This window comes from Sminthopsis crassicaudata, chromosome 1, assembly GCF_048593235.1.
Source record: "Sminthopsis crassicaudata isolate SCR6 chromosome 1, ASM4859323v1, whole genome shotgun sequence".
Taxonomy (NCBI): domain Eukaryota; kingdom Metazoa; phylum Chordata; class Mammalia; order Dasyuromorphia; family Dasyuridae; genus Sminthopsis; species Sminthopsis crassicaudata.
The window spans coordinates 343222057-343366235 of NC_133617.1; positions in this window are offsets into that span (position 1 = coordinate 343222057).

Consider the following 144179-nt stretch of genomic DNA (forward strand, 5'->3'; position numbering starts at 1 on the left):
CTAACATATTTTTGTACTTTTATCAAGATATTTGAATCCTGGAATGGTAATTTTAATCCTAATTCTGATTATGGTCCTGTCACTAATTAGCTCCGTGATTGAACTAGTTACTTGGATTTTCAGCTTGTTTCCTTATCTATAAAATAAAGGGACATTGATGAGGTGATTTCTGTCTGTACATAGTAGGCACTTAACAAAAGTTTCTTGATGGACTAGAAGAATATCTCTTTCTCCAAATTTTTATTAATTTGAAGGACAAGTATGCTAAGAGCTTTTTTCTATTCCTAAACATACCCAGTATCTTAAATTTACCTATATTATAATTTGGCAACACATCTTTATTTATTAATTCATTCCATTATAAAGATAGAGGAAAATACCTCCTCATTTCACATTTCTTCCTCCTACCCCTGTCCCTATACCTGGATAATAAACAAGATGATTTTGACCACCAACTGTCTCACTTTGTCCTGTTCCTCGGGCTTTAAACGTTGTCATAACCTCCTTACAGGTCTTTCACTCCAGTGGTCTCCTCCTTGGCAGCAAATATTTGTCAAATGTCATCCTTTCCTGCTACTGCTTCACAGGAACAGGAGTTCTATCAGTTTGCTGGGGGGGGGGGGGTTGTGTACGTCATTCTTGTCCAATTGCTCTATAACATCTGACACTCCCCACCCTTCCTTAAGCCCCTCCCCTTTCTCTGTCTACCTTTTATAAAGAATTGAGTTGTGTTTTATCCCCTAATCCTTTCAAAATACTGTGTACCTTTCTAAATGATGGCAACCTTCTGACAAGGCAAGGGAGATGAGAAAACTGGAAACCACATCAGAAGGGTCTGCTAAATCTGTTGTGACAACAGGGAAGGAATGCTAGGACTTGCTTCATTTAGGTCTGAAAGCACCTTTGTTAAATTTTTGACAGAAAGGAAGAGAGGGTGGAGGCCTGGAACTGTATGGCCTGTTCCCCTGCAATCTGTCAATCACTTTTTAGCCTTGGAAAAAAAAAAAAATTGAGCTGAAAGATAAAAATAACAATCTTTCTCATAAAAAAAAGGCTCACAATATCACATAAAGTTAATCATGAAACATCATGACAATTACATATAGAAAAAAAAAAAAAAAACAAAAAAACAAAAACTGCTAATTTGTGCCTAGAAGAAGTTGCTTGAATGTCATACAAATTAAATTCCTGGCTTCCATCTTGGCCCAATTGTTATTTCTATCCTGATATGTTTTAAAGGAAACTTGGTATTTATGATGAATTTTGTTTGTTTTTTGCTTAGTAAGATTCTCATTTACATGAAGCTGTCAAAACTTCTAGCATTTAATGTTTCTAATGCCACTTTCATTATTTCACCAAATCTCTCCTGCAGTTTAGGATAGTTATAAGGAAAGACACTTGAAATCAGAAAATGGGTCACAGACCCAGGCATAGTGAATTGGTCAAAAGAATTGGTATGTATATTAGCTACTACAATCATCCTAGTAAAACAGTTTCTAATACTTCCATTAATAGCAAAGGATTGCAAATATTCTTCCAAGTGTATATGGGTGCTTCATCACAACCCAGAAAACAGGATGCCAGAAATAAGTCCCTGAGATCAGTGGTTAGCAAATTTCTCTGAAGGTTTTCCACTTATGATATCACCTAAAGAAGAAAAGGTATTGATTCAATCGATATTGATTTGGACATGTTAGTGGCTATCTCTAGGAGAATTTTTACATATGATCTTGTTTATTTAAAATTATATCCACATTTAAAATTCAGTGGCTCCCTAGAGATACTTTGACTGAAGAAAATTAAATCACTATTAAACCTTTGAAAATATTTAGTTGAATTTATTTATATGAATTTAAGTAAGACTAAACTATCAGAATCCAAATGTATATGTTTCATAAACCAAATCAGTTTCTTTTGAGGAATGAAGCCAAATTCATGATCAAAATAGCCAGTCAACAAGAATCTATTAAGAACCTATTATTTGGCAGGCATTGTACTAAGCTCTAGGAATACAAAAACAGACCAAATACAGTCAATCCCAGTTCTTGAGGAGCTCACAAAAAGGGGGCAGCTAAGTGGCTCAGTAGATAGAGTACCAGCCTTGAATTCAGGAGGACCAGAGTTCAAATATGATCTCAGACACTTAACACTTCCTAGCTGTGTGACCCTGGGCAAGTCACTTAACCCCAGCCTCAAAAAACAAACAAAAAAAAGAAGCTCACAATCTAAAACATGTTCTATTTCTATATATGCACTAAAATAATTACTTCACATTGAAAATATATGTAATTGAATTTTAAAATAAAAACCCTCTTAAACTGGATCGAATACAATAAATTGTATTTTCTATTTGATGCTAGAATTTTTAGTAAAACTAAAAGCAAGAAAAGCTTTGTTGAAACAAAAATTTCTCAGCTATTATTTGTATGTGAATAGCTCCTCAGATTTACATAGTCCCCAAGTCAAGTTCAATAGTTTAAAGGTATTTCTTCTTGAAACTAAGAAGAAAAGAATGTAGGTGAAATAAGATTTTTTCTTTAATATATGTTTTAAATATGTTGACAAGTTTGGCTCTTTCTAAGGAGCCAAAATATCTTTGACAAAATGGATTAAGGATTTTGAGAAAATTTGAGAAAAAAATTTTGAAAAAATTGAGGATTAGAAGTACTTTTCATATATTTTAGGCAATCTAGGGCCTAATGATATATTATATTAGTAGTTTGTGATTATTGGGATAAAATTTAGGTAAATAAAATGTAAGCTGATCTAATAAGTAATATGAATATTTATCAGACATATCTATCCCAAGTATGAGATAAAATTAGAAAGTAGGCTTTTGTTTACATCGAGGGCTCAAAATAATCAACTAGTCTCTGGTGAATATCTTATGGTTTCCTTCATTTTCTCTAATTTTTCCTACTCACTTTTCTGCCACAGAGTTGTAATTTATCTTTGAATAATTTTATATATATATATATATATATATATATATATATATATATATATATATATATATATATATATATATATATATATATATATATATATATACATACATAAAATATGATATACAAGATCATAGGATTTGGAATTCCAATAACTTGTGAGTGAGGCCTAATACTATTCTTTACACAAATGGCAAAATCCAGTTGTGCCTGAAGCAAGTTAGGCACAAGGACTAGAGGTGGAGTCTGGGCTCATTAAAAGACAGTCTACCAAATCTATATCATTTTTTTTTTTTTAAGCGCTATTCTTATGTTGGTCCATTTTGATAAACTGAAGAAGGAGTTTATCTTTGTGGGGTCAAATATAACTTTCCATTTCAGTATTCTTTTTTTTTTTTTTTTTTTTTATTCATTTTTCCAAATTATCCCCTTCCTCCCTCCACTCCCTCCCCCCTATGGAAGGTAATCCCATACAATATATGTGTGTAAATACCATTTTCTTGTTGCACATTAATTATTAGCTTCCGAAGGTATAAGTAACCTTAGTAGATAGACAGTAGTGCTAACAATTTACATTCGCTTCCCAGTGTTCCTTCTCTGGGTATAGTTATTTCTGTCCATCCAATGATCAACTGGAAGTGAGTTGGATCTTCTTTATGTTGAAGATTTCCACTTCCATCAGAATACATCCTCATACAGTATTGTTGTTGAAGTGTATAGTGATCTTCTGGTTCTGCTCATTTCACTCAGCAACAGTTGATTTAAGTCTCTCCAAGCCTCTCTGTATTCCTCCTGCTGGTCATTTCTTACACAGCAATAATATTCCATAACCTTCATATACCACAATTTACCCAACCATTCTCCAATTGATGGACATCCATTCAACTTCCAGTTTCTAGCTACAACAAAAAGAGCTGCCACAAACATTTTAGCACATACAGGTCCCTTTCCACTCTTTAGTATTTCTTTGGGATATAATCCCAATAACAGCAATGCTGGGTCAAAGGGTATGCACAGTTTGATAACTTTTTGGGCATAGTTCTAAATTGCTCTCCAGAATGGCTGGATTCTTTCACAACTCCACCAACAATGTATCAGTGTCCCAGTTTTCCCACATCCCCTCCAACATTCATCATTATTTGTTCCTGTCATCTTAGCCAATCTGACAGGTGTATAGTGGTATCTCAGAGTTGTCTTAATTTGCATTTCTCTGATCAGTAGTGATTTGGAACACTCTTTCATATGAGTGGAAATAGTTTCAATTTCATCATCTGAGAATTGTCTGTTCATATCCCTTGACCATTTATCAATTGGAGAATGGTTCGGTTTCCTATAAATCAGGGTCAGTTCTCTATATATTTTGGAAATGAGACCTTTGTCAGAACCTTTACTTTTAAAAATATTTTCCCAATTTGTTACTTCCATTCTAATCTTGTTTGCATTAGTATTGTTTGTACAGAAACGTTTTAGTTTGATGTAATCAAACTCTTCTATTTTGTGATCAATAATGATCTCTAGTTCTCCTCTGGTCATAAATTCCTTCCTCCTCCACAGGTCTGAGAGGTAGATTATTTTCTGTTTCTCTATTTATTATCTCATTTTTTTATGCCTAAATCATGGACCCATTTTGATCTTATCTTGGTATATGGTGTTAAGTATGAATCCATATTCAATTTCTGCCATACTAATTTCCAATTTTCCCAACAGTTTTTTCCAAATAATGAATTTTTGTCCCTAATGTTGGTATCTTTGGGTTTGTCAAATATTAGATTGCTATAGATGTACCCTTTTTTGTCCTTTGTATCTAATCTGTTCCACTGATCTACCGGTCTATTTCTTAGCCAATAACAAATGGTTTTGGTGACTGCTGCTATATAATATAGCTTTAGATCAGGTACACTTAGACCACCTTCCTCTGACTTTTTTTTCATTAGTTCCCTTGCAATTCTCGACCTTTTATTCTTCCATATGAATTTTGTTGTTATTTTTTCTAGGTCATTAAAATAGTTTTTTGGGAGTCTGATTGGTATAGCACTAAATAAATAGATTAGTTTGGGGAGTATTGTCATCTTTATTATATTAGCTCAGGCTATCCAAGAGCACTGAATGTCTTTCCAATTATTTAAATCTGACTTTATTTTTGTGGCAAGTGTTTTGTAATTTTGCTCATATAATTCCTGAATTTCCTTTGGTAGATAGATTCCCAAATATTTTATACTATCAACAGTTATTTTGAATGGACTTTCTCTTTATATCTCTTGCTGTTGGTTTTTGTTGGTAATGTATAACAATGCTGAGGATTTATGCGGATTTATTTTGTATCCTGCAACTTTGCTAAAGTTCTGAATTATTTCTAATAGCTTTTTAGCAGAATCTTTGGGGTTCTCTGAATATACTATCATATCATCTGCAAAGAGTGATGTTTGGCTTCCTCATTACCTACTCTAATTCCTTTAATCTCCATCTTTAATCTTATAGCGAAGTCTAGCATTTCAAATACAATATTGAATAGTAATGGTGATAATGGGAAACCTTGTTTCACTCCTGATCTTACTGGGAAAGATTCCAGTTTATCACCATTACATATGATGTTTACTGATGGTTTTAAATATATGCTCCTGATTATTTTAAAGAATAGTCTATTTATTCCTATACTCTCAAGAGTTTTTAGTAGGAATGGATGTTGGATTTTGTCAAATGCTTTTTCTGCATCTATTGAGATGATCATATGGTTTTTATTAATTTGATTATTAATATGGTCAATTATACTAATAGTTTTCCTAATATTAAACCAGCCCTGTATTCCTGGTATGAATCCTACTTGATCATAGTGTATTATCCTGGGGATGATTTTCTGAAGTCTTTTTGCTAATATCTTATTTAAGATTTTAGCATCAATATTCATTAAGGAAATTGGTCTATAATTTTCTTTCTCAGTTTTCAATCGACCTGGTTTAGGTATCAGTACCATGTCTGTGTCATAAAAGGAGTTTGGTAGGACTCCTTCATCCCCTATTTTTTTCAAATAGTTTATATAGCATTGGGGCTAATTGTTCTTTAAATGTTTGGTAGAATTCACATGTAAATCCATCTGGTCCTGGGGATTTTTTCCTGGGGAGTTGATTAATACCTTGTTCTATTTATTTTTCTGAAATGGGACTATTTAAGCAATTTATCTCCTCCTCTGTTAATCTAGGAAGCCTATATTTTTGGAGGAAGTCATCCATTTCACTTAAGTTATCATATTTATTGGCATAAAGTTGGGCAAAGTAACTCCTTATTATTTCTCTAATTTCCTCTTCATTGGTGGAAAGATCCCCCTTTTCATTTGTAAGACTAACAATTTGATTTTCCTCTTTCTTTTTTCTGATCAGATTTACCAAAGGTTTATCTATTTTATTGGCTTTTTCATAAAACCAACTCTTGGTTTTATTTATTAATTTAATAGTTTTTTTACTTTCAATATTATTGATTTCTCCTTTTAATTTTTGTATTTCAAGTTTAATTTTTGGTTGGGGGTTTTTAATTTGGTCTTTTTCTAGCTTTTTAAGTTGCAAGCCCAATTCGTTAATCTTCTCTTTCTCTTTTTTCTTCAAATAAGCCTCTAAAGATATAAAATTTCCCCTTATTACTGCTTTAGCTGCATCCCACAGATTTTGGTATGATGTCTCATCATTGTCATTATCTTGGGTGAAATTATTAATTGTTTCTATAATTTGCTGTTTCACCCAATCATTCTTTAAGATGAGATTATTCAGTTTCCAATTACTTTTTGGTCTATTTACCCCTAACTTTTTACTGAATGTAGCTTTTATTGCATTGTGATCTGAGAAGAAGGCATTTATTATTTCTGCCTTCCTACATTTAATTTTGAGATCTTTATGTCCTAATATATGGTCAATTTTTCTATAGGGTCCATGAACTACTGAGAAGAAAGTATATTTCTTTCTATTGACATTCAGTTTTCTCCAAAGGTCTATCATACCTAGTTTTTCTAATGTTCTATTTACTTTTTTAATTTCTTTCTTGTTTGTTTTGTGGTTTGATTTGTCTAAATCTGAGAGTGCAAGGTTGAGATCTCCCACTATTATAGTTTTACTGTCTATTTCTTCTTGCAATTCTCTTAACTTTTCCTTTAGGCAAAGAGTTTATATTGTCTCGAGACTAAATTAAAAAGACAATGTTTTTTATCTGTAAAAATAGGTGATATTTTTCAGACAATGATGACATTTTCAGTTGCCAATTTATGATCAAGTAAACTATGGTTTGTATGACAATAAATTAATTTAAAGCAATTATACATTTATAATATTTTTTTTTTAAATCAAAAAGTAATTTATTTTAAAACAATTCTTTGGTATACATATATTTTTACCATTTTTTTTTATTATATATATATATATATATATATATATTTTATAATATTATCCCTTGTGTTCATTTTTCCAATTTACCCCCCCTCCCTCTATTCCCTCCCCCCGACGACAGGCAATACCATACATTTTACATGTGTTACAATATAGTCTAGGTACAATACATGTGTGCGAATATCACTTTCTTGTTGCACAATAAACATTAGAATCCGAAGGTACATGCAACCTGGGCAGACAGATATTAGTGCTAACAATTTTCATTCCCCTCCCAGTGTTTCTTCTCTGGGTGCAGCTACCTCTGTCCATCATTGATCAACTGGAAGTGAGTTGGATCTTCTTTATGTTGAAGATTTCCACTTCCATCAGAATACATCCTCATACAGCATTGTTGTTGAAGTGTACAGTGATCTTCTGGTTCTGCTCATTTCACTCAGCATCAGTTGATTTAAGTCTCTCCAGGCCTCTCTATATTCCTCCTGCTGGTCATTTCTTACCGAGCAATAATATTCCATAACCTTCATATACCACAATTTACCCAACCATTCTCCAACTGATGGACATCCATTCATCCTCCAGTTTCTAGCTACAACAAAAAGAGCTGCCACAAACATTTTGGCACATATATGTCTCTTTCAGCTCTTTAGTATTTCTTTGGGATATAATCCCAGTAGTAGCGCTGCTGGGTCAAAGGGTATGCACAGTTTGATAACTTTTTGGGCATGATTCCAGATTGCTCTCCAGAATGGCTGGATTCTTCCACAACTCCACCAGCAATGTATTAGTGTCCCAGTTTCCCCACATCCCCTCCAACATTTGTCATTATTTGTTCCTGTCATCTTAGCCAATCTGACAGGTGTGTAGTGGTATCTCAGAGTGGTCTTAATTTGCATTTCTCTGATCAGTAGTGATTTGGAACACTCTTTCATGTGAGTGGATATAGTTTCAATTTCTTCCTCTGAGAATTGTCTGTTCATATCCTTTGACCATTTATCAATTGGAGAATGGTTCGGTTTCTTATAAATTTGGGTCAGTTCTCTATATATTTTGGAAATGAGACCTTTGTCAGAACCTTTGTTTTTAAAAATATTTTCCCAATTTGTTACTTCCCTTCTAATCTTGTTTGCATTAGTATTATTTGTACAGAAACTTTTTAGTTTGATGTAATCAAAATCTTCTATTTTGTGATCAATAATGATCTCTAGTTCTCCTCTGGTCATAAATTCCTTCCTCCTCCACAAGTCTGAGAGGTAGATTATCCTCTGTTCCTCTAATCTATTTATTATCTCCCTCTTTATGCCTAAATCATGTACCCATTTTGATCTTATCTTGGTATATGGTGTTAAGTGTGGATCCATATCTAATTTCTGCCATACTAATTTCCAGTTTTCCCAACAGTTTTTTCCGAATAATGAATTTTTATCCCTAATGTTGGAATCTTTGGGTTTGTCAAAGATTAGATTGCTATAGATGTACCCTTTTTTGTCCTTTGTATCTAATCTGTTCCACTGATCTACGGGTCTATTTCTTAGCCAATACCAAATGGTTTTGGTGACTGCTGCTATATAATATAGCTTTAGATCAGGTACACTTAGGCCACCTTCCTCTGAGTTTTTTTTCATTAGTTCCCTTGCAATTCTTGACCTTTTATTCTTCCATATGAATTTTGTTGTTATTTTTTCTAGGTCATTAAAATAGTTTCTTGGGAGTCTGATTGGTATAGCACTAAATAAATAGATTAGTTTGGGGAGTATTGTCATCTTTATTATATTCGCTCGGCCTATCCAAGAGCACTGAATGTCTTTCCAATTATTTAAATCTGATTTTATTTTTGTGGCAAGTGTTTTGTAATTTTTCTCATATAATTCCTGACTTTTCTTTGGTAGATGGATTCCCAAATATTTTATACTCTCAACATTTGTTTGGAATGGAATTTCTCTTTGTATCTCTTGCTGTTGCATTTTGTTAGTGATATATAAAAATGCCGAGGATTTATGTGGATTTATTTTGTATCCTGCCACTTTGCTGAAATTTTGAATTATTTCTAGTAGTTTTTTAGCAGAGTCTTTGGGGTTCTCTAAGTATACCATCATGTCATCTGCAAAAAGTGATAGTTTGATTTCCTCATTTCCTACTCTAATTCCTTGAATCTCTTTCTCGGCTCTTATTGCCGAGGCTAGCGTTTCTAGTACTATATTGAATAGTAATGGTGATAGTGGGCAACCTTGTTTCACTCCTGATCTTACTGGGAAAGGTTGCAGTTTATTTCTATTGCATATTATGCTTACTGACGGTCTTAAATATATACTCCTGATTATTCTAAGGAATAATCCATTTATTCCTATACTCTCAAGAGTTTTTAGTAGGAATGGATGTTGGATTTTGTCAAATGCTTTTTCTGCATCTATTGAGATGATCATATGGTTCTTATTAATTTGATTATTAATATGGTCAATTATACTAATAGTTTTCCTAATATTAAACCAGCCCTGCATTCCTGGAATAAATCCTACTTGATCATAGTGTATTATCTTGGAGATGATTTTCTGAAGTCTTTTTGCTAATATCTTATTTAAGATTTTAGCATCAATATTCATTAAGGAGATTGGTCTATAATTTTCTTTCTCAGTTTTCGATCTACCAGGTTTAGGTATCAGTACCATGTCTGTGTCATAAAAGGAGTTTGGTAGGACTCCTTCATCCCCTATTTTTTCAAATAATTTATATAACATTGGGGCTAATTGTTCTTTAAATGTTTGGTAGAATTCACATGTGAATCCATCTGGCCCTGGGGATTTTTTCCTGGGGAGTTGATTAATAGCTTGTTCTATTTCTTTTTCTGAAATGGGACTATTTAAGCAATTTATCTCCTCCTCTGTTAATCTAGGGAGCCTATATTTTTGGAGAAAGTCATCCATTTCACTTAAGTTATCAAATTTATTGGCATAAAGTTGGGCAAAGTAACTCCTTATTATTTCTCTAATTTCCTCTTCATTGGTGGAAAGATCCCCCTTTTCATTTGTAAGACTATCAATTTGATTTTCCTCTTTCTTTTTTTTGATCAAATTTACCAAAGGTTTATCTATTTTATTGGCTTTTTCATAAAACCAACTCTTGGTTTTATTTATTAATTCAATAGTTTTTTTACTTTCAATTTTATTGATTTCTCCTTTTAATTTTTGTATTTCGAGTTTAATTTTTGGTTGGGGGTTTATAATTTGGTCTTTTTCTAGCCTTTTAAGTTGTAAGCCCAATTCGTTAATCTTCTCTTTCTCAATTTTCTTCAAATAAGCCTCTAAAGATATAAAATTTCCCCTTATTACTGCTTTAGCTGCATCCCAAAGATTTTGATATGATGTCTCATCATTATCATTATCTTGGGTGAAATTGTTAATTGTTTCTATAATTTGCTCTTTCACCCAGTCATTCTTTAAGATGAGATTATTCAGTTTCCAATTACTTTTTGGTCTATTTACCCCTAACTTTTTACTGAATGTAGCTTTTATTGCATTGTGATCTGAGAAGAAGGCATTTATTATTTCTGCCTTCCTACATTTAATTTTGAGATCTTTATGTCCTAATATATGGTCAATTTTTCTATAGGGTCCATGAACTACTGAGAAGAAAGTATATTTCTTTCTATTGACATTCAGTTTTCTCCAAAGGTCTATCATACCTAGTTTTTCTAATGTTCTATTTACTTTTTTAATTTCTTTCTTGTTTGTTTTGTGGTTTGATTTGTCTAAATCTGAGAGTGCAAGGTTGAGATCTCCCACTATTATAGTTTTACTGTCTATTTCTTCTTGCAATTCTCTTAACTTTTCCTTTAGGCAAAGAGTTTATATTGTCTCGAGACTAAATTAAAAAGACAATGTTTTTTATCTGTAAAAATAGGTGATATTTTTCAGACAATGATGACATTTTCAGTTGCCAATTTATGATCAAGTAAACTATGGTTTGTATGACAATAAATTAATTTAAAGCAATTATACATTTATAATATTTTAAAAATCGAACCTTCACTGATAATAACTTTAATACTTCAAGAGTCATGAAAAATGTGATGAATTTTATTTTTATCTACATAAATAGATTTGATTATTTTATTATTCTGTTCTGATTGTTAGTGAATATTTTGTAGTCCTATAAAAATCCTAAAATCTATATGCAAATACCCCCCAAACAAATATAACTTGACAGAGTTTTATATACCACTTCTCTAAACATTCATTAAGAAACAGAATATGATTTTTACAAATCATTTTTAATGAAAAGACAAAATTACATTAAAGCAATTATGAAAAGGTTTGGGACATCAGTAATCCAGTTCAAGGAATCTTTTTTTTTTTTTTTTTTTTTTTTTGAGAAGAGTCATTTTTTGTTTCTTTGTTTTATATATTTCAATTTTTGTGATGTTGTGATTTTTTTGACATGAATACTAGAATGGTAGGCCTCTTCTTTCTGCAGCTTATGAGGAAATGTAGACAAACATGGTTATGTGACCTACCCAGGATCATACAGCTACTGAGTTTATGAGGCTAGATTTGAACTCAAAAAGAGGAGTCTTCCCAAGTTCAGGGACAGCATTGTGTCCACTGTGTCAACTGGCTGCTCTTTTTGAGGGAATATACTTACAATTTAAAATAATTTTAAGGGAAATCTACTTATAATATAATATGCTATTCAGGAAAATAGAGGAAAGGTTCATTCCAATGAGACATTAGGTGGAGCCAGTTCCACTGGAGCTTCTAATGGAATTGGATGCCACAGAAGCAATGACTTATCCACCCAAACCAGTAAATTCTGTTGGGCTTTTATCAAATTTCTATCTGGACTAGATAAGTACAAGGGCAGACATTGAAGAGGAGAGAACTTTGTGACTGAATCTGAAAAAGGGTAACACCATGAATTTCTAAAGCAGATATTGTTTCATAATCTCTCACTAGGCCTATAAATGTAGTGATACTTAAGTACTATCATTTTAAATCAAAGACTTAAACAGAGATAATCTAAATGAATTTCTTCCTTTCCTTTTTACCCTTTCTTCTCAGGAAAGCAAAAAAAAAAAAAAAAAAGTGACAATTGAGTGGTAAATTTCAAATACCAATTTAATATGTTCTTGTCAGCAACATGTTCAACACATTTGTGACTATAAGGAAGTAAGGTTTTATCCAATGTCATTTATGGAAGACTCCATATGAAATGTAGGCTGGGGAGTATCTCTCACTAAGCATAAGGAATAGAACATTAATAATTTATCATTGTTCCTAGGCATGTTAAGGATGTGATAAGGTACTGTAAGCTAATTGTCAAATAGGAGAAAACATTGAAAAATGTCAAAAATAATTATTGCTTTCCTAATGGGAATTTCTCTTTTGAGATACTTTGTTGTTGGCATCTGAGTTAACACCTCCCTGCAGTAAGCAAAGCACATAATTATGGACATTAAGAGCAAACCCTTTTGGAGAAATTCTCAAGTAAGTCTGCTCCTTAGAGAAAAATAGAAAAGGCACTTGTAATTAGATAAGCTGTCCCTTTAGACAAGAACCAACAGAGTTTCTAGATAATTAGTAGATAATTTTGAAGGTATTTCTGGCACTGAGTACTAAAAGCAAAGCTAAGGCAGGTAAGCCACTCTAAGAATTGCCCTGTGGCCAACAGGCTCTGTTAATTGAAATGAGGGAGTTAAAAATCTTAATGCCTGTTTCAGAATTAAGAGTAAACCATAATTGCCCAGAGTGATGCTAATTTGGTTATTAAAAGACCATTCATAATATTTTATGAAAAAGTATGTCTTATATAAATCATAAAGTTGAGTTGATCAAAATTGGCAGTTGGAATTTTAATTATGCATTTGATCATGCATTATGTATAATGATCAGTTTATGCATAATTTGCTGAACTATTAGTTTAGTTCACATGTTTAAGCCCATGTGGGAAATCATTCATGGTCATTTGATGTAGACTATCATTGGTTCTTGAAAAAAATTGGCTAGAATGTTACAAGACTTATCACAGCTGTCAGCAACCCAACCATTATTTGTAAGAAAATGAGAGAAAAGAAGTGTTATATTTTACCTTATTGAGTGGTGAAATTCATGTAAATTTATCAAATCATTAAAAAATGGCCCTTTAGTTTAAAACTTATGTTCATGGGTATTTTTTTTTTTTTTTTTACTAAGATATTGTTTATTTGACAGGAAAGGAGACCCTAACTTAAAAGTCTTTTAAGGACAAACTTTGCATCTAAAATTACATTGACAAGAAAAGTGTAAAATGGGTACTGTAAGTTAGTATTACATTGCAAATTTTCTCAATTTCTCCATTTCTGGCAGCATAATACTGCTGAATTCCTATTCTCATCATCTTAGAATAGTTTCCAACTCTTTCTCTTTTGTCTGTCACATGTAACCAATTGCTGATTTCTGCTAATTCTTCTGCAATTTGTGTCACATTTGTTCCTTCCAGGTTCTTTTATAGTTACTATTCTATTAATTACTTAATCCTCTTCCACTTGACTTCCTTTAATATATTGCTTGCTTTAATTTTCTATTCTCTATTTCATTCTATTTAGAATAGCTAAAATATATATCCCTAAGAAATATTTTTATTATTTCAATGCATTGCTCAAAACCTGTAGCTATTATCTATTATTTATTTTACTTTACAATTTCATTATTATTAATTCTAGTTGTTCTCCATTCTAGCCAAAATATTCAGATTTCAACAGCACTCACATCTTCTTTTTATTTTCTTTCAATCAATATACCATGGCATGTGACATATGCAAAACCCTTTAAAGTCTCAAAAATACATACCTCATTATTCTCTGTATTTTATATACAAATTATCACAAATACATACATGTGTGTATACATATATATGTATTTATATATTTATTGTTGCTGTTCATTTATTTCAATATTGTCTACTCCTTGTGTCCCCATTTGTAGTTTTCTTGGCAAAGATAAAGGAATGTTTTGCCATTTTACTCTCCAGCCATTTACAGATGAGGGAAACTGAAGCAAAGGGGTTAAGTGACGTGTCCAGGGTCACCAGCTTATAAAGTATGAGATCAGATTTGAATACAGGAGAGGAGTCTTCATAACTTCAGGTTCAACACTCTATGCACTATGGCACCACCTAGCTGATACATACACACACACATACATATATACATATAGCCTCAGTTGAGGAAATATAAATGTGGACATATTTTACACACATATGATGCTATTATGTATTCCCTCTTTGAGCTTCACTATAGTGACTCTATAGTAAGTGAAAGGAACATACATTTATCTCATACCTAATAGGTGCCAGACACTGCTAAGTATTTTTTTAACAAAGATTTTTCCATTTGATCATCATAACAATCCTGGAAGGTAGGTGCTATTATTCTCATTTTATACTTTAAGAAATTTACTCACATTAAGGGTAATTTACTTGCACAGGGTCATATAAGGTGTTTGATATAAGATTTGAAATCAGATCTTCCAGACATGAGCCACTAGTTATTACTTTCTCCATTTTACAGGTGAGTCAATGGATATTTAGAGAACTACATTGCTATAAGTGTCAGATATGCTCTGAAAACTTTTTATCCTAATTGCAAGTCTAGTGTTCTTTTCATCAAGCCCTATTATTTCAATATAGTAAAAGTTAAACACTGAGCTAATAGTCAGAAGACCAGCATTCATTTCTTAATTTTGTCTTTTATAAGTTAATACATAAGTCTGGCTCAGCTGTATCATCATAGATTAGCAATCTCTTTGGGTTCTCCAAGGTAATTTCCATGGTGAGCATACTTTGGCAGGTCTCAGCAAGCTGTGAAGCTTTGAGAGTAGAATGGATATGAGTTGGAATGAAATTATTTTTGAGAATATAACAGGAACTGTTTGAAGTTTGATTAAGTTAATACCCCAAAAGTTCATATTTTACCAAATCATCAAGCATTTGAGGCCTTCATTGATGAAAAAAGTCCCTCCACTAATATAATGAGAAACCTTGAATAAAGTACCACTGATTCTAGATAAGTTACTAAATGGTTTTGAGTCTTAATTTATTCATCCAAAAATTGCCCTATTACTTGCCCTTCCTACTTAACTTGGTTTTTGTGAAGCAAGCACTTTGCAAACTTTAAAACATGATAGAAATTTGATCCATTCTTCTATTTGCTTTCATATTGAGAAGAACATACTTGCCCTCTCTTTTTTGGCAATCCATATTTTAATATTCTTCAAAATCCTACATCAAAACTTGACTCTATAACAATGATGCTAAGATTTAATCAGATTTCTTCCTTTTTTAGCCAATATTACTACTACCTCCATCATCACTAATTCTAGATCTGTAGAGTTCAATAGTTGAATCAGAAATGATCATACCAATGTTGCTATATCCTTGGAAGTTACAGATTCTTTACACGTTATTTGACTTTATGAATTTCTATGACTAAAAAATAATAATCACTTCATGGTTATTTCTTCTGATTAACAATCTCTTAAAATAAGGCTAATATGGTCCTTGATATGAGTAAATCAAAAAAATTAATTAAGTAAATCTAATGTGCCAGACTGTGCTAAGTGCTGGAGATATTAAAAAAAAAACAAAAAACAAAAGGGGCAACCCTGAAGTCAAAAGGACCTGAGTTCAAATCTGATCTCAGACACTTTAACACTTCATAGCTCTATAACCCCAATTTTGCCTCAGCAAAAAAAATAAATAAAAAATAAATAAAATAAAAATAGGTCTGAGCTCATAATGGAGGAGATAACACGACAACTACTATGTTCAAACTATATACTGGATAAATTGAAAGTAATCAGAAATTTGTTTGTTGTTTAGTCATTTAGTTATGATTTTGTGATCCCACCTGTCCATGAGGTTTTCTTGGCAAAGACAATGAAGTGATTTGCCAGTACCTTTTCCAGTGGATCCAATAGATTCTTTTTTAGGTTAAGGGACTTGCCTAAGGTCATACATCTAGGAAATGTCCAAGGCTGGATTTGAACTCAGATTTTCCTGACTCCAGACCCAGTGTTTTCTCCGCTGACCCACCACTTAATTCAAATTGTTGCTGTTTAGTTCTGTCTGATTCTTTGACTCCAGTTTGGGGTTTTCTTAACAAAGATATTGTTGTGGTTTGTCATTTCCTTCTCCAGTCATCTTATAGATGAGAAAACTGAGGCAAACAGTGTGACTTGACCAGAGTCACAGAGTAATTATGTATCTGAGACCAAATTTTAACTCAGATATTCCTGACTCTAAGATTGACACCTTACTTATCCTTCTCACTGGCCCTAGCTGATATGAAGAAAAGCCACTCTGCTAAATGCTGTTTAGTCTCAAGAACTTCAGCTCATAAATAGGCGCTCTGAGTTCATTAATACAAGATATTCTGAAACCTGCCTAAGATTTTTTATTATTTCTATGACCTTGGATAAATCATTTCAACTTCTTCAGTATGTGTTTCTTCATCTATAAAAGGAATCTGGAGTGGATGTCTATCAATTAGAGAATGGCTGAATAAGTTATGGTATATGAATGTTATGGAATATTATTGTTCTATGAGAAATGATCAGTAGGATGATTTCAGGAAGGCCTGGAGAGACTTACATGGATTGATGCTAAGTAAAATGAGTGGAACCAAGAGAACATTGTACACAGCAATAGCAAGATTAAGTGATAATCAATTTTGATGGAAGTGGCTCTTTTCAACAGTGAGGTGATTCAGGCTATTTGCTCTGATCTTGTGATGGAGAGAGCCATCTACACCCAGAGAGAGGACTGTGGGGACTGAGTGTGGATTACAATATAACAGTTTCACTCTTTTTGTTGTTGTTTGCTTGAATTTTGTTTTCTTTCTCAATTTTTTCCTTTTTGATCTAATTTTTCCTATGCAGCATTATTGTGGAAATATGTATAGAAGAATTGCCCATATTTAACATATATTGGATTATTTGCTATCTAGGAGAGGGGATGGGGGAAGGGAAGGAAAAAAATTGGAACTCAAATTTTAGCAAGAGTGAATATTGAAAATTATTTATGCATATGTTTTGAAAATAAAAAGCTTCAATTAAAAAAAAAACAAAACATTATTTACAAAAAGTAGGAATTTGGGCCAAATTGTCTCTTGTCTACTTTAGTCCAGTGATTCTATTATTCTATCATTTTTCCTCATCATTCATATACCATTTGTGCAGCAAAATCAGTTTCACTTTAACATAATTTATGTATGAATCTCTGGTCAACTTCTTTTTCATATATATATATATATATATATATATATATATATATTTTTTATGTTTTCTTCTTTGATTTCCATTCTTCTAACATGAGATAGGATCAGGAGCTTCTCAAAGCTAAAGTAACTCTAACCCAGAGGCAATTCACAAAGTCAATATATTCTTTAATTGACGGGTTAAGCATGTGACTTACTACTTAGGCTTACAAAGCCTGGTGTTATACAAACAGTGGAAGGCTATCATTTCAGTAAAGGAGGGCCTTAAGACATTCCTAGGGGAAGGAGGAAGAATCTGTTTGCTTCCATACTTTTTTTCATGTTTAACTATGCAGAGTTTGCCTAGTAAGCCTGAGATCAAGGCATGTGACATTAAGTGAATACTGAAGGAAGTGAATATGTTTCAACAGAATTAAAAATGTCTGCATATGTCTCAGCTTGACATTGATGCCTGTTGATATGGGTTGAAGTGGGGACATATTTTCAGTAATGACATTTGGGAATGGGTGCTGCATTGGGCCTCATTAAAGTAAAAGGTGGTGTCATTCACAGACCAGAGTACTGGCAGAAACAGTCTAATAATGTGAGTAACTTCCCATTCTTTTATTTAAAGTGAAAATCGTACTTTGTGTTACAAAGGGACTTTCTGAATTCTCGCCCCAGTTAAGTTATGAGCTTAAAATGAATTTTAAAACTGTTTTTTATCCTAAAAATCAAAATGAAACAAAATACTTTTGTCAGGGTTTATAGAAGAAATTAAACCCTCTGGACCTTATCAGAACTCTTCAGAATCTTTTGAGGTTCTCCATCCCTAGGAAAGAGGATAAAAATATCTTTTCTAAGGATGAAGCTAAGCTCATGTGTTGCTTATCAAAGCTTTCCAAAGCCCCCAGTCTGTGCGGTTAGCCTGAGTGTTACAAAGCTTATCCAGTTACTCTTTAGGATAAAGCAGAAATATTATTTGGACACAAAGCCTACTTATTATTATTTAGTACCTTTTTGGAAGCTCAAGTTCAAGGGGACTCTTAAGGTGAAGAGTTAATGGAGATATCTTATTATTGAAAAAGGACATTTGCTGAAGAAAAGCCAATATTTGTGTTTAATCTTACTGATACTATTTACCTCCCCTCCACTCCCTCTGTTAGCTGCAATAGAGAAACAGGGTAGGGTCACAATCCACCTTTTCCCAGAGCCTTGCGTATCTTTTTGCCCCATGTTTAATAGCTTAGGTTCTCCTGCAGCATATTGCAAAGGGTCATCAAGGTCGAATATGATTTGTGAGCTCTCACTTGAGAGACAAGTTAGTGTCAGCTGCAAATCCACTCAAATACCATATTACCCGCTGATGGCCTTCTGAAGTGATTCTGCCCCCAGATCCTGAAGAAGATTGATTGTTGGTGATCCCTGCATAAGATGCCACTGTTGTAGCTTGTCTTCAGCTGCAGCTCACATATCTCACCTCTGGGCAACAGGGCAGTGTAATTGATGTTTACTGTGCCTCAAGGGGTTAAAAGATTAATGCAACCATGGAGAGATCATATGAGCTGTGGTATTCAGGAGCTATCTAGATTAGGATCTTTTGTATTACATTTCACTAAAAGGTTAAAAAGTAAATCAAAAAAAGAAATACAACACTTTTCACCAATGAGGACTAGGGCATGGTGGCTGAGTTGAATAAATACTCTAAAAAGTTTTTTTTCTTTCTTTCTTTTTTTTTTTTTTTTTTCTTATAAGAAAATAAAAAAATACTTGTTACTGTAAGGTCTGTTACTCTTCTTTCTCCTGTCCTCCTGTTCATTTTTCCAAGCTATTTTGTCTCTTGTCTTAAGTGAGGTAGAAGTTTCTCTCTGAAAGGGGGAATATTTAAGGAGCCATCTAAAGGAAATGTTTTTACACAGCTGGCTTCTATTCCCTCCTATAGTTGGGATGTTTCTCCATCTGTAGCTCTACTACTTAGACCTTAGAGGGTATCCCTAGAAATCAGTTCTAGAACCAGTTCAAATACCATCTTCTTTACCTAACCTTTCTTGATCTATCTTATGGCTATTACTTTGAAATTACTGTATATTTGTTTAGCTTGTAAGTTATTTCTACCTAGTTACACTTAGAATAAAAGTTCTAAGGACAAGAACTATGTATTTTTTCTCTTAGTATCCTTGGAGCCTAGCATAGTACTCAGCTTATAATAAATGTTTACTGAGTTTTTGTTGACTTGAAAAGCATTTGAAAAGAAGAGAAACCCTCTTTTCCATTGCTCATGAGTATAAAGACTGTTTGGTTTGTGGGTGTTGAAATTGTAACCAAAGGAGCTTTAATCCACTACTGATTTTTGTCTCTTCATCTTACAGGTTGATTATAGATCTGTTCTTATTCATTTTTCTTTACTTAAATATACAATATGCACAAGGATGTAATGACTTAAGAAGTATAGAAACAAACAATCAATGGAGGGAGAGAAGGTTTGAAAATTAATACAATTCCATGTGGCTATACAGAGAACGCTGATGAATTAAGATGTCAAAAAGACAAGTATAAAGAACACAATGGGTGTTACTTATCTGTCATATTTTCAAGGGAAAGCAAAAAAGACTGTCACAGAGCTGTAAACATTTTAGTAAACATCACCACAAGACAAGACATTCAAAGAAAATTAAAATATCAGTTTTAATAAAGGCTAAACAATCAAAACAAGACAATAAATATATAAATGAATATATAAAAAAAACAGATTCATTGAGAAGTGATACTCACAAAATGGAGGGTAGTTAGTGAGAATGTTAGAAAAAGATTCTTTGGATCCCCAGATGGAATGACTTCCCTAAATGGTTGGTTTACATTGGATTCTTATCTCAGTTGAACAGAACTAGAACCTGGGGTAGCTATCAAAGAACTTGAGCCTAAGTACAAGTGCTCTTTCATTCTAGTGGGAAGAATAAAGCTTCTTGGGTAATTGAAAGCTAGTTAATGTCTAAACTCCCTTGCTAGAAAAATGGTCTTTGGGTCTTTACTACTAGTTTACCTTGACTGAGTGACTTACCTTTACTATTAAGCGTTTTTGAACTTCTCAAGGACTTCATAATATAGAAGGTCAGTGCAATGATTATATTACTTACAAAGCTCCAAAAGTTATATTTACAATAAAGGGAGTCAGTTAAAAATTCTTTGAAGGTCCTTCCAGATCAAATTAAATCATCTTTTTATCCTGTGGGGAAAAGAGAGGTTAAGGTAAAGGATAGGCCTATTGTTTGTTCAGACAGTAGATGAGAATAGATGAGAGCAGATCTACTCAATTCATGTATATATAGTTGCTGTGTTGTTGTTTCTTCTATTATGGAAAAAATATATTTTAAAATAGGAAAGCCTAAAGTGAACCTATTCATCTCATCAATTTAGAAGTTCCATCAATGATGCAGATCCCAAGTCTTCCATGCTTGCCCTTTTGTCCACAAGTGTATGCCAGGGTTCTTCCAACATGCCAGAGAATATTTAATTTACCTCTGGTAGGACTGATTAACTTAGACATTCACCAATCATCTATTATTATCATCACATGAATAGATCAACTTAATTCATATCAAATAAATCATTCAATTTATTCCTTAATGTTTTAAAGTTATTCATTGATTATAAGTTGTAACCTGATCAGTCTCACCATGCACTTTTACATTGTTCTTTGAATAAAATATATTTTCTTCACAGTGAAGTATAATTGAAAAAAAGAGGTAGTTAAGCAGAAATGGAAGCCCATGATTAGAGTCAATATCATGTTAGTAACATCTATTTTAAATCCAAGCTCCTTAAAAATTGCATATCTACCTAAAGGAAAAATCTTGCAGTATAAAATTAGCATCCTTTAGAAGAACTAGAGATCCACTTGGAAAGTATAATCTGAGCCCTGGTTTTGATGCTTACTAAACTATGTAATCACAGAAAATCATTTAATTTCTGTTAGCGTCAGGTTTTTTTTTTTTTTTTTTTTTTTTTAATTAACGGAAGATAATCAATATAGCTTGTAAAGTATAAAGTCAAGTATTTTAACTAATAACTGATATACACACACACATACTTTTCAGAGGTCCCAATTGGCAAATTTCAATGGAAGGCCTTTTTAATTTTTTTTCCCCAATCATTATTCTTAAGTTTTCTGAAGCATTTGGCATTTTTTGCAATCTCCTATTGGATACACAATCTTCTCTTATTTGTTGCTATGCCTTCTCTGACCCTTTAACTATCTTTTTATACTTGTGTTGATGCGATAATATTATTCCTCAAGGTCTACAACTTGGATTGTTGGGGTTTTTTTCCTCTACCACTCACATTTTTCCATTCACATTAGCTATCAGGAACATCATTTCAGTTCTTTCTCCTAAGGAGATTATCTTCAAATAAAGACCTCTGACCTTGATAAACACTTTCTGAGCTTCAGGTCTCTATATCCAATTGCCTACAGGATAGTTCCACCTGTATATCTTATTAGCACTTAGTGATTGACTGGGTGTTATAATTCTCTAGGTTTTAAATGTTAAAACCTCAGGATTCTATTTGCATTTTTTATCTCACATTTTTTATAGTTTTATAGTTGACCAGTTGTTAGCCCTGAATAGTCTACCTGTGAAACATCCCTTATAGCTTTGTTGTACACAACATTGTCATGGCCACCAATCTAGTTTAGCCATTTGTTTGTACCTGAATGGACTAATAGAGTTCTAACATCTCTTCTCACTTTAATCTCTCTATCTTTCAGAGTACTTTCAGAATAATATTACTCTTTCAAAAACTAAATAATGTTACTTCTCTGTCTAATAATCTTCCTTTCAATTTATTTCAACCTTTACTAAGCATCTCCTGTGTGCAATTTAAAACACTAAGCTCAATGTACAAAGATAAATCACAGACTGGCATAAAAGGACTACCATTTTATTGAGGGAGTATATAATATGCAAACAAATTTAACAAAAGTAAAAATTAGAATAAAAGAACATTAACAACTAGGAAGGTTTCAAATAGAAGATGTTATTGAACTTAGATATGAATGAAGACAAAGATTCTGAGAGGCAGACATAAAGAAGATATATATTGCTAGAACAGTGAATTGCCAATATAAGCATGTAAAATGGACAGATGGATAGTCAATTTTGGAAAATAATAAGTTTACTCTAAAATATCGAGTTTATTAAGAGAAGGCTCAAAAGATAGATGATTTCTACCTTTTTTGAAGTGCTTACTAAAGTTCATGTTACATAAAAAAGTGCTTATAAGTGCTAGTTCCCTTCTCTTTAACTTAAATACCAAACTACAGAGTTTGCATTTATCATATAACTCATGGGAGGTGTCTAAAGGCTTTCTAGAAGGAGAGTGATAAATGAAGACTTATCTGTCCTCAAAACGTCCCTGAATAACTTTAAATAATGTCTCATTAAATAAATTCTGGCAAAAGCTAGAAAAGCAGAGTAAAATTTTTTTTAGCCTAAGGCAACCTAGAAGATTGCAGGAAAAGTCTATTGCACTTGAGTGAGAGTGAAACAAAGTCTAGCACACAAGTCCAACAAACCAGCAATAGTTTTGGTGGCAACTGAATCAGTAGCAATTGCTGGACCTCTCAACCCATAGATGATAAAATTATATAAGTAGTAGCTAGCATAAGGGGCACAATTATGTTGTATTGCCATTGGATCTGGGTCACAATGCTGGGTCTCAGTCTTAGAGTAAGAAATAACACTAACATACCATAGCTTGTAGCTAAGGAAAATGAGGAGCCTGCTCATGGTCATTGTGGAAAAGTAGCTGTAGTAACAGACCAAAGCATATAAACAAAGAGTGGTAAACTGAACTGTTCCTAAATCATACCAACTTGGAAGAACCAGAAACTTACAGGTTCCCAAAATTATCTCTGAAAACAACTGCACAAGAAATTGGGACAGTTTGCCCATTCACTCTTGAAGCAGAGTAAAACTTTAGCTTAGAGTTAAAAGACAAGAAATAAACTGAGGAAATGAGCAAACAGCAGGAAAAAAAAAAATGGATTACAGAAAGTGATTGCAGTGACAGGAAAGATCAAAAAAGTCTCAGAGAAATATGTGGATTGATCTCAAGGCCATAGAAGAACTCAAAAAGGATTTTTAAAAATCAAGAAAGAGAGATGAAAAATTGGAAAGATAAATGAGAACGATGCAATGAAATCATGAAAAGTAAGTCAATAACTTGGTAAAGAAAACACAAAAATACTGACAAAAATAACAGCTTAAAAAAAAAAAAAAAAGTAGACCCAATGATAAAAGAGGCATAAAATTGCAAAGAATAAAAGAAAGCCTGGAAAGTCATAATTGGCCAAATGGAAAAGAAAAAATAATAACAATAATTCCCTGAAGAAAAGAATTCCTTAAAAAGTAGAATTGGTCAAAAGGAAATGAAAGTACAAAAAAACTCACTAATGAAAATAATTCCTTAAAAATTAAAATTTGGACAAGTGAAAGCTAATGATTGCATAATACATAAATCATCACACAATAACAAAAGACTGAAATAAATAGAAAATGTGAATTATTTTGTTAGAAAAATAAATTATACAGAAAATAGATTCAGAAGAGATAACTTAAGAATTATTGGACTCCCTAAGAACCATAATCAAAAAAGAGTCAACACTTTATCTTTCAAGATATTGTGAAGGAAAAACATTCTGATATTTTAGAGGGTGGAAGTGGGGTGGTAAAATAGAAATTGAATTAATCCACTGATTGGCTACTGAGAGATATTAACAAATGAAATTTCCCAGGCATGTTATAGTCAGATTTCTGAATTACCAAATCACATAGAATATATTGCATGTAGTCAAAAAGAAACAACTTAAATTTTGTGGAACTACAGTCAGAATAACACAAGATTTACAAATGTCTCCATTAAATAATTTGAGAATTTAGAATAGCATATTCCAGAGGCTAAAAGAGCTAGAATACCCGCCAAAACTATTATCCTTTAGGAAAAAATAGTCTTTCAGTGAAATAGAGGACTTTCAAGCATTTTGAACAGGTTTGATTTTTAAATACAACTCTCAAGAGAAGCATAAAAACATAAACAGGAAAGAGAAATCATAAGTAATGTAATAAGGTTGAACTGTTTACATTCCTACATAGGAAAATAATATTTGTAATTCTTAAAAACTTTCTATTATGACAGTTAAAGAGAGTATTATATATAGACAGAAGACATTCACATCAGTTAAGTTTGATAGGGTGATTATCTAAAAAGTAAAATTAAGAGGTAAGAAAAGAATTAATTGCTAAAAGATAAAGGGAGAGAGAAAGAGGCAAATGGTCTCACATATTAGAAGGCAAGAAAAAAGATTTTTACAGTGGAGGGGATAATGAAAGAGTTTGGGGAGTTTGTAAACTTTTTTCTCATCAAAAATGGCTTGAAAAAGGAATAACACACACTCAGAGGAGTATAGAAACTATTTTATCATGCAGGAAAGGACCATAGATAAAAGAGAGTGGGTTAGAGGAGATATGAAAACAAAAAAGAGTAGGATAAACAAGGGGGAAATATAGAAGGAAATACAGAGTAATCATAACTAAGAAAAAATATTAGTGATCATAGTGCTGTGCTAAGTTTTCTTTTAATGTCCTGACCCAGTTTCCACAATTGTCCTATTCAGTTACTCTGCCTCAGGCTATAACCATTCCCTCTTAATGTTAGGATAAAGGTCTTATATCTTAGACCTTAGGCTATAGTCATTCCTTCTTAATGTTTGATGGACTAAAAGTCTTTATCCATTTTAGACATCATTAGAATATCAGGAACCTCTCCAGTACCTCCCTCCATTATGTCATCCTAGGTGCCTGCCTCCATAATGTTGTCCTCATCCTAGGTTCCTCTCCCCCCACCCCCTTCTTAGGTCATCCCCATCCAGGTACCTCCCCCATTATGTTATGGATCTTTTAATCTTATAAAAAAATCTTGTATTCAACATTCATGGCTGTATTCTTGGAGATGATAGTCTCATTCAGCCCTGGGACCAACTTGTTCTCTAATCTCCATCTTGCTCAGTTTCTCTGGCATTACAACTGTGAGGAAAAAACATTTAGCAAGTTTCTCTGATAAAAGTCTTTTGTCTCAAATTTACAAAGAACTAAGTCAAATTTATAGAAATAAAAAAGTCATTTCTCAAAAGATAAATGGTCAAATGATATGAATAGGTAGCTTTCAGATAAAATAGCCAAAGTTATCTATTGTCATATGAAAAATTATTGATTAAACAACTGAGATACATCTCATATCTATTAGATCTGCTAACATGATAGAAAATGAAAACAGCAAATGTTGGAAAGGATGTGAGAAAATTGAGACACCAATGTACTATTGGTGAAGTTGCAAACTAATTCAGTCATTCTATAGAACAATTTGTAACTATTCCCACAGACCTATAAAACCAAACCTCTCCTTTTACCAAGGAATGCCATTAAAAAACAAAATTATAATACATAGTATTACATATGAAGTGCATCAGTAAGGTAAAATTTTAAATACTCTGTGAAGAGGAGAGATGGGGGAGGTTTTTTTGTTTGTTTTTGTTTCGTTTTGTTCTTTTTAAGTTGATGTCATTAAAGAAAACTGAATTTGGATTCAGAGATCTCAGATTATTTAGATCTTGGCTCTGGTACCTAGTAATTAAGTGACTATCTAATAATTTATCTTTTCTGGGTCTGTTTCAATATTTGTGAAATGAAGTGCTTGGACTACATAATCTTAAGGTCCCATTCGATTCTAATTTCTATTAAATTTAAGAATTCAACAATATTAGCCATTAGATAGAGTTCTCAATGTTGGCTAGAGATTATGATATATGGATGCCATTTTATCCAGGATAGAATCTAATTTTAGGAGCTTTTTAAAAAAGTAATTTCCCCCCCTCCCTGAGGATAGGGTTAAGTGACTTACCCAAGGTCACACAGCTGGTAAGTGTTAAGTATCTGAGACCAGATTTGAACTCTGGTCCTCCTGAATTCGAGGCTGGTGCTCTATCCACTGTGCCACCTAGCTGCCCCTTTTAAAAAATTAAAAATTAAAATTAAATTTTAAAAATTAAAAAAAAATTTAATATGGTATTGTCTTACTTTATGTACTTAGTGAAGTATCTTGAAAGTAGAAAGAAAAAGGAATTAGAAGTGAGATTATTTTAGTATAGGCTATATCTAGGTGAAAATTTCTCTCCACAATGGTAGGACAGTACCTTCTTTCCTATAGTCTTGGAGAGTTGCTAAGTGCACTGAGAAGTTGAGGACCTCAAATTAGGTCACAAAACCTGAACTCAGGAGCAGGACCTGAATTTGTATCTTCTGGGTTAGCTCTATATAAATTATACTTTACTGCTTCTTTAGCCCAGAGAAGATGCTGAATAAAAATTTTTCCCAAGAATGAGTTACATTTGTAATAATAAAATTTATTCTTTAAAATAAGAATAGGGCAAATAACAAAATATTATTTCAATATTTTAAATGAAGAAAAACAGATGTCAATAACAATAGATTTTACACTTGAACATGGTTGGGAAAAAAAACAACTAGGATGTAATATTCGATTGTGACTACTTAAAAAGGAAATTGTGATTATTAGAAGCCAGTATTGGTCTTTTTTTCTTACAACAGATTAAACCAAAGTAATACCATTCTGTTTTGATGAGATTATTAACCTAATGGCTACTAGGATTGTAATGTCAGAGAAACTGAGCAAGATAAGATAAGATTAGAGAACAATTTAATAATTTACTCAAATGGGAGAGATTTACTGGGACCAAACCATGGATGCATGGTTTGGTCCCAGAGCTGAATGAGACTATCTTCTCCAAGAATCCAGCCATGAATGTCAGATACAAGATTCTTTTATAGAGTAACAAGACTGATGACATAATGGGGGAGGGACCTGGATGGGGATGACCTAATGAGGGTAGGAACCTAGGATGATGATTACATAATGGAGGTGGGCACCTAGGATGAGTGAATGGAGGTAGTAGAGAGGCTCCTGATATTCTAATGATGTCTAAAATGGATAAAGACCTTTATCCCATCAAACATTTAGAGGGAATAGTTGTAACCTGAGGCAGAGTAACTGAATAGGACAATTAGGGAAACTAGGTCAGGATATTAAAAGGGAACTGTGGCACAACAAGGTGCTATATGGTTAATGCATTTGTATTTCAGCAAGACATTTAACAATTTCTCATGAAGCCTTTATAGAAAATGTAGAGAAATGATGACTGATTTAATTGAGTTGGGAGTTAAATTTTTATTAATCTCACCTTTGATTTTTAGGTTTTTAATTTTAACAATTAATTGGGAATTTTTCATTAGTTCTTTTTTCCAGTTTTTGGTTCATTTATTTATTTATTTATTTGTGCATTTTATTTATTTATATACATACATACTTATTCATTCATTCATTCATTCATTCATTCATTCATTTATTTATTTATTTATTTACTTATTTATTTATTTATTTATTTATTTATTTATTTTAGTTGAATGCCCAATTCATTCATCTGTTATTTCTCATTTTTACTGATGCATGCATTTAGGGATATAAAATTTCTCCTAAATTCTGTTTTGGCTACATTCCACAAATTTTTATATATTGTTTCATTATTGTCATTATCTTTGTTGAAAGTATTTGGGATTTTTCCCCTTTTGATTTGTTCTTTGAACCTCCAATTTTTTAGGATTAAGATTATTTAGATTGATAAAATTATTTAGATTAATTAGCAATTAATTTTTTATTATATGTTGCTATAACCCATCATTAAGTGTAATTTTTAGCATTATGGTTTAAAACATGTTAAATATTTCTGCTTTTATGCACTGATTTGTGAACACTTTATGCTCTAATGATGCCCAGCCTTGGAAGTGCCACAAACAATGCAGTGGAATAAAGACCTGTTAGTAATAACAAAGTTCCTAAGCCCTAGAATTCAATACTCCTTAACTCCACCTAAGACCGCTCACTCCTCAATTTTACCTGTAAGCCATAAAATTCAATAATGGTTGCTTTACTTATAAGTTTACTTTACTTATAAGCCATAAAATTAGCATATCAGTGTCTTGAAGAACCTTATCTTTCTTTTTCCTAAAAATGTATCTTCTTGATCCTGATTCTTTGATAAATTCTGTGGAAACAACCTGCGGTCAACTGAGTATTAAATCAGACTGTTAAAATTTGGAGACAAACCGAATTTGCAAATTCTTTTGCCATCTCCGGACACTGACCTGGGGACCCTAATATTGTTGGTTTATCAGTTTTTGTAAAGTGCATTTTTTGTTGAGGACAAAAAAAGATATACTCCTTTTTCATGCCCATTCAGTTATTTCCAGAGTTTTATCATATTTAACTTTTCTAAAGTTTTATTCATCTTCTTAACTTCTTTCATATTTATTATAAAGTTAGAATTCTCTAATTTTATTTGTTCCTGCAACTCATTTAACTTTTCCTTGAAAAATTTGGATGCTATCCCATTTATTGTATCTATATTTAATATTGATAGTATTTCCTTGTCTGTGGTGCCTTTTAGAAAAAATCTAGTTACTCTACTTATCTTTAAGTTAATATTTGCTGTGGCTTTGATGAGGGAGCCCCCCAAACTCGCTAAAACTCCTTTAAGGAGAAGGTCTCCTTGAATCCTGCCTCAGTGAGACCCACCCCAAGGAACCAAGATAAAGTGGTTTATCTTGGTGGGACTAGTTGAAGTAATCTCATTTAGCTGGACATCTAAATTTCTATTTACGCCTATTGTTGACTCAAAACTACTTCCAGTAAGTGGTCTCATCTAGACCTGGGGGCAGTGACAGCATTAAGGGAATCTCATACCATTGAAACTTCTATCTCAGATTTCCTTATAAAAACATCAATTTGGGACTCAGTCCTTGCAGTCCTATACCATGCTATGCCAAGGAACCTCTGTCCACTGAAATTATATTCTCTTTCAGTGTTACCCTCTCTTTATCGTTACCTATTTTCCTACTGAGACTTTATACCTCTATGTTGGGATTTCTCTGCTAGAAATTCTCTCTCTTTCTCTGCCAGGATCCCTCCACTACTTTATTTCCCTTTTGGGACCTTGTCACTAAGGAATTCAGCCTTTCTATTCATGCTTAGCAAAGGCTGATTTCTCAATGCCAATAATAAATTTCTTTTTATCTAGCTTTTTAGTTTGTAAATTCCTTTATGAAGGACCTCTGCACTGCCAGAAGGGAGTTCCCACAACTCCCTACCTTGTGCCAGTCCTAAAGGGGATTTAGGGAATCCAAACCTCTACATTTGGTTCCCTGAATCCAAACCTGCCACTAACCTCACCATTTAACTCCCTGACCAAAAGGTGTAATGTCAGAGAAACTGAGGCAGGATAGAGATTAGAGAACAATTTGATTATTAATTTATTGGAGAGTAAATCAATTGTCTGGATCTCATCTCAAAGTATTCAGCCCCCAGGTCAGATGCACAAGATTTGTTTATAGGGTAACAAGAACAATGCCATAATGGGGGAGGTACCTGGATGACACTGACCTAATGGGGGGAAGCATCTAGGATGACATAATGGGAGGTACTAGAGAAGCTCCTAATATTCTAATGATGTCTATAATGGATAAAGACTTTTATTCCATTAAATATTAAAAGGGAATAAGTATAGCCTAAGGTCTAAGATATAAGACCTTTATCCTATCAAACATTAAGAGGGAATGGTTATAACCTGAGGCAGAGTAACTAAATAGGACAATTAGGGAAACTGGGTCAGGACTTTAAAAGAGAACTGTGGCACAAGACAGGAACCCTAAAATCATTTTGGTTCCCTGAATCTAATCTCATCAGCCTTATGATTGTCACCCTTGCTTTTTTCCTCTTTTCTTTTTAACTTCAGTTGAAACATAATAGATTCTGCTCCAGCCCTTATTTTAACTCTGTATATATCTTTCTATTTCAGGTTTGTTTCTTATAAGCAGCACATTGTTAGATTTGGGTTTGTAGCTATTTTGATATCATTGTTTTTGTCTTGACTTTATATCTTGATCTACTTATCAGGAAAACAACTTTTTATGATTAGATTGTTTTTTAAATTGTTATTACTTATCATTTTTTCCAACCTAATTCATGACTTTAAACTCTATGTTAAAGTTGGGCTCTATTTCTAAGTGGGGATGAGGGTATACCATCATAACCAAATTAAAAAAAAAAAAAGGAGATATGGAAAAATTAAAAAAAATAAAAAAAAAAAGCTTGTGTTCTTCTGAGAGTCTTATAATCATTGTTTTGTTTTGTTTTGTTTTGTATCCTGTCTTTGTAATCAGTACACTTTAGGTAGGAAAAAAAAAAAAGTTTTCTCTTAATGTTAATTTTCTTCCTTTAGAAAGGCATGTACTTGTATGTATTTGCATTTCTAATAAATTATTATTCTCTTTTTCTCAGAGGCTTGTCATTGCAGGTAATTTAAAAAAAATATTTTACCAATTATTTATAATTTAGAGCTTATATATTATGATGTCAAATTTTTTTTTAATCAGTTCAATGTATTATAGTCCCATTTTCTTTTCAAATTCAATAGGTTGCTCCATCTCTTAAAATATTAAGTCATTTTCCTTTGTTTTACAGCATTTTTTAAAAAGATGTCTAAACTCATTCCAAAGATCTGAAGTCCATATTTCCTTTTGCTATTAATACTTTCCCTGGAGATTCATTTGTTTTTGGTTGGTGTGTTTTAACTTTATTCCTTCTGAGATATTTGGTAATTTCAATCTTTTTTTTTCATTCTACCCACACACACACAATTATTTTACCCTCTTGCCCACTTTTTGAATCTCTCCTCTTTTGTTGTGGCTTCCCTAGGGAATGAATCTCAGAGAAACTTAGTCCTCTACCTGGCTGGACAATTCATGATTTGCCAACTTATATCTCTGTCCCAACTAGGGGGAGAGAACTGTCACAGATGGATTCTGACTTCTTTCCCATAGTCTTAGAGTGTAATGCCAGAGAAATTGAGCAAGAGATTAAAAAATATTCAATGCAGAATTTATTAAATGGAGAGATTTACTGGGAACAATGAATCCATGGTTGGTTCCAGGGCTGAAGGAGACTATCATCTCAAAGAATCCAGCACTCAATATCAGATACAATATTTTTTATAGGTTAACAAGAACAATGACATAATTAGGTAGATAACTGGATGGGGATGACCTAATGTGGGGGGAGGCACCTAGGATAACAAGATGGAGGGAGGTACTGAGGAGGCTCCTGATATTCTAATGATGTATAAAATGGATAAAGACTTTTATCCTATCAAACATTAAGAGAGAATGGTTATAACCTGAAGCAGAGTAACTGAATAGGACAATTAGGGAAACTGGGTCAGGACATTAAAAGAGAACTGTGGTACAACAAGAGGAGTACTGATAGCCCTGAAGCTCTTGCCCAGCATCCTGAATTATTGCTTCTGTTCTTCAGTTCCCTACCCTGATATTTTTGAGAGCCACCTTTTTTGTTCCTCTTTTATCCAGGTCTTAATTTTTGTCATTTTGTCAAAATCTGATCCCTGAGCTTCTGAAAAGAGAGAATGGCTTGGTGTGTGAGATTAAGCATTATTTCACAACCAAAAATGAGTTTTTCCTTCTACCTTTGTTTCTCTGCTTTCATATATATATATGTATATATATATGTACAATTTTAAATCAGCTCAATGTATTGTAGTCCCATTTTCTTCTCAAATTCAATTTATATCTATATATATTTTGCAACACAAAGCAGCCTGGAGATCAGATCTCTCTGGCATTGGAAAGAGAGGAGGTAGAAGAACAGGACTTGTGGTTGAGTTTTATTGCAGGCTAATGGGTTGGGTCAGTTAATACAGTCTTGCTACCAATTGTGTGGTCAATGGTGGAGGAAAGAATGTTGAGAAAGCTTGTATTAAATGCTTTGAAAAAGTTTGAGAGTTCATGAGGATTGCAGAAAATATTGTTATCACTTCCATATCGTGGGGGTTCAGTGTAAGGCACTCCTAAAATCTGGAAAACCTATATTAAATCTTTTTGGCCCACTCTTCATAATGAACAAGAAATCTGAAATTTTATCATGTTAAAAGATAAAATATGTCATTTACTGAACATATATTTTATGCATTTCTGATTTTCTAAACTTTTCCTATTTCATCCTCTGACTTTCACATTTTGTCTGTGGTTTTCACAAAATGTCCCCAAAGTTTTCATTTAATTTCTCTTGTTACCTGGCAACATATCGAAACCACAGTGGGAAAAATTGCAGTGTGGAAGGAATAGTGGTATGTAATCTTTCATCTTGCATTTTCACTAGTTACTTAGTATTTTACACTGATTAGATTGTCAGTAAAATCAATGCTATTATGATAACCCAATTTGCCAGCATTTAATGATTCTTATCAGACCTTATAACTACATTAAAGATCTCAGCTCAAATGAAATTCTACTAAAAATTATGTTGACTAGAATCCCCTCTTAATAATTCCCTTCTCGTGGAAAGGGACCTGTATGTGCAAAAATGTTTGTGGCAGCCCTTTATGGAGTGACTAGAAACTGGAAATTGAATGGATGCCCATCAACTGGAGAATGGCTGAATAAATTGTGATATATGAATGTTATGGAATATTAGTATTCTATAAGAAATGACAAGCAGGATGAATACAGAGAGGCTTGGAGAAACATACATGAACTGAAATGAGCAGAACTAGGAGATCATTATACACTTCAACAATAATACTATATAATGATCAATTCTGATGGAGATGGCTCTCTTCAACAATGAAAGGATCAAATTAGTTCCAATTGATCTGTAATGAACAGAACTAGCTATACCAAAAGAAAGAACACTGGGAAATGAGTATGGACTACACCATAACATGTCCACTCTTTCTGATATTTGCTTGCATTTTTGTTTTTTTCTTCTCAGGTTATATTTACCTTCTTTCTAAATCTGACCTTTCTTGTGCAACAAAATAACTGTATAAATATGTACACATATATTGTATTTAACATATAATTTAACATATTTAATATTTATGGGACTACTGCATTCTAGGGGAGAGGGTGGAGAGAAGGAGGGGAGAAGTTGAAATAGAAGTTTTTGCAAAAGTCAATGTCGAAAAATTACCCACGTATATGTTTTTTATATAAAAAGCTATAATAAAAATAATAATAATAATTCCCTTTTCATAATGGGTTAACTTATGCCATTTATAGATGTAGTTTTTAGATGTTATTAACAGATGGTTAGTTGACCTTTAATTAAGTTAGCATCATCATCACCATCACCACTATTATAAATATGATGACATGGGGCACAAAGATAAATAAGATAGAAGGAGCTAAAATCTAATATGTAAGATAGCATGTACAAATAAATATATTACAATGTAAGGTATGATAAATTCATTAGCAATTGCAAAGAACAATATTTAGGGAAGGAGCAGACCTTTTCTTATTGTATAGATCAGGAAAACCTTCATGGAAAAAACTGTGTTTAAACTAATTATTGAAAGATTGGGTAGGATTTCAAGTAGTAAAAGTGGAATTCAGGGAAGGAAGAAACTTTCCATGTATTTGAGATGGACAAAGATATGGAGGTGGCATTTTTATTCAGGAAATAGTAAGTAGGCAATTGTAATTAGAGTAGAGCATATTTGAAGGGGAGGAATGTAGGGAGCATGACATGATTCGTGCTGGCAGCAATGCTAACTTCAGAGTAAAGTAGAACTAGTTTCAAGTCCTCTCTGAGATCTTACAAAGTAATTTAATCTCTTAGTGCTCATATATTTTTATATAACTTTCCAAACTTTTATATATCAGCATTGATAGATAGTGTTTCATCTCCTAGAGATATCTAGACTAATGAAGTTTTAGTTTCTGTTTAATATCCAGAAAATAAAAAGTCTAATAATTTTTTTTCCAAAAAAGTATGCAAGACCCAAATTTAAGTTTAATATTCATAATTAACACTTTCTGCATAACTTGCTTCTTTTTATCTTATTTATTTTATTTTTTGAAAGGCAATTGAGGTTAAGTCAATTGTTCACAGTCACATAGCTAATGCTAAATATCTGAGGCTTAATTTGAACCCAGGTCCTCCTGATTTTAGGGCCAGTACTCTATCCATTATGTCATGCAGCTGTCCCATAACTTTCTTATATCTAGAAAACTGACAAAACAATTCATCCAACCCTAATTTTGCATTTGCCAAATTCTGAGTTGTAAATGCTCACTTTGGAAATGCGACAATCAGTTCTGAACCAGTTTGAATTGGCTATAGTACCACCTAGATGCACCTTTTTAAAAAAAAGTATCTTTCTTAAGTTAGATTGAAGGATCATTGTAAACAACCTTTATTTTTGTTTTACTATTCAATGACTATTGCATTAAATTGGATTAAATTGAATTGATTTATTAGAAGGTCTTGAATGTCAAAATATGATATTTGAACATTGGTCCATAAACAATGGGAAATAATTTACATTTTTGACTAGGAAGTATTATTGATTAGAGCAACCAATAAAAAATCTGTAGCATATAATTAAAGTCACCCAGACAAGAAATGAAGTTCTACTCTGGTGTAAGAACAAAAGAAAAATAGCTAGCATTAAGACTTGTAAAAAGCTTTAGCTATATTATTTCATTTAATCTTAAGCTAATTTATTATTATTTACCATTTTGTAAATTTGTGCAGTGCCATATGACCAGTATTAAGCAGCTAGGTGACAGTGGATAGAGTGCTGGGCCTGGAGTTCAAAACACCTGATTTCAAATTCCACCTTAGATAATCATGAGCTGTGTGATCTTCATTTCCTGTTTGCCTTAATCTCCTGGAAAAGGCAAAGGTAAATCATACTTTGCTGAGAAAATCCAAAATGAGGTCACAAAAAGGTGGACACAACTGGACAACAACAATATAACCAGTAAGTGTTTCAGGAAGGATTTTAATTCATGTCTTCCTAACTTCCCTTTTTCCATTCTATCCAGTATGTCAACTTACCCACCCAAGAATGGAAGAAATATGTGTGAAAGGCATTGCTGAAAAAGACTCCATGGGAGATATAAGGCAGAGGACAAGAAAAGGAATGAACATTTTCATATATACATCTGTGTATTTGAGCACATGCTTACTTATATTTATATCTGCCCAATCTGGTGAAATGTTTAAATAGGGATCCAAAGCCCCCTTAAAACAAACAAACAAACAAACAAAAATAAATAAAAACCCTCTAGTATTTGTGCCTTGGATATTATGTAAAGGTCACCAGTAATAATCAGATCTAAAATGTTGTTATAGTGCATTGTAGAAAGAATAATGTAACATTAAACATTCAATGTGACTGGAATTTTGTCCTAGAAACAAGCTATGATAGCATATCTGATATAGACCTGACAAATGCAATACAAAGGGTGAAAATGTCCTTAACACATATTCTTTCACTAAAATTACACTTTCATTTGAAATTACAAAGCCAGAAGTAGTCATTGAGAATGAAATTAAGTGTACAAGGAAAATTTGGCAATGAGCCTAAGTAGTACAAAAAAGGTAGCAAGTACAAACCTGTTTGGAGTTTTAAGATTACAAAGACAATTAGAGCCCCAGCTAATTGAAGCACTGATCATTTCAGCCATCTCATCTGACACTGACTGGGGGCCAATGACATCATGCAAGTGATGTCTTAACTAGCATGTGAATTGGATATCAGTGAGGAAGAGCTGGGCAAATTCATCATCCTCACTATCTTCTCGAATCAGTGAAGTTTAGTGGCAAGACAAAAGTCAATATAGCTGGTGATGACCCAGGAGAACATCTCAGTAAGAAAATATCAATTGGTTTAAATAGGAATGAGATACTACCCCACCCCACCCCACCCCGTGTATTCTTTGCTCCAACTAAATAGAATACATACCACTTGATGCTTCTCAGACAATAAATTTTGACCACAGTGTGGCAGAACAACATCAGCAAAGTAGATATCATTTGCCTTTTCATAGCAAATGACATGCACTATTTCATACAATATGAAATATCTCAGGTTATTTTTTTTTAAATTTTGATCAATTTCTCCACAAGAATTTAATATTTAGGGAAGTGAATGGTATTATTTCCTCCCTTTTGTTTAGCCCTATCCATAAAAACATACATCTTTCTCTTTTATTTATCTATCTGCTAGCCTTTCTGTTTTTTTTTTTTTTTTTCTTTGTTGATGGAAGGGGAGGGGAAAATGAAAAAGACAAGTAATTTAGAAACAAATTTATAGAATATTCCATACCAGAGACAGAGATATGGGCAGCAGTTTAACTATCTATTTTGATATCTATGACAACATCCTGGCCACTGAGGTTTTGGTGGATTGAAGTGGGTTTGACTTGGAGAAAAGATACCATGTGTGTAGATTCTAGGGAACTGGAGAATAGATTTTTCCTTTTAAAAATAGTTATACTCTCTCATTAAATGTTAAGATCTAACTAAAGAAATGAAAGTGCTACCAGCACCTTTTAACATTCTGGTTCTCTGGTAAAAAGTTTTGGTTGACCAATCCTACCTTATATCCTTTAGAAATGGAAGACATGTTGGTGCATGAAGACAGCAATGTTAGTTGATTCCTCAAAATCAAAGAGGTGAAGAAAATGCATTATAGTTCTACATGTATCAGAGGATCACAATGAATTTCACAGACTTTATTACATCATTAATCCTCATACTTCTTGATTTAATTTTTAGAAAGTATCTCATCAATCACTTTCGCAAAACCCTTATGAAGCTTATGCCTTGATATTATTGCCATCTTAAAATTAAAAATAGAAAATTGAGATTAAAAAGTAGTAAAATGACTTATTTAAGCTCATTCAATGAATTTGACATTAGGTTAAAAATAGTACATAGAATTCCTGACAAAACCAGGCTAATGATGATAACAAGAATCTTGTTTTATATGTGCTACATTAGGGAAAAAAGTGAAAACTTTTTTAGAGGTTAAACTAGTTTTTTTGTTTGCTTCCAACATTATGGTTCCCAAGTAGCATTTATCATTTTCCCCCTGGAACACTTTACCCAGTGGTTAAAATAATACGCTTTCCTCCATATGCAAAAAACCCCAGCATTGATTTTTTTTTTTTTTTTTTCCCCTAACAGTAAAAATTAGAGGTATTCATTCTTAGGTAAATTTTCAGTCTCCTTTTGAGTTGGGGGGTGGGGATGGGGAGAGAATAGGTAGGAATTAAAAAAAATAACAATAACAAAAATTTAGCTTGTCAAAATTAAATAAGTTGCCTATGACTGCAGAATACAAATGACAATCTAAATATCAATCAGATATTTTTACTTTGAGACCAAGATCTTCCATTAAAGCCAAATTCATTATTTCTTGAAAATGACCTTGAGTTAATGAAGATTATGACAGAATAACAAAAATAAGAAAAACAAAAACAAAACAAATAAAAACAAACAAACAAAAAAACCCCAAAAAACCAAGCTTTTGTAGAGGGGGGAAAAAAAAGCTTCTTAGAGTAGAAATGTCAGAAGTTTCCTTCTCTCTTCCTTTTTGCAATATTCCTTCCTCTTTCTTTCTTTCCCTCTTTATTATCTTTATACTTTTTATTTCTACTTTTCTTTCTCTATCCTTTTTCTCTTTCTTTATTTCTATTTTTTTTTCCTGCTTTTTCTATCTTTCTCTATGGCCTCTCTTTTTTCCTTCTTACTTTCCCCCTTCATTTGCCTTTTCCTTTTCAGTTCTTGGACTGGTATAAGGAACTCCAGAGTCTAGCTGGGCCTGAAACAGACCTCATGGGACACAAAGAAATTAAGGGATTTTATCCATGATCATATAGGTTTTAAAAGACAGAGATAACTTCTGAATCTATATTCTTGAACTCAATTTTCATTGCCCTTTCCACCTTAATGTACTACATCAAAGGCTCCAAGGAGGGTTTACAATCTTCAGTAATTTGGATGCGCACATAGAATGAATCCTTATAAGATAAGTAAGAAAGCAAAATGCCAGTAGAGTCATCAATAGTTGCACAAGTATGTATACCTATAGAAATAATCTGCATTCTTAGAATAGGGTCACATGAGGCAGTGCTTCTGTATTATCTATTTGTAATCCATTTTAATCAACATTTATTAAGTATCTACTATCCAAAATGTACTTTGCTAAATGTTACAAAGTCCAAATATGATTATAGCTTGGTTTCATATATTCTTAATAAGTATTTTTTTTTAATAATTCTGTATCAAGTTTTTAAATTATATTGAAGTCCAATGATTGGTGTGGGGAAAGTAAAGGAAAGTTAGTTTTCCCTGAATCTTTTTAAAAGTTGAACTTAGTACTTTTTCTAGTAGCACAAGCATATATCATATATTAAAAAATTTTCTTTTGGAAAACTTGTCATCTCTATAACTATTCAAAAGATTTAATTAGTATTTTCTTACAAAAGAAAAACAAAATTATTGTTAAATTTCACTTATTTGATAATGTCTTAACTATATTTTTCCGTGGAAAAATATTCAGCAGTAAGATTAAAAAAAAAAAAAAAAACAACCCTTTTTTTTCTGACCTTCAAAATACATAGTTATGTATACCCAGAAGGAAAACAAACATGCTTGTCTCTCATTGGGATTCTGTGACTTCTTAATAATTAAAAGGACTCAACTACTAACTATTCTAAACCATATCGTTTATCCCTTTGTTCCTGGAAAGGCTTGGTTACATTTAATCCTCCTAATCTCCCAAGTGTATAGGAGCATTTCTTCTTTTCTATTGAACCCAACCAACAAGCTGCTCTCTTGTTTTCCATGTAATCATGGGCTCAAGAGGATGATACAGACTCTCCCTTCTCACTTCTTTCCACTTTTCCTGGGGGCAGTAAACCTGGGCATTTATTCTTAAGACTCTAAGAAACATCCAGATTAAGATGCTGCAAAACTCTACTGAATAAAGTTCTTTCTGGTTGGTCCAAGATTTCTATGGAGTCCAAAGATAAGCAGTTCTCAGCCAATGTCCCAGATTAGAGTTCTTTTATACTGTATTTACATAAAGTGGATTTTTATTTTGGACGGTTCACCACTGATTTTACATAGTTCTTACCATGCTTTGTGCAAGACAATAAACATTGCAGTATACACCAGCTATCATGGAAAAAAATAACATTGCAGTTGAGATCATTAGTATTATAGAAATTTACTTAATCCATCTACTTAGATAGGCTTCTGTGGTATGATACAAAGAACACTGGCTATAGAATCAGAAAGCCTGGCATCAGGTCTTAACCCTGAAACTTTTGGATGTGTCACTTATAACTTCTCCTTGTTGGTTTCTCATCTACAAAATGGGATAAGATTCCATGAAGTCTTGTGATGATTAAATAAGATGACATATAAAGTGCTTTGAAACAAAAAACAGTATGAATTTTAGTTTTCAGTATAGTTATAATATTAATAGTAATATACATATATATATGTGTGTGTGTATATGCCAAAAATAATTATCAAAGTGAATCGAATATTCTTTTAAATTGTCGTTTATAAATTTATAACTACTAAATACTTTTAATTGACATAGATGAAAAATAAGACTACAAAAGGGGAAGTAGCAGGGGTAGAAACTCAAAAATTATCAATTTATGAGGAATAAAAAGAAAATTATTAATGAAGCAGGTTTAATAAGGAATAATTTTGTGCAAAGGAAGCTATTATTCCAGGTTTATCATGCATTGCTTGAGCTCTCTGTCCTCCAACTGTGTGACCTTATAAAATATACTTATAAGATATACTTTGCCCCTCCCTCTCACTTCTTTGCCCCTCCCTCCTTCTTTCATGAATTTGCCCATCTATGTGCAACATCCCCTATGCTTACAATGTTCCTACTCTTCTTCAACTTTGTTATTATTTTTTTCCCCCCTGAGGCCGGGGTTAAGTGACTTGCCCAGGGTCACACAGCTAGGAAGTGTCTGAGACCAGATTTGAACTAGGGTCCTCCTGACTTAAGGGCTGGTGCTCTATCCACTCACTGCGCCACCTAGCTGCCCCCAACTTTGTTATTTTTAAAAATAAATTTCAAGTGTCATCTCTTTTAAAAAAGCTTTTCCTGATTGTACCAATGATTAATGTAATTCTCAGCCCACTACATATATATATATATATATATATATATATGTGTGTGTGTGTGTGTGTGTGTGTGTGTGTGTGTGTATATCTATATCTATATCTATATCTATATCTATATATACATATGTATATATATATATATGTCTTTGTATTTATGTCATATATATTCTACATCTATTTATGTGGGATGCTATATCATAGCTTAAGTACTAGAAGGGGACCTCAGAAGTCTCATTTTAAAATATAGAATCTACCCCTCCCAATAGATTATAAGTACCTTGAAAAGAGGGGCTATATCTTATATTTATAAAATATTGAGTACTTAACAATACCAGCAATATAGTAGAAGTTTAATAAATGCTTATTGATTGAATAATTCTGTCTTATTGAGAAATGCTGGATTCTCCTCTGCTAAAATTGGAAGACAATCCATTGAGTTTTATTGTTGTTCAGTGAAGTCTGACCTTTCATCACCCCATTTTGGAGCATTTGTCACTTTTTTTGGGGGGAGCAGCTCAAAGATATTGAAGTGGTTTGTCATTTCCTTCTTCAGTTCATTTTACAGATGAGGAACTGAGATAAACAGGATGAAGTGACTTGTCTATGGTCACATGGGCAGTAAGAGTCTGAGGCCAGATTTGAACTGATGAAGTCTTCCTGATTTTAGGTACAGGACTCTATCCTCTGTGCCACCTAGCTGCCCTCCACCCTACCCCAGGTTTTTAATATATTCTAACAAACCTTTTCCCACCATTGCCCTTATACTGAAAACTAACAAAATAATCATCATATTTAATTGACTGTAGCACAGTGCCTTTCTTTAAATTAATAATCAAAACATCCTATCAACCATTTAAAAAATAATGATTTACCTGCCATTAGTAAACTCTATACTCGTCTACTGAAAATATAATTCAATATTTAAAGAAGAGAAGGGGGAACAGGATGGGACAACCTTAAATGCCTGACATCAGATTAAAAAACAAACTGGCAGTTTTCAACAGTATCTTAAAAAAAATATTTTATATTTTCAATGGTATCTTTAAACTAAATCAACAAAAGCAGACTGTGAACTTTTAATTTTTTATTTTTTTCCTGGGGGGTGAAGGGAGGGTTGATCTTCATCTCAATCCTCCTCCCCCCATAAATTTTCAACCACATGCCAATAAGGATCATACAGATTAATTCTGACAATGGCTGACTGATGATTTGTTTTGCAAACCTGTCATATTAATCCAACAGGTTTGCTAATTTAAGGCATTGGGTTCTTTATTTGAAGACATCAAATGTGTTTTATTGTGCACATCTGTGCTGGGAAGAATTCTGCCAACAATGCTCATCTTTTCCTCATTTTAATAAATCTGCTACCCAAGTATCAAGAGGAAAGTCTGCCTATGACTTTGGGAAACTCCTGAGTTGCTAACATGTAGAGACATGGGGTAATGTTGCAGGCTCTGCTGAGCATTCCTCAGAGGTGTTAACGACTTTAAGCCTGTCAAGAATGTCTCCAGTTAATACAGCAAAGACCATTCACCAGTCTAATAAAAAGGTGTAACATTTCCTACAGGTGAGCTCCTGCGATCAAGGGATAAAAAAGAACTTTTGTTGCCACATTGGAAGGATGCATTATAGAGTTTAACCTATGCTTTTGATGTAATGTCAACTTTGAATGCTTACAACAGCTTTCTAATGAGCTTTCTGTTTGAAGTTTTGGTGGATCGGTACAGAGAACCTAATTCCAAAAACCAAAGAAAGAAGAGAGTAATGTTCTACAAAGTGTCACAATAGTTTGACTTAAGATACCAGAAAGGAGAATACGTGAAGGTCAAAATTAGGGCAGTGAAGGTAGTATAACTCTTGTCTCTTTGCCTCTGACTCTGTCTCATGTGATTCAGTCTCTGTTTCTCTTTGCTACTCTGTTTCTATCTGTCTTTCATCTCTCTGCCTTTCTCTGTCTCTATCTGTCTCTTTCTCTCTTCAATCTGGACACCTAGAAAATATCTTTGAACTTCTGGACAATTCAGAATACACACTCCAAAAGTGGGTTTCAACGAATTCTTTGGGACTCTAATTACAAGATAAAAAAGACTGAAAAATCTACAAACACTTCACAATGTTCATCCAGGCCTGGAATTAATGAGAACAGGAACCTAGAAAGAATGGGAACATGCAGTGAAAGAAAGAGGAATTATAAGACAATATTATTGACTATTCTTTGTACTTTTAGGAGAGTGGAGATTCACTCATTCAAAAGCCAACATTATTTAGTAATCTCCTATCATGCTGAAAGCATTGTCCTTGGCTCAGGAAATGACTCATTTCATATAGCTCCTGTGGGTTTGCCAGATTAGCTGTTTTCTAACCTCATGTACCAGATCATGTGAAAGCTGTCCATATGGTTAGAAAAAACTGGGAGGTTCTTTTAGAAGTATATAGTATAGTACAGAAGTATATAGAAGCAATGGCAACTCAAATGACATTTCCTTTTTTAAAATTATCAATCTCAAAACCAATTTAATTTCTGGGCAAATTACATTTAAGTATTTTAAGTTTGTTTGCACTCAGCTCAATGTTAATTGAAAAAAACAGTCAAACAGTAGTCAACCAAAAAAAAAAAAAAAAAAAAAAGTAAGTTCAAGAGAAATAGAAACATGAAGAATTAAACTATCCACTTAGCTCATAGGGGAAAAGAATAAGTGGAGGAGAGGGCAGAGCTATAATAGTCAATATGACTGTGAATCCTACCTTAATTACTACTGAGATGAAGTGAGAGATAGTAGAGAAAGTGTGCAGCTTTGAATCAGTTGAGATGCATGTTCAAATTTCATTTCTGATGCTTACTAATTATAATTGCTTAACCTCTTTATGTCTCAAATTTCTATGCCGAAATAATGGAATAAACAATACTTGTGCAATGAGAAACAACAGTACATATGAGATAAATCTGTGGCCTCAGAATCAGAAAGACCCCAGCTCAGGGCTTGCCTTTGATCCATTCTTACTTCTTGAGCTTGAGCAAGTAAACTCACTTTTTTGTGCCAAAGGAAATATTGAAATTCTGTTACAGATGTGCTTTGGCTTAAAAAAATAAAAAATCATTTTCAGAGATTTCTATATAAAGGAAATGACAAGTTTGGTTTCCTTTAAGTTTCAACTAAAATCCCATCTGAAGTAGGAAGCCTTTCCCAATCCCTCTTAATTCCAGTGCTTTTACTCCATTAATTATTTCATATTTTCCCTCTCTACAGCTTTTGAAGAAAGCAAAAAAGCAAAACAAAACAAAACAAAACAAAACAAAAAACAAATCAAACCAAACCACAAATAATTTGGGGAATTGGGTAAGAAGAATATTCTAGGAATGGGGACATACAAGTACCACATTGTGGGGTTGGGCTGCCATATATAGGAAAGAAGAGATAAGCAACAAAATGAATACATAAGTTATTTATATATATATATATATATATATATATGTGACAATAAATCTGGACATGTTGGCAGGAGGCAAATTATAAAAGATTTACAAAAGAAATTTATTTTTATATGAAAGGCAATAGATAGCCATTGTATTTCCTTGAGTTGTAACAATGGCATGATCATATTATTATATTTTACCAGCTATGTAGTAGAGGATAAAGAGGAGAAGTGTTGGAAGCAGAGCACTCAATTATGAAATAATTATCAAAGTTAAGATCATGTTTCATCCAGGTAAGAAGAGATAAAATCTTCAAATGAGATAGAAGCCAAGAGTGGACAGATGTGGATATAGAATCAACAGACTAAGTGGATATAGTGGAAGGAAAATGAAGATTAGATTGACTAAAGACGTATGATTGTGATAGACTACTACTGTTACTATAAGAAATGATGAGCTCAATAATTTTAGAAAAACCATGAAAAGACTTGTATGAAATAATAAAAACAGAATGAACAGGACTAAGAGAACATTGTATACAATATAATAACAATGTTGTCTTAATAAAAACTTTGAGCAACAAATACCCAACAAAATAACCACAAAGGACATATGATGGAAGATACTATGTACATATAAGGAAAGAATTAATAAACACACTCATTCATTTTGTTCAATATAGGCCATTAGTGGAAGGAAGGAAAGGTATATGATAACTTTATTATATATTTAAATGGAATACCAATTTGCATAATAGACCTGCAGTTTTATGAGCAAACATCTTTTTTTTTCTATTCTACTGTTATAGAAATGTTTATTTTATTCATTTCAGAAAAAAACTTTTATTTCTATTATTTTGTGGCTTTTTACTATCATGTGAATGAAGATCATTAATATAATGAAGAATCAGTAGAGACTGCAAACCTTGTCCTCAACTAAGAATTTACTCATTTAGCCAGCTCACAATTAAAAGTAATAGGGCCTGCCCAGTGTTTTCTATGGGGGAATGGGTCTTTCTAGCTATATGTTTGTTTTCTTCATAAATCAATAAGTACAAATATTAATTGATGAATACATAAATATGTATATATTTTCCTACCTTCTGATAATTAAGTTCATTTCACTATTGGCCACATAGTACATCAGAATTTGCACATGCATTCATCTTAAAAGTTTATTATGAGAAAACATTTTTTGGAAAGAAAACTTTCACCTTGGAATCAAGGCATATATGTGCAAAACTTTTCTACCAGACAGTATCTGTGTGTGATCCAGGGCAAGTCACTTGACCTTTCTCAGACTTGATTTTTATTCCTATATAAAAATTCTTCTCAAGAAAAATACAATATACCATTGGGACATTGTACTATTTTTTCATGTATAATTATTGTTGAAAGGCCATGTCCTATAATGGAGAAAGGGCTAACCTCAGTGTTAATGTCCTGCCTCTCTCACAAACTAGTCTCTCTCCTAACCCAGAAGGGAAGAACATTTGGCCTGTGAGCCATATAAAGCCCAAGAAATGATTTGCTAAGGCAGCAGAAGGTGATGAAGAACTGAAAGTTAAATACAACAACCAGAGAAATTGTGAATCTACCTTGATGTTGGGAGTTTTCCTCACACTGATGAACTCTAGATCTAGACCCCTTCCATATTACCAATATGAAATATTGCAATGTGTGTGTTTCTAGCTACTTAATATGTGTTCTATTATACAATATATAATACTTATACATAGTATGCTTAATATAAACATATTTTTTCACACATGTGTGAATTGTTGTTCAATTCTTTCAGACATGTCTGGTTCTTAATGAGTCCATTTGAAGTTTTCTTGGCAAAATATGAGTGGTTTGACATTTTCTTCTCCAGATCAATTTCTACATCTGAAACTGAGGAAACTGAGGCAACAGGGTTAAATGACTGCAGCTAGTAAATGTTGGAGGACAGATTTGAACTCCAGACTTCCTGACTCCAAGCCCAGAACTTTATTCACTGTGCCACTTAGCATCTTTGTGTGTGTGTATATGATTATATACATATACATACAAAAACATATGCATACATACACATATATATTAATATGATATACTTTTCTAAATTCTACTTAATGCACATGTGTGTACATGCATAAATACATATTTATGTTTATTTTTTATTTACCCTAACTTCATTTGCCTAAGGTACACAAATAAGGACTAATGGTCATTTCTAAAATTTGGTAATTTTAAGAGAAATTATGTAGGCACCAAAGGACTATATTATTTTCTGAATCACTGATAAAGAAAAGGATAACTTAAAATTTTAAAGTGTAGTAGTTGCAGTGATTCTTTATTTTCTCAAATCTATGTCACCTATGAATGGGGCAGACAATACACTCAGGCCATTAGTTCCACTGGATAAGGAATTCACATAAACTAACTACTGGAAACTGACACATTACATGTTATAATATTTCTAGGTGTTTCCATTTTTAAGAATGAGATAATACTAAGATGACATATTGGTTATCCTTTAAAGACACTAAATCATCAGATATATGTAAATGTTGTCTTTTCCAGTTTATTTTTCCAGGTGAAAACTATTCCTCTTTGTGAAAGAATCCTTTTGTTTCTTCATCCTCTGCTTAAGCAAATTGGAAGGCTTTTATAAGTTAGCTTTACAGGCTTAATTGTCTTTAACTTTAAATGTAAAATCATCAATTCATGAGTATTAGAAGAAGATTATACTGTGAAAATGCTTACCTTTAAAGGATGATCAAATTGGAAAAGTTATATAAAGAACAAATGTGTGATGATTTCTTTCAAATAATATCTCTTAGCATATACCAAGGGGGAGAACTAGTTGCCTGTTGTTAAATAAAGCACATAAATTTCTAATCTGTGTAAAATTATATTTGTAGAAATGATTTCCCATATCTTCAACATAAAGAAGATCCAACTCACTTCCAGTTGATCAATGATGGACAGAAATAACTACACCCAGAGAAGGAACACTGGGAAGTGAATGTAAATTGGTAGCACTTTCTTCTATCTACCCAGGTTACTTATACCTTCGGAATCTAATACTTAATGTGCAACAAGAAAATGATATTTACACACATATATTGTATCTAGGTTATATTGTAACATATGTAAAATGTATGGGATTGCCTGTCATCAAGGGGAGGGAGTAGAGGGAGGGGGGGATAATTTGGAAAAATGAATACAAGGGATAATATTATATAAAAAAATTACTCATGCATATATACTGTGGAAAAAAATTCTAAATTAAAAAAAAAAAGAAATGATTTCCCACATATAATTCATAATCATTTCATAGAGTCCCTTTGCAAAGTGTGCTATTAGCCAAATGCCTTGTCAGGGAAGTACAAATGCTGATAAATAATGTCTGATATTTCATCTTCACAATGGCTATAATAATACAAAGAGCAGAATATTCACTAGGAAATAACCAGAAGTAATACTGTGATCAGATATCCACTTTCATTAAAATTGTGAATATATTTGCTTATAAAATTCTTGAAAGTTGAATGTCTTAAAGAAAATTAACTAATCAAATAGTGCTTTTACAGTAGTTATATTGGACTTTCATTGTTGGTTTAGTGGATCACAAGATGAGATCACCCTTTTTCACTTATTTTAGAAGCTACAACTTCCTTTTTCTCTCCTCTATCTTCTTCTTGACCTTTTACCTACTAGAAATAGACACATCTTTTAATTTGTTCGGGTAAAGACTGCATCATAATTATTGCTTTGGAATAGGATTTTCCTATGCTAGCAAACCCTTTTACCTTTGTAGATCAATATTCCCTTTCGACTATCGTTTAGGGAAATGTACCACTTAGACCCAAATCCTGGGACAGATTTAGCAAATAGCTATTTTTCCCACAAGACTTATCTCTAGGATTTTACTCCAACTGACTTCTAGGGACAAAGCATATGGAAAAGCATGGTTTTCCAGATATATATTTGACTTGCTGTCCTTCGTTCTCAAAAGACCAAAATTATATTGTTATGCTAGAGTCCAGTTACAGTATGTCCACCTGTTAATGATCAGACAAATATGAGCTTAGAATATTTAGAATAACCACAGGTAGAGCACAAATAATTCATGTGAACAGTTATCTCTAAATGTGTACATCTTGTGTTTCTTTTGAGCTATTTCACTTCAACTTTGCTCACAGAACATTTCCTTCTTTGATGCAGGTACACCATGCTGAGTGGTCTTTGCCAGCATTTCCTATATCATAAAATCAATTCCAAAGTTATTTAGAAAGACCTTGAAGGTGGGGGTAGCTAGAACCAGCTGGTGAATTCCTCCAATGTGAAATCAGCAAATATCACAAATCAACTTCAATTTAATGTTTTCTTTATTGCTTAGAATTTAGAAAGTGACAGAAGAAATATTAATATAATACATATTAAATTAAAAATGTGTCATGTATCTTTTTGGAAAGCCAGTTGTTAAACATTTAGAATATCACAGGAGATATAGGCTACTGTGTCCTGAGTTTAACATCCTCATAAAAAGGCAAATATGAAATAAATTAGGTTCAAAGGACAAAATAGTCAATAACTTTAATAATCTAGTGTTTGAAAACCCAAAAACCCCAGATTTTGGGATAAGAACTCACTGTTTGAAACAACTGCTGGGAAAATCAGAAATTAGTATGGCAGAAACTAGGCATTGACCCACACTTAACACTGTACACCAAAATAAGGTCCAAATGGGTTCATGACCTAGGCATAAAGAATGAGATTATAAATAAATAAACAAACAAATAAATAAATGAATAAATAAATAAACATAGGAGAGTTTACCTCTCAGACCTGTAGAAGAGGAAGGAATTTATAACCAGAGAACTAGAGAACATTACTGATCACAAAATAGAAAATTTTGACAATATCAAATTGAAAAGTTTTTGTACAAACAAAATTAAAGCAGGCAAGATTAGAAGTGAAGCAATAAACTGGGAAAACATTTTTACAGTCAAAAGTTCTGATAAAGGTCTTATTTCCAAAACATATAGAGAATTGACTCTAATTTATAAGAAATCAGGCCATTCTCCAATTGATAAATGGTCAAAGGATATGAACAAATAATTCTCAGATGAAGAAATTGAAACTATTTCTAGCCATATGAAAAGGTGCCCAAGTTATTATTTATCAAAGAAATGCAAATTAAGACAATTCTGAGATATCATTACACACCTATCAGATTGGCTAGAATGACAGGGAAAAAATAATGTGGAATGCTGGAGGGAAAACTGGGACACTGATACATTGTTGGTGGAATTGTGAGTACATCTAGCCATTGTGGAAAACAATTTGGAACTCTGCTCAAAAAATTATCAAACTGTGCATACCCTTTGGTGCAACAGTGTTACTACTAGGCTTATATCCCAAAGAGATCTTAAAGGAGCAAAAGGGACCCACATGTGCAAAAATGTTTGTGGCAGCCCTCTTTGTAGTGGTCAGAAACTGGAAACTGAGTGGATGCTCATCAATTGGAGAATGGCTAAATAAATTGTGGTATATGAATATTATGGAATATTATTGTTCTGTAAGAAATGACCGCCAGGATGATTTCAGAAAGGCCTGGAGAGACTTACATGAACTGATGCTGAGTGAAATGAGCAGAACCAGAAGATCATTATATACTTCAACAACAAAATTATATGATGATAATTCTGATGGATGTGGTCCTCTTCAACAATGAGATGAACCAAATCAGTTTCAATAGAGCAGTAGTGAATTGAATCAGCTACACCCAGGGAAAGATCTCTACCACTACATAGAATTCCCAATCCCTCTATTTTTGTCCACCTGCATTTTTGATTCCCTTCACAGGTTAATTGTACACTATTTCAAAGTCTGATGCTTTTTGTACAGCAAAATAACTGTATGGACATGTATACATATATTGATTTTAACTTATACTTTAACATATTTAATATGTATTGATCAACCTGCGATATGGGGGAGGATGTAGGGGGAGGGAGGGGAAAAATTAAAACAAAAGGTTTTGCTATTGTCAATGCTGAAAAATTATCCATGCATATATCTTGTAAATAAAAAAGCTATAATAAAAAAGAAAAGAAAAAGGCAACTATGAGAGAACCCAATGAAATTAGAATGGTGTCATTGGATTAAGTAATCCCTTTGAATTTATCTAATAACACTTTGTAAAAGAAAGCAGATTAGAACCAACTATGATTGATTTAATAGATAAGTCATAGGAAGTTACCTGAGGCACAGGGATTTCAAGAGGTATGTCCTGATTTTTGTGCATAACTAACACCTACCATAGGTGTACTGTGATTCTAGTTTTTGAAACTTCCAAGTTGAGTACTAAGCATATTATATATCCTGTTCTTTAAACTTATGTTAATCAGAGTTTTGAAATATATTGAAGATTTTTCTTCCATAATATTGTCATTGTAACAAAATAAGTTGAAATTATTATTATTGGATTCTAATAATTAATTGTTCTCTTTCTTTTTCTCATTTCCTTCTAGATAAGCTCTCAGAGATTCTTCTAGTTTTCCCCCAAATTGCCTATTATTATTTTTCATGGCAGAGTAAATTTAAATGGCACAAATATATCATAATTAGTTTAACAATCATAATTAGTTTAACAATCACCTAATAAGAAGACAATGTCTTAGTTTCAATAGTATGGTAATTATGAAGAGAGGTGTTAAAAATTCATTTATTTTTCTAGATATTTTTCTTTCTTTAATTTCTTTGGAGACAGGAGTGTGGTATGAAATTTTTGAAAAGTGACTTTTAAAAAACAATGTAGATAGGGCATATTTTTAAATGTAATTTGTATTATTAGCATTTAATTAAACAAAACTAAAATAAATTTAATTAAATAACATTAACAATAAATCAAGCCCTGATTAATAATGTTGAAACTGCTCACACTGAAAATTTACCAATCAAAAGCATTCTAAGCAAGTTCTAACACATAATTGGATGTAGGCTTACTAAGAGCATAACTGAGTCAAACTTCTGTGCTTAGTTACTAAAAGCTTGAGCAAATGGTTGCACCAATTCACAGCTGCATCAAGAGTATATGAATGTGCTTTTTTTCTTAAAAAAAAAAAACATAGAAATTCAGCATTTTTCTTTTTCACATTTTTGTCAGAATGATAGGTGTGAGGTGTAAAAATAATTCAATGTATTTAATTTGCATTTTTATACTTTCTAATGTTTTGCAATATTTATATATGATTTTTATAGTTTGGATTTTTATTTATTTATTTATCTATTTATTTATTTATTTAATCATTTATTTATTTATTTATTTATTCATTTATTTATTTATTTATTTATTTATTTATTTATTTATTTATTTATTTATTTGTTTATTTATTTATTTTTCCAAATTATCCCTTCCCTCCCTCTACTCCCTCCCCCTGATGACAGGCAATCCCATACATTTTACATGTGTTACAATATAACCTAGATACAATATATGTGTGTAAATACCATTTTCTTCTTGCACATTAATTATTAACTTCTGAAGGTATAAGTAACCTGGGTAGATAGACAGTAGTGCTAACAATTTACATTCACTTCCCAGTGTTCCTTCTCTGGGTGTAGTTATTTCTGTCCATCATTGATCAACTGGAAGTGAGTTGGATCTTCTTTATGTTGAAGATTTCCACCTCCATCAGAATACATCCTCATACAGTATTGTTGTTGAAGTGTATAGTGATCTTCTGGTTCTGATCATTTCACTCAGCAACAGTTGATGTAAGTATCTCCAAGCCTCTCTGTATTCCTCCTGCTGGTCATTTCTTACACAGCAATAATATTCCATAGCCTTCATATACCACAATTTACCCAACCATTCTCCAATTGATGGACATCCATTCAACTTCCAATTTCTAGCTACAACAAAAAGAGCTGCCACAAACATTTTGGCACATACAGGTCCCTTTCCACTCTTTAGTATTTCTTTGGGATATAATCCTAATAACAGCAATGCTGGGTCAAAGGGTATGCACAGTTTGATAACTTTTTGGGCATAGTTCCAAATTGCTCTCCAGAATGGCTGGATTCTTTCACAACTCCACCAACAATGCATCAGTGTCCCAGTTTTCCCACATCCCCTCCCACATTCATCATTATTTGTTCCTGTCATCTTAGCCAATCTGACAGGTGTGTAGTGGTGTCTCAGAGTTGTCTTAATTTGCATTTCTCTAATCAGTAGTGATTTGGAACACTCTTTCATATGAGTGGAAATAGTTTCAATTTCATCATCTGAGAATTGTCTGTTCATATCCCTTGACCATTTATCAATTGGAGAATGGTTTAGTTTCCTATAAATCAGGGTCAGTTCTCTATATATTTTGGAAATGAGACCTTTGTCAGAACCTTTACTTTTAAAAATATTTTCCCAATTTGTTACTTCCCTTCTAATCTTGTTTGCATTAGTATTGTTTGTACAGAAACTTTTTAGTTTGATGTAATCAAACTCTTCTATTTTGTGATCAATAATGATCTCTAGTTCTCCTCTGGTCATAAATTCCTTCCTCCTCCACAGATCTGAGAGGTAGACTATTCTCTGTTCCTCTAATCTATTTATTATCTCATTCTTTATGCCTAAATCATGGACCCACTTTGATCTTATCTTGGTATATGGTGTTAAGTGTGGATCCATATCTAATTTCTGCCATACTAATTTCCAGTTTTCCCAACAGTTTTTTCCGAATAATGAATTTTTGTCCCTAATGTTGATATCTTTGGGTTTGTCAAAGATTAGATTGCTATAGATGTACCCTTTTGTGTCCTTTGTATCTAATCTGTTCCACTGATCTACCGTTCTATTTCTTAGCCAGTACCAAATGGTTTTGGTTATAGTTTGGATTTTTAACTTTGAAAATTGATTATTCATTTTCTTAGATTATTTATTCCTTGAATAATGATTCAGTTTTATTAATTTGAATTAGTTTCCTGTATCTTGCGTGTGAGTCCTTTATCAAAGAAACTTGTTGCAAAGATTTTTTCAGCCAATATTTTTCTTCTAATATTTGCTTTGTTATTTGTGATCCTCTATCACTTATTTAGTCACAAATTCTTCCCCAAACTGCAAATGTGAAAGGTACTTCCTTTTCCCCCTAACTTGTTTATGATGCAACCTTTATACCAAGGTTAGATTTTTATTTGGTGAATGGTGAATTCTCTTAGTGAATGATATGAATTGTTCTAAAAGTAATTTCTGTCAGTGCTCTTTTTGCATTGGTCAGATAGTGAGTCCTGTCCCCAGGAAATACTCTTTGGAATTATCAAACAATTCCCCTATTTTATTTGTTTGCTTCTGTAGGTTATATACCTAATCTGTTAGATATATTGACCCCTCTGACCTTCTCTTTGCATATCTCTGTCTCTGTGTCTTCATATAGCTTCCACAGTACTGAATAGGATTACTGTTTTTTCACCTCATAGATGTGAAAATTGCATGTATTTTCAAACTTTTATTTTTTTGGGAAAAAAAAAGGTATATAGGATGGCTTTAGGTGAGGCAGAGAGATATTGATAGAAATTTTTGTCATTTGAAGAAAAAACATATCCATGGAACGTTTGCTTTGAAAATGTTAATCTTTGATTTTCCATTCTCTCCCTAATTGCTTCTACCTCATTTCTTGCTGGTTGATGTGTCTAATTTTTTGCAGAATCTTAATGGAACTTCAAAAACTATCTTGTCCAACTTTTACTTGAAAAACAAACCCTTCTACAATATAATTGGTAAGTGATCATCTCACCTTTGCTTGAAGGAAACTGACTCAGTAAAATTCAGGATATTTCCTTTATAGAGATTCTACTGATAAATTGACATTTTGATTAATTAGGGTACAGCTTCTTGTCTGAACAGAGGGAAAGAAGGTATAGTTCAAGGGTAAAAATCCAAAATGTATATGACAAGAACAAAACATATATGTAGAGAACAAGAGAACTTAGTCTGCTGCTCTAAAGATTTAGAGATTAATTTATATGGTTTTACAATAAAGGGAGGAAGGAGAGTAGGAGGCATATAGATTATCCAGAACCAGGATGTTTGTGTTTGGCAAGCTTTGTCCATTTGGAGCCAGAATAAACCAGATTGAACTGGCCCTCTGGTTGCTAGCACAGCAAAGAATATATTCCAAGTTCATCCAGTGGACAATGCAAAGGGTCACTGGTATGTCAAACTCCAGCAATAATTATTCTGCTTCCTGATTGGCTGATTTATATTCCCCAGGTTATTTTAGCCTCTCCTAGATTATAAAGGAACTCAAATAAATCCAGGTGATTAGTAAATTCACTATTCATTCCATTTCTACACTACTTATGTTCAAAACCTTTTTTCTTTCCTGAAATCTATAGTAAATATGTAAGTTTTTACCTTTCAATCACTGTCTTTCGTTTTATCCTTTGGGACAAACCAGAGTAAGTGGAAACCTCTTCCACATGATGGGACCTTCAAGTACTTGAATGTGTAGGTGTTATATCTCCACTATATCCTGACTTCACCCTATTAAACATTTTCTATATCCTGTCCACCCTCCTTAATTTATTCAATCCCTTTATTACCTAATCCCTGCTACCTTTACATTTTTCTTACATACACCTTAGTAACATGTACTCTTTGTTCCAATGACACTGGCCACTTAGGTATTCCACAAATACAACATTCCATCTCTTCCTTTAGGGTATTTTCCATAGCTGTCTCTAATGCCTGGAATGTGCTTTTTCCTTTATTCTGACCAGTGACCTCCCTGGCTTTAGTGGGCTTCAGCATCCTACATCAGTAACGGTTGCAACTCCTCTACAATATTAAATGTAATTTCTTGCCTGGGACATTGAGACATTAAGAAAGTGTTCTGTATTTCTGGTCTTGAAGATGGACTGAATATACTAACATATCCTGGGAAACCATTCTAATAATCCATTTTCCTTTTTTCAAGACATATGTGACCCATACTCTGTGTTTTTCCCTGGTTCATATAGCTAGCTCGTATTAAAGGTAGGATTTAACTTGACTCAGATTTTCCTGACATTGAGCCTGCAGTTCTATTAACTATGTTATCCTATTTTCCAAAACAAAATTTAAGAGGACTCAAAATAGCTTTTATAATGCATTGAATATTAGGAAATAGATTAAGGAACCATATTTTTTCCTTAGGGTCCAGGAAGCCTGATTCATATGATTTATAATTATTATCATGTCTCTCCTGGTCAAAAGAGTTAATGGAATTATATAAAGGTTTCTTCTGTAACATTAGTTCTCTCATACTTGCTTATTTAAACTTTTCTTCCCCCAAAAAAGGACATGTTGCCTTCCTTCTTCACTTTCCTTCCTCCCATCTTCCCTTCATCTTTTCCTTCCTTTCTTTCTTCTTTCTTTTCTTCCTGCCTTCTTTCCCTATTTCTTTCCTGCCTTCCTTCTTCCTTTCTTTCCTTCCTTCCTTCTCTTGCTACCTTTCTTCCTTTTTTTATTTAACCTTTTACCTCCTGTGACTATATTGTTTGTGCCTCTTTTCTCTCCTCTTCCTGCTTAAATTTATTGAAAAAAATTGTGTCCTTAATTTGCTCATCATCTACATTTTCCTCAATACATTGTGTTTTCATTTCTGTCCCTAGTAGTCCAGTGAAATCCCTTTCTGAATGATCAATTCTAGAAGCACTTATCCAATAACTATTATGTGATATTTCCTGCAAAATAAGCTGAGAATGACACCATGTCTAGGAAAGAAAGAGACTCTTACTTAATTGTAATAATACTCTAACAGCTTATTACTTCTTTAGACTCAAATATATTTAATTTTCCTTGACTTTCTTGTGACATTTGATGTTATGAGCTCCAGGTATAGAATGGTTTCTTTCAGCTGCTTTGGCTTCAGAGACAGCCAGCTCTACTTTTCCTAATACTTTTTTAAATTTAATTTCATTTAAATTCATTCATATTAGGTCTTCAACAACAAAATTCTATAGTAGAGCCCTTTTACTTCTGTCTCTATTCTTTCTCTCTTTTTTAATCCTTCTCATTTTCATGGCTAATTAATTATAATATTTAAAACAAATATTGAAGTTGGCAAAATGTGTTTCATAAAAGATGCTCCAAGTCATTATTAATCAGAGAAATGTAAATTAAGACAACTCTGAAATACTACTACACACCTGTCAGATTGGCTAGAATGACAGGGAAAGATAATGTGCAATGTTGGAGGGGATGTGGGAAAACAGAGACACTGATACATTGTTGGTGGAATTGTGAATAAATCCAGCCATTCTGGGGAATAATCTGGAACTCTGCTCAAAAAGTTATCAAACTGTGCATACCCTTTGATCCAGCAGTGTTACTACTGGGCTTATATCCCAAAGAGATCTTAAAGGAGCAAAAGGGACCCACATGTGCAAAAATGTTTGTGGCAGCCCTCTTTGTAGTGGCCAGAAACTGGAAACTGAGTGGATGTTCATCAGTTGGAGAATGGTTAAATAAATCGTGATATATGAATATTATGGAATATTACTGTTCTGTAAGAAATGACCAACAGCATGATTTCAGAAAGGCTGGAGAGACTTACATGAACTGATGCTGAGTGAAATGAGCAGGACCAGGAGATTGTTGTATATTTCAACAGCAATCATAGGGGTTCTCAAACTACGGCCCACGGGCCAGATGCGGCTAGCTGAGGATGTTTATGTGGCCCTCCAGGTTATGGGAAAATGGGCTGAGGGGTGGAGACAGAGTAGATACATCTATATCTATCTAAATAGATACATCTCATTTTACATTACAATTATTTATATAAGTGTTTTTATACTTAATTTCATTTTTAATGAACAACAACAAAGCCATAAGTATCATGTCTTCCTCTTACCCTTTCCAGAAAACAAAATAAAATCACCACTTTTGAAATAAACATGTATAGTAAAGTAAATCAAATTATCATACTGACCACATTTTTTAAAGTATCTTTTACTCTTTATATTTACTCTATCTTCTTTCTGTAAGGAAATGGGATAAAATTCTTCATCAAAATTTTAAAATCTTTCAAGATTGTTCATTGTTACTAGTATTTCCCTGTTTCTGTTCATCTAATGCAGCAGCAGCAAAACCAGCCCCTTCATCACTTTATTTTCTATTGAATAAAAGTTTTCAATTACATTCATGTACCTTAATTTATTCAGCCATAGTCCATTTAATGGGAATACCACTACTTTCCAGTTCTTTGCAATCATAATAAAAATGATGATAGAACTATATCTGTCTTTACTGGGGTTTTTTCCTATTCTTTTAAAATCTCTTTGGTGCATAGGACCAATAGTGGTGTCATTTAGTGAAATGGTATACATTCTAGAATTTTTTGTTTATAGTTCCAAACTCTTTGCAGCATGACAGTAGCAAGTAAGAGCTTCACCAAGGGTATATCAAATATTTCTAATTACTAGAACCCCTCTAGGATGTTTAATTTTTTTAAGTCAATCTCATCAGTCTGTGATAGGATTAACATTTTAATGTTTTAAATCAATTGTATTTTTTTTTTAAATTCGACTATTAAAAGCTTAGATTTTAAAAAATATTGTTTTACTTTTTCTGGTTATACATGTACATTAATTTTTAAAATATATGTTTCTTTATGAATCTTATTGGGAGAGAAAAATCAGAATAAAATGGAAAAACCATGCAAAAAAAAAAAAAAAAAAAAACAAGAAAAAGAAAAAAAAAAAAGGTGACCATTGTTTGTATTGCTTTACATTTAGTCTCTATAGTTCTCTCTGGATATAGATGGTGTTTTCTATTCAAAGTTTATTGGTATTTCCTTGGACCACTAAACCACTGAGAAGAATCAAATCTTTTGTAATTGATCACACAATCTTGCTGTTACTATGTACAATATATTACTGGCTCTGCTTATTGCAAAAAGCTTAGATTTCTTTAATTCAGAAGTACTTTTCCATATCTTTTGATCATTTATCAGTTGGGTGATGTCTATAAGTCATAATTTGAATTCATCCCTTATGTATTTTGGAAATAAGATATTTTTCAAAAAAAAATGTTATGAAGATTTATAGTTACATTTCATTTGTTTGTTTAAAATCTTTCATGCTATGAAATTCAAATTTTAATTTTATTTTCCGTATTCCCCAATTTTTTATATCTCAAATCCAAAAGGTAATCTAGTCCTTATTTTTCTAACTAATTTATGATGCCAACTTTTATTTCCATATCATGTAACCATTGGGAGATTACCCTAGTATAAGGTAAATCTAAATTCTACCTGATTTCTACTGAACTACTGTCCAATTTTCTCAGCATTTTTATCAAATAAAGTATTTTCCTCAAAAAGGTTGATTATATTGAACATGACACTAATAAGTCCTTAATTTTTTTTTCTTTAAACAACAAAAAAAATTTGTTGTTAATGCTTCACAATATAGTTTTCAACATATTACCAATAGGTGTTCTTCCAACTTACTTCTTCCATTATTTTCCTGGGGATTTGTCCCTTAGAGAAGACAGAGGGGGTGGAGCCAAGATGATGGAGAGGACACAGGCAGAGACTCAGGCAGATAAGCAGTGAGAGCCTTGCTTGCTGAAAATCTTCGAGGAGAACCCTACCACAGTGTTGGCTACTTTGCTATGGCAGCAAGCCAGTAGATCAACAAAGAAACTATAAACACAGGAGGTAAAGACTATAACCCCAAAACACTAAAATCTCTCAGGACCTGGCAACATCCAACCAGCACTGGGAGGGACTCAGCACCATCTCAGTGCAACTGCTAATCCCAGCTGATCCCAGGGCAGCCATTGCTGTCCCACTGCTGCTTCAGTACTACTTCCTGTTGTCTGTTGAGGAAGCTTGGTAACCCCACATTGCCCCAAAAGCAGATTGCATCTTTCTTTCTTTCTTTCTTTCTTTCTTTCTTTCTTTCTTTCTTTCTTTCTTTCTTTCTTTCTTTCTTTCTTTCTTTCTTTCTTTCTTTCTTTCTTTCTTTCTTTCTTTCTTTCTTTCTTTCTTTCTTTCTTAAAATGAGTAAAAAGGCAAAGCAGTCTGTAACTATAAATAGCTTCTATACTGAAAGATAGAAGTTTTCAAATCCTGAGGAGACTAAAAACAGTTTGTCTGTGGATCCAGAGGTGGATATGATCTGGTCCCCACCACACAAGGCTCTCATAGAAGAAATTTAAAAGGCTCTTAAAAGAGAGCTAGAAGAAAAATGGGGAAAGGGAAGGGAAACTTTGCAAGAGGGGTTGGATAAGGCATGTAACTCATTAAAAGGTAGAGTGGGAGAGTAGAAAAAGAAAACAGCTCCCTGAAAAACAGCATTAGTGAATTGGAAAAAAAATAATTTCTTAAAAAATAAAATTGCTAAAATGGAAAAAAACCATAGAACAAAACAACTCCTTTAAAAACTCAATTGGACAATTACATTTTTTTAAAGTAATTGAAGAAAATAATTCATTAAAAATCAGAATTGAACAAATGGAAATGAATGACTCCAGGACACAACAAGAATCAGTCAAGCAAAACGAAAAAAAAAAAAAAAGAAAGAAAAAATTAGAAAAAAAATGTTTAATATCTACTTGGGAAAACAACAGGCCTGGAAAATAGATCTACGGGAGATAATCAAAGGATTATTGGACTCCTTGAAAATCATGATGAAAAAAGAGCCTAAACACTATTTTTCAGGAAATCATATAAAGAGAACTGCCCAGATGTTATCAGTGGACACAATAATCAAGACCTATATCAATCTAATATCTGATAAACCCCAATCTCCACCGTCAAGAAAAAGAACTCACTATTTGACAAAAATTTCTAAGAAAACTGGAAAATAATATATCAGTAAGTTAGCATAGATTTATACCCCATACCAAAATAAAATAAAAAATGGATACAAGATTTGGGCATAAGGGATGATACCATAAACAGATGAGGAGAACATGGAATAATTTACCTATCAGATCTTTAGAGAATGGAGAAATTTATAATCAAAGAAGAAACAGAGAACATTATGAAAAGCAAAATGGACAACTTTGATTATATTAAATTGAAAAGTTTTTGCACAAACAAAACCAACAGAGACAAGATTAAAGGGGAAGTAAGAAGCCAAAATTTCTGATAAAGTTTTCATTTATAAAATATATAAAGAACTGTGTCAAATTTATAAGAATACAAGTCATTCTCCAATTAATAAATGGTCAAAAGATATGAAAACAGTTTTCAGAAGTTGAAATTAAAGCCATCTATAGTCACATGAAAAATTGCTCTAAATTATTATTGATTACATAAATGCAAATTAAAACAATATACCTCTCAGAATGACTAAGATGACAGGAAAAGATAATGATAAATGTTCGAGGGGATGTGGGAAAACTGGGATACTAATGATCCAATAGAATGATCCAATCATTCTGGAGAGCATTTTGGAACTATGCCCAAAGGGCTATCAATCTGTGTATACCCTTTGACCCAGCAGTTTCGCTACTGGGTCTGTATCTCAATAAATAATATTTTTTGTCATAAAGGAAAAGAAATCATTAAGGAGGGAAAAGGACCCACATATGCAAAAATGTTTATATTAGCTCTTTTTGTGATAACAAAGAATTGGAAAAGAAATGGATTTCTATTAATTGGGGAATGACTGAACAAGTTGTGTCACATGAAGATAATGGAATATTAGTATTCTATAAAAAATGATTAACAAGCACATTATAGAAAGGTCTGTAAAGATTTATATGGATTGATGCTGAGGGAATCAAGCAGAAGCAGGAATACAATGTACACAATAACCGTAAAAATGTTCAGTGATCAACTATTAAAAACTTGAATCTTCTCAGTGGTTCAGTGATCCAAAGCAATCCCCACAAACTTTGGACAGAAAATATCAACTGCATGCAGAAAAAGAACTAAGAAGACAATGTAAATCAACACATGCTAATGTTCACTTCTTTTTTCTGTTTTTTATTTATTTTTTAATCTCTCCCATATTTTTTTCCTTTTTGCTCTGATTTTTCACTCTCAACATGATTCATAAAATAATGTGTATTAAAAATAAAGATAAGGTTCAACAATCAGAGCCCAGGATCCTATGGGTAAGAGCTCAAGTACTAGCAAAAAGAAGAGAGTTAAGTCAAAATCACTGACAACCAACTCCCAGTTCATGACACAACAGAAGGACTTCAGCTATTTTAAGACATTAGGAGATAAAGTACTTCAACAAGTTCCTGGAAATTCATAGAAATTCATTTCAATTAATGGTAAGATCACATACATATAAAGTTATACATCAACTTTAGAAAGGCAGTGGAAGGATGTTGTAAAATAAAGCAATTGATGAGAAAGTGACATAACTTCAAAAGATCTTGGAGATTATTGGCTTAAAACATTTATGAAGTTTACTCATTGTTTCTGATAACATCAAAAATAACCTGAAATGACTGAGCCATTAAAAATGGATAATAAAGTAGGATTAGTTTGGTAGTGTTGAGGGAAAAAATGTTATAATCTCCTGTAGAACAAATGAAATTAGATGAGTAAGAAGATCTAGGCTTAATGACTGGCTGTTATTTTTACAAATCACTACTTTGAGTCTCAAATTCATTCTTTGTAAAATGAGAATAATAATATCACATTAGTTTCATTATAAGGATGTTTCAAGGATCATATAAGATAATGTTTTAAAATCATTTTATAAAGTTTGAAGTACTAAATATTCAGTCAACAAGCATTGTTAAAAATTCATTATGTACCAAATTCTGAGTTGGGTGCTATAGAAACTACAAAAATGAATGAGTACCTCTCTCCTTGGGAATAATATTTTATGAAAAATGTATACACACATATACACACATACACTCACTTTTACAAAATGAATTACTAAAGAATAGTATTAATAACATATTTCATATAGTGTTTTACAGTATAGAAAGTTATTTATTAATATTATCTCATTATTCATTAAAGCGTCCTTGGATAATAGACTTTATTAAAATCTCAATTTTGTGCATGATAAAATTGTTGTCATGTTAATTGATTTTTCCAAGTCCACACTTCTAGTAAATATCAGAGAATGATTTAAACTCATATCTTCCTGACTAAATCCTTTGTTCTGTCTATTGCAACACCTAGCTTTCTCATAAACATGCACAATACACACCTAGGGCATACCCACACACCTATGTGCCTCAATTTATATAATGGATATTAGAGGTGGCCACTGCTATTGTTATTGATATATATGTGTATATATGTATATATATGTATATATATAAATTAATTTCTTTAAAGAAATACTGTGTGATGAATTATAAAATCAAGTTACTACAAAAGTTAGAAAACATAAGCAAATTCATATTTTCCCAGATCAGGAAAAGAAAGAACAATATAACGTCACAAATTCCATTTGGCATTTTTATCACATTTACTCATGTTCACAAATTTCATTATGTGATGTCCTAGGAACATTAAATATGGTTATTATTTAAACTGTTTCATTTATTATACATTTTTAATAGAAAGTTCAGATTGTCACAAAATAACACTTGTCAAGTTAATTTAACCTCAGTAAAAATATTTATGTGAACTGAAAAAAAGCTACTGATGTCAATGTTCTTTGTGGTAACAGTTTTATTTGGAGAGTATCACTAAAAAATGAAGAGATGAAAATATGGAGTCTAATGTTCTCCATTAAATATAATTCTGGCACTTAACTATATGGGTTAGATTAATTGGCTTGAACTAGATGTTTTTAAAGTTTAATCAGTTTACATATGTGATCTTATGAGTATAATATTATGGATAATTATGAAATGAGGCCTGTCCAAAAAAAAAAAAAAAAAAAAAAGACAAAATCCTTAGGTATGTATCTTTACTTCCTATTAAAAATTCTATCCTAGATCTTTTCTAATTCAAAATTAAAATTATTATTATTTTTTAAATTAGCTTTGTTTGATTCATTTAGAATGGTAGTTTAAAAGAAACAAATTTAGACTTTATGTAAGACAAATACTTCCTAACATTTAAACTACTCAAAAGTGGAATCAGATAACTAAGGAGATACTCCTTATTAGTGGTTTCCAGATTTCTCAGGTATGCTTAAGTAAATACTTTTAGGATACAGATTAGACTAATTGGCTATTCAGCTCTCTGATAACTTTAAAATTATATGCAAATATGCTTCCATCCTATGAGGGGAATGATTTTATTATGAGATCATTAAGTCCCCATCAAACACACTAAAATGTGTGTGTGAATCTTTATCTACCAATTCTCTATCTGTATGTGTGTATACATACACACACACACACACACACACACACATATATATATATATATATAATGTGTTTGTGAATTCATACACACACACATACACACACACAGAGAGAGCTAAGTAATACACAATGCAGAGACAATACTGAAGAGAAAACTCATATTTGTGACTTCAAATCTGGCATCAGACACTTACTAGATGTATGGTCCTAGGTAAGTCACTTAAACCTATTTGCCTCAGTTTTTCATATGTAAAATGAGCTGGAAAAGGAAATAGCATATATAATCATATATTTGTAAATATATGTACATTCACATATACATTCAAATCACATATGCGTGCACATGTATACATATACACACATATATGTACACACATATATACATACATATACACACGTGTGTATCACTCAGGATGGCAATTAGAAATATGACTTTTATTTTACTAATTATCTATGATGTCTTTATTTGTTTTCGGTATTTCTTTTTCAAAACTTGAGAAGATTTGTGAATTTATCTGAGTCAGCATTCATAGACCAATATTTCACATCTGAATAGATATGAAACTCAATCTTATGTCTATGAGAAAAGAAAATAGGACCTAAAAGTTCTTTACTTAGAATGGTTCATGCTAATGCTCCCATTTAGAGAGGACATCTCTCTAACAAGGGACTGGGGATTGAGTAGCTAGCTCAGAGTTGGGAAAAGATGGTCCTTGACTCCTGGTTTATAGCTTCCATGCTACAAGCAAAAGAATACCATCGACATAAAAAGAGGGTCAATCACACATACTTATTAGAAATATTATTAAATCCACAAATGTATTGTTTAAGAAAAAAAGAAAAACTTAAGGGAAAAAAGAGATGGAAATAAAGCTGGGGCCTTCTCTGATTCCCCCCCCCCCTTGGGCCAGGGCCATAGTTGAAGAATATTCTGTCATAGTCACAGACCTCCCATTTATCCATTTACAAAAGTCATCTCTCATAATCTTAAAGAATGGAATTGTAAATGTGGCAGATACAAGCTGCTTCTCCATTCATGCTATTGTCTTTTCTTCTGTCCTCAATAACCCCAAATTTCCTCATAAGAAAAATCAAATCAACAAGAAAAAATGAGAAAGAAAACAAAATGCAAACAAACAAACAAAAAAGTGAAAATACTATGTTGTGATCCACACTTGGTCTCCACAGTCTTCTCTGTGGGTGTAGATGGCTCTCTCCATCATAAGACTATTGGAACTGGCCTGAATTACCTCATTGTTGAAAAGAACCACATCCATCAGAATTGATCATTGCATAATCTTCTTGGTGTCATGTACAATGATCTCCTGGTTCTGCTCATTTCACTTAGCATCAGTTCATGTAAATTTCTCAGGCCTTTCTGAAATCATCCTGCTGATCATTTCTTATAGTACAATAATATTCCATAACATTCATATACCATAACTTATTTAGTCATTCTCCACTCAGTTTCCAGTTTTTTTCCCACTACAAAAAGGGCTGCCACAAACTTTTTTGCACATGTCATTCCCTTTCCCTCCTTTAAGATCTGCGTATCCAATAGAAATACTGTTGAATCACAGGGCATGCACATTTTGATAGCCCTTTGTGGACATAGCTCAATATTGCTCTCCACAATGGTTGGATCAGTTCACAACTCCACCAACAATGTATTAGTGTCTCAGTTTCCCCCCCCCCCCCCCCAACATTCCTCATTATCTTTTCTTGTCATCTTAGCCAGTCTGAGAGGTGTGTAGTGGTACCTCAGAGTTCTCTTAATTTGCATTTCTCTGATCAATAGTGATTTAGAGTACCTTTTCAATATGACTAGATATGGTTTTAGTTTCTTCATAAGAAAATTGTCTGTTTATATCCTTTACCATTTATCAATTGGAGGATGGCTTGTATTCTTATAAACTGGAGTAAATTCTTTATATATTTTTGAAATTAAGTCTTTATCAGAATCCTTGGATATAATTCTTTCCCCAGTTTACTGCTTCCCTTCTAATCATGTCTGCATTGGTTTTGTTTGTACAAAAATTTAATATAATAATATAGATATATTAATTTAATATATAAATATATTATTAAAATATAAACTTAATATAATCAAAATTATTCATTCTGTATTCCATAATGTACTCTAATTCTCCTTTGGCCACAAATTCCTTTCTTCTCCATAGATATGAGAGGTAGACTATCCTTTGTTCTTCTGATTTCCTTATAGCATCACTCTTTAGGTCTAAGTCATGAACCCGTTTTGACCTTTTCTTGGTATAATATGCTGTTAGATGTGGGTCAATGCCTAGTTTTTGTCATATTAATTTCCAATTTTCCTAGCAATGTTTGTCAAACAATGGATTTTTATTCCAGAAGCTGGGGGTTTGGGGTTTATCATTGACTATTGTATCTTGTGAACTTAATCCATTCCACTGATCAATGATTTTTTTTTTTTTTTTTTTTTTTTTTTTGCCCACTGCTTTATAATATACATGGTATAATATGATGCAGCTCATTTTTAAAGTTTTCATCTAGGTTCCCTGGAATCTTACTGAAATAGTGGGAGGATACTGAATCAGTAAAATTACCTCATCACAGTAGAAGTAAATGACAAGGTCCTATTCCCTGTAATATTTATCAGATAATAATATCTATTGATTGTCCACTAATTTTAACCAAGACCTAACCATCTCACAGAATTTCAACTAGTGCTGAGAGAAAATTTGTTCTGATTGAGGAGTCCTGTGAAACTTATATAAAACAAGTAAATTATTCTTAAATGAAAGAGTTGGGTGTCTAGAAGTTTAGTCATCAATATCTGCAGTTAAACCATCTGAGAAAAAATCCCTTGGGGATCAGAAGGAAACTTTTTAAATGAAAATTATTTACTTCCTTTTTATATTTTAAATTTTAGCATTTGTCAATATTTTGTCACTTTATGTCAATCCTTTTCTCTTCCATTTCACATTCTCTCCTTGACTAAAGGATAATCTCATAAATTCTAATGAACTAAAGTGTTCAGACTTCCCATTGTCTTATTAGCAATCGGAAAAAAAAAAATAATAAAAATCTTTAAGACTTTTCAAGGAATTAAGTGGAAAAGTTGTACCATACCGAGGGAAACTTCTTGACTAACTAGCAAAGACTTAAAAAAGAAGTCCAAAAATTAAGATCTATTAATTACTCCTGTCTCATATTCTCTAAGCATAATATACTTTGCCCAAGAGTTTTCAATGTGCTTATAGGAATGTCAAACATTTGGGAATGATATTTTGCACTAAATATATTGCCATATAAATACCTTTTTTAAGGATAAATATCTTTCTACTTAATATAATAATAATTTTAAGAAGATAAAACACATTTATAGGGGCTTATCAGCTACAGCATTCAAAAAATATCCTCCTACCTCCATCTTCCACAGTCCTCAAAGATTAGCTGCTAGCCAGTTCTGAGTGACAGAATATCTCCTGAGGACATGTTACACTAGCTTTAGTTGTCTTCAGCTCTCACTTTTCCCATTTTATCTTGTATAATTTGATTTAGCTATTGCTCCTAAAGAACTTGTGACTACTCAAATTCATATGTTGGTATGTTACTACACTCACCTTGCCCTTGAGATTTGACATACTGTCCCATAATCCAAAGATTTTTTTTTTTTTTTTTTACCTCGAACCTTCCCATCCTCACAAACAATCTCTGAAAGTAAAATGACCTTCCATTTTGGGTAGAATTCTAATCCCTTGAATTCTAGAGAATATTTTGATGAAGATAATCTTCCCTTTTTTGCTGTTTCCTGAGGGAACTGTAAAACAAGGTAGCTTCTGACTTTCTGATATTTTACAGCAGGATTTTGATAATTCTTTCCTGTGTAAGACACTGTAGATAGCTACATTCAGAATATGTCTCTGTTATCTGATCATACTTTCAGATATATGAGGGAAACATGCTTCCATATCATTTCTAGTCTATTCAGATTTAATGAAATAATAGTAACAAGAGACAACATGCTATAATAAATAACCAGCCTTCAAGTAAAAAAAAGAAACTCTGTTCAAACGATGCCTTCATACACAATGCCTGGGTGTTCTTGAGCAAGTCATGTGACTTTTCAAAGATATAGATACAACTTTAAAATTTAAAATGTAAAGGAAGTAAATAATTTTCATTTAAAGAGAGTTCCTTTTCTGATCATTCCTAAAAACAATGAAATGACACATCTGATACAAAACTGCCTCTACATTGTACCTGGTGGCTACATGAAACAATAGGTAAAAGTCAGATCTGGAGTCAGGAACACCTAGTTTCAAATCTGAACTAAGACAATTACTATCTTGTAACTTTTGGAGAGTTACTTTACCTCTGTTTGCCTTTCCTTATTTGTAAAATAGAGCTAATGATAGAATCACACAGTATGCATTAATAAATGTTTATAATAAATGTTTCCTTCCTCTAATGAAATATGGATAAGAAGAAATAATAACACATATATACACACACTATATACATAAATATATGTACAAAATTTATATATACGTACATTAGTATACACATATATATGAATGTATGTATACATAATTAGAATATACTCATATACATGAACATGTACATATACACATATATGTGTGTATCTTACAAAAATGTAACACACCCCCCCTCAAAAACTTAAGAAGGAAAAAAAGAAACAATATAAATCTGTTCCTTACATTGTCAGTTTCTTTAGAAAAATATTTTTCAATAGATGAACCTCACAGAATTCCTTACCCTGCCTTACCATTTCTGCTTACTTGCTGGGGATGAAGTGCCAATAAAGAAGAAGCAAGGTTTTGGACACTCTGAAGTCTGAGAGCTAATTCTTTTGACTTGCTTACCGTTAGTGGACTATGGCCATATTTCCAAATGGGTGAGTAGATGAGAAGTGAATAGTTACTTGAGAGTTCACACTTCCAATTGTAGATGGGAATTAAGAAGTTTAAAAAAAAAAATCACTTGAGCTCCATTAGCACATTCCCAGCTTACAAGAATTTGAGAAAAGGGCAAAACAGATTTTGGTAACTGGTCTTTTAGATATTGAAGAAAACTCAACTCCAATCACATGATGCATATTTGATTAATGTTGCCAAGTTCTAAACCAAAAGTGAAAACAACAAATCCCATTAGCACTTTCAGTGAATGCAAAATAATAATTGATCAATTGTTATTAATAATTTAAATTTGAAACAGGTTTCTTGGAAATCCTGCAAATATTCAATCATGGTAAATTTTTTGCATTTCCTCAGTGAATACTAACATCTCAGAAGTGAGTTTCTTTTACAATCCCCAAAACTTAAACTTCAATAATATCTCATCATTCCACCAGTTAAGAACTTTCCTCAGCAATATTGCTATTCAAAGATTAAAAGAAAATGCTTTTCATGTTTTAGCCTCTTAATTGAGTGATGCATTACTCATCAATGGACATCTGCCATTTATTAAATCAAGCAAATCTTTAAATCTTTATGAAAATTTCCAGTGGCTTTAGTGGAATGGGATGGCTCCCTTGCCTTTGAAAATGATGAGTATTCTTCAAAGAAGAAATGAATTCCATTTTAATGGTAAATAGAATACATTCTTGTGCCTTATAAAGATTTTCTTTCTCAATGTTTAAGCAGCCAGAAATTATCCCAGACACAGCATTTGGGGGATTCACAGAATGAGCTTGTAAATGGCAAAGTGATATATCATCACTTTTTTTGGTGAATGTTATCAAATGGTAATTTATCTGTAGTGGGGAAAATGTATTTTTGAGGATTGAAGGGTGTTTTTTTTTTTTTTTTTTTTCTTTATCTAGCTCATCCTAGAACATATTCTTTTGTATAATCTTGGTAATAGCTAAACAAAGAAGTAATGATTAAATAATGTGAAATTTAATTGAACAAAATTCAATAGGCCTATGTAATCTTGAAAGTTAGCTGTTTGATTGTATGCATACATAATAGTTATAGGAAGAGCCAGATCAATATATTTATCATCTTCTTTGGCCATATGATATCATTAGAACATTAAATTTTTCTTAGGAATAATTGTTAAAAGGTTTTAAAATACCTTTATTTTTTCTGAGGAGAAAACAGAACGCAAAGTTCATGTCTTACTTATTAGAGAAAAACATGAAGGCAGATGGATAAGGTAAATTATTTAATTATTCATTCTGACGTACTCTTATATACATAATTTCATTTTATATATGATGAGGAAAACAACATTAAGTAAGACTAAGAGATGTTAAAAAGATTGCCCCAAATCTTCTAACTAGTGCAATATGAATTAAAGTTGAATATGAACTCAGGTTTTTTTTTAAATAACTTGAGATCCAATTCTCTAACTATTGTGCCAACTGATAAAGACACACACACACATACACACACACACACACACACACACACACACACACAACCTTGAATCATGCAGCATAATATTTGTGGCTAATATTTTTAACCAAAAAAAAAAACAGAATATAGAGAAATTAACATTTTATTTTGGTTCTTATTTAATTCTTCCATGATATTTTGTTAATATAGATGATCCTAAAAGTTGATTCATCCAACCATGCTTATTTTCTTTATTTCTAAAACAGGAATGATGGTCCCTTGCAACTTTTCTCCCCATCTCAAAGGAATAAATTTTTGAGGGGATTAGTTATATTGTAACTAACAAAATTATGTAATTTTGTTATCCTTAATTATTCAGCCATTAACTTGATAAAAGGTAAGATATTAAGTTTTGCCATCCAAATTTAGGAATATATTTGGACCCCAAATGAGTTCCTAAACTCTTCACAGACCTTCTCTTCCATCCTTATTAAAAATACATCCTGGAAATTTTAAAGTGATATTTATCCATACTTTTCCAATTCAAGTTAGATTTCTTTCTTCAACTATATAATTTTTTCCTGTCACTCTATTAGCCTTTTGTTCCTAACACCTATCACCCCTCCCCCATTAATTTCCTTTCTCCTTGGATTTGTAATGTAAAACATTTTCATGTAAAGACAACAAACTGATATTGAAGAGAAACAAGCCTCCACCGTAGACATGGCATGGGAATGACGGCTGTTGAACAATTGGAGATACCAATTTGGCACACAGGAAGGTGCCAGTTGTAAAGTACAGCCATGCTAAAAGAAGTCATCATTCACTCCTAGGCTTTTTGTATGCAGGGTGGGAAGATTCCAATATCCATTAGACTTTTTGTTCACTATCACTATCACTCATAAGCAGCTGTCACATATCATGTTTTCCATTCTTTCAAGTATCAGATGTGGTACTCTTGAATAGTATAGCACATTGATTCTAGACTCATGGTTAGGCTAGGTTGCTGAGTGACTATTAACTGTGGCAGGTCGACAGGATTCCTTCCAATAGTACTCCTAAGGGGGTCTTCAGAAAAGAAGGTGAATGACTTTTTTTTTGAAGTTTCTCTTCTATCTGCTAACTCCCAGGCGTTTCCAAATATAGCCCCTATTGCTCTTTCCTATTACAGTATAAGTTGAAGCTATGAGCTTGTAGAGCTTTCACTATGCTCAGTGTGAGTTCAGGCATTTTCAAAGATTTCTCTATTCTCTTCTAATTGGAAAAGAAAAGGTAGTTGGGCCAGACAGGAAAGACTCAACCTTGGCGAATGGAATACATCAGGATTTGTCCTTCATTTCTCTCTCAGAGATCTTGTTTCTCATTGCTACCAGACCAATACAAATACTTTTCATCTTTAAGCAGCCAATTGAGAAAAGGGATTATACTGTCAAGGTTTTGTTTCTAAAGATGGCTAACTTGACCACATAACAATTCTAACATGAGGGGATAGAAGGATGTATGTATGTGTGTGTGTGTGTATGTGTGTGTAGAAACAAAGAGACTGTGGGAGGGAGGGAGGGAGAAAGAGAAAGAGAGAGAGGGGGAGAGGGAAAACAGAGGGAGAGAGGGAAAGAGAGAGAGGGGAGAGGTAGGGAGAGAGAGAGAGAGAGAAAGAACAGAGAAACAGAGATAGAGACAGAGAGATTGAGAGAGAGAGAGAGAGAGAGAGAGAGAGAGAGAGAGAGAGAGAGAGAGAGAGAGAGAGAGAGAAAGAGAGACATGAGGATATTAGATAAGGCTTCAAATTGTGTCGTTTACTCTTGTCAAAAGCCCTTTGAAACTATGGAGAGAGGTACCCTATAATTACATGGATGAGTACATAGATCTTTTATTCTTTTTTTCTAATATACCATCAGAGCAAAGATTTAGGAAACAGATTCCCTAACAACACAATTGTGTACTAATGGAGATGATTAGCTTAGTGATTAAATAGTTTTGACTTCAATTAAACAAATTTAGGGAATGTAAAACAACAACAGCAGCAGCAGCAGCAGCAGCAACAGCAACAACAACAACAGAATAAATTTTTAAAAACTACTTTAAAAATACCAAATCATGCAGCATATGTTTCTCCCCATCTCCATCCTCTTTCTTTTGGAAATGGCCAATTTACTTTCACAAAAGAAATCAAATGCATCTCTGTATATCTAAATTTACTTTCAAACTGACTCTGCAGAAGTAAAGTCTCTACAACTCTTATAAAAGCAATATTCTAACCTTTTTTTGGGATTCCTTAAAAGTGCTTATCAAGATGAATGAGAATGGTGGTGTGTAATTTCAAAAATGTAATTGCTTTTCTCTATAGCTTTCTCTAAGCATTTTCAAGGTCACTCATAAAAAGGGACAGATAAACCTATAATCCAAGTCTTCAGGTGTTCTGTGTCACTACATATTATTCTTGCATGAAAGAACTGTTACTTTGAGAATGGTTGTTTTATTTTTTCCTCCTCAAAGGTGTGAAATTCTTACTCATTCACACATTGTTTAGTAAAATTAAAGTGTTGAGAAGATTAAAAAAATATATTGTCATGTAGTTCAGAAAACTGTTATGATTGGCCCAAAAATTCTGATACCATAGTTACTAAATAACTCTACCATCGAGTCACCATGTTGCACATAATTCCACATTGCAGAGTCAATGTTCTTTAAATAGCTAATAATAATAATAGTAGCAACAATAATTATAAAAAAATAAAATATGTTCAAATTTCTTGATATATTTAATAGTGGTAAAAGTATTTACATCATTATTCCACCAGAACAAAAAATGTAAGATATTTGGAACTATAATATATAATCAGTCAAAATTAGGTAAGAGAACAGCAATGGAAAATAGTTATTCTTTCACAATTGGTCAAAGAACAACCAGAATTTCCCTGACAACCACTCTTTTTTTTTTTTTTTTTTTTTTTAATAATCATTGAACTAAACACTCTATGCAAATTAACAAGCACACTAAGGTAGAACTGGAAAACAAAAAAAAATTGTTGGAATGAAAAGATATAATGTCAAAGGAAATTAAGAATTTTTTTTAAAAAAGGAAATATAAATAACAATAATACAAATAGTTCAGCAATTTGGGATTCTATATTATTATCATTTTTCTTTTTCTACATGAATATTCTAAAATATTTTAGAACTTAAAAAAAAGATACTAAAAAATTCAATTTCACTGTAGACTTGGTGTATCTATACCTATATCTGTATCTATAGATATATATAGATACATATTTACACTTTATATATATATATATATATATATATATATATATATATATATATATATATATAAACTGCATATATGTTGTGTATGTTTGTGTGTATGCATATATACATACAGACATTAAGATTTTCTCAATTACATGTAAAAATAATTTTTAACATTTAAAAATTTTTGAGTTTCAAATTCTATCCCTATCCCTTCTTTCTCTGAAACAGAAGTATGATATAGGTTATACATTTGCAATAATGTAAAACATTTCCATATTAAACATTTTGTAAAATAAAATACAAGGAAGGAAGGAAGGAAGGAAGGAAGGAAGGAAGGAAGGAAGGAAGGAAGGAAGGAAGGAAGGAAGGAAGGAAGGAAGGAAAGAAGGAAGAGTAAGGGAGGGAGGAGAGTAAGGGAGGAGGGAAGAAAGGGAGTAAGGGAGGGAAGGAGGGAAGGAAGGAGAGAAACTGGGGGGGATCATGTTTCAGCTATATTTTATGCCATCATATCTCCTAGAGGTAGCATTTTTCATCATAAGTCCTTTGGTATTGCCATCTTGGATCATTGATAAGAACTAAATCATTCATGGTTATTAATCATGGAATATTGCTATTACTTTGCACAACCTTATCCTGGTTCTGCTCACTTTACTATGTATTATCTAAGTCTTTTCAGGTTTTTTTCTGAAATTGTCCTGTTTATTATTTCTTTGAGCACAATTTGTTCAGCCATTTCTTAATTGATAAGTATATCCCCTCAATTTCCAATTTTTAGCCACCACAGAAAGAATAGTAATAAATACATTTATACAAATATGTCTTTTAACCTTTAAAAATATTTTGGGGATTACAAAATTTAAGTTATTATTGTACTAAAGGATGCCCTTGGAATGAAGAATGGTTTGATCACTTCAAAATTCCACCAAAGAACATTAGTGTATCGGTTTTCTCACATCTCCTCCAACTTTTATGATGTTTCTTTTCTCATATTACCTAATCTAATAGGACTGAGATGGTACTTTAGGATTCTTTTAAATTTGCATTTCTCTAATTACTTGTGATTTAGATGGTTTTTTTTTTATGTGATTATATATAGTTTTGATGTCTTCACCTGAAACTGCCTTTTCATATCCTTTGATCATTTATTAATTGGGGAATGATATATTCTCATGAATTTAACTCACTCCTTTCTATTTTTGGGAAACAAGATTTATGATATCTAATGAAAAGGAAATAAATAGCATGCCTCCAAATAATCAATTCTAATTGAGGAGAATATAAGAAATACCATAATGAGCATGTGCTGTTTGCTGCTATATTTTCATTTGGTGTTTGTAAAACAAATATTTAAAAGTGACTGGGTCATAGTATGATTCAATAGAATGAATACCTGAAATGACTTGTGTTAAGTGTCAAACACTTGGCCAGCAAGAGTATTTCTGATTAAAATTTACTTGGAAATACTTAAGAAAATAAGATTATTATAGAATATAGATGATATGTAGTTTTTCTAAGTTAATATGTAGCTTACAGGTATCATTGTGTGTGGTTCAGTGGCCCCTTGTTTCTATTTAAGTGTCAACCATTGGCCTAGAGCATTGACTGACTAAGTGAGACTCAGAACTTGAAGCTAGGTTTTCCCAACTTCAAAACCAACATTACAGATAGATATAGGGATGATAAGTAGCGAAACAAAAAGAAAGAGAGAAACACAGAGAGAAGAAGGGAGAGAGGGAGGAAGGAGGGAAGAAAAAAGATGGATACACAGATAACCAATACACCCATTATGATCTTGAGAAAATGAACTGGAAAAGGAAAGAGCAGGTCGCTCCAGCATCTTTGCCAAGAAAATCCTAAAAAGGTCATAGTCAGACATGACTTAACCACAACAACACTATCACCACTATAAAAAGTTGCATCACATTGGACAAGTTAACTCAACCTTTTCTTTATACAAAATATAAATTATATAAATTATATATATATAATATATATGTATATATATATATATATATATATATATATATATATACAATAAACATTTAGAAAGTTTTATGTACAAAATTATTTAAGCATTATTATATATTAATGAAAATGCTTGGCCTTAAACTTGCATATACAATATACACATGCCACATATATATATGCATACAGACATGCACTTATAATTTCTTAAAGTCCAACATTATGGTTATATTGTGATGTGAACATGATTGTGATATTTTAAATAATAAAGTGAAGAAATAGTTCTGAGAAAATCTACATACCTGGAAAGGTTCTGATTATGGAAGCAATGGCACACTAAATAGCTTTTATAGGGTATCTGACCAACTTTAATTTAGAGATGATCATGACTAGGTTAAATGCAAAGTAGTGATTATTGTGAACATGGCAATTCTCAAAAGAGCATGCTATATAAGGGGCTAGAGTCTATATCTGTGGAATGATTGCCTATATTTTTGAAAGCCCTGATCATGAAATATACTCAGTAATCATGTCTTTTTAGTAGTATATAAGAATAATGTGAATACAAGTTAATTAATTATATGATCCCCCAAATCTTCTAAATTAAAATATATTGTTTAAATCAGGGTTTCTTAAACTTTTCCCACTTGTGACCCTTTATGCTCAAAACAATTTTATGCAATCTCAGGTATATAGGTATACAAATCAAACATTTACTGATAATAAATCATAATTTTGCAACTCCATTTCATTTATGCAAACAAAAACAAAATGCAGCCCACAGTTTAAGAAGCTTTAATCTAAGTGACTGGGCTATGACTTCATATATAAATATATGAATACAAATATTAAATTAATTATATCATGTTATATATATCATATTTTTTCATATATTTTAATCATGTATGACAAAAAGAAAAAGCATATCAGTATGAATTGCCATCAGATTTTTTTTTTATTTCAATTACCAATTGCTCTGAGATTTTTCTGTTTATAAACTTTGAACATTAATCATAAAGACTAGTTATGGCAAACTGAACTGACCAGTCTTTCTATACCATAATTCATTTTTCTGACTTTATAAACAGATCATGATAAAGTACTAAGAAAATCCTGATCCTGACTTTGTCTCTTCTTTATTTCTGATTCTGGTTTTATTTATTACTAATATAATCATAATATTTTGCTACTACCTAGGGGCATTTTAAATACAACTTCTGCCAATTTAATAACTGAACAATAATCTCTGTGTACCTCTGCATATGCATTCATGAATGAGTATGAACATTTGTGTGTTTATAAATAGGCAAGTGTTGATATATAAATAAGCAAGTCTCTCATTAAGAAGAATCTTCATCATTTTTGTCCTCAGGGTTATGTTATCTATATTTAGATTATAACTTACAGAAAAAAAACTTGATGTATAAAGCATATGGGCCAAGGTGTAGAAGGAATTATAGAGAACTTTAAATTTGACATTATGCATATAGCTTCCATTTTGCTATTTAACATCTATGTGATTTTGAACAAATAGCTTCACGACTTTGGGCTTCAATTATATTATCTATAATATGATGTTATTGGAAAAGGTCCACTCCAGTTCTAAATCTATAATTATTAAAGAAATTTCTGGATGATCAAAATCTCCAAAGCAAAAATATTTTTAAATTAATTTTCAACAATGAATATTTTGTTTATAAGTATATAACCTATTTTATAAAGATTTTATTCATTTATTTAAGTTTACAGGAGGGAAAAAAAGCAAACAAAAGACAAATAATAAATTATAAAGTAATTCATAAATGAACTTAATGATTCAAAAAAATTTTCATATTCCAGAATAAAAATTAATTTCATTTACATTTATATAATTCTATGATTTTTAATTATGGTTAAAGCCATGTGTATGTGTTTAAGTGGTTTAAGAAAACAGTATAACTAATATTTCTAAATATCAAGGTTACATATGAATTTTGTGAACAGATATTCATAAGTATTTTTCAATTGATTTTTAAAAAATGCTAAAACAGTCAATGCTTTTATTTTTATACATTACAATATAAATCTAAACTGCATTTCTGCACTTTCCCTTTTTAAATTTTCTTCTTTGACAAGAAGTAGGAAGTCTTCTTAAACATTTAAAAGTCACCCTTAAGGCATTTTCCAAAAAGAAAAAAAACTAAGGTATCAACAATTGTGACAGACTTCTTCAAGCAAAAAGAGAAATGCAAATTAAAACAATTACGACGCTTTATTTTGCACTCATAAGATTGAGAAAGATTGCAAAAGGTAAAAATGGTAATGGTAAAATAGTAAAATGGTAAAATGATATATATATATATATATATATATATATATATATATATATATATATATATATATATATATATATTTTATCTGTGGGAAAATAGGCACATTAGTACATTTTTGTTAAATGTTGTGAATTTCTCCAAGAACTCTGGAAAATAAGATGCAAAGTTATATTAAAAAGTCATTAATAACCCATACATTTTGACTCAATGATACCATTATTACCATGTAGCTCAAGAAGAGAAAAGTGAGAGAAAGCATATATATGAAGAGGGGTGGAGGGAAGGCTAAAGGGAGGGGGAGAGAGAGACAGTAAGGGAAGGGTAAGGAGAAGGAGAGAAAAAGAAGGGGGAAGGGAAGGAAGATATATTTAAAAGATATCATTTTTCAATCAGAGGAGTAGACAATTTCTTTTTCTTTGCCTGTAAGATTTTTGCTAATTTGGAAGAAACTGTCCTGTCTTCCCTCCTTCCCTCTCTCCTTTTTTTTCTTTCTGTGTCTCTCTCTGTCTTTCATTCTGTCCCTTTGTCTTTTTGTCTCTCTCTGTCTCCTCTCGGTCTGTCAGTCCGATTTCTCTGAATGTACTACACAGTACTTAGTTATGTTAATTTTAAATTTCAAAAAGGAAAGCAAAGATATACAGTGATAAATCTTGACTGGTACAAGGATTTGGAATGAAATTTCCAGAGACTATGGCTATCTATACAACCAAAATATTTGGACCATAGAATTCTTTGATCATTTAAGTGACTCTTTTGGATTACATAAAATCACAGATCAACAGTTTGTGAAAGGTGGAAGAAGCTTTGGTCATTGTTTTAAAAGCTAGAGACTAAATCTCAGAGGTTTGAAGTGACTTGCCAAAGTTAATACACTTAAAGACAAAGTTAGGAATTCATTTTAATTCCTTAAAATCTAAAATGAATATTTGTTTGTTTTTCTAAAACCTTAGTCTTTTACATACATCCTATTTCCTGGTACCACACTACTACTTTTCATTAGATTGCCACAATATCAGCTGTCATTGTACTAAAAACTTTATCTCTATCAAACTATTGCAAATTCAGACTTTCCATATCAAGAAATGTGATTCACTAATGAAATAGTGAATTCAAACTTCCAAAACTAAATTCACAAAAGTGTCTCACTACTTAAAATTGAAATATTTTATTTAGGCCTGTGAAGAAATATTTTTGGGAAAAAAAATGTGTTGTTGCCCTTTAAAAATGGTACTTAATAACATCTCCATGGATGGTCTTTGTAATGCAGTGGCAGTCACATGGGAACCACTTGGCATTAATATTAGTGGTATACACACTTACAGAAAGTCTTTTACAATAATATTCATTCATTTTCTACTGCTCTTCATCTTTACATGTTTAATGGAGCATAAACAAATCAGTTCCTGGAGACTTTCCTTTATTTCATCTGCAATTGTTTAATTTAGATGAAAAGGGAAATTAGCATCTCATTGTATATCATGTTTTTTCAATTGCAACACTATCTTTCTAACAAATAATTCTGCAAGGAAGGAATAATTAACATTAAACAGACATAACACATTGTAAAAGAAACTAATAGAAATAATAAACTTCTGGATAATCAAAATTATGGTTGTATATTTAGACACATCAATAATATAATTTCTTCCTCCCATATATAGATAATGATACTGCAGAAATTTTTTTGATCTCCAGAAAAGTATTTGACATAATTATGTGCTTTTTATACATTAATAAAAATATTAAAATATATGGAAAATATAAATATTTAATTATCTTAAGTTAATGTTAACATTAGTATGGTTAGCTTTCAGAAACAAAGATACGTATCCTTGTTATATGCTCATTCCATATATAAATTAATTTATAATTTTACAGGAGCATTTTTCATTCTAATTATTTTTAATTATTGGAATAATTCTTACTCAAGAACAAAACTATTAATTTCCTTGGAGCAATTGCAAGGGGAAAATGTAGAAAGAAAAAAAATGAAGACAACTTAGTATGGACCTAGTTCATATAGTTAATTTGACTTTTTTTCTCTTTACATATTGAATATGTGTGTATAACTTTTTTTTTTCCTTTTTTATTTAAATTAATCTTATTTAAAAAACAGAATTAAACAAAGAAAAAAACAGAAAAGGAATACAAGACAAAATGAAACAAAACAAAACAAAAAAATTGTCATGTGCCTAGCAGAACAAAAGGGAGAATTCAAAAACATATACCAATAAATTATCAGATCAAGAAAGTATATATATATATATATATAGATATAGATATAGATAGATAGATAGATAGATAGATAGATAGAGATAGAGATAGAGATAGAGATAGAGATATATAGATAGATAGATAAATAAATAGATAGATAGATACACACACATACATATTAGTAGAAGAAATTATATTTATGATGATTCATCTTTTTGTTCTCTGCTATTCATCTATTTTACTTAATTCTTTTTCTGCTCTTTCATCCCCCTCTCCCTGCCACTACTCCAAAGCAGGCTATAATTAAGAAAGTATAAATTTATGCATGCATATGTAGATATACAAACACACACATCCACATCCATACACACATCCATACACATACACACACACACACACACACACACACACACCTTTCCCATGCTTGATTAGTCTTTGCTTTAATTCTGCTCCTAACTTGCCTTACTGTTACTTGACCCATGGATCCCTCCCTTGCCATCTTCTATCTTTTGCTAAGCAGTTTGACCATTCCCACTTTATTTCTTTCTAGATTTTGGAGGGTGCTATACCCTCCATAGTGTTGCCTATTTAATCCATTTCCTATGTCAGTTGGTTTTGAGAACTATGAGTCCTTCTCCCCCCTCTAATGACTCTGTGTCTAGTCTTCCTCTGTACCACCTTTGTATAACATAATTACTATTTTTAATTTAAGTGCCCCAATCTTTCTTTTGAGCTGCCGTATTGTAGATGTCAATCTTAAATATATGGTATTCATCTCCCATATGGAAAAAAACAACAACACATAAAAAACTTGTTCATGTTGAGTTCCTTGAAACTGATCTTTGATATTGGTTCTTATATGTTTAATTTTCTATTAAATTCGGGTTCTACTAAGTTCATAGAAAGTCTTGAAAATCTGCAAGTTTCTTGAATGTTCACTTTTTCTCATTCATTATTATAGATAATTTTGATGAATATGATATTTTTGGCCACAGACCTAGTTTTTTTGATTTTCACTTCATACGATTTCAGGACTTGCGGCCTTTTATTGTGGCTTCTAATAAGTCTTGTACAATTTTAATTGCAACTCCAGTTTTTTGAATTGCTTTTTTCTTGTTTCTTGCAAAATTTTCTTTTTGATCTGGGAGTCTCAAAATTTGGCAAAAAATGTTCCTATGTGTTTTTAAAAGAAGATCTCATTTAGGTGGCAAATGTTAGATTTTTTCCATTTCTATTTTCCCCTCATGATCTTTCATTCCAAGAAAACTTTTTGAATTATTTCTTGCATTATTGTGTCAATTCTTTATTAGTTGAAACTTTCAGGCAATCCAATTATTCTTATATTTTCTTGTCTTGATCTGTTCTCCAGATCTGTCATTTTTCTTATGTTTTGCATTGTTCAATTTTTTTATTGTTTGTTTTTTATAATCTGTTTTGTTATTTCTTGGTCTCTTTTTTATTTCAGTGTCTTCCTCTAAAGATGAACCCTGGTCTTCCCTATTCCCATAGTATGTTTGTGTGATAAGGTTCTTTCTTCTTTGCCAAGTCATTTAAAGAAAAAAAAAAAAAAAAGAAAAGAAATATTAGTGTAAAGACCTCTAAGTCTGGTATAGAGGGGATAGTGCTTCTGCCTTCACTTCAGCTCTGCCCTCAGACCAGGAAACCCAAACCCAAAGCTCTACTTTCCAGCAAGTGCCCAGCTTCCCTGTTCCCCTGCCTCTGCACTCATGGGTATGCTGGTTCCTTCTTGCCTCAGGCCTTCTGTTTAACTTCTTTAATGTTTACATTTTACAAATCAGCAATGACAAATGAGAGCTGATAGAGAAAATACACACCCACATCTTAAAATTGATGAAATCATTTATAAAAATACCTAGGAAGCACTTTTTGTTTTTGTTTTTTTTTCTTTAAAAAAGAAATAAGAAAGAAATCTAGATAATCAGGTTGTTAGCATGGGTGTGGAAACAAATGAAAAGTAGTATCTTGTCAATTCAGTCTCCTTCATTGCTCTGAATATCAACACAGCATCTGATTTTCTTATCTAAACAAGGAAGGAAAAAAAGAAGAAAGGGAAAGGGGAAGGAAGGGAGGAAAGGAGGGAGAGTAGAAAGGATAGAAGAAGGATAGAAAAGAGAAAGGGAGGAAAGAAGAGAAGGAAGGAGGAATCTAAAAAGAAAAAGAGGTCTACATTGCTGTCTAGATATGAATGAAATCATAAAAACCCTTTTGCCTTTTGCTATTCTTATCTTTTCAAAAATCTCTGAAAATTTATGATCTCAGTGAATATTCAAATCATTCTGAACAATAATCATATTTACTGTATTGGAATTATCACAGAGATAAAGATTAATTCCACAAAACTTTTGACATAAAAGCTTTGTCTAAAGTGTGCCAAACATGGGGGTCTAAAAATGGAAAATTCAGACAATTATCCAGATACATTAATCAACAATGACTTGGTAAAACAAAAATTAGTTGTTTGAATTATGCCTTTTTATCTGCCATAAGCTTTCTGGAAAGAGATTTTAATTCTTTTTTTTTTTTTTTTTGTTTTCCTTTCTGAACTATTTTTTCCTTAATAAAATCAAATTCTTTCTTTTAGAAACATAGAATTCATTTCCAGTAATTTCTTTTTTCTTGAGATGTACTCTAAATTTCTAGATAACATTTAGTATACCTCAACAACAAATAAATCTTTTCTCAGGGGAAAAGGGGACAGGACAGGACAGAACTCACTAGAAATCATTTTCTAATGTCTTAAATTTTCTTTAAATACAGAATTTTAATGTTTATACCTTTTTTGTACAAATAAATTTTGCATTTTATGTAATTACCATATGGTGACTTTATATAGGTACATTGTTTTTAAAATATGTAAAATTTATTAAAGTAAATAGATTTCGACTGAGTTCCCAGGAAAGATTATTCTCTGATGACCAAAATCAGGTCTGTGGGCTCTTTTTTCCTGGAGGTTCACATAATCATAAAATGTAATTTGAGACAGTGGTGATAGACAGCCATCTTAATATTAATAGATAAATTACTGGTTGTTATGTAACAAGGATAAAGACAGGACTAGATTTAAATATCAATATGAAGAGGTAATTTATATAAGGAATCCTATACTGCGAGGGGGATGAAAGAAAAAAAAATGAGGGCAAATTTTGATAATCACTAGTTTAAAAAGTCTAAGCATCATCACAGGAAAATGTAGGGAAAAGAGCAAGCCAGAGGGGAAAAATATCTTACTTTTCCTTCTGCTTTCTTAGCATTGTTAAAGGTGACTATTATGATTCATTAGTAGGGAGATTAAAATCTTTCAAATGCCTGCCTATCTCTCAGGCATTTCTCAAGGACATAAACACAAGAAAATAGTATCTTGTCATACAATGTCAAAGACTGTTATTAACTAGATAAAGCTGGTTCCAGCCCTTATTAGTCCAATCTTGTCTTTTGGCAAGCCTCATACCTCAGCATGAGAAAATTTGAACTCTCTTCTCACCTCACTTTGATTTCAAAGTCAAGCAGTATTTAAGGATAAGCCCTCTGGCATCAAACTGAAGTATAGGGGCCTCTATCTGTAGTGAGAGTTAAAATAAGACAGGTCTTTAAATTGATTGGACTGCTAGAATGGAGTGTGTGTGTGTGTGTGTGTGTGTGTGTGTGTGTGTGTGTACTCATAAAGCTAGACACAGCATTCTTATTAAGTATGACTCTGGCATATATCACCTGGAGTAGACCTTTATTGAGTTTGGGGGACCTCATTATCACAATCATGTAGCCAAACTAGAGAAAGTTCAAAGAAGGGGAGTAAAAGATGATAAAGGATCTGAAAGGATTGATTTATGGGGGAGAATAAAAAGAATAGTAGATAATAGAGAAGCACATTCAGTTTTTTTTTTTTTTTTTTTTTTTTTTTTTTAATGTAGCCCTATGGGGGGAATTATAAACAGAAGGGTAGCAAAATAAGTCACAGAAGGAAAACATATTCAAAAGAAAGGAAATTTTTAACAGTCCTCTAGTGTGAAAATTGGTGGAGTTGTGTGAAGAAAGAAAGAAAACCACCTATTAAATGTGGAAGGTCAAAACAAAAATGCAAACAAACAAAAAAAAAAAAGCAAAACCTGCTTCCAGCAAAATATTTCACTGGCTGGCAAGTTTCCAAAAGTTATAATTTGTTTAGTCTTGAAAATGATTTTAATTTTAAGTGGAAAAAACACTATGTGATTAAACAAAAGATTTTACATATCTGTTTTCATATGTCTATATGTTTAATAAGTCAGGTAAGGGGCACATAAGATAGTGCCGGGCCTAGACTCACAAAGATTCATCTTCAAATCTGGTGTCAGACACTTACTAGCTTTGTGACCCTGAGCATATTACTTAACCCTGTTTGGCTCAGTTTCTTCACCTATAAAATGAGTAGGAGAAGGAAATGGCAAATCATTCCAGTATTTCTCCCAAGGGTTATAAAGAATCAGACATGACTGAAAAAAGCCTGAACAACTGTGTTATAAATAAGTAAACTCAGCATGTGAGTATAAGACTAAATCGTAATCTTAAAAATACAAGGGAGAAGCTCTTAGTAACTATTTATATTAATTGCCTGCTATTAATGTACTAAATACTAAGGACACAAAGAAAAGAGGAAAACTGTCCCTGTTAAGTAAAACTCAGAATACAAATAAGTACTCATAGAGTTCAAAGGCAAGTCATTATTATACTACCTTAAAGACACACACATAAGCTACACTCAATTATACAGGCAATTGTTAAGCATTAAACCCCTCTGGGAGAAAGCACAGATATTTTAAATAAAAAAGCCAGTACAAAAACAAGCAAGCAAACAAATAAACCCCTCCCCCCAATTAACAACAACAAATACTTAAAACATTAAGACTTGTTTAGTTTTTTTATACTTGAAAATATATTCAATGATTTCTAATAACTTGCAGGAAATGAAGAGAATAATTATTATTAAAATCTCTTACCAGACCTTCCAAGATCGATTAAGGAAACATAATACATTTTTTAGGGAAACAAAGGCATCCAGGTCTCAAAGGCTGACTATTTTCTATAAGCTAATTTAGTATTAATATGCTGACTTCTAACACTGAAAGTGACTAAAATAATAATTATAATAATTTTAAAAGAAAAGCCTTATAAATGATCATAGTTTTATGATAGTTTAAATTTCATGTAATCAGAAAGTAGAGAGGTTCAATGTGTAATAATTACACATCTGTGAAAAATAAATTTATTTAAATAAAATTTTGGCACTAAAGGAAGTGATTATAAAATTCAGGCACTGTAGATTTGCTCTATTACCTGGAACATCTGTTAAGGTTTTTAAAGATACTAATCTCTGCATAATACAAAAGTATAAAAAGCATAAGAAAAGACAATTACACTTTATTCTGATGTCTAAGACAATTAGATGTCTAATATAATTATGGACTATGGTCATAAATTTTTCTCGTGTCCATATTTTCAGCTTCATTTTGTGCTTCTGTGTATAGGAGTATTAGGAGAAAAGAAATGTCAGATAATTCAGATCATTATCAAAAAAAATTAAATACTAAAAGAAATTAGTTGATGCAACCACCTCATGCAGTATTCTTTCTGGAAAGAAAAATGAAATTGTATCCATCTAAATTTTTTTTTTTTCAAAAGTGGCCCCAATTGCAGTGCTCTTTGGGGAAACTCATCATTAACATAATTTTTGGTGTAGGTAGAATAGAAAAGGACTATAGAGGAACTCAACTAGAAACTGCTTTATTTATGGAATGATTTTATTTTAAACATAAAGTTTCTTCTAATTAAATATAACAGTTGGTTCACAGTGCTTGGCATTCTTTACCTTATTCTATTAAATGATGGAATGAATTTTCTGGAGGCAGGAACTAAGGATGTAGGTTTAGACTTCTTCCCTTGACAAATTAATATTACCATCCCTGATTAACCATTAGTCTTTCATTCTCCATCCCTTTTTAGTATCACTAATTTTATATTATGGCAACATTTTGTAAATTACACCTCAAGCAATGGCTTGGTCATTTCTGAAATAAGTAAAATAAAAGTTATATATTATATTATTCTTCCCATCTCTACAATAGGAAAATCCTGAGTTTCTTTACTTGTTTGTTTGTTTTTGATGAATTGGTGGAATGGTAGGAATCTTACAATAAATTCCTGAAATAACTCTTTGAAGATTCCTTTTCTAATCCTGGGCCTACCAAGCACAAAGATAAAGAGGCATATAATTATCCAGAAAATGCCCTTGAATTGACAGCCAATCTGAATATTTTGTAATGAACCCCCCCCAAAAAAAAAAACACCATATATTGTTCTATATTGGTATATAGCTAGAAAAATTGTTCTAATGTGTCTCTTCATAAGAAAATGAAAATGTACAAATATCTTTACTGATTTTTATCCACAAGGCAAACATTCATGAGACCAATCTTATTTTATTTTCATTATTTTGGAGACATACCACACATATTGTAACTTGGAAGACATAGTTCTTACTTATTCCCTCATATTTTATTCTTTTTGAAAAAGTAAATAATTGCTAGCCACTTTCAAATATTTTAATCACTATAATTTTATTGTCCAGTGATTGAGCAAAAATATACTTAGGGCAAAATAAGAAGTAAATCCACATAAATCACAAAAGACATTGTTAGACCCATAGATATTTCCCTTTGAAATCAGACATGTATAATGAAGCTATATGCCAATATAAGATAAAATTGTTTTAAAAGGTTGTCTTTTATTCACATTAAGTTATTCTTCTTCTTAATATTAACTCTCTACTTAATACTGAAATGAATTATTAAACAAATTGTTGAATAGCTAAAAGCACACAGAAGAACAAATACATGTAGCTTTCATACCACTATAGATGCCCTGTTTTAGAGGAAAAGTGAGAAATTGTCTTAAAATTATTCTCAGAGGAGCACAGGATATCAGCAGGTGGCAGCATTGTCAAAGGCCCAACACCTCGGCAGTATGATAGAAAAAACATCATTCTCACTAGAAGTTTTGCATATGGAGGATAGTTCGACCTTTCATAAATTTGTCACCCTCGTTGAGTGACATTAGGTGTGAGTAGCCTGTTCCTACTACATTGTTTGTCTGTGACTGAATCTAGTAATTAGAGACTTCTAACTCTTGGAGTTGACTTGTCTGAATTATTTGTTCTACTCACTGTTTTTGCTACATGACACAATCTGAATTCTTCAACTTGAATTTACTAGAGTAAGGTCTCAGTGGCAAAGAGAAAAGCACAAGGTTGTGTGTATGAGAGAGAGAGAGAGAGAGAGAGAGAGAGAGAGAGAGAGAGAGAGAGAGAGAGAGAGAGAGAGAGAGAGAGAGAGAGAACAGACAGAGACAGAAAGACAGAGGCAGAGAGACAGAGGAGAGACAGAGAGAGGGTACATGTGGATTTTCCCCTCACCCAATTATTTAACAGATAAAGAATGTCAGGATAGATCAAATTGAAGTGAGAGGGGAAATGATAAGCAAGGAATAAACTCATAATAAAGAAAATATATCTTTTTAGGGTAACATTAGTTTTGAAATCTGCACACAATTACAGGTTTGCTGTATTAGTTTTTGTTTGTTTTGTTTTTTGCTTTTAAAGCAAATTTAAAAAGCAACTTTTTTATGAAAACAATTAAAAAAAACATTTTATGACTCAATATAATTTTCAAGCCAGTGGAGCAAGCATTTGGGAAAGTTACTTTAGTTTCTGTTCATATACTAAGAAAAGCAGAAGCTTGATCTAAGATGTGAAAAAAGCACATAACACTGATTCCAAGAAGCAAATTAGAAGAAAGCCAATTCATTCTGCCCCTGATGTCCTTCCACTTCTGTTCTCTGAATCTTGAAATAGAGAAATAAGGAAACCATTTTTCAGATGATATCTGAACTTAAGAGTAAACCCAGACTAAACTCAAACTCACAAACACTGAATGACAAAGAACTGTGCTAATGGGTATATGATGCAGTTAGTTTATCTTCAACTACAGCCCAATTAGCCTTTGATTTTTCATTTCACCTCTGACATAAAGTGGTAGCATTTTTTCTTTCATTGTTTTTGCTCTCCTTGCTAATGTACACCCACGATGATTCCAGTCCTGATTAAACATTTTCAAGCTGTCTCTACAAACCAGTCATGCAGGCACACACATTCTTGCATTCTCCCTCTGAGTAAATTAGTAAGAATTGCTTATATATAGGTAATAGTTCATAAGGGAAACTTGTTCCATTACAAGCACATTGTTCTGCAATAATGGAGGCCTAACATTGACACTACATGGTTGTGTATGTAAGTTTTGTTTAAAATGATGCCAGAGTGAAGCACCAGAATTCATTAAATTGGGCAGAGTTTCTCATTAAATTTGTAGATTGACAGTCAGAAGTAACTGTCATTTGGGGCTTCCTTTTGGTTGTTCCCCACACCCAGATGATTTTTTCCCATACATATATAATAATGCATGTAGAACAAAATTTTACAGTCCTTTGGCTGGAAGATGGTTGCTTTGTAGAAATAAACACAAACATTTTTCTTCCTTAGTTGTCTCACCAGAAAAGAGATGAAAAGATAAGTGGAATCTAGAAATCAGTCAGTAATATTTCTAGTTTGAGTCAAAATTGTGCTAATTTACTAGATCTGATATATATATATATATATATATATGTGTATATGTGTGTATATATATATACATATATATGTATATATAGACAGATATTGATATGCTGTATTTATTGAGTTGTGATGCTATTTCCTGTATATGTAATTTTAATCTAACAAAGACTCACATGACAGATTTCAATTAATGTGACAATGCTTAAATGGGGAAAGGAGATTGTAGAGGATCAACATTTTACTGTTCTTTGCCTTACATGTCAAAAGCAACTATGAATAGATTATTATAAATAGTGTTTCTTAGCAAATAAGCAAATTAATTTGTTGATACCTTTGCATATTAACATACAAATATATAATATTCTATCATTTGGTATTGGCATATACCACATAAGCTCTCCCCTTTAGGGAGATGTGAAAACAAAAGTTATTTATGCCTATAAATACTCAAAAAAATTACCTTTGTTAGATTTGAGATGCTAGTCATTTAAAAAATTGCTTAATAATGAAATAATGAAAACTTTCTTTTTCTGTCAGTCTCTGTCTCTCTGTCTCTCTTCTTATTCTCTTCTCTCTCTACCTCTTTTTGTGTCTTTTTCTGTCTCTGTGTCTCTGCCTCTTTCCCCCCTTTTGTTTTCTCCCATTCTCTTGTATTCATGTATGAGATGAACTCTTAAAGAAATAACATCTACTTAAAATGAAAATATTTAGAAAAGTATTTTCTTTTTCATTTATGTCTTTGGGTTCCACAGATAATCGAGTATCATAAATCTGAATATTCCTTATTCTTACCTCTAGTGAAAATTTTACTTCTTTTTAACATTTAGAAATAAAACTATATACTTAAAATCATATACTTGGTCCATCTCCAACATTTTTACACTCTTACTCTTAAGCAAGAAACATTTTGAATTCCAATAAAACAGTAATGGCTCACAATCTCTTCTGCCTTCTTGAGAGAATGCAGCTTGCCCTTTTAAGATAAATTCATAAAATCACCTATGGAAACTATCATTTTGAAAACTAGTTCTTTGTTAATCCATTTTCATAATTATTGGATTAGAATGTAGATTTCTGCCTTCATTTTTTAAAGTATCTATCTTTGACTCCCTTTCTGCTCCTTGATGCTGTTCATACTTGTTAATAATATTTTCACTGATTTCTTCTATTTACTTTAAATTTGTATTTAAAATTAATTATCTAACAAATTAATACAGGGTTTTAATCTATATGTACATAATTTTATAACTAAATATATATGTATTCCTTATTAAATTCTTATTTGTATGAAAGAAACTCTTGAATTCATAAAGCCTATATCACCATGGCATCTTTTACCAGTGTACAAAGTTTAAATAAAGACCTGGCAATAAACTGTATATTTGTAGTTCAAAGATTAGCTTAGTTCAATAAGGAGAGGGACAACACATTGCTCCAAATTTGGCTAAAGGAAAATCTATCATTTTTGGTTGTATTAACTTATGAATCTATCTACAGAAGCTAAACTTGCAGTGGTCCTCAAACTTTTTAAATAGGGGGCCAGTTCACTGTCCCTCAGACTGTTGGAGGGCCGGACTATAGTAAAAGCAAAACCTTACACTCTGTCTCCGCCCCTCAGGCCACTTGCCATAACCTGGCCACATAAACTTCCTCAGCGGGCCCATCTGGCCCAAGGCCTTAGTTTGAGAACCCTTGCGCTAAAGCATCTTCTAATCTGTAATACTGAAAGAAAAATTTACATTTGATGAAATCAGGGATTTTTGGAAACATTGTATTGGAAGGGACTTCTGAGTTAATCTAATGTCATTTTCTTCCTTGACAATTGCTACCTATGTAGAAATGTATAATTTTTAGACCAATTGGCAGACACATTGACAAAATTGAAACATTGAAAAATAAAAAAAGAGTTAAGTATTCAAGTTTGGACTTCAATATTATCTTCTCCTTCAAAAATGTATATAATAAAATCATATAAGATATCTTGAAAAATATAAAAGCATTAAGGTATAATTATTATTAAATTTCTAAGTAGGCATTATCAGTAGATTTAAAGGAAGTTCATCAGCACTCTGGGTGGCACTTTTCTAGAGACTTTATTTGAAGAAATGTAGGAAAAAAGAGATACACAGAAGGAGAAGTTATATAGCTGGAAGTGATACCTGTGTTTACTAGATTGTAGCTTTATCAAGGCATAGATATTCACATGCATATTCATATCCCATACATTAACACGTTTGTGAAATATGCATTGTACAATACTGTATTGTATCATTCTCTGACTTTACATTTTTGTGTGCCCAATTCTTATTTTTCTTCTTGAACTTTCCTTAGGATTTTTTATTCTTAAAAATGTCTGACAATTGAATCTACTGTCAAGTATGTTAAATATGCCAAAACATTTTTTAAGGGATATATACCTTTGCTCTCAGGTCTTGGTATACATTTTTTGCATGTCCATTGCTAGCATAATAACACGTGCAATTTTCCATCATCTGTATCTTTACAATCTTGACAGTCACTATTCATCTTGAGCTGGGCCAAGAGCAAAGACAATACTTTGCTTTTCTTATATGCAAAATGTTTTGGATTGGTTATATTTCTACAAATCCAGGGACCTGAAAAGTTCATTAGGCAAGTCAAGTTAGAGAAAGAACAGTCATCTAAATTGATGTGATTACTGACTGCCCTAAGACATTAGGCAGTTAGAATTCACATGAACTTTGACAAACTATTTAGTCTGTTGCAAGTCTCATGGTTTTATGCCCACAAAGAATTTTGCTTTAATTTTAACTTACATCACATTGAAAGTAGTTATTTAAATTTAGCTTCGTTACGTTCTGTGAGGTTCCTTTCCTATTTTATGATTGACAAATGCTTCAGAAACTATAGAAAATAATGGGGGAAAAATATTACCCAACATATAAAATATTAAACTTTTTTTTTTAGTTGAAGTTGAAATGAAAATTTATTAACTTATAATAATTTTAAGAAGCCATTGCTTAATATAATACTAATTTTATAATATATAAAAAAGACTTTATTAAATTACTGGATAAAACATTTATATTTCATTTTATTTAGTATATAGCTATTTACACATAGTATACATCTTATCCCCATATTATATTTCAACTTGAGAGCAGCCAACACTAGTTTTTGATCATTATGTCCCTCACATTTAGCATACTTCTCCAACACACACACACACACACACACACACACACACACACAGAGTTTGGGAAGGATCATACCTAAAATTTTGCTTTTGTTACATATAATGACCATATTCTTATTACATAGAATGCTTATTGAGATAATTCTCTTTATGAAAGTAGAAAGGAAATTGTTCTTCACTTTGGGGACTTACGTAGTATACTGAGAAGTTAAATGAATTTTTTAGGGCCACATGCACAATGAGGTGCGACCAATTCAGACTTTTTAATTCATGTTTTCCACCCCACACAATTCTATGAGACATGGATAACCCTCTATGGTACTGGGATTAAAATCTTCATATGTGCTTGTATGTACATATATATATTATATATATATGTATATATATCTGTATGTATGTATATATATGTATATCTGTATGTATGTATATATGTATGTATTCTGGATTCCTTGGACAATTTGGAAGTCTATGATGCACTCCTCCTAAGAATTAAAGAAAGTGACAATTTCAATTCAGAAGTTAGTCAAAATAAATATGATTTTTCCCAGTTCAAATTCATGGACCCCCTTGACATATATTCACAGAATCTAAATTCTATAAACTGAGAAAGAGAAAGAAGAAAGAAAGATGTGTGGTTTTGTTCACAAAATATAGAGGCAAAGGATGGTAGTTTGCTATCCCAAATCTTAGAAATGTACCTCTGAGTCTTATGAAGATTTAAAATGGACAGAACTTTGCTCTGTCTAGTAATTTTAGATTTAGTCCTGCCTATCTGTGACAAATAAAGGCACTTTACAAAGTTTGTATTCAGTTCTCAGGTGTGGAGCTTATGTACATGGAGAAAAAAAAAATCTGTTTGATTTGATTTTATTCTGTTGTCACTCCCTAGCAAAATTATCTTTGATTCCTAAACTTTTTTTTCTGATTTTGTAAATCAGAATTTACAAAATTCTGAGTGTGTTAAAAATCATTAATTATTATTATTATTTTTTTTTTCTGCTTTTCAACATGGATCTTCCTAGTGACCTGATTGGATTAGCTTTTCACTGGAATCTATTCTGCCCCCTTCAGATTTTTAAGATTCTAGCTCTTTTTCCTTTAGCAGAATTGAGACAGTCCTTGAGACTTGATCATTCTCCATCCCTCTTACATGACCCTCATTAAGCTCCCACTATGACTCCCTCTAACTCTGATTTTAACTCTTTGGTATATGGACCTATAGCAGACAATTTGGTTAATACAGGGTAGCCGATTAAATGATGTGTCCTCACTAAATATCTTTTTCAGTGTTCTTCTTCAATGGCTAATAAAACCTCCATTTTAAAATGTTGACTAGTCCACAGTTATTTAATTTCATTTCAATATCAGACACAAACTACCATGAAATCAGCCTGAGTTAGACCCCAAACCTAATAATTATGTAAATATTTTGACCTTTATTTCTAAACTTTAGTACTATATCTTGCATGTAATAATACTTAACAAATGCTTAGTGAATTGAATTGAATTTGATATACTTCTAGATGGTGTGTTGATTTCTAAGAAATAGCAGAGGTAAGGTAAAGATTAGGAAATATTAAATTCAATAATAATATGGAAATATTATGAACTCTTAGAAGATCTTTCTCATATTGTTCTCTATTAAGCCACTATTTAAAAAAAAAAAACAAAACACACTTTCTTCTCACTAGTTAGCTTCCTTTAAAATATAAGCATAAAATGGCTGTTGAAATACAAGGGAGAGCTGTTGGAATACACGGAAGATCTGTTTGAATACATGGGAGGTACCTGACGATGGCTGCTGGATATCCAACCCAGACCTGAAGAATGGATCTCCTCTTGTGAGAGGATGATACAAGGAGACTGAGAGACAATAGTTGTTCTCTGACTGAGAAGCCATTGCTTTGTCTGACCTCTTTCCTCTTCCCTCTGCCTCCAATTTGTCTCATTTCCAGTCCACAACACTTGTGTCAACAAAGACTGCCTTGCAATTCCTTAAGATGATATGATCCCTATGATCCCCAGTTGTAGAGGCTCTTGGAGAATTGACCTGTCCTTTAACAAATGGCAATATTACTTCTTAAGGTTACTATTAAGAATTGTAATACTTTCATTTATCTTTGGATATCACTGCCAGTAGAGATCCTGATTGTTTTACATTGCCCCTTAATTAAAAAAAAAAAAAAAAAAAAAAGTAATACATTTTCCAATTAAATGCAAAGATAGTTTTCAACATTCATCTTTGCAAAACCATATGTTCCAAATTTTTCTATCTTTCTTTCCTTCCCACAGACAATAAGCAATCCAATAAAGGTTAAATATGTACAGTTTTTCTAAATGAATTTCTATGTTCTTCATGCTGCACAAGAAAAATCATATCAAAGGATGAAGGAAAAGAAAAACACAAGCAAACAAACCACAAGCAAAAGGTGAAAATACTATGATCCACATTCAAAGTGTATAATTCTCTCTTTGGATAAGGATGGCTCTTTCCATCACAAGTTTATCAGAACTGCCTTGAATCATCTCCTTGTTGAAAGTCTATCATATCTGATCATTACATAATCTTCTTGTTGCTATGTACAATGTTCTCTTAGATCTACTCACTTAACTTAGCATCAGTTCAAGTAAGTATCTCCAAGCTTTTCTGAAATCAGTCTGCTTGTCATTTCATATAAAACAATAATATTTAATTACATTTATATACCATAATTTATTCAGATAATCCTCAAAAAATACATTGCCCCATTTTGTAGGTTATACAAATTTTGCCATACATTCAGTATAGCACTTGGACTATAAATATATTATTTAATATTTTCAGTATATGACTTTATTTTTCTTTTCCAATTATATATCTATGTAAACAAATACATATATGCATACACACATAATTGTAATGAGTCATAAGAAGTGACAAGTGATATTTCTAAAAAACAAGACAAAATAGCAAGCTAGGAAATAAAGAGCAACAACAAAACTTTGGACTTCTTTTTTAATCAAAAGTCAAATATTAGATTTGGAATGATTAAAACATGATTTAAATGAAATATTATAATCATTTTATATTTAAAATTAGGATAATATTCACAGTTGTATGAGTTATAAGAAACCACAGAGACTGATTCACTTTCATTTTTTACTACATTTAACATTGTTTCCCTTTATGCACAAAACCAAATTATTAACTGTTCCCCCCAAACCATACACTATCAATTACCACTATTCATTTGCAAATATCATATCCCTCTTTTTACCCCACTACTGGAGAACACACTCTTCTGAATGACATTTTAGAATTTTGATCTGCAAGGTTGCAATTAATGCTAATTAGGAATTTCCTGAATTAGTGTCAGTATTCAAATTTTCATGGTGCATTCCCATTGGGCTGGAACCTATTACCGTATTTTATATTCTTATAACTTCACATAGTATGACTTTAGTACATTCGACTGCTTTGGGGGAATTCATTTTTCTCACTAAGCAAGACTAAATGTATTTACATACAAAGCTTTATTCAGGTGCTACTATTTCTAAAACTTTCAAGCATTTCCTGACTGAAATTACTCTTCCCACAATTAAATATTCCTATGTGGCCTTTTTCATAATTCCTTTGACCTCATCACTTCTATGTAGATATTAATATTATTAATGATGTTAATAATTATAATAAATCACATTAATATATTGATTCAAAATTCTAAAATGTGTTTTTCTTACATTGCCTTAATTGTTCATTTAATATATTTCCAGTCAAAGATTAGCTCCTCAGGCATAGAATTTTTAAAATGTACTTACATTGCATAATATAAGGTCTTTTATCCTTTTAATTTTAATTTTTCTCAATTACAAGCAAACCATTTTTATTATTTTAAAAATTTGAGTTCCAAATGCCCACTTCTCCCTCTTCCCCTACTACAGAAGGCAAGAAATGTGTTATAGATTATAGATATACAATAATACAAAACATTTCCACATTAGCCATTTTGCAAAAATAAAAAAAAATACCACAAAAATATTAAATAGTTTTCTTTTTCTTTCTCTTTCTTTTTTTTTTTTTTAAAAGGTTTGCTTTGATCTGCATTCAGTTGACCTAAATTTTGTTTTGTTTTGTTTTGTTTTGTTTTCTGGAGATGGATTTTTTCATCTTATTTATTTTATTATTATAGCTTTTTATTGACAAAACATATGCATGAGTAAGTTTTCAACATTGACCCTTGTAAACACTTCCGTTCCAACTTTTCCCCTCCTTCCCTCCACTTCCTCCCCTAGATGGCAGGCAGTCAAGTATATGTTAAATACAATATATGTACACATATTTATATTGTTATCTTGTTACACAAGAAAAATCAGATTTACAGAAAAGGTAAAAATAACCTGGGAAGAAAAAGAAAAATTCAAGCAAACAACAACAGAAAAAGTGCAAATGTTATGTTGTGGTTCACACTCATTTTCCAGTTTTGGTGGGTGTAACTGCTTCTGTTCATTACTAATCAATTGGAACTGATTTGGATCCTTTCATTGCAGAAGATAGCCACTTCCATCAGGATTGTTCCTCACATAATATTGTTGTTGAAGTGTATAATAATCTCCTGGTTCTACTCGTTTTATTTAGCATCAGTTCATGTAAGTGTCTCCAAGCCTCTCTGTATTCATCCTGCTGGTCATTTCTTACAGAACAATAATATTTTTAACATTCATATACCACAATTCACTCAGCCATTCTCCAATTGATGGGTATCTATTCAATTTCCAGTTTCTAGCCACTATGAAAAGGGCTGCCACAAACATTTTTACTCATGTGTGTCCCTTTCCTTCCTTTAAGGTCTCTTTGGGATTTAAGCCCAGTAATAACACTTCTGGATCAAAGGGCATGCACAGTTTGATAACTTTTTGAGCATAGTTTCAAATTGCTCTCCAGAATGGTTGGATCCATTCACAGTTTCTCCAATAATGCATCAGTGTCCCAGTTTTCCCACATCCCCTCCAACATTCATCATTATCTTTTCCTGTCATCTTAGCCGATCTGACAGGTATGTAGTGGTACCTCAGAGTTGTCTTAATTTGCATTTCTCTGATCAATAATGATTTGGAACACCTTTTCATATGAGTAAAAATAGTTTCAATTTCATCATCTGAAAATTGTCTATTCATATCCTTTGACCATTTATCAACTGGAAAATGGCTTGATTTCTTAGGAATTAGAATCAGTTCTCTAGATATTTTGGAAATGAAGCCTTTATCAGAATCTTTAACTGTAAAAATGTTTTCCCAATTTATTGCTTCCCTTCTAATCTTGGCTTCATTAGTTCTGATTGTACAAAAGCTTTTTAACTTGATATAACCAAAATTTTCTATTTTATGATCAATAATGACCTCTAGTTCTTCTTTGGTCATAAATTCCTTCCTCTTCCACAAGTCTGAGAGCTAAACTATCCTGTCTCCTTCTAATTTATTTATAATCTCATTCTTTATGCCTAAATCATGAGCCTATTTGGATCTTGGTGCAAGATGTTAAGTGTGGGCAAATGTCTAGTTTCTGCCATCCTAATTTCCAGTTTTCCCAGCAGTTTTTGTCAAATAATGAATTCTTATCTTAAAAGTTGTGGGTTTTTGGGTTTGTCAAACACTAGATTGCTATAATTATTGACTATTTTGTCCTATGAAACTAACCTATACCACTATTCAACTAGTCTGTTTCTTAGCCAATACCAAATGGTTTTGGTGATCACTGCTTTATAATATAGTTTTAGATCAGGTACAAATAGGCCATCCTCAATTGAATTTTTTTTTTTTTTCATTAATTCTCTTGAAATTCTTGACCTTTTGTTCTTCCATATGAATTTTCTTGTTATTTTTAAAAGATCATTAATATCATAAATTTGAGATCTGGTGCTAACAGGCTACCTTCCTTTACATCCCCCCCATCCCTTTGATTCCCTAGTTATTCGAGGTCTTTTGTTCTTCCAGATGAAATTTGTTATTATTTTCCTAGCTCTATAATTTTTGTTTTAATAATTGGTACATCACTGAATAAGTAAATTTATTTAGGTAGACTTGCAATTTTTATAATATTGTCTCAGCCTCCCCATGATAAATGAATATTTCTCCAATTGATCTAAAGATCTTTCTTTTTTCTTTGAAAAGTGTTTTGTCATTGGGTTCATATAATTCATGGATTTATTTTGGCAGTTAGACTCTGAAGTAATTTATACTATCTACAGTTATTTTAAATGTAATTTATCTTTCAATATCTTCCTACTTGGTTTTGTTCTTAATATCTTGAAATGTTGATCATTTATGTAGGTTCATTTCATATCGTACATCTTTACTGAAATTGTTCATTGCTTGTACAATTTTTAATTGAATCCTTAGAATTCTCTAATGCACCTTTATCATCTGCAAAAGACTTTAGCTTTGCTTCTTAATTTTTATTCTAATTATTTATTTTATTTTATTGTTATAGATTGCATTTCTAGAACAATACTGAATAGTGGTAATAATGGGAATTCTTGCTTCATCCACTATCTTAGGGAGATGTGTCTGGCTTACACTCATTACAGATAATTTGTGATGATTTTAGAGAGATATTACTTATACTTCTAAGGAAAGTTCTATTTCTCCCCAATATTTTGTAGTTTTTTATAGGAATGACTTTCATACTTTGTCAGATAATTTTTATGCATAGAGGTAAATTATTTTTGTTGGTTTTTCTATGCATATAATCAATCACAATGATAGTTTTTTTTCCAATATTGAACCAGGTATGAATTCCTGGTATAAATCTCACCTGGTCATAGTATATTATCTTTGTAATCTTCTTGCTAGGATTTCATGTAAAATTTTTGCATCAATATCTATGAGTGAAATGTGTCTATGATATTCTTTCTCTTTTTGATCTCCCTGATTTACATATCAAAACCAATTTTGTATCATAAAAGAAATTTGATAGAACTCCTTTACCTATTTTTCTAATTATTTCATAAAGTTTTAAAATTAATTATTCTTTAAATGTAGCATTCATTTGTGAATCCATCTGTTCCTTAGAACTTTTTTCCTTAGAGAGCTTATTTTGGCTTTTTAATTTTTTTCTAAGATAGGATTATTGATATATTCTATTTCCTCTTTAATTCTTAATCTTATCAATTTATATTTTTGTCATTCATTTAACTTGTATTTATTAATATATAATTGGATGAAGTAGCTTCTAATAATTGTTTTAATTTATTCTTCATTAGTGGTTAATTAAACTTTTCATTTCTGATACTGGTAACTTTTATTTCCCTGTTAATCAAATTAACTAATGATTTTTCTCTTTTATTGTTTTATTCTTTAAAAAAAGTTTACTTTTACTAATTAGTTCAATTGTTTTCTTTCAATTTTATTAATCTTTCCTTTGATTTTTTTATATTTCCAATTTAGTGTTTAAGTTGATTTTTATTATTTTTTTCCCCTGGGTTTACATCATTGATTTACTATTTCTCTATTTTTTTGATGTATACATTTAGAGGGGAAAAAAAATTCTTTTAAGTATTACTTTGGAGGCATTCTAAATATTTTGGTATGTTATCTCATTGTGATCATTCTCTCTTACAAAATACAAAATTGTTTCACCTCATTTTTTTGCAAACAAAAATATTTAATGCAAACCATATTTAAAATTAACATTTCTTCTAACGAGGACAGCTATCTTTCAAAATGGAGGCTATACTTGAAGTTTCTGCATACCATAATGAGAACAAATCAGTCACTTGATCTATCATTTAGATTCTTTTCTACAGGATTAAATTGTGTTGCTTCTTTTATACCAGAATTCAATTTGAAGCAATATTTTAGTGTTGTGTGGAGGGGAATTTGGAGAGCTAGGCAGATGGCTTCCCTACTCTGCCTTGTTTCCCCCAACTTCAATATAAATTTTGAAAGTTGTACTTAGATAATTACTGTTTGTTGATTTTTAATTTGGAAATAGAACAAAAAGTTGATTCTCATTCCTTATTTTTTCCTACTATGTCATTAAATCAGCATTTAATCCCTTTCTGTAGGTTTTCCATTTTAAGATATCATTAAGAATTATACTATTGACTATTAGGATTCTTGCAGATATTATGGGCCAGAACTTGAGACAAGGTAATGTGCTTAGTTCACACCTTTAAAAAGATTTCACACCTTTAAAGGGGTTTATACCTGTACAAGGAGTTTGCACCTTTAAAGGAGTTAACACCTTTAAAAGAGCTCACTCATTGTTTCTGTAAGGAGTTCCCACAAGCCCATGGAGTACCCACAAGCCCATTCTCTGGAAGGATATAAGGAGCCAACATTGAATTCTGGAGAGTCAGTCTGGAGTGAGTAAAGGGGAGAACTTCAGGGAAGCTCCAGGAGATTCAGAGAGCCAGGATTCAGTGGATTCCCAAGTCCAGCAGATTTACAAGTCTAAAGGAAAAGCCTGCTCATGGACTTCCAGGATATTCATAACTAGGATTGACTTCTGGGAAACCCACAATCCCACACTCTTGGAGGCAGAGTCTGATTCATTCCCACGTCTACCTTTGTGCTGGCTGGAGGCTTTGGATTCAGAGGGAGCTAGAGACTGAAGCTGGCTGGATATATTCTGACAGGAACTAAAGTCAAGGTTGCCTCCAGAAGCTCCCCAAGAAACCTGCTCCCAGAGAAAAGGATTTACAGAATAGAAAATCTGCCTCCAAGAGAACAATTTACGATCAAGGGACAATAGAACACATTTTGGAGCCCAATGTGGGGCTCAAACCCAGGACCCCGAGATTAAGAGTCTCATGCTCTACCAACTGAGCTAGTTGGGCTTTGAAGACTTTAAAGGACACAATATAGGATCTCAACTTTAATTCCTGGCTGCATTTTGGGATTATTGAACTGAAACTAAAACTAAGGCTGGCTCCAGAAGCTTCCCAAGAATTGACTAACAGTAGTGAATTTTAAAAAAAATCTATGGGGCTCATTTTAAAGCCAGAAATGTTCTCCAAAATGTGTCCTAGTACATATTAATTTTCCCTTTCTCTCCTCTTGTTTCTCTTCCTATTCTCTAACATCTTTCCCTGCATCATCTTCCAACATGTACAATATTTTCCATTAGCAAAATATAAACCTTTAGTCAGAAAAAATTACTTGCCATCAAAGAAAGGAGACATCAGATAGTAGGTGGAGGCATAAAGTTTATTAATATGCCTCCTCCCCAATGCTTTTCTCAATTCTTATAACATATAGAGTTTTCAATATGGCTTCTTTAAAAAACAAACTAACTAAGAACAGACCAACAAACCCCACAAATAATCAAATTTTTAGCTGTACTTATTTTAGGGTAACAAAGGGAGATTTATATTAAATAATGAAAAGTGTTTTATTATGTTTAGGAAAATTTAATTAACATGTCTTTGCCATGTCCATCTTCCATTTTGAGGTAAAAAATGAAAAGCATCTGAGTCATGAACAACAGGTATAGCTTTTCTTGTCTCCTTTAGTTTTAATCAATATTTTGACATTGGACATATAAACATGTATCATGTTTATTCTGATGATTATTTACTTTGACATCTACCATTAAGAATCCCAGTTTCTTTTCTTTGGTCTTCTTAGCAGGTGATCCAGTGATCTGGATCAATAACAAAAGATCATTTTTCTTTAATGCACTTTTCTCAGACATTTTTGGCTCTCTGAGAAGCCAGAGAATTTTGTATAAATGAAGAAGTGAGGAAGATTAAGATTTTCTTCTTTTTAGATCCAACTCACTTCCAGTTGATCAATGATGGACAGAAATAACTACACCCAGAGAAGGAACACTGGAAAATGAATGTAAATTGTTAGCACTACTGTCTATCTACCCAGGTTACTTATACCTTCCGAAGCTAATAATTAATGTGCAACAAGAAAATGGTATTTACACACATATATCGTATCTAGGTTATATTGTAACACATGTAAAATGTATGGGATTACCTGTCATTGGGGGGAGGGAATAGAGGGAGGGAGGGGATAATTTGGAAAAATGAATAAAATTAAAAAAAAAAAAAAGATTTTCTTCTTTTTGTGTCTGAGGATATCCTTCAAAAATGTCTCATTGATAGTCATGGTTTTTGATTGAGCAAACAAAATCCTTTTCAGGATCATCTAGAAAGAAACAGTCCTACAGGTTTTTAAACAAATGGATGTTACCTGGTTTTAATTGTAATCATTTTAATGATAATACAATCTACTGCTGATATAGGACAGTTTTTCTGTGAAACCCATCAGAGGGATATATAATATAGATCCATGATCAATATTCAAGTTCCAACTGAAAAGTTTATGAACATCTTTCAGATAATTGAATTTAGTGAGTTTAATAGACTAAATGGGATTAGGGAAGAAGATTTTATTCCTGCAATTGTGCAAGTGATATTATTTACTCTGTCCTTTCTTGTTTCCTAGTTTAAGGATGAGTGATATGACCTATTTACAGAAGAGTAAATCCTTTCAAGAAGAAAAACATATGCCTCAATATTTTCTCTCTAGATTCTTAGAAAAATGAAGAGGAAAGAACAGCTGAACATGCAAGGCTTTAGAAAGCATTACCATTCATATAACAGGAAAAAAACTTGTTTCCTTAATTGATATACATAATATGTGAGGTATATGTAGTATGTACTTATTTGTTTTTCCTAAAGATTTTTTATCCTATTTCTTTCTGAGTTTATATTCTGTGTCACTGCTTTAAAGGAAAAGTAATCTTTGATTTTCAATATGGCACCAAAAGAGAAAAAAGCATAAAGGCCCAAAATCCCTTCCAAAGGATATGCTATAAAAATAAAAGTGACACATTTTTAATTGTTCTCGGTGCATAACTGAATTTTTTGAAACTACAAGTAATTGTAATTTATTGGAAATTAGATGTTTACCTTTTCATTAGCACATGTAAAAATAGCAATTATTTCTAATCCATTCTAGTTCTATAGTAAATGAAAAATGACTTGATTCTAAAATATTCACTAAATTAGATAATTTTACAATACCCTTATTTCTAAGAGGTTGCATATAATTTCCATAGACAAGGTTAGAAAGTGTTTTTAGTGAGAATACATTATTATCCATTTATTAATAATGTCTGTTTCATCTGAGTATGCCTAGCTTATGGGTCTATGAATAACCCCTTTTGAGAAATGGAAAATAATAGAAGAAGCTGCAAGGAAAAAGGACAACCCAGTTTTTCTTTATTTTGAGTTCTGTGATAGATCAGGACTAAGCAATAAATAAATCTAGGTGTATTGTAAATTTAGAGTCCCAAATCTAGAACATCATTTTGTCAACAGCTTTTGTCATAGGTTCATATTTTTTTATAAGTTGCTTTAATTTGTCAAGCCCAGAACCCTCCCCCCCCAATTTCTGCTACATTGTTTATGCTTTTGTGAAGAAAAAGAAGACTTGTATAACATATTTCATTTTATCTTTTTTATCAGTGGACAGTGAACAGAATAACTTGTGGCAAATTGTTGCAAAAGAACAAATTTATCAAAGTAGGGTCACATGATATACATGTTCCTGATAGTAGATGCCAAATTGCTACATTAAAAAAAAACCCTTCATAAATATTGTAAATCGTTTAGCCACAGGTTTCTTAAAGGTTTTAAAAGAAAGTCCTCTTGGCCCAGGTGTGAAATTGATCATGGAAAGTTTCTCTCAGGTCATGGAATTAGGATCATAGATTTAAAAGTTAAATAGGATTTTAAAATCATCCAGAGCACAGCTGCTTAAACTTTTTTCCATTAGCGACCACTTTTGCTCAAGAATTTCATGTAATTTTGTTTATACAAATATATAATATATATATATATATACATATATATATATATATATATACAAATAGAATATTTGCTGATAACAATCATAATTTTTCAACTTTCACATTTAGTTATGAGACCCCATATGGAATCACAAAATACAATTAAAGAAGCTGTGATCTAGACAACCATCTTATAGATTTAATAGATATATTGTTTTTCTAGATAAATTTTATAGATTAAAAAAACTGAGCCTTAGAAAACTATATGACATGTTTAAGATCTTACTGGCACTGAATAGCATAGCAGATCCAAAATTTGAATCTATGTTCACTGATTAAAAAATAATTGCTACTATTTATTTATGTGCCAGGCACTGTCCTAAGCATTTTACAAATATTATCTCATTTCATCCTCAAAATAACCTTGGAAGGTAGGTGCAATTATTATCTCATTTTCCAGATAAGGAAACTGAGAGAAACAGAGATGAAGTGACTTGCCTAGGGTCACATAACTAATAAGTATCTAAGGCAAGAACTGAACTGACACAATTGAGTCTTCCTTACTGACAGTCTGAATCTCTATCCACCATATCAACTAGCTGCCTCTAGCCATCTTTCCACTATGCCATGTAGCCCTTATTTTATGCATTTTTGCATGTATATACATATAAATGTGTTTGTATATATAAATGCATATGTGTGCATATATGCATTTCTTAAGAATGTAAATGGCATCAGCTAAACTTGTCAGAAGATGCTTTTAAGGTGGAGCAACAAGTAATTGAATCACAAAGATAATTCAGAGAAATGAATGATGGGAAAGTTGGCACATATGTTAGCCATTTAAAGCAAAGAATCCAAAGACAGTCAGGTGGCATTCTTTATTGATCTAGATGCAAGAAGATTCACATTCAAAACTTGCTTAAGACACAATAGCTCTTTTGACATGTGATTTAACTTGTTTACCTCAATTTACTTGTCAGTAAAATGGGGATAATAATAGTATGTTACCTTGAGTTGTAAGAATAAAATAATATATGTAAAATACTTTTTACAAAATGAAAATACTATCACATGAGTTATTTAATTGTTCTCATTATGAAAGTATGGCACTAATGCCTGTCAAAATGCCTACATAATTGAAATATAGACAATCTAGCTTGACAACATACTGACATAATAACACATGGACATTCAGCTACCCAGTATTCATTCTCTATAATCAAAGCATATGCTAAATTCAAAAATTTGTTTGTTCCAGCATACATTAAATATGGATATTTGATCTTCTTTGTTTTACTTTTTTTCCTAAGAAATGTGGACCTACAACATCTGCTTTTTATCCCCTGTTATAACATCTGGATAAATGTTTTGATTGGTGCCAGGAATATTATTTATAATGATGAAAGAAAAGTTCATAATGCAAAACCTATTGATTATGAATATATTCTCCTATATTACGAGTTTTTGTCAGAAGATAAAATAAGTTCTAGGTAGCCAAGATAACAATAAATCATAATTTTAATTATGCATTTCTTAATATTAATCAAATTATTTTTGACTTTCTATAGGCTGCAATAATTTTTATTACATTTCACAAGTCAACATAATGTGTTGATATCACAAGCTAGATGTAAGCGTTCACCTAAATAGTAAATTCTTTGGTCTGGCATTAACATTTCACTGATAATATGCTTTTCATATCTTTTGGCATTCCTGTTAAATTATTCATATGGTGTTATATGAAAACACATGACAAATTTTAAAAATGTATTCTTCTAGCATCTTGCAATCAGCTAGAATGCCACTCTTAAGGTTATTTTTCTGAATCTTACCATCTGAATGTTCTGAATAAATTTTACTTTATTCAATAAGTTTCACAGTTGTTTCCAAGCATTTCTTTTATGATTTCTACAGCTTCAGTTCTATTGTATTACCCTTCTATTTTATTTTTTTCTTCTTGTCTTGATTTCCCTTTATATCTGCCATGTGCTTCACTTTACCATTTTTGCAATCTATCATTTTTTTCCTTTGAAAAAGATATATTCCCTATTATCTGATCTTCTCTAGATGTACTTAACTTTGTGACACTCTTATTTCTCTGAGTGACCTTTGTGATATAATTCTTCACTGCTACATCTTGAAAGTGTCTTCTGACAGATTTAGCTGCTGCCCTTTTAATTCTCCAATATCTGAACTATCCTGCTGTCTGTAATATAGTATATGCCTTAGCCATATTGTCTGTGCTTCTTAAATATGAGACAGAAAAACCATAATTCTTGATACTGCCATTCCCTAGTTATACCATGTATTTTTCTTTTGCAATTGTTCCTTGAAATTATAGTTATTTATCTAGAAATGAATAAATAAAAATTCAATGTAATGCAAACGCACACATATACTCACACAATCCCCTTTGAGGAAAATGTGATTGTATGTTGGGAGGTGAAATTGTTTTGTTTTGTTTTGTTTTTGTTGTTGTTGTTTTTTTGAGAAAGATATGGAGAATGAACTATTAACCTTTCTTAAGGAGATAAGGGGAGAAGAATATGTTTATTGCAGTTTTGATTAGGGTATATTCATATGCCTTTCTATCATGTCTTACAATTTATAATTGTTTATTTCACAATAATCTTGCAAGGTAATCACAATAACTTAAAAGCTGATTTATTTCGATTTTATAGATAGTAAAATTGGTGCTCAGAAAAGTGAATGATCTGTTCAAAGTCACAATACATAATACAATAATGATGGTGGTAAACAATGCTAAATATATTTATAGCAAGCATACAAGATATGCTATTCTATTTGACACTTATAAAAATGTGAAATCAGAACTAATTTTATCCTCATTTTACAGTTTACAAAGCTGAGCCACAATTTCATCAACAGTCTTTCCACTACAGAGATGCCTTCACAATGAGTCTTCTCACTTTCTAGTTCTATTTTATGTATTATGTTTCCCCAAAAGAAACAGACTCATTAAGAGCAAGGGCTATCATACATGTGTGTTTTTATATGCCCATCCATTAGCACCTTTCCTGACATATCAGAAATGCTTAATTATTGCTCAATTTCCCTATTATATATTTATCTGTCTATCTATCTATCTATCTATCTATCTATCTATCTATCTATCTATCTATCCATCCATCTATCTATCTATCTATCTGTCTATATATCTGATTTTCCCAGGGTCAATCATAAATATCTATGCTAGAATCAAATACTGGTTTTCCTAAGTCCATGTCTAACATTCTCTCAACTGTACTATCTAATCACTATATATAATAGATTATAAGAAGTCAATATTGGAATCCTACTGCCAAATCTATTTTTTTTATATTGCAGTACATTTGGTTATCAAATAACAAATGAGGGATTATATAGGAGGGAGAGGTATAAAGATGTAAGGGATGATAATTAGAAAATCCAAGATGATAGATAACAAAAAGGGATTGATATATTGAAAATATATTTTTAAGCTTTCAAACATATAAGATTATTTAATGTCTGAATAGTACATAAAAAATTGTCCATTCCATGGGTTGGAAAATGGAAAGTACAGCTGTGGATCCAGACTTTTTTTCCTAAATTCACTCTAAGAGACCAGTTATCAAATATATCAAAGACTGCCATTGTAAAACAATTCATAATGTATAGCAACTTTTCTCTCTCTTAGTATGTGTTTTATAAATGTTCATCAAGATGAGAACTAGGTCCTGCCCATATTTGCTTTATAAGATTGTTTTCCCTACTTGTTTTAACTTTTTATTGAATGCTCTAATTTGCTTATGATCAAATGACTAATTAATTGAAATTAGTTTGAATGATGATACTATTTTTCCAAGGTACAAACCATCTGTACTCTTCCTTTCTGTTTTGGTGTCACCTACAATGTGCAAAATAATATTCACCATACCAACATTATCCTGATCCCGGAGGGGAGGGGGGGAAAAGCAATCCTCACTTCTATTCTGAACTCTGGAAATATCATCATAGTCAACTTACTCATAGTCTTTTACTAGTTTTATAGTTGTGTGAACAATGTCATTCATATTTGCAATAGTTGTATTAAGTTATTGACTAGTTTACTATGCTCAGCTAATTATCTTGAAATCTTTATTAGTCTCTGAGCAGCTTCATTTTGAACTAAGACCAAATTTATATATTATTCCAGTTATCTTTTGAGTTCCTATTTTAGCATTCCAGTTCCACATGATGGTGAATATGGCATGTGTGTGTGTGTGTGTGTGTGTGTGTGTGTGTGTGTGTGTGTGTGTTATTTCTAGAAGATAATACTGGTTTTCATAAAAGTGATCAGCTTTGGCCACTGATATCAGTATTTGGAGAATAAATCTGTATTACTGTGATGTTCAATGGTTTACCTTGGATCTAAACAAAAAGCATTTTGTCATTTTTGAGCCTATGCCCCAAACTAACCCTGCTATTGATTATGATGGCTACTTCATTTCTTCTAAACTCAAAATTCATCTATTCCTGTCCATTTAAGTTCACTGCAACCCAAAGTGTTGATGTTTAATGTTTCCATCTCCTGTTTGGTCACATATAATTTACTTTGATTCACTGATCATAAATTCCATTTTCCTATAAAGTATTGATATTTAAAGGTTTATATTTTCTTATAATTACCACAACATCTGCAGCTAAGCTTTTTGACTGTGACTTAGTGCTCCAGTAGTACTAGAGCTTCTTTTACTTATCTGTCATTATTACCTAACAATGAATTACACACCTTCTAATCTGAGGACTCATTTTTTGATGTCATCTTTTGTAATTTCATACTATCCATGGCTTTTCTTGGTAAAGGCAGTGGAGTGATTTGCTCTTTCCTCTCTGATGGATTACCTTTTTTCAGAACTCTTACTATGACTTGTCCATTTCGAGTAACCCTGAACAGTGTAGTATATAGTTGGATATCTATTTAACCTCCCCCACTACAACAAAAGAGTGATCCACAACAACCCAAAAGGCAACTCTACATATGCATACCACCAAATGAAAATAAAAATCAGACTATTATATACTTTGCAATATAGAGAAGCTCTATATGGTTAGTTACAAGCATGAAGAAGCAATGAAGAAGGAGGAGGAGGAAGAAGCAGGACAAGGAAGAGAAGGAGCAAGAGGAGAAGAGGAGGGGAAGAAGAGGATGAGGAAGAAGAGGAGGAGGAAGAAGAAAATGAGGAGGAGGAGGAGGAGCACAGCACACTGAGCAAGTGCTAACAATAAGCACCCTATTATAAAAATGTAAATACCTCTTTACTGTAAGTATACCTTGATTCAAGTAGAACACAGGTGGTCAGGACTTCCTTGACTTCTCAGGAAGGATAAGAAGCACCAAAAGGAAGTGGGGAGACAAATCAGACATTGTCAGCAGGTTCCCTCTGGGTTGAAGAGTCTTATACCTTACCCAGAGTTCCCCCATTATCTGTGGCTCTCTACATCTCCCGCTTTTTTATTTGTTTGTATGTATGTTTGTTTGTTTTAGTTGAAACAGGTATACATATATCCATCAGCATGGTAGGTATTACATAACCAAGAAGTAATATAGCACAGGCAAGTAGTGATGTAAGAAACAACATAAATCAACATGGTATTATAAAAGATTTCCATAAGGCCCAAAAGGAAGGTATAGGAAATAACTATCAATTCACAACCATACATACACATCCTTTAGCAGCCAAGAGACAGTCCAAAACCAATATATTGTCTATCATTTCACATGTCAGGGAATCCAATGATTCCTGAGGGTTTTGAAATCCTGAAGCACTCTCATTAACAATTTTTGATGTTCATGAGTTAAATGTCATACACATTGGGTTAAAGCCATGCTTTTTCAGTAGCACACATAGTCACAAATGGAACCACCAAATGTTTCTTGGGTCTTCTCCTTCGTTTCAAGGGTCTTCTCTTTTTCCATCTCTCTCTGATGGACAAGGTGGATACAGTTCGTTGGCACCCATCTGATTCCTTCTCCATCTGTAGAGACACAAGCAAACCTTCTCCCCCAAGCATTTAACTTCTCTGATCCCTTCCATTCACTACTTATTGGATCTCTCTACATCACCTGGCGATTATCTAAAGATAGTGGATTTTCTCGCACTGGACATTGCTCTTCTGGCAGATTATAAAACCTGTCTGTCAGAGCTAGTGCATCTTTATCACTATTGCCTGTCCTTGAGGATTAAAAGGGATAATACTTTAACAGTTATGATTACCAGCTCTGTATTTGCCGCCATCCTATTTTTTCCCTGTATATACCTTTGTTCTCTCTTTCCATCCTGTCCTTATTCCTGTGTTTACTTTTTTTACTCACCCCCACCAACTATCTTATTTTCTCTTATCTTTCTTTTCTCCAGTGTTCCTGCCCTTCTTTCTATTGTGTGCCTCTTTTTTCTTTTCCTCTTCTTCCTCCTGCTTCTTTACATGATTAAATAAATTTCTATCCTCTCCTGACTAAGTTATTACCTCTTAGAGTCAAAAATCAATGAAATCAAGCTTCAGACAAGGCTTAATACCCTTCCTTTTTTCCTTCCATTGTAATAGATGTTTTGAGTTTCGTGGTGTGAATTATGTGTCTCCTTATACCTCCCTTTTCCTCCTCTTCCAGTTCAGACCTTTTCCCAAGCTTTATTCTTTTTCTTTGATGTCATCACATTAGGGAATATTCACAACCACATCCTCAGACCATGTGATGTCCCAGTATCAGATACAGTTTTCAAGAGTTACAAATATTGTTTTCCAAACTAGGGATTAGCTTTAAATACATATTTTCCCCTGTTTACCTCTCTATGGTTCTCTTGAATCCTGTGTTTGTAGATTAAATTTTCTGTTTAGTTCTGCTTTTTTAAAAAATAGAAATAATTGACAGTCTCTTACTTCATTGAAGATCCATCTCCACCCCTGAAAGATGATGCTGAATCTTACTGGGTAGTTAATTCTTGATTGTAATCTCAGGTCTTTTGCCTTACTGTAGAAGCTCCCAGATTCTGGGCAATCTTTATAATATGGTTCCTTGATATTTGCATTGTTTTTATCTGGCAGCTTGCTGTATTTTTTCTTGGAAATTACAGTTTTGGAGTTTTGCAAAAATGTTCCTTAGGGTTTTCCTGGGGGGATCTCTTTCCAGAGGTGATCAATGGATTCTTTGAATGAGTATTTCCTACTCTGTTTCTAAAATATTGGGGCAATTTTTCTTAATGATCTCCTTTACAATGCTATCCAGCTTCTTTTTTTTTGGTCATGGCCTTCAGGTAGGACAATAATTTTTAAATTCTCTCTCCTGGATCTATTTTCCAGATTGGCTATTTTGTCAGTGAAGTATTTCACATTGTATTCTTTTTTTTCATTATTTTTAGTTTGTTCTACTGATTTTTGCTGTCTTACAAACGTATTAGTTTTTATTTGCCCTATTCTAGTTTTTAATGCATGATTTTCTTCAGTTAGATTTATTATCTCTTTTGCTATTTGGTTAATTCTCCTTTTAAGGAATTGTTTTCTTCAGTTTTTTTCTCCTTCATTTTCCAAACTGTTGACTCTCTCATGAGAGCCATTTCTTTTCTCATATTTTTTTTTTTCCTTCTACCTCTCTTATTTGCCTTTTGAAGTCTTTTATGAGCATTTACAAGAAGCCTCCTTAGATTTGAGACCAATTCCCATCACCCTTTGAGTTTTTTTTTTTTTTTTTTCTGTGGACATTCTGCCCCCAACTGAGTTTGTGTTTTGGCCTGCCCTCTCACCATAGAAGCTTCATATGGTCAAGGTCTTTTCTGTTTCTTGCTCATTTTCTTTTCCTTTCTTTTGGTATTTCTTTTTTTTTTTTTTAAGTTGGAGCTCTGCTTTTGGGGTAAAAATGGTGCTGTCTGAAGCTACTAGTGCAGCTCTGAGACTTGTCTTTGAGCCAGGGGCCCCTTGTGTTTATAAGGGGGTAGCTTTACATGTTCTATTCATGAAACAGCCTGGTTTCCCAGAGTTTCCTTCTGAGCTGGGACTGGTAGCTTTCCCACTGATTTACGATTCTATTGAACCAGTCCTGAGGGTCTTAGTTGCTGATTTTACTGTGATTAAGAACCTCTCACTGGCTTTCCTAGATTCTGTCTGACCTGGGCTGAACACTCTTTTTACCCCAGTGAGACTGACATTTCTTGAAATTTTTCCAGTCTATTTTGAGTTGGAGAGTGGTTTCCTTTTCTCAGACTCTGTTCAGAGGCTTGGTTTCATGTGGTTTTCCAACTATTATTATTTTGGCAGGGAGTGGGGTGAGAAAATGTGTCCAAATCTGTAACTTCATCATTATGCAGAAAACTCATTGCTTAACTCCCAACATAAAAACCAAATAGAAAGACATCCAATTTAAATAATTATAAAATGTATATGATACTTGTAATTAATACAGAGAATGCAAGAATTATATAAAATTATAAAACACTATGGAAATAACAAGGTACCCAAATAACTGAAGACATTTATAGGTAGATCAAAGCAATAAAATAAAATTGTGATTCTATCTCAATTTATTTCCTTAGTAAGTGCCATGTCAACAAAATCAAATTTCTAACAAAAAGGCATCACTGTAGAAACATAGAAAAAAATAATAAAATCCACAATCTGAGGGATAAAATAAAATAAAAAAAAATGAATTAAATAATGAAAAACTGTGATACAAGATAATCTTCCAGTACTACAAAGTCATAGTAATTAAAACTATGTGTCTAAAAGTTTTTGTACTAGTTAATAAATAGAGAATACTATCAGTGGAATCAATAAGAACATAACATATAAAAATAAATGAGCACATTAGGTTTGATAAAATCAGATACCAAGATTATGGTGGTAAATTATACCAGCATTTTAAAAATGCTGGAGAAACTGAACAAAAAAACAATTGGCAAAAACTGGAAGACTAACAGATCTCACCATATATCAAGATAAGCTCCAAATACATATTTGACTTAAAAATGAAAGCTGACATCATTAACAAATGAGAAATACAAGAAAAAAAACAAACAAACAAACAAACAAAAAACAAAACAGAAGAAGCAACTTCCAGTTCTGTGGATAGATAAAGAGTTCATGAACAAATAAGCAAGAGAATCAATGAAAATGATTGAACAATTTTTTTTTGCATAAAAAACCAATACATCTCAAATTAATGGATAAGCTGAATTAATATAATACAAAAAGACAATTCTACCTAAATTAATCTACTTATTCAGTGGCATGGCAATCAAATTCCCAGGAAATTATTTTAGAGAGCTAGAAAAAATATTATAACAAAGTTTATCTGAAAGAACAAAAGGTCAAGAATTTCAAGAGAATTAAAGAAAACTGCTAATTAAAACATCAAAAGCATTTGATAATAGCTAAGAAATAGAGTATTTGATCAATAGAATAAGTTAGGTTTACAAGACACAATAATCAATGACTATAGTAATCTAACGTTTGATAATCTCCAGATCCCCAGCTTTTGGGAAAAGAACTCACTATTTGATAAAATATACTGGGAAAATTGAAAATTAGTGGGGCAGAAACTATGTCTTGACTTACAATTAATATCCTTAGATGCAATAAATTCAAAATGGGTTTATGATTTAGACATAAAGCATCATATTATAAACAAATTAGAAGACAAAGATATTATTTCTCTTAGATCTGTGGAGAAGGAAGAAATTTGTGGCCAAAAAAGAATTAGAGTACATTATTTGATGTAAAATGGATAATTTTGACTATATTAAGTTATAAAGGTTTTGTGCACACAGAATCAATGCAGACAAGATTATAAAGGAAGCAGTAAACTGGGGGGATTACATACTAGGTTTCTAATAAAGGTTTAATTTCTAAAATATAGAGAATTCACTCTATTATAAGAATACAAGCCATTCTCCAATTTATAAATAGTCAAAAGATATGAACAGACAATTTTCAGATGAAGAAATTAAAACCATTTCTAATTGTATGAAAAAATGCTTTAAATCACTATTAATCAGGCAAATACAAATTAAGACAACTCTGAGGTACTAATATATACCTCTCAGATTGATGACAAGAAAAGATAATGATAAATCTTGGAGGGGATGTGGGAAAACTGGGACACTAATACATTGCTGGTGAAATTGTGAACTGATCCAACCATTCTGGAGAGCAATAAGGAACTATGTCCAAAGTGCTTTCAAACTATGCATATGTTTTGATCCAGTAGTGTCTCTACTGATCATAAAAAAAGGAAAATGACCCATATGTGCAAACATGTTTGTAATCAGCCCTTTTTGTAATTCAAAAAAAACCTCCCAAAAACTGGAAACTAGCTCTCTGGAGGTCTTCAGAATGGGCCTTGGTTTCAGCAGAATAATCACCACAAGAATAGTCAGGGATAAAATCCATAATCTTTATTGTCTCCTTCAGTCTTCCAGTCTGTGTTAGCAGTTTCAATCAGCCAGCCAGTCAGCAGTCTGCACATCCAAATATATTGTCCTGCTTTCTAGAGCCCCCGAGTTGGAGTGAACAAAAATATCTATGGCTCCAGATTTGTGAAAGTTTGAAGACAATGTCATATGTAACCTTTTTCTGGGCACCACAGAAAGGTGACTGCATCTTTAAAGAAGATATTTGACTTTATGACCTTGGATCTAGGGGATTACTGCTAGAAGCAGAATGATGAATTCATTATCTTTGCAGATAAATTTTCATTTTCTTTCCAGAGGATAATTCCTAATTTCCAATTACCAAGTAGTCTCTCATTTGACAGCCAGGAATCATGCTTAGAAAAGGACTGCAATAGTCCCAATGCTTTTTTTTTTTTTTTTTTTTCAGTCATACCTATCATAGAGACAGCTATAAAGATAGAAAAATAGAACTGAAAATTCACTAATATATTGATTTATTATATGAGGAAGCAGCCCTTTGCAATACAAATAAGTATATTTTCTTCAACATATAAAGAACTGCCTAGAGTACTGTGAGTTTAAGTGACTTATCTAGGCACACAGGCCTCATGTGTCAGAAGGATGGTGGCCTAGTATTATCAGACCTAAAACTATATTATGAATCAGCAGTCATTAAAAGCATTTGGTAGTAGCTAAGAAATAGTAGGGTGGATCAGTGGAATAGATCAGTCTACATGAACACAATAATCATTGTGTATAATAATCCAGTATTTGATAAACCCCCAAATTCCAGCTTCTGGGATAAGAACTCACTATTTCATAAAAATTGCTGGGAAAATTGGAAAATGATACCCCATACCAAAATAAGGTCAAAATGGATACATGATTTAGGTGTAAAGAGTGGTGCCATAAACAAATTAAGACAGCAAGGTATAGTTTACCTATAAGATCTTTGGACAAGGGAGGAATTTATGATTAAAGCACTAAAAGAAATTATGAAATGCAAAATAGACAACTTTGATTACATTAAATTAAAATTTTTTTGTACAAACCAACAAAAACAAGATTAAAATGGAAGCACAAAGCTGGGAAAACATTTTTTACAATCAGTGTTTCTGATAAAGGTCTCATTTAAAAAAAAAAAAAATATATATATATATATATAAAAAGAACTGTATCAAATTTATAAGAATGAGCATCATGCCTCAATTTATAAATGGTCAAAAGATATGAACAGATAATTTTCAGATGATGAAAATAAAGCCATCTATAGTCATATATAAATGTGCTCTAGATCACTATTGATTAGAGAAATGCAGTTAAAGCAACTCTGAGTTACCACATCATACCTCTCACTTTGGCTAAGATGAAAGGAAAAGATAATGATAAATGTTGGAGGGAATGTGGGAAAACTAGGACACTAATGCATTGTTAGTGGAACTGTGAAATGATCCAATCATTCTGGAGAGCAATTTGGAAGCATGGCCAAAGGCCTATAAAATTGTGCATACCTTTTTGATCCATCAGTACTACTAAATGGGTCCGTATCTTAAGGACATCATAAAGATGGAAAAAGAACTCACATATGTAAAAATGTTTGTAGTAGTTCTTTTTATGTTATCAATGAATTGGAAAATGAGTGGGTGCCCATAAATTGGGGAATAGCTGACTAAGTTATGGTATATGAAAGTAATGGAATATTATTGTTCTATAAGAAATGATGAAGGGGCAGAGCCAAGATGAACTCTTCCAGGGACCTTCAGACTAATTAGTAAATCCAGCCTCTGAATTACTTATGGACCAGTAGAATCCACATATGATGGGAGAGTAACAAACTACCAGTAGAACATTGTTATGGGCCAGAACTCTGTACTTGAAACAAGAGATTTTACAAGATATTAAGTCAGTGGAATTGATAAGACAATGATTATCTAGTTTAGCATGGTGATTAATAGTTCTCTAATTCAGTACATGAACTTAGTACTTAATATAGTTCTATAAGATTAACACCTATTCTATAAGATTCACACTTACAATGATATGATTAATCGAGCATATAAGAAGTCAACAAGGACAGAGAGAGAGAGAGAGAGAGAGAGAGAGAGAGAGAGAGAGAGAGAGAGAGAGAGAGAAAGAGAGATCCCATTTTTGGTCAGGCTCCTGGTGGCTCTCCTGGGGGACTGGAAAAGACTTGGGTAAAACAGTGGCTGAAGACTGGAGCACAAACTCTTGGACTGAGACAGACTTCAAGACAGAGACCATCATGGCGGTCCTCCTGCCTCCCCCACAGAAACCAAGACACATTCCAGAAAACCTCTAGAAAGCTAGCTGATCCCCAAATTTATTTCTTACTAGTATTGTGGTGATTACTCTGCTGAAAGGAAGGCTGGTGCAGAGACCTCTAGAAAACCAACCAGAACACTACAGAAGATAATTTCAAAGATCTCCAGAAAAGGTCTGTTTCAAGAAGACACAGAGGGAGGTAGGCCAAGCACACAGATATGATGAGCACAGATGCCAATGCAGGAAGCACAGATATGAGGTGGTGTGGGTTCCACTCCCTGGAGAATCTACAAGGAGGAATCAGTGGCAGTATTGGCTACTTTGCCCTGGTTGCAAGCCAGTAGATCAGCAGAGAAGTTAAAAAACATCCAACACAAATGGTAAATAGTGAATCCCCAAATGCCAGAATGTCATAGGACGTGGCCACGCCCACCTAGCACCAGAAATGAGTCAGCATGGACTCAGTGCAGCTGTTGCTGCTTGTAGAAGAAGCTTGGCCAATCTCCTCTGCTATAAAAACAGATCCCAACTTTAAAATAAAATAAAAAAATGAGTAAAAAAGCATACCTTGACCATAGATAGTTTTTGTGGTGAAAGAGAAGAATAGATTTCAGACCCTGAGAAGACTAAAAGGAAATCATCTTCAGATGAAATCCCAAAGGGTGATATAAATTGCTTCCCATCACACAAGGCTCTCCTAGAAGAAATTATAAAAAATCTTAAAAAGGGGGCTACAAGAAAACTGGGGAAAGGAAATAAGAATTTTGCAGGGAAGTTTGGAAAAGGAAACACAGAAATTATCTGAAAAAAATTCATTACAAAATAGACTTGGTGAAATGGAAAAAGCATATAACTCTTTAAAAATAGATTTTACAAAATGGAAAAAGAAAAGAACCCCCTGAAAAACAGAATTTGTGAAATGGAAAAACAATTCATAGAACAAAACAACTCATTTAAAAATTTAATTGGATAAATACTAAAAGAACTAAAAAAAATAAAGAAAATAATTCACTAAAAATTAGAACTGGACAAATGGAAATGAACGATTCAATAAGACATCAAGAATCAGTCAAGCAAATGCAAAATTAAATGGATAAATAGTAGAAAATATAAAATACCTACTTGGGAAAACAACTGACCTGGAAAATAGATCTAGAAAAAATAATGTAAGGATTGTTGGACTTCCTGAAAACCATGATGAACAAACGAGCCTAGACTTTTTTTTTTTTTTTTTTTTTTTTCGGGAAATCATCAAAGAGAACTGCCCCAATGTCCTAGAATCAGAAAGTAAACTAGCTATTGAAAGAATTCACTAAACACCTCCTGAAACAGACTTAGAGTTTTAAAACTCCAAGGAATATTATGGCTAAATCTAAGAATTATTGGACCAAGGAATACATATTGCAAACTGCCAGAAACAAAGAATTCAAATACTGAGGAACCATAATAAGGATTACTTAGGACCTAGCAACTTCTAATTTAAAGGATCAAAGAGCCTGGAATCTTATATTCAGACAGGCAAAGAAACTTGGACTGCACCCAAAAATAAATTACTCTGCTAAATTGAATATTTTCTTTCATGGAAAAAGATAAACATTTAATGAAACAGGTGAATTCTATTTACTTCTGATTAAAAACAAAAACAAAAACAAAAAAAAACCTGACGTGAACAAAAAAATTGACCTCCAAATAGAAACCTCAAGAGCATAAAAGGTAAAAAGAAAAGAACTCTTGAGAACTGCATCTCTGTTATGGGTATACATGGAAAGTTTATGTATAATTTCATTTTATTCTTATAATATAAAAAAGAAACTAGAGATGGAAAGGGGATTTTACAGGAAAAATTGGAAAGGGGATTGTACAGGAAAAATGGGAAAGGGGAGGTAAAATGAGTGAAATTACCTCTTATGAAGGGGCAAAGTAAACCTATTATAATTGAGAGAAAGAAGAGGGGGGTGGACATTGTGTAAATCTTACTCTCATCAGATCTATTCTCTCATCAGAGAGAATATTAGACATATTTGATTTCACAGAGAAACTTCTCTCACCTTATAGGAAAGTAGGAAGGGAAAGGGGAAAAGGGAAGGGGAGATTAATAGAAGGGAAAACAGAAATAGTAAGGGAAAGGTATAAGAAAAGGGAGGGGCTCTAAAAAGGAGGGCTGCTTGAGGCAAGTGGTGCTCATATGTAAAATATTGGAGAGAAGGGAAAGGGGAAAAGTAAAGAAAAAAGTGTAATTTGGGGTAAATAAGATGATGGGAAATAATACAGAATTAGTAGTTTTAACCATAAATATGAATGGGATGAACTTTCCCATAAAGTGAAAGTGGATAACAGACTGGATTAAAAGCCAGTATCCTACAATATGTTGTTTACAAGAAACACATTTAAAGCAGATACATACAGAGTAAAGGTAAAAGGCTAGAGTAGAATTTATTATGCTTCAGGTGAAGCCAAAAAAGCAACCTACTCTCATATTATATAAACTATTTGAAAAAACAGGGAAAGAAGGACTCCTACTAAATTCCTTTTCTTTTATTATCATATCTTTTTATTTACAAAACATATACAGGGGTAATTTTTTCAACATTGACCTTTGCAAAATTTTCCCCTCCTTTCCCCCACACCACCTCCTAGATGGCAGGTAGTCCAATATATGTTAAATTTGTTAAATTATATGTTAAATCCAATATATGTACATATATTCATAAAGTTATCTTGCTGCATAAGAAAAATAGGCTCTAGAAAGAAAGAAAAAAAAACTTAAGAAGGAAAACAAAAGTGCAAGCAAAACAATAACAGAAAGAGTGAAAATACTATATTGTGGTCCACACTCAGTTCCCACAGTACTCTGTCTAGGTATTGATGGCTCTCTTCATTACTGGACAATTGGAACTGGTTTGAATCAACTCATTGTTGAAGAGAGTCATGTTCATCAGAATTGATCATTATATAGTCTTCTTGTTGCCATGTTCTGCTCATTTCACTTAGCATCAGTTCATGTAAGTCTCTCCAGGCCTTTCTGAAACCATCCTGTTGGTCATTTCTTATAGAACAATAATATTCCATAACATTCATATGCCACTGTTTATTCAACCATTCTCCAACTGATGGGCATCCATTTAGTTTCTAGTTTCTAGCCACTATGAAAAGGGCTGCCACAAACATTTTTGCTCATATGGATCTCTTTCACTCCTTTAAGATCTCTTTGGAATTTAAGCCCAGTAGTAACACTTCTGGATCAAAGGGCATGAACAGTTTGATAATTTTTTGAGCAAAGTTCCAAATTGTTCTCCAGAATGGTTGGATTCGTTCACAATTCCACCAACAATGAATCAGTGTCCAGTTTTCCCATATCCCCTCCAATATTCAACATTATCTTAAATATCTCAGAGTGGTCTTAATTTGCATTTCTTTGATTAATAATGACTTGGAGCATCTTTTCATATGGCTAGAAATAGTTTCAATTTCTTCATCTAAGACCATTTATCAACTGGAGAATGGCTTGATTTCTTATAGAGTCAATTCTCTATATATTTTGGAAATGAGGCCTTTATTAGAACCTTTGTATGTAAAAATGTTTTCCCAGTTTATTGCTCCTCTTCTAATCTTGTCTGCATTAGCTTTGTTTGTACAAAAACTTTTTAACTTAATACAATCAAAATTTTGTATTTTGTGATCAATAATGATCTCTAGTTCTTCTTAGGTCACAAATTCCTCGCTCCTCCACAAGTCTGAGAGGTAAACTATTTTATTTATAATCTCCTTCTTTATGCCTAGATCATAGATCACACATTTTGACTTTATCTTGGTATACAGTGTTAAGTGTGGGTCAATGCCTAGTTTCTGCCATACTAATTTCTAAATTTCCCAGAAGTTTTTTTTTTTTTTTTTTTTTTTTTTTTTAATCAAAGAACCAATTCTTATCCCTAAAGCTGGGGTTTTAAATGGTCAGGCAGGAGTGGTACTTTTACTGTTTGTGATCTTGAGACTGACATAAAGGTATATCTTGGGGATGATTTTCTATATTCTCTTTGCTAATATTTTATTTAAGATTTTTGCATCAATATTCATTAGGGAGATCAGTCTATAATTTTCTTTCTCTGTTTTCATCCTACTTGATTTAGGTATCAGTACCACATGTCTTTGTGATAAAAGGAATTTGGTAGGAGTCCTTCATTCCCTATTTTTTCAAATAATTTATATACTATTGGATTTAATTGTTCTTCAAATATTTGGTAGAATTTGCATGTAAATCCATCTGGTCCTGGGGATTTTTTTCTTAGGGAGTTGATTGATAGCTTGTTCTATTTCTTTTTCTGAAATAGGACTATTTAAGCAATTTACTTCCTCCTTTGTTAATCATGGCAATCTATATTTTAGTAGGCATTCCTCCATTTTACTTATGCTATCAAATTCATTGACATAAAAATTGGGCAAAATAACTCCTAATCATTGCTCTAATATCCTCTTCATTGGTGGAAATTTGTCTCTTTTCATTTGTGAGAATAACAATTTGATCTTCTTCTTTCCTTTTTCTAATTAAATTTACTAAAGGTTTATCTTTTTTGTTGTTTTTTTCATAAAACCAAATCTTAGTTTTATTTATTAATTCAATTGCAATGTCTGGGCTATCTTTCTAGAGGATCTTTTGACTGACCTTGGTCTTAGCAGGAGAGTCACTCTGGTCTGGGATAGAGTCTGGAGTGTGGAGTCTAGGTTCTGGAGTCTGGATTCTGGAGTCTGAGCTCGAGCTTGAGAACACACTCACTGGAGTCTGCTTATTTCAAGTCTTCTTAGCCTTTAAATAACTTGGGCAGCACACAGAACATGTGCCAATGGTAGAACCATTACATCACATTAAGTACTAAGTATATGTGAACTAGAGAACCATTATCTCATCAGTCATACTGAGAAAACACCCTGCTGTAAGTATTTTTGCTTCAAGTATACGTTTCTCCAAGTTCCCCAAATCAGTGGTCTTCTACATGTCTTGCTTTCTTTTGTTTTAGCATACTGGTAATCATGCCCTCCCTGACTTCTCAATAAGGGAAATGGCAAATCAAATCAGATATTGTTAGCAGGTTTCCTCTGGGCTGAAGGGTCTTACTTGAAACAGGTATACATAAATCCATCAGCATGAGAGATATTACATAAGCACATAGCAATATAGTACAGGCTAGTTGTGATGTAACAAACAACATAAATCAACATGAGGAATTATACATGTCCATAAGTCCTAGAAGGAGGGTATATAAATAACAATCACACATACACCTCTTTCAGCAGCCAGGAGATAGTCCAAAACCAATCTATTGTCCATTACTTCATGTGTCAGGGAATCCAATGATTCCTGTAGATTTTGAAGTCCTACATCAGTCTCACTGACACTTTTTGTCTTTTGTGTTTGTGTTGGATGTTTTATAACTTCTCTGCTGATCTACTAGATTGCAACCAGGGCAGAGTAGCCAACACTGTGGTAGATTCCTCCCTGTAGATTCTCTTCCTCATGGAGTCCTCATTGTCCCATAGAGACAGAGCTCGCTGGTATCTTGCGCCTCTCCACCTCCTCCATGCCCAATCCAAACAGACCTATTCTAGTGATCTTTGAAATTATCTTCTGCTGGTAATTTGCTGTACTCCCAATATTCATGAATTCTGCTAGTCTAGAACTAATTCAGAGGTTGAATTTGCTAATTAGTCGAGGGTCATTGAAGAAAGTAAGAAGGGAACATGTGTCCTCCCTGCCATCTTGACTCTGCCCCCTACCAAATCTTTTTATGACACAGACATGGTACTGATACCTAAACAAGGTAAGATGAAAACAGAAAAAGAAAATTATAGACCAATTTCTCTAATGAATATTAATGTAAAAATCTTAAATAAATTATTAGCAAAGAAATTACAGAAAGTCATCCCCAGGATAATATACCATGACCAAGTAGGATTTGTACCAGGAATGAAGTGCTGGTTCAATATTAGGAAAACTATTTTCCTTAAAATAGTAGCATCTATTTAAAACCATTAGTAAGCATCATATACAATGGAGATAAACTGGAACCATTTCTAGTAAGAGTAGGGGTGAAACAATGTTGTCCACTATCATCATTACTATTCAACATTGTATTAGAAATGCTAGCTTTGGTAATAAAAGAAGAAAAATAAGTTAAAGGCATTATAGAAGGTAACAAGGAAACCAAATTATTAGTCTTTTCAGATGATATAATGGTATACTTAGAAAACCCTAGAGAATCAACTAAAAACTATTAGTAATAATCCACAACTTTAGCAAAGTTTCAGGATACAAAATAAACCCACATAAACAATTGGAAAAATATCATGTACTCTTGGATAGGTCCAGCAATTATAATAAAAATGACAATACTACCCAAACTAACCTATTTATTTTGTGTTTTACCATACAAACTCCAAAGAAACAATTTCATTCACCTTGAAAAAATAATAACAAAATTCATTTGGAAGAACAAAAGGCCAAGAATTTCAAAGGAACTAATGGAAAAAAATCAATTTAAGGTGGCCTAGCTATACCAGATCTAAAACCATATTATATATTATTAATGTTGAAGAGCTGTCCATATATATGTTTTGAAAAATAAAAAGATTTAATAAGGAAAAAATTATGAAGAAGCTGATTTTATAAAGACCTGGAAAGATTTACATGAACTGATGCTGAGCAAAAAAAGCAGCACCAAAAATACATTGTAAACAGTAACAGCAAGATTGTATAATGATCAACTATAAAAGACTTAATTCTTCTCATTGGTTCAGTGATCCAAGGCAATATCAATAAATTTTGGATAGAAAATGCCATCAGCATCCAGAGAGAGAACTATGTATACTGAATGTCTTCACTTATTTTCCCCTGTTTTTTTTTTTTCTCTTGTGCTTTTTCTCTTTATTCTGATTTTTTCTCTCCCAACATGATTCAAAAATAAATATGCATAAAATTGAATGTACATGGTAACCTGAAGATAATAAAACAATTTTTAAAAGGTTGGATTAAATCTAAATTTTTCTTACTCAAGGGTAATATCTGTATTCTCATACCACATTGAAAGTCATTATAGTTATCTTATGTTCATAAAAAAAGACAGTACAAATTTGTCATACAATGGCTGCTCCCCAGTATATTGATGTATAAGAAAAAAAGCTGGAATTAGAAGACTTGGTTTCAAATCCTATCTCATGTTTACCCATTCAGACTTTTACAATTCATTTCTTCTCTCTTATTCCACTTATAAAATGAAGGATTTAGACTATGTAGATTTCAAAGTGCTTTTTAAATATAAAAACTATACTTCTAAACCTTACCATAGCTTGGGTATCTCTCTGTTAAGAAGCAATATGGTGTAGTTGATACAGGGGTAGTCTTGGAGTAAGGAATACCAGTGATTGAATGTGGCAACTGACACATATTAGCTGTGTGAGACAATGAGCCAGTTTTTTCATCTTTAAGTGTCTCATGTTGTTTCTAACTTTATGATACTATATTACTGATGATTTATATAGATAGATAGGTAGGTAGATAGATATAGATAGATATAGTACTGATTAAGTAATCATCATCAGAGATTATTTTGAACCCCAGGGATAAAAATAAGAACAAAAAGATAACATGCCAGCAAAAAGAGTTCATTCTAAAGAAGACAACAACTGAAAGGAAGCCGAAAACAATGGAAAACATAATTGGTCTACTTGATCAGTGTCAAGGTATTTATATAGTAAACAGGAAATGAATTCAGATTGCTTCCCAGTAAAGAGTCCAAGATTGATTTGGGGAAGAGGAAGAACATAGTTGAGAAGAAACTCCCCACAATGATGAAATGATAGGTTTAGACCTAATCAAAGGTAAATATAGTACTTTTTGCAAATAAATTGAAATTTTGATTATTCGTCCACCTACCAAAAACAGTCAATAAATATTTGCTTAGTATACAGTAAATGCTCATGAGCTAAGTACATAATAGTTAAGGTTTTGCTAAATCTCCCAAAAGAATAGCTTAAGATAGAAATGCAGAGCAGTGCTTAGTTTACAGTAGAACACAAGTTACCAGAGGAAAAAAAAGAGTTTAGATTTTGCTTGATAAGTAATAATAAGCAACTTCTCAGCACTGAGAAGAAATAAAAACATTAATGTATAATAATTTTCCTTTTCCAAAAATATGTGAAGAATAATTTGGATTTAGGAAAAGAAGAAAAGAAGTCTTGGTGAATGATAATTGAAGGCAAGAGTAAAGTGGCTATAATTATAATAAGTGGATGTATATGAAAGATATTTTAAAAATAAAATTAATAGAAATTTGTAACTGAAAAAATATATATATGTAATATGTGAGAGAGTGGAGAAAAAATAATGAGTTTAAAATTGTAGTGTGATATCTAAAAATAGAGTATTGAGAAGGGAGAGTAAGATTAATAGGGAGAGACTTTAGATTATTTAGAAGAAATGTGCCATTATTATCCAATTTAATAAATACAAGTTTAAATTGGTTAATAGACATACATGATATCTATCATAACAAAGAAGCAGAAAACCTGAGACTAGAGTTTGGAGTAGCCAGGCACAAAATTCAGTGTTCTATTGACTAAATGTTTTCTAATACTTTTTTTTTTCCATTTCTCAATTACATAGTTAAACATCTCATTTATTTTGATCCCCTTAATTTTTTTTTTCATTTTCAGTGTCATTTTCAATTAAAAACTTCTTTCCTTATTTTTTTACTTTGTCTTTTCTTAAATATTTATTTTTTAAATTTATAATGCTCATATATATTCATTTCTCCTTTAATTTTCATGTTTTCATGGAATAATATCTTGTATTTTCCTTTAAGTACTTTCTTTAAAAAATTCCATAGATATCTCCCCTGCTCTTTCCCCCCTTATGCCTTATTTTAAAAAATATCCCCAATTCCTTTGAAAATAACAGAGTATAAAATATTATACATACAGAAGAATCGTGTCATCTATGCCAGTTAATTTCCCCAGGAGTTTCTTTACAATATGCCATGAAATCTCATCAATGGATCTGTGCACTCCCACCTTTCTGTAAGATGCCATACCTAAAAGACTGAATTCTCCTCTTGAGGCGGGATGCTCTCAGTAGAGGAACAACACTTTCTCAGAGATAGTAGTTTCTCTAAAAAGCCATATCCCTACAAATTAATAGCACTTGAAATGTAGACATCTCTCCCTCATGGAATATAACTTCCCTCATGAATAATTATTCAATAATTCTATCTTTCAGCACTGAATCAACATTCTCTCCCTTATTTCCACCAGTTCAATTCAATCTTCTTTTTACCTCTCCTATTCTGCTGTAGCATTTCTCCTTCTTAGAAGACAGAGTTATTTCCCCTATTTTATATACCATTGACTCCAAGAGGCTTCATCACCTTTTCTTCCTCCTTTCTGCTCTTTTGTATTTCTTTCTATTCTGTAGTTTGATAGAATCTGTGAGGTGTTGAAAGTTTAAGTATATAATTTTCAGCTCTTTTTACTTCTTCCATCTACAATTCACTTTTTTATCTTTAGAAAGAGATATATTAATTTTTTTTATGTTTTTGTTGTCCTTGACTATAATCCCATAGGTACCTTCACCATTTTATATTTCTTTTTTTAAAATTTTACTTCCTTAACACCACTACAGAAACTTATTATAGAAACAAGGAAAATTGGGATTCATCTTTAGAAAAGGAAACAAGTAAAAGTTTCTACCTAAAGAATAAGTAAATGATTCCCTGCTCAGAGATAATTTATAGAAGAACTCAAAAAAGAATTTTAAAATTGAATGAAAGACATTGAGGAAAAACTAAAAACCTAAAAAACAAAAATTAAAAAAAAAACTATTCAAGAAAAATAAGAAGATTATGAAAAAGAAAAGTTAGCCAACTAGAAAAGGACATATAAAGTCTCAAAGAAAATAACTCTTTGAAAATTAAAATTGGATAAGGGGAAATCAATGAAGCTATGAAAGACCAAGAACTAATAAAACAGATTATAAATAATGAAAAAAAATAGAATAGAATATGAAACATCTCATAAGAAAAAAGACAGATCTAGAGAAAAGAGCAAGAAGAGAAAATATAAGAATATTTGACACAAGCAAGAAACAATCCAAGAAAAATTTCTTGGAGTGATAGAAATGAGGGGAAAGTGGAAATAGAAAAAATCCACTGATCATCACCTCAACAAAATCATTTATGGAAAAATCATAGGAATATTATTGCTAAATTTAAAAACCCCTAGATTAAAAAGAAAATTCTACAAGAAACAATAAAAAAATTCAAATATGCTATAGCCACAATTAGATTTATACACGACATATCAACAGTCACAATAAAATATTGCAGGACCTGAAATCATATCTACTGACAATCGAAAGAACTAGGCCGGTAGCCAAAAATATCATATCCAGAAAAATCATCTGTAATATTAAATGAGAAAAATGGATATTCAATGAATTTGAAGATTTTCAGGATTTTCTATAAACCAAAGCCAAACTTAATAGAAAAATTGACATATAAAGATCAATTTCAAATAACATATCGGAAATGAGTATCATATATACCAATACCCTCCAAAATCCATAAAGAAATAAGGGGAGGTATGAACATATGGGCAGCAAAATGTGTGGGAAGAAAACAAGGGAGGGATCCATGGTTTGGGGGAAAGTTAAGTAATAGCAAGCAGGTTAAGGAGAATTAAAGCACAGGACCAGCAGGCATAGGAAAGGTTTATGTGTGTATATAGCAGGAAAGATGAGGTATATGTGTATGGGGGAGTGGTACATATATATGTATGTGTATGTACATATTACATAAGTATCCATAAATATATTATTTTTTTAAGTATAGCCTGCTTGGGGATGGAGTGGGGAATAATGGAGCAAAAAAAGAATAAAGTAAAAAAGATGCACAGCAGAGAAGAAAAGAATGATTTACAAGGAAGCAAAGTAAAAACAGACATTCAAGAATATAATTTCTTCTAATAATATATATGCTTTCTTGAATTGATAATTTGTTGTCATATATATTGAATCCTCCCTAATGTTCTTCTAGGCATATGACAATATTCTTTTTTTTTTTTTTGTTTTGTTTTATTTTGTTTTGTATTCCTTTATTATTTTTCTATTTTCTTATTTTGTTTTTTTTTTATAAAAACAAAATAAAACAAAAAAAAAGGAAATTCTAAAAAAAATGGTGAGTTAAAGATAGAGACAAAATTTTTTAAGACTAAAAATATTCAAAATTGGCTAATATAAAAAAGATCAGATAGGATAAAGTTTCTCTCTTTAGCAATAAAACTCCATGGTTACAAAATATTTGGTATACATTAACATAGTAAATCTTTGCCACCCTGGTAAGTATATATTATTTTTATTGCTTTCTTGTTATTAATAGTTATTTCCTTCCACTAAGAAAATGAAGGCATAAGAATGATCATATTTGCCTCATGACACATTGATTGAATGTGGCAGTGGTGACTAGTGAACACAAATCTTTGGGCTTCAGTTCCAGTGTTTTCTCAATTAACTATATAACTTATTGGTCTCTCATTAGTTCAATGCCGATATGAACTCTATGCCTCTTTTATTCTGCTATTTCCAGGCCAGAATTATTGTTATTTTGTAATAGGATAAATCTATATTAATACCTATTTCCTTTTTCCTCACATCTCATTTTTCATTAAAAAAAAAGAAAAAAACCTTAATTCCAGTTCCCTTTGATCCCTGAGATCCCTGATCCCTGAAATATAGTTTGAAAAAAAAAAAGGAACTTTTTTTGTCAAGTAAGTGAAATTTTGTTTTTATATGTATGTGTGTGTGTGTGTGTGTGTGTGTGTGTGTGTGTGTGTGTGTGTAAAGACTCCATAAAATATGTACTGATGTAATAGTCTTATTATAAGATAGACTACTGTGGGAGCTAAAATATCCACTTTTTTGTTTTGTTTTGTTTTTATAATGAAAAAAGTACTGCCCATAGAACTGATTGACCATTTTGCTTGGTTTGAAATTCATTTCATCAAACCTTTAAATTAAACAAAAATAAACTGAAGGGAAATAGATGGCTATAGCTGCAAGAGTTCTTAGTGAGTTTCCTTTCTCCTCCAAATCCAAAGTCATTGGAATTCTGTTTTGCTTCATTAAACTGCTGGCTTTGGTGGAAACTTTAATGGCACTGTCTTATGCAAAGGGTGAGCTCTACAAGTAAAACAAATAAAATTGGGGAAATGTACACTTTGTACTTTTGAAAGGTTGCATGCAGTGGCACAGAAGACTTGGGTTATAATAACATCTGAAATGAGCTGAAGAGTGGGAATGGAGCAGTGCTTCTTTTAAAGGAGAACCAGTTGGCTAAGCACAGGAGTGATTTAGTGCACCATCAATTATTTCCTGCCTGTCACTTAAATAGGCTCCACATATGCATGGCAGGACCGAGAGTGCAAAGAGGTAGTAGTCGGCATGATTTATTGGCAAGGGCAAACACCTGTGAGTTAAGCAGCTCAGAAATTAGCCACAAGTAGCATATTAGTGCAGCTAATCAGGCACGGTTCAGTATTTCGGTTTCTTGATTTGCTCATAAATAAGGCTCTATGTAGCTGCCCTGAGGCCTTCTAGTGATTAACAGCCCTGACCCACAGTAAAACACAGCCTGAGTGGTGCAATAGGGTCTGCAGGTGTACACTGTAATCATGTTACTTTAAATTTGTACATTCGTGATATAGAAGGCATGTGATTCTTGAGTATCTTATTAAGAAGGTCTATCAGATAATTTAATGATCAATTTATTTTCATTCATTTGCTCAACTTAAATTATACTGATTACTTATTGACTTTGAGTTGTATTATAAACATTTGGGCCTAGGATGTTATTCCTTTCCTTTTGCCCAGAAATGGAATTGAAGGCATTTGTCTTCCTAATATGGCTGTTTTCAGAGTTCTCTCATGATGACATGAAAAGAGAGATAATACAGTGAATGAGAGGAGTCATAGGATAAGTTTAAATTTCACTTCTGACAGAAAGTTTGTCCACATAGAAAAATCACTTAATCTATGTTTTTTTATTTTTTTAATTTAGAACAATAAAACTTGTAGAAGCTAACTCAGGATTATCTGGGGTTCAGATGGCAAAATGCATCAAATAGGTTTGACACAACTGATGTTAAAAAATAATTGCTATTGTTATTAGTGTGTATTCAAACCTGTTTTAACTCAAATGTTCTATCAATATTGCAAGCAGAAATCTGGTTATAGATTAGATCAAACGAGGCTTAGCCTAGGACCTGATGTTGGCCAAGTAAAATCAGAGGTATGAAAGAAAAGAAAAAAAAAAAAGGAGGGAGGGAGGGAAATAATTAGGGAAAGAAGGAAGAAGGGAAGAAAGGAAGGAATAAAAGAAGGGAGGAAGGAGAGTATCTTTCAATTAACTTTTCTCCCAAAGAATATTGTTTGAACTTCATTGAAGACCTTAACTTAAAAAGGCCAAAGTCTCCCATTTCATCCAGGGTCATTTCCAATCATCCTGATTTATATTTGGCCACTGGAACCAGATGACTCTAGAAGGGAAAGTGAGGCAGGTGACTTGCACAGCCCTTTCTCATTTAAATCCAATTTACTTTCATGTCATGGCATCACTTCCCTGATGTCATGATCCTCTTTGGGAACAAAGGGCAAACAACAACAACAATATGTAGATCAGAACCCAAATATTACCCCTAAAATTAATTCCTTCTTTTGGAACCCAGTTAAGACACACATAAGTTTTGGAGTTAAAAGTAGTGATACATTTTGCCAGTACTTCATATTGAAGACTATTTTGCCCCTAATTCAAATGGAAAATCTAATTCTCTCTCAGTTTATATTGTTACCACTATTTTTTTAAAATATAGCTTTAAGGATACCTAATTACATATGCTATAGAGCTGGGTAGGCCATTATAGGCTTGGTAGAATGATTTAAATCCTGCCTGACTTACTTAAAATATCATGGGTCAATTTGGATTAATTTGTGACTCCTTTAGAGACTGCCCATCTTGATGAATTATCTGGTCATTTTGTTTACTCAACACTTTCCCCAATAGTGTATTGACTGGCTTGACTCTTCTTGGCATTATTTACAAGTCACTTTTAGGAAATGAATGATTAGCTGTATTCATTGTGCATCAAACTTGGTAATACATTTTTTATAATTTTCATAGCATCTCCTGTGATTAGGAGAGACTAGGGCCAGGGGAGGCTAGTAAGGAGTCAAATGGTCCAAGTACAAGTTGTTTAGGCAATAAATTCAGGACACAGAAACTTTTTAAAAGGATACATGAATATAACACCTTGAGCTCAGTGGTTTCTTTCATTTTTGCCTATCTGTCTCAATTGTCATTGTTAAATAATTGCCTCAAATGCATGAAGATTCAGAAAAAGACGACTGGGGAAAAGGGGAAAAAAGGGAAAAAGAAAATTCTAATGACTATTCACTCCTGGAAATCTTTTAAAGAGGAAAGTGCTGATCACTAAAGTACATATGAATGCAAATTATGAGTACTTATAAAATGAATTGAAGATATGAATGATTTCTTTACTTTCTAGGACAACTTAAGAAAATTGGAAAGGGATCTCATCAGTTATATGAAAAGGCTTTTAAATTATTTTATTATTTTATTTTAAATTATTTCTGTTCATTTGAACATTTTTGTTCAAAGCAGGAGGAAAAACAAAGAACAGAATAACTAACAACCTAAAAAAAATTCTATAGAGGAATGAGAAGTAGTTGAAAGAGAAGCCCTATGTTCTTATTGTTTCTATAACTAAAAGATCAATGAAGAGAAAAGGGGAATGTTACTAAATAAGTAACAGAAATCTTGACTACTTTTCATATACTAAAGAACAAAGATAGTTGTATCAAGAAAAATGACTGTAGATCTACTTTATAAAAGTTGAAAGTAACAGAGAAGGTTATCTGTAATTTTTGGTTCAAATATGGTGTTTGAAATAATAGCAATTATTCCCTGACTTTAACTAATTTTTATCAAGTAAGAAGTCTAATTCTTTTTTGAAATAATTTATTTTATAAATTATTTCTCTATTTTATGTAAAAACAATTTTACATTAATTTGTTTTTCAAAATGAGTTCCAAACTTAATATCTCCTGACTTCTTGAAAAGGCAAGCAATTTGATATATGTTATACATATAGTCATGTAAAATATATTTGTATATTAATCAAATTACAAAATAACAGACAAAAACATAAAGTTTTTTTGTTTTTTTTTAATATGTTTCATTTTGCATTTAGACTCAAAATCTGGTTAATGGTTGGGAAGTAAATATCTTCCCTAAAAGGATCTAGCCAATAAACAAAGAGTAAACAAAAAGCCTTGTTTTTTTCTTATAACTACTCATCCTGAAGTATTGCCTTTGCCGCATCAGTCCCCTGATGCTACTTGGTCCCATCCTATTTTGTAAAATAACAAAAAAAAAAAAAAAAAAAAAAAAAAAGGAAAACCTTTGAGAGACTCACTTGGGTTTCCAGATAATTCTTAACTAACAAACCCAATCTTCCACTGCTACTTCACATGTAATAATAGCAAAAAATACAATAGAATGGAAAGGATCAATATATTGGTGTAAGATCACAAAGTTAATACATATAATAGCATAGTATTTAATAAACTAAAACTAATGGAAAGATTAAAAATCAATAGAGCAGAAAGATTTAACATCTCACACTATACAATATAAGTTCTAAGTGAGTACTTAACTTAAAAAAAATTAAAATACTTCATTGGTAGAAAAAATAAATTGTCTTTTACTCCCTTGTGGATAATCAGTCAATCAATAAATATTTGTTAAGTTCTGGGAATACAAGAAGAGGCAAAAACTGTCCTGCTCAACAAACCTGCAAGCAAATGGAAAAGACAACAAGCAAATATCAAAATAAAATTAATCAAGAATCAAAAGGAAAATGATTGCCTTCTAGTCTAAAACTTCTGGAAAATTTCATTTATAATTTCATGAAATATAGCATCTAGATTTTTTTTTTCTGATCATGCTTTTCAGATAGTGAATAACTTCTTAGATTATCTCTCCTTGATTTGTTTCCATTTCAGTTTATTTAATATTACATTTCTTAGTTTTTATTCACTTTTCTTTTAATTTTGCAGTTTTGTTAGGTTGAGCTAATTGTTAGGTTTAAGCTGAGTAGCAATGCCTCCATGTTGAAAATTGGTTTGGTAAAAAATTTCTATGTATCCAAATAATTGGTTTAACTAGCTTAATTTTTTTTTGTTTTGCATATTTTTTCTTTCAATTTTCCATCTATTTTTAATACACATTGCTTTATGTATCATGTTAGCAGAGAAAAATCAGAACAAAAGGGAAAAAACCATGAGAGAAAAAAAATAGAAAAAAAAAGTGAACATAGCATATGTTGATTTACATTCAATCTCTATAGTTCTTTTTCTAGATGCAGATGGCATTTTCTATTCAAAGTCTTTTTGGATTGCTTTGGATTACTGAGAAAAACCAAGTCAATCATACTTGATCATTGCACTTTCTTACTATCATTGTCTACCATGTATTCCTGGTTCTGCTTGTTTTGCTCAGCATCAGTTCCTGTAAATCTTTCCAGGCCTTTCTAAAATCAGCTTGTTTATCATTTTTACATAACAATAATATTCCATTTCCTTTATAGACTACAACTTGTTCAGCCATTTCCCAATTGATGGGCATTACTGATTTTCCAATTTTCTGCCACCACAAAAAGAGCTGCTATAAACATTTTTGCACAAGTCTGTTTTTTCCTCCTTTTCACATCCTTGGGATACAGACCCAGTAGTGGCACTGCTAGATCAAATGGTATACACAGTTTGATAGGCATGGTACTTTTTTCATGTGAGAATATATTTTCCCCAAAAAACAAAGTGATCTGATAGGTTATTTGGCTTCTATTTATGAAGCAAATTAATTTCAATTTCTGCTATAAATATTGAAGTGTATCGAATGTGAATATTCTTAAATGTTTGGCTGAGAGGGTGGGGATGAAGTTATTATTTACTAAGAAGGACAATATCAATTAGATGACAACTTTTTGTGGTTGGTATGAATTTTTGTTTAATAACAACTAGTTTGCTTCTCCATTCCAAGATTATGTGTTGCATGGGAACTCATAGGAGCTCAGTTTTAAATGTCACTTCATTCACAAAGTTATTATGTCTCATATTTATATAAAGTTTTAATGTTTGAAAAGTGCTTTGTGTAACTTACTTATTTTGTTCCTCATAACCATGTTTTAAATGTTATTACTTGTAGATAAATTTTGTAGATGAGAAAAAATGAAAGTTATTCTTTTCACAAGAAGTATAAAATGGTAAAAAAAAAAAAAAAAAAAAAACTTTCTTTCAAAATTTAAATTTAAAAAGTTTACATCCTTATATGGAAAGATTATATGTTTAGCTCTGGAGAAATGTATCTCTATTATGTGTATCCTTAGAAGGAGTAGGTATAATTTGACTTTGTTGGGATCATACAAAAAAGAAACTAGAGGAAGAAGGGGGTTTATACTGGAAGAGGAAAGGGGAGACAAAATGTGCTAAATTACATCACATGGAGAGGCAAAAAAGACCTATCATACATAATTGAGGGAAAGAAGAGAGAGGGATGAGTATTATGTGAACCTTACTCCCTTCAAATATGGCTCAAAAAGAGAATATCAGACTTTCTTCACAGAGAATCTTGCCTCACTCTATAGGTAAGTAGGAGGGGAAAAAAGAAAGGAAAAGGGGAAGGGCTGTTGCTGTGATGTTATGATTGAATCATTATACTGAGGAAGAGGGAAAAGGGAAAGAGAACAGAATAATGAGTTAAATAAGACAGTAGGAAATACACAGCTAGTAATGTTAATTGTGAATATGAATGGAATGAATTCTCCCTTAAAATGGAAGCAGATAGAAGACTGGATTAAAAGCCAAAATCCTAGAATATGTTTAAAGCAGAGGGATATATACAGAATTAAGGTAAAAGGCCAGAGCAACATCTATTATGCTTCTGTTGAAGTTAAAAAAAAAAAAAAAAAAAAAAAAAAAAAAGGATAGTAATTCTGATCTCAGATCAAACAAAAGCAAAAATAGATCTAATTAAAAGAGATAAGGAAGGTACCTAAAAGGTACCATAGATAATGAAGTAATATCAATGCTAAACATACATGCCTCAAGTAGTATAGCATACAAATTCCTAGGGGAGAAATTAAGAGAGCTCCAAGGAAAATTCAACATCAAAACTATATTGGAAAGCAAAACTTTCTCTTTCAGAAACAGATAAGTCAAACCACAAAATAAATAAGAAAGAAGTTAAGGAGGTAAATAGAATTTTAGAAAAGTTAGGTAAGACAGAACTTTGGAGAAAATTGAATGGAGACAGAAAGAAATATACTTTTTCCTTGGAAGTACTAGGACTTATACAAAAATTGGCCATATGTTAGGACACAAAGACCTCAAAATCAAATGCAGAAAGGCAGAAATAGTAAGTGCATCTTTTTCAGATCACAATTCAATAAAAATTGCATGTAATAAAGAACCAGGGGAAAATATACCAAAATCAATTGGATACTAACAATCTAATTCTAAAGAAAGAGTGGATGAAATAACAAATCATAGCCATGAACAGATAATTTCATCCAAGAGAATGAGACTAATAAGACAACAAACAAAGTTTATGAGATTTAGTCAAAATAGTTCTTAAGGGAAATTTTATATCTCTAGACACTTATTTGCATCTATAATAGATGCAAATAAAATAGAAAAAAAGAGAAGATTTGTGATTGTGCATGCAACTAAAAAGTTAGAAAAAGAACAAATTAACCCCCCTCAATTAAATACCAAATGTGAAATTCTGAAAATAAAAGGGAAGATTAACAAAATAAATTAAGAAGACTACTGAATTAATAAACAAATCAGCTAAATCAAACTAAAAAAGTACTACAAACAATTCACAACTTTAGCAAAGTTTCAGTATACAAAATTAATCTGTATAAACCATTAGCATTTTCATATATCACCAACAAAGTCTAACAGCCAGTGACACAAAGAGAAATTACATTTCAAATAATTGTGCATAATATAAGATTTTTGAGAAGACAAAGTTTGGCACTATATGGACACACTTACAGAACACTTTCTACACAAAATCAGATGTGATAAATTGCTCATGGGTGGGCTGAGGTAATATAATAAAAATGAAGGTACTACCTAAATTAATCTATTCAGTGCCATACCAATCAAATTCCCAAGAAATTACAGAGCTAGAAAAAAATGATATCAAAGTTCATCTGGAAGAATAAAAGATCAAGAATTTCAAGGAAATTAATGAAAAAAGACACAAATGAAGGTGGCCTAGTTGTGCCCGACCTAAAACTATTATAAAGCAGCAGTCATCAAAATCATTTGGTGCTGACTAAGAAGCAGAGTATTAGATCAGTGGACTAGTTTAAGTTCACAAGACACACTAGTCAAGGACTATAATAATTTAGTGTTTAATAAACCCAAAGATCCCAGCTCCCGGGATAAGAACTCACTATTTAACAAAAATCATTAGGAAAATTGGAAATTGGCAGAAACTAGACATTGACTCACACTTAACATCCTATATAAAGATAAGATGGGTTCATGATTTAGACATAGAGTGATATTCTAAAGCATATTTAAAAAAAAAAAAAAAAGATAGTCTACTTCTAAGATTTGTGGAAAAGAACAGAATTTGTGGCCAAAGAAGAAGTAGAATACATTATGGATTACAAAATAGATAATTTTAATTATATTAAGTTAAAAAGTTTTTTTTTTTTTTTTTTTTTTTTTTTTTTTTTTTTTTTTTTTTTACAAACAAAACCATACAAGATTAGAAGGGAAGCAATAAATTAGGAAAAAATTACATTCAAGGATTCTAATAAAGCTACAATTGACTCAACTTTGTAAGAAATTTGTAAAAAAAAACATTTTTCTATTTTTTATTAAAGCTTTGTAGTTTCCAAGAATAAACATAAATAATTTCCAACATTCATCCTTGTGAAATCTTGTGTTTCAAATTTTTCCTTCTCTTTCCCCCACCACCTCTCCTAGATACTAAGTAGCCCAATATATATATTAAACATATACAATTCTTCTGTACATATATAAAGTTATTATGCTGCACTAGAAAAATGAGATCTAAAGAAATAAATAATAAATAAAGATCAAAGAAAAATTTGTAGCAACCCTTTTGTAGTGGCAAGCCATTTTCTAATTGATAAATATTCAAAGGATATGAATAAAACAATTTTCAGATGAATAAATTAAAACCATTTATAGTAATATGAAAAAATACTTTAAATCTTTATTGATCAAAGATATGCAAATTAAAACAACTCTGAGATACCATTATACAATTCTTAGATTGGCTAAGCTGACAGGAAAAGATAATAATGAATGTTGGAGGGGATATGGGAAAACTGGGACACTGATACCTTACTGGGAGAGTTGTGAATTGATCCAACCATTCTGGAGAATAATTTGGAATTATGACCAAAAGGCACATTTTGTTCCCACAGTGTCTCTACTGGGCATGTATTACAAAGAGATAATAAAAAAAGAAAAGGATCTATTGTGTAAAAAATGTTTATAACAACCGTTTTGTAGAGACAAGAAACTGGAAACTTAGTGGGTGCTCTTCAGTCAGAGTATAGCTAAATAAGTTATGGTATATGAATGTTATTGTTCCATAAGAAATGATCAGCAAGATAATTTTGGAAAAGCCTGGAGAGCTTTAACATACTAAGTGAAATGAATAGACCATTGTACATAGCAATAGCAAGATTATACTATGATCTAATGTGAAGGATAATGTATGTGTATATATATATAATTTTTTTTTCAACATTAAGACAAGTTAGGTTAGTTTCAATGATTTTGTGATGGAGAGAGCTATCTGCCCCCAAAGAGAGGATTGTGGAGACTAAGTGTGGATCACAACATAGTATTTTCACTTTTTTGTTGTTGTTTGCTTGCATTTTTTTCTTGTTTTTATCCTTTTAGATCTCATTTTTCTTGTGCAGCATAACTTTATATATATATGTATATATATATATATATATATATATATATATATATATATATATATATATATACAGAAGAACTGTATATGTTTAATATATATATTGGGCTACTTAGTATCTAGGGGAGGTGGGGGGGGAAAAGAAAGGAAAAATTTGAAACACAAGATTTCACAAGGATGAATGTTGGAAATTGTTTATGTTTATTCTTGGAAACTACAAAGCTTTAATAAAAAATAGAAAAAAAAATCTATGTTCAGTGTCATGTAGATTTAAATGGTATATTCAATTAGTTATATGAAAACATAAAAATGGCGGGGGGGCAGCTAGGTGGCACAGTGGATAGAACACCAGCCTTGAATTCAGGAGGACCTGAGTTCAAATCTGGTCTCAGACACTTAACACTTCCTAGCTGTGTGACCCTGGGCAAGTCACTTAATCCCAGCATTAGGGGGGAAAAAAAAAAAAAGAAAAGAAAAGAAAACATAAAGATGGGACAGACCAGTTAAAGATGAGTCAGGAACATATACATTTGATAACTCACTGTTCAAGAAATGCCAAGCATAACCAAGGGTTACAAGAGAAGTTTTCAGATTGTACTATGCCAGCTTAAATGCAATAGCACTGAAACAATGAATTATAATGTGAAATTAAATCTTTTTGATACTTATTTTTACAAATACAACTGTGAATAGAATTTATGCCTCTAGAACTTTATTGTCTTTAAAACATATTATTCAAAAAGTCTATGTGGAGATCAAAAAGACAATACTGGAGCAAAGAAGTCCTAGGTGAAAGTTTTACCTCGAACTCTAAGTGAACATGAGTTACAAAGGCCCATTAAGTCTTAGCACTTTAGGCAACTATTTAAGTGGGTAAATTGGAAAATTGATGTAGAATCTACATTAGGGAGAGGGGGAGTTTCATTAATAAACATCTCTATTCTGATGCAATTATAGATTCAGACAAAATTTTTAAAAAATCCATTATCATTGTTTTGTTTCTTTCACATTTTTGTTGTTTTGTATTTCACATTATCTATACTTGTCTAACATGAGCAAATTGCTTGCTAGTCCCAGAGAATGGATGATACTATACCCACTCTCTGTTTTGGGACTAGGCATATAGTTGAAATAAGGTCAGTCTTAGGGAAGTTCATTTCCATTCTAAAGGCTTAGGCCTCTTTTTATCATACTCATTGACTTGTTAAATACTTAATACCCTGAGAAATGATCAGAACCCAAAGGAAAAAAATCTCCCTTGGATTTCCTTTTACCAACTATAAAACTGAGGAGTTAGTTAAAAGAATCTCTAAGGTTCTTCATAGCTTTCATATTACATAATTCTACAGCCCAAATAATCTTATTAAATATATATATATATATATATATATATATATATATATATATATATATATATATATATATATATATATATATATATATATATATATATATATATATATATATATACTTACATTAGTATACCATAAAGTGAGGTCATTGTTCCTTATACATAAATAAAATAAAAATAAGAGGAAATGGACATAGTCTGCAAAAATAAGAAATTCAAATTGAATACAAGAAAATATTCTTAACCATCTGCTAATAAATAGTGAAATGTGCTATCAAGGAAAGTTGGATTAATCACTTAATCTCAGATTTGGGAAAGGACTTAATGTATATCACTCATGAACTATGACTATCTCTACAACACTGCCAAAATGTAAACATTTAGTCTTTGACAACCTTCAGCAACTCAAAGCATTCTATTCCTGTCTTGATTTATTTACATTGGTAGGGATTTTTACACTCTACAAATGTAAAGTTATCCATTTTCAACATCCTGTTATTGTTCCTACTTCTGCTCTATCACCCTTATGATACAAGTCTAATAACCCTTCTAAGTGATAATATATATTCCCTTCAGTCATCTCTTCTCCAATGTAATGCAGGAGAAACTGAACAAGATGGAGATTAGAGAGTATTTAGTAGTTTCTTAAATGGAGAAATATACTGGGATCAATTGGATCCATGGTTTCAACAGGGCTGGAATGAGATTATTGCTCCAAGAATCCAATAAACAATGTGAGTTCTCAAAGACATATATACACATGGCTCAGACACAGGGGATAGACTGAGAGTAGGAATGGGACTCTGACAGGGTGGGGTGAGCCTCTGGAGAGGGGGATGACATAATCAGGGGGAGACACCCAGGAGAGGGGCATCTTGATAAGACAGTATTTGATATTCTAATAGCTTGGGATGGGAAGAGGCATTCTGATATTCTATCAAGTATTCTGATAAAGAGGGAGGGGAGGTTTTGAAGAACTGAGAAGCAGGGAAACTGAGGCAGGACTGAGGCAAGATAATTAAGGAAACTAAGTGAGGTCAGTAAAAGAGAACTGTGGCATACCAGGTAACTTTTTAAATTGATTTTTAAAGGGACTTCTATCCATCCTATTTTATCTTTGACATTTCTTCTAGGATTAGACTTTTAAGCTTCATTTGAAGATTGGTCTTTAATTTATCAGCTACATATTAATAGGGGAATGACAAGGCAAATGTAAATGTAACTTTAGAATATTTAATATGAGAGAGTTCCCCAAGCATCTAAGCTAAAGATTTATGATTTGGGTTACAGGTATATATCCACTCAGCTGTGATGTCTTGACATTTCTACCTACACAAAATGTTTTGTATGAAGCTCCTTTCATTTATTTGACTTTCCATTTAATGGCTTCCCTGGCTTCTATTAAAATCTCATTAAAAGTTCCACATCCACTAGAAAACCTTTCCTGATCTTCCTTAATGCCAAATCCTTTACTCTTTTGTTTATCTCTAATTTGTCTTTTTTTAAATTTTTGGCTCATACAAACTTTGCCTGTTAAAATGGAAGCTCGTTGAGAATAGGGATTATCTTTTGTGCTTCTTTGTATCTCCAGTATATAAATAGTTCCTGACACTTAGAAGTTTATTAAATATTTGTTAATTGACTAATTATATAACCAAGTGTAATGACTTACTATTTGTTGTAAGTACTTTATCTTACATTGTATTCAACAAGACTTCACCTAATTATTTCTATCATATCTTATGTTTTAAACAAAATATTTCAATGATATTTTTCAATTAAATATGGCACATAACATCAATTTACATAAGTAAATGGAATTGGTAAGAAAATGTATTCATGGAATTGGTAAGAAAATAGTGGCTCTGAGAGGCTCCTTTTCCCACCAGTTTTTATAATAATCATTCTACCAGCATCATAATTAAGCACATTAATACATAACATGATTATATTATAATATTAAAAACACTTATTTTTAAGAGATAAAGTCAAAGGGTAGTGGCAAAATGGGTTCCAAAAATCCCTGCTTCTATTGCCTCCCTAAATACTTGCTTAATAATTGGCCTCTGTTGCAGTAGATGATTCTACTAGGAAATTAGGTCAATTTGTTCCAGAATTTTAAAATCATGATAATGATTATAATGATAAAAACATTATATGACTAATTATTCTAATACTCAAATAATTCCACTCTATCATTTATATAATTAGTTTGTTTAAAAGGGATCAGAATATCTTCAGACTATCTTGATGGCAAAATAAATTAAAGGTAGACAGATACAAATTTGAGAAGTATTTATGCCAACAGCAGACTGATAAAGTTAGATAAAAATTGTCATCCTTTACTTAAGGGAATGTTTAAGTCTCACATATAACCAACTTAAAATGGATAAAAACCATGCATAGGGTGTTTTTTTTTTTTTTTTTTTTTTTGAGGGGGAGGGCCACAAAACAGATTTATTGTGAGAACTCTGAACTGATATCTGGATGATCCTCAGAACAGCCCTTGAGATGTCAAAGATGATAATACAGTAACAACATTTGGGAAGTATTTCTAGTATTACACTTAGCCTTTTGGCAGGAATTTATTAAGACAGAATAAGCCTGTGACTTTTCAATTCCGAGTACAATTTGTTTCTCTAATACATCTGCAGGGGTAATGTGTGATGGAATTTTTCCTTTCCTGGACCTAGTAGTTTTGGATGATGATATGCTATAATAGGTTCTCACAGGCCATATCTCAGCAATATAAAACACAACACATGTACATCTGTGGCCCAGTGTCAGTGCCTTAAATGTACATCAGAAATGCATTAAATCTTCTGATTGCTATTCTGTTTGTACAGCTTGTTGGTTCAGAATTTCCCCTGTAATGTACTCTGCTGATTACCTAGAATTATTGGTATATCCTTGGTAGAACAAGCACACCTTGTTCTGAAATACAGTACTACGGATGTGGCCTGAGCCCCCTTTCTTATATTAAGGAAAACAACAGAAATGATACTTGGAGTTACACTCCAAATAACATTGTTATTTAAAGTCATATCTCCAATCATTTGTGCCCTTCAGTTGCTTTTGAGTCAGAAAAAAATAATAGAAAATGAGTTCAACTTTTTTCTATACTATTATGTAATGTATACATTGACATTTATCTGCACAATAGTTATGTCCACATAGGTGAAAACATTGCTACCTTTCTCTCCAGGGGTGTTCTGAAGCCACTTGAACTTGAGCGGGCTGTTAAATTATAAAGCAGCTAATACTACAATTAGGATTTGATGTATTATATTGTTGATTATCTACCCTTAAGAAAGTGATGGAAAAATTAATAATGCAGATTAATTTTAAATGTGATTTTTGTGTATTTTCAGAGAGCCACTGGTTAAATATTTTCCAGTGTATTTTTTGCACTGCCCCAATAATTCCATCTTCTGAACAATCTGTGTATATATGCATATGTGTAAATGTATGTATGTATGCATGAATGTATGCATATGTCCCCCTCTAGTATAGTTGAAAAATTATGTGATTGCATTTTTATACATTTTTACTTTGGGTATATCTATGACAAGCTTGAAATTCAAGTTTTACATTGTGTTCTGAGTCTAAAATAAAATATTTACAAACAGAACAATCAAATCATTTCCATTTCAGAAATATTCTTCATAGTAACAATTGTTGCTGTTTTGTTTTGTTTTTGAAATCTACTTAGCATCTATCATGTAAATGTCATGTTGATTGTTTTTGTTTTTGTTGTTGTTGTTGTTTTTTTTTTTTTTTTTTTTTTTTTTTGTGAAAAGTAATGAATTTGAATCAATATATCTACATTATCTTGGTCAATCTCCTCATGACCAAAATCATTCAAATTCAGACCAAGAGGTACAAAATTTTAATTCAATTGTCCTAGAATGAAATCTACTACTTAAATTAGTCACACTAATATTTGAGCATGTCTTGACAAAACCAATAATTTTATGGATATTTTCTTATTACTTATTTTCTTTATATTTAATTGATTTAGTGATAGTGCTAATTTCTAAATGTTATTCTAAATAGATACACTTGATTTGAAACTGGGAAAACTGAGATTATTAAGGTAGGATATATAACAAATATTTGGAAACATCATTACCTATAACTTGGAGAGCAGAGATTGAGATGGCTTTTGAAGAAGGAATTAAAAATTATTGATCATACCTATCTGCTTACCCAAATTTGTAACGTGCTCTCCTGGCAGTTACAATTACCAGTCTGTCCTGGACCCACCAGAGTACCTTTGACCACTGTCCTTTGCAGTGTGAACTCTACCTGGCTCACGTCCTCTGAGGCCTTCAAAGGTCTCTGGTCACAATCTCTTGAACCTATAGCTTAATAACAGGTAGCCCGCTCAAGAACAGCCACGTGTAATCTTAAAAGCCTTTATTATACCTACTCACATAATGCCCTGACTGATGCCCTGACTTTTTGGTTCCACAGTGAACACCTGGTCAGAAGACCCATGTGTTCACTACCAAAATCCTTACCTCTTTTGGCTACCCATCTTGGCTTGGCCACCCAGGCTAGAGAGCCAGGGTGAAGAACACCAGGTTAAAAAGAGCTACTGCTGCCTGCAGTGGGCTTACATAGGGCCTGTGAGGTCATACACACAGCCAATCAGCGAGAGAGTCACCTATTACGAAGCTATCTCAAAATGGACAGGATCCCACCTACAAGGCAGTCCTAATATCCACAGAAATTACTTCCGGGCCTCAATGATGCGCTGTGGCGCAGCCCATTTAAAGGGCCCTTACACAAATTCCCCAAATAGGTGATTTAGGAAACTTATTCAAATAGTAATAGTTTTCTTAAAAGATTCAATTTATTTTAATGACTAGAATAATAATGCCCTTACTGTCATATTTTAGAAAATACTTTGAATTGAAAAAAATCAGTTTTACTGGTTTAATAAGAATTTACCCATTAAAAGTAACATACAAGATTACATGTCCTATTGTTGTGAATCAGTAAACAACCTTTTAAAATAGAATACAATTTCTTAATATCATTTTTCATCATTTTCAGCCCATCTGATTCTGTGATACAATCTGAGGTTTTCTTGGCAAAAATACTGGAATGATTTGCCATTTCCTTCTCTAGCTCATTTTTACAGATGAGGAAACTGAGGAAAACAGGGTCAAATGACTTGCTCAGAATCACAGAGCTGTATTTGGATTCATATTTGAATTCAGGAATATGAGTCTTCCTGATTCCAGGCATCTATCTACTGTGCCACCTATCTGCCTCTTAATATCAGAGATTTGTAAATGTCAGATCTAATTTTGTACGTAAGGAAACTGAGGCTCAGAGATATTAAGGGACTTGCAAGTAGGTAGTAAAAGAAGTAGATCCTTTGAGCTCAGATCCTCTGAATCCAAAACCCTGCAACCTTTCAAAGAAATAATTGGTGGTATTGATGAGAGTTAGGTAAGGGGGAACCCCTTTTTGTTCGGAGCAAGATTAGTCTAGTAATGGCGCAGAGTCTCCTGTAAAGGAATTTACAGGCCCAAAAACCTAGATTGATAAAAAAGGTTTATTGTAGGGGTTTGGAAGTAAGGGTAAAAGTAGAAAGATGCCAGGGCCAGAGTTGGTCATTGGGAGGATAGGAACCCTTATATGGCCAGAAAGATACCATGTTTAGGGCTTCTGAAGAGAGTGGATTCCAGGGTTTTCCCTTTTTATAATGGGGGCTCTTGGTGATCTTGAAGGTGGGTAGAGTCCCAGGCTTCTGGCTGGTTTTGGACAGGGTTAGCATTGAATAGAATTCAATGGGTTTTTAGATATGGAAGAAGCTGTTTGTGGGGGTTGGGGAAAGCTGAGCAGATAGTGAGGGACTGGGAAAGCTCAAGTTAGCTCAGATCCAGTGTGGGGCTGGGAAAGCCTGGATATCATTGGAATTCAAAAGGGTGCTTTTTGACCAGGATTTT